The 141,491-nt window shown below is 49.7% G+C and overlaps 12 protein-coding genes and 1 long non-coding RNA gene across 16 annotated transcripts in view; 6 read left to right on the top strand and 7 right to left on the bottom strand.

The window, feature by feature from the left end:
• The window catches only part of cplx4b (complexin 4b), a gene marked incomplete at both ends in the record, with an annotated part of 2,587 nt that extends 1,741 nt beyond the window's left edge, over positions 1–846 (bottom strand). Inside the window, one exon of the mRNA XM_084468952.1 lies at positions 782–846. Within this exon, the coding sequence (XP_084325078.1) occupies positions 782–846 (65 nt within the window). The remainder of the gene's footprint in view (positions 1–781) is intronic.
• A 3,481-nt stretch (positions 847–4,327) lies between these two features.
• Positions 4,328–7,738, top strand: emb (embigin; the record flags this gene model as incomplete). Its single annotated transcript, XM_084468953.1, has 7 exons — positions 4,328–4,337; positions 4,428–4,611; positions 4,971–5,053; positions 5,424–5,560; positions 5,903–6,179; positions 6,882–6,936; positions 7,714–7,738. The coding sequence occupies 7 exons, from the start codon at positions 4,328–4,330 to the stop codon at positions 7,736–7,738; spliced, it is 771 nt and encodes a 256-aa protein (XP_084325079.1).
• mrps30 (mitochondrial ribosomal protein S30) lies at positions 7,602–11,416 on the bottom strand. The gene is made up of 5 exons (XM_084468243.1): positions 10,731–11,416; positions 10,432–10,577; positions 10,206–10,311; positions 9,805–9,981; positions 7,602–8,199 (listed from the first exon to the last, which is right to left on the bottom strand). The coding sequence occupies exons 1-5, from the start codon at positions 11,332–11,334 to the stop codon at positions 7,931–7,933; spliced, it is 1,302 nt and encodes a 433-aa protein (XP_084324369.1). The 5' UTR covers positions 11,335–11,416; the 3' UTR covers positions 7,602–7,930.
• Positions 11,417–11,638: 222 nt separating this feature from the next.
• hint2 (histidine triad nucleotide binding protein 2) lies at positions 11,639–15,228 on the top strand. Of its 3 annotated transcripts, XM_084468088.1 has the most exons (6): positions 11,639–11,843; positions 13,287–13,448; positions 14,134–14,238; positions 14,344–14,416; positions 14,907–14,997; positions 15,036–15,228. In XM_084468088.1, coding segments are annotated over exons 1-6 (519 nt in total). In that variant the 5' UTR covers positions 11,639–11,756; the 3' UTR covers positions 15,037–15,228. The 3 variants fall into 3 exon arrangements, with proteins under 3 accessions (XP_084324214.1, XP_084324213.1, XP_084324215.1); XM_084468087.1 differs by having other exon boundaries at positions 11,640–11,843; positions 14,907–15,228; XM_084468089.1 differs by having other exon boundaries at positions 11,640–11,843; positions 14,344–14,412; positions 14,907–15,228.
• A 2,629-nt stretch (positions 15,229–17,857) lies between these two features.
• LOC311343224 (long-chain-fatty-acid--CoA ligase ACSBG2-like) lies at positions 17,858–27,893 on the top strand. The gene is given in 14 exon segments (XM_084468086.1): positions 17,858–18,090; positions 18,384–18,706; positions 19,761–20,038; positions 20,445–20,533; positions 21,621–21,741; positions 22,437–22,517; positions 22,927–23,076; positions 23,313–23,480; positions 23,993–24,174; positions 24,867–25,100; positions 25,413–25,630; positions 26,268–26,407; positions 26,723–26,894; positions 26,897–27,893. Coding segments are annotated over 14 exon segments (2,505 nt in total). The 5' UTR covers positions 17,858–17,872; the 3' UTR covers positions 27,028–27,893.
• Positions 27,894–41,097: 13,204 nt separating this feature from the next.
• LOC311343131 (flavin reductase (NADPH)-like) lies at positions 41,098–62,395 on the bottom strand. Its single transcript, XM_084467993.1, has 5 exons — positions 62,181–62,395; positions 60,527–60,669; positions 43,365–43,566; positions 42,630–42,794; positions 41,098–41,968 (listed from the first exon to the last, which is right to left on the bottom strand). Exons 2-5 carry the CDS (start codon positions 60,659–60,661, stop codon positions 41,823–41,825), a joined length of 648 nt encoding a protein of 215 aa, XP_084324119.1. The 5' UTR covers positions 60,662–60,669; positions 62,181–62,395; the 3' UTR covers positions 41,098–41,822.
• A 958-nt stretch (positions 62,396–63,353) lies between these two features.
• ppef2a (protein phosphatase with EF-hand domain 2a) lies at positions 63,354–76,492 on the top strand. The gene is made up of 17 exons (XM_084467992.1): positions 63,354–63,552; positions 63,908–63,967; positions 64,864–64,991; positions 65,259–65,313; positions 65,406–65,581; positions 65,907–66,021; positions 66,233–66,279; positions 66,625–66,791; positions 66,954–66,990; positions 68,988–69,137; positions 69,954–70,313; positions 71,663–71,848; positions 72,648–72,790; positions 73,388–73,494; positions 73,683–73,849; positions 75,108–75,195; positions 76,174–76,492. The coding sequence occupies exons 2-17, from the start codon at positions 63,916–63,918 to the stop codon at positions 76,428–76,430; spliced, it is 2,235 nt and encodes a 744-aa protein (XP_084324118.1). The 5' UTR covers positions 63,354–63,552; positions 63,908–63,915; the 3' UTR covers positions 76,431–76,492.
• Positions 65,854–73,900, bottom strand: LOC311343133. The gene is made up of 4 exons (XR_014633464.1): positions 73,733–73,900; positions 73,306–73,520; positions 66,655–66,816; positions 65,854–65,992 (listed from the first exon to the last, which is right to left on the bottom strand). It is a non-coding gene; the product is annotated as an uncharacterized lncRNA (long non-coding RNA).
• A 3,694-nt stretch (positions 76,493–80,186) lies between the features above and the next one.
• Positions 80,187–94,319, bottom strand: scarb2a (scavenger receptor class B, member 2a). 2 transcript variants are annotated; one of them, XM_084468262.1, is made up of 13 exons: positions 93,901–94,319; positions 90,390–90,547; positions 89,085–89,232; positions 88,548–88,742; positions 87,597–87,688; positions 87,240–87,359; positions 86,599–86,777; positions 85,760–85,878; positions 85,364–85,437; positions 85,204–85,255; positions 84,857–85,009; positions 83,954–84,001; positions 80,187–83,621 (listed from the first exon to the last, which is right to left on the bottom strand). In XM_084468262.1, exons 1-13 carry the CDS (start codon positions 94,021–94,023, stop codon positions 83,487–83,489), a joined length of 1,596 nt encoding a protein of 531 aa, XP_084324388.1. In that variant the 5' UTR covers positions 94,024–94,319; the 3' UTR covers positions 80,187–83,486. The 2 variants fall into 2 exon arrangements, with proteins under 2 accessions (XP_084324388.1, XP_084324389.1); XM_084468263.1 differs by lacking the exon at positions 83,954–84,001 and having other exon boundaries at positions 93,901–94,318.
• A 6,825-nt stretch (positions 94,320–101,144) lies between these two features.
• Positions 101,145–105,081, top strand: fam47e (family with sequence similarity 47 member E; the record flags this gene model as incomplete). The annotated part of the gene is made up of 8 exons (XM_084468954.1): positions 101,145–101,171; positions 102,371–102,437; positions 102,948–103,054; positions 103,208–103,348; positions 104,231–104,362; positions 104,528–104,662; positions 104,798–104,872; positions 104,952–105,081. 8 exons carry the CDS (start codon positions 101,145–101,147, stop codon positions 105,033–105,035), a joined length of 768 nt encoding a protein of 255 aa, XP_084325080.1. The 3' UTR covers positions 105,036–105,081.
• A 15,172-nt stretch (positions 105,082–120,253) lies between these two features.
• LOC311342876 (uncharacterized protein) lies at positions 120,254–122,535 on the top strand (the record flags this gene model as incomplete). Its single annotated transcript, XM_084467719.1, has 4 exons — positions 120,254–120,379; positions 120,832–120,868; positions 121,651–121,698; positions 122,108–122,535. The coding sequence occupies 4 exons, from the start codon at positions 120,254–120,256 to the stop codon at positions 122,533–122,535; spliced, it is 639 nt and encodes a 212-aa protein (XP_084323845.1).
• Positions 122,536–124,270: 1,735 nt separating this feature from the next.
• Positions 124,271–140,136, bottom strand: LOC311343679 (endophilin-B2-like). Its single transcript, XM_084468600.1, has 11 exons — positions 140,028–140,136; positions 139,475–139,616; positions 138,221–138,349; positions 137,481–137,626; positions 136,506–136,598; positions 129,539–129,601; positions 127,631–127,654; positions 126,911–127,000; positions 126,120–126,220; positions 125,427–125,565; positions 124,271–125,101 (listed from the first exon to the last, which is right to left on the bottom strand). Exons 1-11 carry the CDS (start codon positions 140,088–140,090, stop codon positions 124,994–124,996), a joined length of 1,098 nt encoding a protein of 365 aa, XP_084324726.1. The 5' UTR covers positions 140,091–140,136; the 3' UTR covers positions 124,271–124,993.
• A 1,076-nt stretch (positions 140,137–141,212) lies between these two features.
• The window catches only part of LOC311344015 (phosphatidylinositol 4-phosphate 5-kinase-like protein 1), a gene marked incomplete at both ends in the record, with an annotated part of 8,141 nt that continues 7,862 nt past the window's right edge, over positions 141,213–141,491 (bottom strand). The window contains one exon of the mRNA XM_084468955.1: positions 141,213–141,491. This exon is cut by the window's right edge and continues 115 nt beyond it. Coding sequence (XP_084325081.1) covers positions 141,213–141,491 — 279 coding nt within the window.

The raw sequence follows: 141,491 nt of genomic DNA on the forward strand, positions 1-141,491 counted from the left end.
CACTAATTAATGCACTGATTAACTGTCTTTGATGGGAGACACAAGTAGTAAGATTTAATATCAACCTGAAAAAACATCTGCTGTTATTCTAGTTATACATTTCTTGAATTGAGCCCAATTGTCAAAGCTTAAAAATAGAGTTGTCCCCAAACCGTCCCTTATAGACAGAACCCTCCTGACTCACTGCACTCCTCCTCTCCTCTGCACCCTCTCCTCCTCACCCTCTCCTCTCTCCTCCTCTCCTATCCTCTCCTCCTCTCCTCTCCTCTCCTTTCCTTCTCACCCTCTCCTTCTCACCCCCTCCTCCCCTCTCCTCTCTCCTCCTCTGCACCCCCTCCCCTCCTCTCCTCTCCTCTCCTCCTCACCCTCTCCTCTCTCCTCCTCTCCTCTCCTCCTCTCCTCTCTTCTCCTCTCCTCTCCTTTCCTTCTCACCCTCTCCTCTCCTCCTCACCCTCTCCTCTCTCCTCCTCTCCTCTCCTCCTCTCCTCTCTCCTCCTCTCCTCTCATCTCCTTTCCTTCTCACCCTCTCCTCTCCTCCTCCTCTCCTCTCCTTCTCACCCCCTCCTCCCCTCCTCTCCTCTCCTCCTCTGCACCCCCTCCCCTCCTCCCCTCTCCTCTCCTCCTCTCCTCTCCTCCTCTGCACCCCCTCCCCTCCCCTCCTCTCCTCTCTCCTCCTCTCCTCCTCTCCTCTCCTCTCCTCTTCATCCCTGCTGTACTGGTACCCCTCCAGGCTCCGTACCATGTGACCCACCAAAGAGGTCAGGGGTCAGGGGGGACTTACTTCTCCTCCATCAGCTGCTTCTGGTACTCCTCCTGCTGCTCGCGGGTCATCTCCGTGGTCGTCATGGCGCCTGGGCTCCTCCTGTCCTCCTCCCAGAATGCAGCAGGGCTCCTGGACGCCCTGCGGTCGACGGTGTGGAACTCTCTCACCTCACCGTCTTTTAGTTTGACTTTGAGTTTTCACCTCCACCAGTTGAAGAGGATTGGACGGAGAAGACTCCCTGTGCTCCCCTCCTCATCCCTCCGTCAGCCGGTCTGTGGTGAGCCTCCGGGCAGATTCAGAGTCCCGCCTCTGAGCCCTCAGGTCCACACACAGGGTCACCCAGGCGGGGCGGCAGGGGGCGGCCAATCAGAGACCTGATGCAGGCGAGGGGGCCGCCACACGCTGCTGGCTCCGTCTGCATGTGACGACGGGGATTAACCCGTTTACATAAGAGGGCCGCCTGCCTGCCGGGACACGGCCCCCGCAGGAAGACCTCCAGTGGGACCAGCCCCGGGCCCCGGGTCCAGACCAGAGACCTGCCCCGGGTCCAGACCAGAGACCTGGTCCAGACCAGAGACCGGGTCCAGACCAGAGACCTGCCCCGGGTCCAGACCAGAGACCAGGTCCAGACCAGAGACCGGGTCCAGGCCAGAGACCAGGTCCAGACCAGAGACCAGGTCCAGGCCAGAGACCGGGTCCAGACCAGAGACCGGGTCCAGACCAGAGACCTGGTCCAGGCCAGAGACCAGGTCCAGACCAGAGACCTGGTCCAGGCCAGAGACCAGGTCCAGACCAGAGACCAGGTCCAGACCAGAGACCAGGTCCAGACCAGAGACCTGCCCCGGGTCCAGACCAGAGACCAGGTCCAGACCAGAGACCGGGTCCAGGCCAGAGACCGGCCCTGTAGACCGGGTCCAGGCCAGAGACCGGCCCTGTAGACCAGGTCCAGACCAGAGGCCGGCCCTGTAGACCGGGTCCAGGCCAGAGACCGGCCCTGTAGACCGGGTCCAGACCGGGCCAGGGACTGGCCTTCAATACCGGAGGCTTTGGAGTTCATTCAACACAATTCATTGGTGTGCAATGCTACTTTTGTTTGAGTTAAATAACTAGTTTAGGAGCTGACTGGTGACCTGAAGGTCGTTGGTCTGATCCCCGGCTCCTCCTAGAGGAGTGTGGAGGTGTCCCTGAGCGAGATGCCTCCCCCTGACTGCTCCTGACCCGCTGGCTGTCGCCCTGAGGGGCTGACTCCGCCGTCGGAGTGTGAATGTGTGATGAACGGGTGATTGAGGTATGAATCTATTGGATCATTCTGAAACAATATCAATCCATCTAAAGGGAAGGATGGAAAAGACAAAGCAGTGAACCCTAGTGTTGAAACGACCTTCACCTGGGCTCCTCTCCCTGGGATGGACTGGATCAACGGGCGTGACACAGAAGACACATCTCCTGAATTAAGTGTTTAAGCCCAGCCGGTCTGAAGGCTGGACTGCTGAATGGATGTCTCTGTGTCGGTGTTTCTGTCTCCCAGATGCTCTCTGACTGAACCCAGGAAGCACGACTTTACTAGTTACAACTATGTTACTCCATAGTATTAGGAAATATAAATAAATCCTAGTACAGGTATTCAGTAAAGGAGTGATGGAGGACCAGGTGCTTCCCTGGACCAGCTCATCACCTCCTCTAACTGTCAGTTCTGTTGGTGGGCGGGGCTCCCCCTGTGAACACCAGGCTGCTCTGAGGCTCCATAATGAAGGCTGCTCTGAAGCTAAATAATGAAGGCTGCTCTGAGGCTCCATAATGAAGGCTGCTCTGAGGCTCCATAATGAAGGCTGCTCTGAGGCTCCATAATGAAGGCTGCTCTGAGGCTCCATAATGAAGGCTGCTCTGAAGCTAAATAATGAAGGCTGCTCTGAGGCTCCATAATGAAGGCTGCTGCGGGGGAACGGGCAGAAGGTGAACTCTACTGCGTCACTCTTCACCGCTGTGACAGGAGGGGAGGGGTGGGCAGGGTGGGAGCCCGCAGCTCCCACGGAGACTAGCGCTAGCTGCTGTGCCGACAGAGAGGAGAGCGATAGAGAGCTAGAGGCAGACCGGGTCCCTAAGCCTCCTCCACCAGACGGACAGGACGCCCATCTGACTGATCAGAGACGTACAGGAGGACCATGCTCGTCTCCAGGGTGAAGCTCTGCTCTCAGCTGCTCCTGCTGTCCCTCTCCTTGGGGAGCATTCATTCAAGTAAACCGCTATTTCTTGTTTAGGACTGTGTGTGTGTGTGTGTGTGTGTGTGTGTGTGTGTGTGTGTGTGTGTGTGTGTGTGTGTGTGTGTGTGTGTGTGTGTGTGTGTGTGTGTGTGTGTGTGTGTGTGTGTGTGTGTGTGTGTGTGTGTGTCTGGGCTGTGTTAGCATTGCACTGCATGTCCTGTCTCTATGACCGGTGAATTGAGTGACCTTGTGAGGAGAGATGGGCAGCTCTAGCGGGGCAGATGAGTCTCTGTAGCAGGGCAGATGAGTCTCTGTAGCGGGGCAGATGAGTCTCTGTAGCGGGGCAGATGAGTCTCTGTAGCAGGGCAGATGAAGCTCTAGCGGGGCAGATGAGTCTCTGTAGCGGGGCAGATGAGTCTCTGTAGCGGGGCAGATGAGTCTCTGTAGCGGGGCAGATGAGTCTCTGTAGCGGGGCAGATGAAGCTCTAGCGGGGCAGATGAGTCTCTGTAGCGGGGCAGATGAGTCTCTGTAGCGGGGCAGATGAGTCTCTGTAGCGGGGCAGATGAAGCTCTAGCGGGGCAGATGAGTCTCTGTAGCGGGGCAGATGAGTCTCTGTAGCGGGGCAGATGAAGCTCTAGCGGGGCAGATGAGTCTCTGTAGCGGGGCAGATGCAGCTCTGTAGCGGGGAAGATGAAGCTCTAGCGGGGCAGATGCAGCTCTGTAGCGGGGCAGATGTAGCGGGGCGTAAGGGACAGGTTGTTCCCCTGGTGGGACCCTCAGTTTGTTTTGTCCCTACTGCTATTCTTGCAGACGCACCATTTACACGACACGGGTCAAGACAGTCTGTACTGTAAACACACACTCTTTTACCAGGTGTGTGTGTGTGTGTGTGTGTGTTGAACTAACCAGCACATGCTTTAGTGTGTGAACTGGTTCCGTCTGCTTGTTTACTGGGAAGCAGGCGGACCTGGGTCCACCCAGACCGCGGCGGTCTCCGGGTCCCCGCTCACATCCGACGTGAGGAGTGTGGTGTTCAAAGGTAAGGCCGGTTGGCCCCTCATCACTCATGTCTTCAGCAGCCCAGAGTCATTCCCCTCCATGTTTGATCTGCTGTGTGTAGTTGTGTGTGTGTGTGTGTGTGTGTGTGTGTGTGTGTGTGTGTGTGTGTGTGTGTGTGTGTGTGTGTGTGTGTGTGTGTGTGTGTGTGTGTGTGTGTGTGTGTGTGTGTGTGTGTGTGTGTGTGTGTGTGTGATGCTCTATCGGCAGTAAGCCTCACGAGGGACAGTCCTGATCAGGGTGGGCAGGAGGTGAGAGGCTGAAACATTCCGTCAACCACCGTTGAATTCAAGTCTGCATGAATCCATGACTATAAGTGGACCACGCCTTGGCGAGTGAATCTGTGAACCTGATTGTAGCCGGTGGTGTGGGTCTGTTGACGTCGTACCTCGGCCCTCCTCCCCAGGGGAGAGCCACGTGGAGGAGGTCCAGGTGGTGAGGCCCCTGACCCTGGCCCTGGAGTGCACCTGGACGGGGGGTCAGGACAGACCGGACAACATCTCGGGGTTCTGGAGGAAGGACGGTTCTGAGCTGGCTGACAGCCGCCTGCCCGTCCTGCTGGAGAACCAGCAGTATAACCTCCGACGGGCGTGAGTACTGAAGTGTGTGTTCGCCATGGTACGTTTCCCTGTTCCTCCAGCGGGGCTACAGACGGCCCATTGTGTCCTGTGCCTGGCCCATTGTCTCTGATGTAGGCCATCCCTAAGCCTCTCACAGCTGTCACGCAGACACTCACTGCTCTTTTGTTGCAGTTTAATTTTATGATGTTTTCATTGAAACGTAATCCGCTAAAAAGACGGGTGTGGATGGTGGTCTCAGAGGGGGGCGTACAGTTCAATAATCAACATGGAAGGCTGAATAAATTATGTATCAAAAACAAATGGTTATGAAAAAAACAAGTGTGTGACCTTTTGCTCCCAGTCCTGACTGCTGTGTTTCTCTGGTTCAGGTTCAGCATCACTGGTGAAGAGGGCCTGGGTAATTACTCCTGTGTCTTTGACAATCGAGCAGAAGTAGACTTCATTTTGGCAGGTAAATATCCTGTTCCTGAACAGTTATGAGGACCCACTCCATGACCCCCAATCACACGCCTGGAATATCAGTCTTGATCCTGATGAATGATCAAGTTGAATGTCATTGGAGAGAGCTCCTATTAGAAAGGGGATAATGCTATTAAACATGCAGAGGGATTAGCGCCCCCTATTGGCCCTCCAACGCCTCGACCAGCACTGGCTGCTCCAGCAGGAGGCCGTGATGCCGTGAGGCTGGACCGTAAGAAAGAAACCGAGATGAGAAGGAAGCACACACTTCAGAGGCGTCCCTTTATCAACCTCCTGCTTCCTGTTAGATGTACGTTGAGTGAAGGCATCATGGTATTGTCACGTGAACGTCTGTGTTCCAGCACCGCGGGTCGGGGAGGTGAGGGACAAGCCCATCGTGAGCTATGTGGGCGACTCTGTGGTCCTCCAATGCAAGATGGAAGACCCCAAGCCCACCCCCAACTCCTGGACCTGGTACAGGGCCAACGGGACTGACAAGGTGGCCCAACCCTTCATTGGGTTCTCAGCATTCACGTCCTACTGTTAATGCAACACACATTACACACACAGTATGCGTATACAGGGAAGTGATCTTTGACAATTATGGGAAAACATGATATTGTTCCTTTACTTATTGAAACAGCACTTGACCGAGTCACTGAAATAATTTCCTTTGCAGTGGAACTTAAAAGGTCAACATTTATGTACATCAGAGATGTTCGTAAGTCTTCAGATGCAAGTCAGTCTCAGGTCTTTGACCACAAGTCTGAGTCTTTAATGGCCTAAAGTCGATGAACATGTGTCTGAGTGCGGCGGTCCATGTTCTCCGTCGTCGTCCCAGGAGCTCCTAGTCCCTGCGGCAGACCACCCCCGGTACCAGATCGACAACCAGGAGGGGAAGACCAAGCTGACGGTGCGGAACCTGACGGAGGCGGACACCGGGGCCTACTACTGCGGGGCGGTGTACGACATTAGCGTGACCCTGAGCCGTGTGGACCTCAGGGTCATCACCTTCCTGGAGCCCCTGAAGCCCTTCCTGATGATCGTGGGCGAGGTGCTGGTCCTGGTCTCCATCATCCTGCTGTACGAGAGGACCAAAGCCCACGGGCCGCAACCGGGTACGAACACCACGTGGAACCCCAAACCATCTGGAACCCCAAGTCTTAGACCTCCCTCAGGGGTACACACACCCCCTGGAACCCCAAGTCTTAGACCCCCCTCAGGGGTACACACCCACCGGAACCCCAAGTCTTAGCCCTCCCTCAGGGGTACACACCCCCTGGAACCCCAAGTCTTAGCCCTCCCTGAGGGGTACACACCCCCTGGAACCCCAAGTCTTAGACCCCCCTCAGGGGTACACACCCACTGGAACCCCAAGTCTTAGCCCTCCCTCAGGGGTACACACCCCCTGGAACCCCAAGTCTTAGCCCTCCCTGAGGGGTACACACCCCCTGGAACCCCAAGTCTTAGACCCCCCTGAGGGCCGACAGACCCCCCACAGGCCAGACCTTCTGTCCCCTCCCAGGCAGTGGCAATGATGGTTCCAATAAGTCACAGAACGTAGAACGTACTTTAAATACTGCATCAATGGCTGCTTTTGTCTTCACAGATAATGCATTGAGTGATGACCAAGCTCATAAACTGTGAGTATCGTTGCACCTTTCTACTATTCAGTCATACAGCAGACACTCCAGACTGCAGTGGCCTCCTGTGGGCAGTCAGGCCCCCCCCCCGCACGCCTGCAGGTGGCCTGGCTGAGCCCCGGGGGGAGCACCCCTTCTCTGGGTCTTGAGCCCCCCCATCTCCCCATCTGTGTTCAGGACCCCAGATGACGGCGGAGGAGACGACACGGATTCTTCCACCAGGCAGCGGAAGGTCTGACCGGCCAATCGGATTCCTCTTGCCCAGGAAGTGTGTTTGTGGACCGTTGTATTATCAACAGAACAGCAATATATGAACTAATGTGGACGGACCCGAGACGGATCTCACTTTGGTTTTGGGTTCACTCCAAATATAAATGGTATCTCTGGAACCAAATCTATTTCAAATTCAGCTTTACTTTCAGTTTCTGTGACTGCTAATTATACTAGTGATTGTTAAACACTTTTGTACAGTGCCTTAAACGGTCCAAAAGTACCAGCTAGATTCACCTGCTTTACCTGCTCCACACATCAGCCAACAACCCCTTAGCTTTCAGCTCAACGTCCTCCTCCAGAGGTGCCTGGAGCTCTCATAACGTGCATCTTAAAACCTCTATCAAGCGTCAATAAACATCCAAATAAAAAGGTACTAAAGTGTTCCGATTCTGATTCAAATTGTTTGTTGCAAAACACAACCCGCCCTCTAGTGGAGGAAAGTTGAATTCCATGAAACCATGAATGATTCCGAGTTCCTGTGGCTGTAGAAACATGCTTCCCTGATCTCCACTCCCCATTACTCACCGACAATGTACTGCATACTGGACTACACTCGTTCCTCCAAACCAAACACTACTAGATGAATATTGTGGTGTGATGGATTACAGTAAAACACACAAGGACTACTTCAAAAGCATTAATTTATCGAGGCATGAACACAATATGCAGTCTTTTCAAGCATAAATATACAGCGTGGTTCCTCCAACACGTTCCCCATCCTCCCCTCTTCTCTAAGCCCCTTCGTGGGATCAAGTCTTTGAGGTTCTGAATGATAACATGATTCCAACCCAAGTGTCTTCAACACGATCCCTTGATCTTCAGAATCTAGAGGGACCTGGACTAGACCAGGGGCCGCTCCTCTTACAGGGACCGACCCAGGACCCGTCGGGGGTCTAGGACAGACCCAGGAGCAGTCAGGCCTCTAAGGGCCCCCCAAAGGGCCCCCGAGGCGCTCAGGCCTCCAGGGGCCGGTTCATGAGGAACTGGACCAGCAGCCGCAGCACGTCGTCGTCCAGGCCGAGCACGCGGCCGTCCTCCACGCCCCGGAACAGAGGCCGGCTCTCCGTGCCCCACAGCACGTTCCTGCGGGGGTTGTCCACGTCGGCGTCCACCGACAGCGCCAGCGTGTTGAGCTGGTAGCAGAAGAAGGAGAAGAACTGTCCGTCCGTGATCACGGCCTGGGACACGAACGGCCGTGGCACGTCCTCCCGCGCCCAGAAGCCTGAGGACCAGAGGGAGAGCAGCCCGGTGACCAACACACCATCACAACAACATGTGACAACATGACCACGTGGGGTGAGAGGGTGAGAACATGACCACGTGGGGTGAGAGGGTGACAACATGACCAGGTGGGGTGAGAGGGTGACAACATGACCAGGTGGGGTGAGAGGGTGACCAGGTGGGGTGAGAGGGTGACAACATGACCAGGTGGGGTGAGAGGGTGACAACATGACCAGGTGGGGGTGAGAGGGTGAGAACATGACCAGGTGGGGGTGAGAGGGTGAGAACATGACCAGGTGGGGTGAGAGGGTGAGAACATGACCAGGTGGGGGTGAGAGGGTGACAACATGACCAGGTGGGGGTGAGAGGGTGACAACATGACCAGGTGGGGGTGAGAGGGTGACAACATGACCACGTGGGGTGAGAGGGTGACAACATGACCAGGTGGGGTGAGAGGGTGACAACATGACCAGGTGGGGTGAGAGGGTGACAACATGACCAGGTGGGGTGAGAGGGTGACCAGGTGGGGTGAGAGGGTGAGAACATGACCAGGTGGGGTGAGAGGGTGACAACATGACCAGGTGGGGTGAGAGGGTGACAACATGACCAGGTGGGGTGAGAGGGTGACAACATGACCAGGTGGGGTGAGAGGGTGACCAGGTGGGGTGAGAGGGTGACAACATGACCAGGTGGGGGTGAGAGGGTGACCAGGTGGGGTGAGAGGGTGACAACATGACCAGGTGGGGGTGAGAGGGTGACCAGGTGGGGTGAGAGGGTGACAACATGACCAGGTGGGGGTGAGAGGGTGACAACATGACCAGGGGGGGTGAGAGGGTGAGAACATGACCAGGTGGGGGTGAGAGGGTGACAACATGACCAGGTGGGGGTGAGAGGGTGACCAGGTGGGGTGAGAGGGTGAGAACATGACCAGGTGGGGGTGAGAGGGTGACAACATGACCAGGTGGGGTGAGAGGGTGACAACATGACCACGTGGGGTGAGAGAGTGAGAACATGACCAGGTGGGGTGAGAGGGTGACCAGGTGGGGTGAGAGGGTGACAACATGACCAGGTGGGGTGAGAGGGTGACCAGGTGGGGTGAGAGGGTGAGCACATGACCAGGTGGGGTGAGAGGGTGAGAACATGACCAGGTGGGGTGAGAGGGTGAGAACATGACCAGGTGGGGTGAGAGGGTGACAACATGACCAGGTGGGGTGAGAGGGCGACAACATGACCAGGTGGGGTGAGAGGGTGACAACATGACCAGGTGGGGTGACAACATGACCATGTCGGACGGAGCACAGAGGAGCTCAGGACCAGCCCAGATGTTGTAGTGCGTCTGTGCAGCTGTATTACTGTGTCTTTACACAGGGCTTTTCTAAGTGCTTAACAGAGAACACATTTACAGTTTACTAGTCTTTGTTTGCGGCCAACAGCCAATTACACGCTTACAGACCCCCGCCTCCAGTGCCATGATTGGCCGAAACCAACCTGAGCAGGAGAGGGTGAAACGCCCGTTCAGCCGATCTGAGCCAATCAGACTTCAGATATGAATCAAGTCCCACCTCACACACACACACACACACAGGGGAGCAGAGGGTCACCCTACCCTGGTAGCCGGCCTGCGCCCCGGTCCAGCAGAAGAGGCTGGCCAGCCCGTGGGCCCGCAGAAGGACCTCCACCTGGTCCTCCTGGCCCTTCCTCCCCAGGCGGTCCCGGTGGTACCGGTCCTGGACCACGTGGAACTGGGTGTGGCCGTAGCTGCAGGGGTCCGGCAGCTTGGCCCCTGAGAGACACACACACACACACACACACACACACACACACACACACACACACACACACACACACACACACACACACACACACACACACACACACACACACACACACACACACACGGCCCACGAGAACTCTGATGTTTCACGTTTTCATTAAGAAGGTCAATCGATTCATTATTATATATATATATATATAGATTATTAATATCTCTCTTAGTTCCAGCGCTACCTGTGAAGATGTGGTTGTCGTACTGTCGTTTGAACAGAGGCATCATGTCGGGGGACACCTTCATGTCCGGGACGTCCAACCCGAACGCAGCCTCCATCGGCGCAAACTGAAGACACGCCCAGAGGACAGAGTCAGGTACGGTTAACGAGGTGTTACGGTTTCAAACCACCAAAGTGGTGGTTTGTTGGGATCGAACATGTGATGACCTGTGATGACATGTGATTACCTGTGGCAGTTGTTTGGGTATCCTGATTTGACTGTGTGGCTTGTCATCGATCTGGAACCTGATTGGCTCAACTCTGCCCCTTCGATGGCCACGAGGAATAATCCTCTGACCTCTCGCCCAATAGAAATTCACCTCAGGTTTTAGATCTAGAATGAAGAGTTACAGACGGTGGGTTAACCGGAGAGCGAATCATCGGTCTGTGTTCATCATTATCCTGAGCGCACAACGCTGTGGTTATCATGAGCTGTTTTAAGATGAGAGAGCCACACTGCAGACCAGGTGACCGCGGGCCTCGGTACCTTTGCTCGCCAGGAGCAGCAGGGGGTTGTGCTGGGCCAGGCAGCCGGTCACCCCTGCGACCAGGTTCCGCATGAAGGGCTCCACGAAGTGCTCCTGCCGCCGGTACAGGAAGGGCTCCCGCTTCTTCATGTACCACTGCTCCTGGAGGACCGCGTGAGTGACCAGGGAGCGGATCTCCCCGAACGTGTCCTCCCCGATGACAGGCAGGGCTGTCCGTCCGCCCGCGGGGGGCGAGTCCTCCGGGGCCCGCTCCGCCGCGGAGTACACGTCGGGCAGCCCCGGGATGTAGGCCGTCTTGGTGAAGTGTTGGTGCCATTGGTCCGCGTTGCGGGACAGCGTCTGGGGGAACACGACGTACTTCTTCCGCTGTATTCTGGTCAGAAGCCGGAGCTTCTCCTCCACGGCCGCGGCTCTGACGTCCTCCAGGCGCAGCTCGTAGCGGTACTTCAGGGAGGACTTGCTCTTGGCGGTCAGCGAGGGCACCACGGCCGGGTAGCAGGGCTGCTTCACGGCCGCCTCGGCGTGGAGGCTCCTCTTGGTTCTCCAGAAATGCACATTTCGACGGAGCAGCGACTGCAAGGACACGCGTGTGCGGGCCGCCATGTTTCCACTCGGACGCCCCGCCCCCTGGTTCTTCTTCCGTCAGTGTCGTCATCGAGTCGTCCGTCTCCACCACGCCCCCTCCCGTCTCTGCAGCCCCCCCCCCCCCCCCCCCCCCCCGTCTCTACAGCCCCCCCGTCTCTACAGCCCCCCGCCCCCTCCCGTCTCCACAGCGCCCACTACCGCACGGAGAGCGTTCGTAGGAGTGTTATATTTACAATATTCTGATTTCTAAACGGGTTAAATAGCAGATAGACACCAACACACCGGATGTGTCTGTACTCCGAAGGTTTATGAATGGATTCGTTTATTATTGTTTGCGACAGTCGTTGGATTTCAGCCGTTTGGATTCCCTTTACGGCAGAAGACGCGCATCTGACAGACAGACCTTTACGGCAGCAGACCTGTTGCTACAGGCTACAGCCATGGGTTCCGTTCGGCTGCTCCGGATCGGTTCGTTCGGGAGCGCCGCTCCCCGCCGCTCCCCGTCAGCGCTCGCCGTCCGACCAGAGGTGGGTCTGATCTGAGACGTGTTGTTCGTGTTCAGAAGGAGTTTGCGGTTCAATAGATCATCAGTGAAACATCGTTGCGACACAAATGACAGCTCTAGCTGAATGTAGTACCCTAGAGAACCTAGAGAACCAGCGACAACCTTGTTGTCATCCAAACGAGCCGTCTTTAGCGAACGGTGAACTCGCCATTATTGACTCTAGAGCTCCAGAACGTGCTCCATACAGGTGCCACCCTAGTTGATTGACAGTTCACTGCATGTTTCGTTGAAAGTGCGATTTATGCTCTCGCCCTCACAGACTCTCGGGAGGTCGTTATTATAGATCTATAGCCTTTTTTTGCTGAAGTTTCCTGGAACACTGAAATGCACCGAGCTGCATGAAAATGGTTTAACATGTAGTCCCACTATACTTATATGGACCCATTCTACAAGGATTATTTGAAGTGTGAAATCTATGTTTTCAACAGACCACGTCTTTCCATTTTTCTTTCCAGCAGATGGCGTTGAGAATATAATATAATAAATGTCTCCGTCCCCATTGGGATATTTGTCTTGGACTCTGCAAATCATAACTCAGGAAGATAATCAGGAAGATAATTTAGACATCTCCACACCTCCAGTTTTATTAAACATGTTAAGAGCACCTCCAGGGCCAGCTACACCCAGCACACAAACTTTTACAATTACTGCCCTCAGGGGAAAAAATACAGATTCTTCAGGAACCCGCAGACTTGCCAACAGCTTCTACCCTCAGGCAGTCAGGCCGGTAAATGGCCAATCTGCCCCTCTTTCTCACCCCCTACCTGACACCCTGTGAAATAATTCCTATATATGCCTATATGGAGCAAGTTTGGGGGCTCTAGAGTCAATAATGGCGACGCTATTGAAATTGTTGCTAAATAAAAAAATCCTCAAAAATAAGAAGAGATATATTCTTCAAAACTAAAGGTTGTAGTAAGACCATATAGGGGCCCTGCCTGTATGGAGCAAGTTGTGGGGCTCTAGAGTCAACAATGGCGACGCTATTGAAATTTGACCATTGTGGTCGTTTTCCGTTTTGCACTTTGCAGACGGTCCCTAAGCTCGGCTGAAAGCCGACAGCTCATAGAAGCCAATGCAGTTCACCGTTCGCTAAAGACGGCTCGTTTGGATGACAACAAGGTTGTAGCTGGTTCTCTAGGTTCTCTAGGGTACTACATTTAGCTAGAGGTGTCATTTGTGTCGCAACGATGTTTCACTGATGATCTATTGAACCGCAAACTCCGAATCTGCCCATTTCTTTCCATCTTTACGGAAGTGTCCTCAGACACGTTATTTGATCTGATCGATCTCCCAGCCCGCTGTCTCTGGGGGGGTCAGGTGATCAGGGGGTCAGGTTGGAGGTCTGTAGTGATCGGGGGGTCATTGTTTTATTCATGTTTACCTGATGCCCACCTGTCTCCAGGCTGTATTGAGCCACTGTCTCCGGAGAGGGTTGTGTTCCCGACGGGACGAGGTGAGCCTGGCGGAGGAGGCCAGCAGGAGGTACGGCTCTGCGGCTCCCACCATCTTCTCCAAAGTTATCGACAAGAGCATCCCTGCGGACATCATCTACGAGGACGAGAAGGTAGCAGCGTGGTGCTGCGTGCTCCAACTTGTTGTTATCAGCCGGGTTCCACGTGGAGAGATTTCTGGGTCGATGGAAGTTCAAAACGTGTTATCCATATATTTATTACATATATATCATATATTTACATCTATCACCTATGCATTTGAATTCAACATGTATAGCAAGCCCTTTTAACATTGAATCATAGCAATTGTAGATATCAACAATTGATTTTTGACTTTTTGGAATTTCAAGATATATTCAACATATCCATAATGTAATTGGGACTAGTAGCAAATTAAGAATTAAAGTTAGATATTAAAGAAATATAACTTTTATTTCTCAAATGATTGATAACTACAACTAATTTCTTCCCTAGTGGAAAAGTTCATTGTAGATATCTGTAACGTTATTACTAAGTACTTAAATCAACTTTTAACATAGACTTCTATTCAAACTCCTGTTTCTCTCCGTACTCGTGTTTGAGCAGACTCACCAAACCCCTGTCCAGTCTCTCCTGTACCCCAGTGTCTGAACAGACTGTACCCCCCTGTCCGGTCTCTCCTGTACCCCAGTGTCTGAACAGACTGTACCCCCCTGTCCGGTCTCTCCTGTACCCCAGTGTCTGAACAGACTGTACCCCCCTGTCCGGTCTCTCCTGTACCCCAGTGTCTGAACAGACTGTACCCCCCTGTACCCCCAGTGTCTGGCCTTCAGAGACATCACCCCCCAGGCTCCGGTCCACTTCCTGGTCATCCCCAAGGTCCAGATCCCCCGGATCAGCGCGGCCCAGGACGCTGATGCTGAGGTAGGGAGGACCAGCCAGAGACCGGGAACCAGCTCCAGTATTAACCCGTTAGAACAAACTACAACAAAAAAATAACTTTTTTTTTTCTGTTCCTCAAACCATCAGCTCCTAGGACACCTGCTGGTCGTGGCCAAGAACGTGGCGAAGAAGGAACGTTTGAGCGAAGGCTACAGAGTAGGTGAGCGGCCACTGACCTCACTGGAGCGTCAACATCATGTACATGAGGACAACACTGTCATCATGTACAGTACAGGACAACACTGTCCTCATGTACAGGACAGGACAACGCTGTCCTCATGTACAGTACAGGACAACACTGTCCTCATGTACAGTACAGTGTTCGTCTCTGTCCTCATGTACAGTACAGGACAACGCTGTCCTCATGTACAGTACAGGACAGTGTTCGTCTCTGTCCTCATGTACAGTACAGGACAGTGTTCCTCTGTCCTCATGTACAGTACAGGACAACACTGTCCTCATGTACAGTACAGGACAACGCTGTTCTCATGTACAGTACAGGACAGTGTTCGTCTCTGTCCTCATGTACAGTACAGGACAGTGTTCGTCTCTGTCCTCATGTACAGTACAGGACAGTGTTCCTCTGTCCTCATGTACAGTAGGACAGTATTCCTCTGTCTTCATGCTGCTCCTTCTCATATCGTCCGCAGTGATCAACGACGGGCCCCACGGCGCCCAGTCCGTCTATCACCTCCACCTCCACGTCCTGGGAGGACGGCAGATGACCTGGCCTCCAGGATAGTGTGTGTGTGTGTGTGTGTGTGTGTGTGTGTGTGTGTGTGTGTGTGTGTGTGTGTGTGTGTGTGTGTGTGTGTGTGTGTGTGTGTGTGTGTGTGTGTGTGTGTGTGTGTGTCACAGAAAGTCCCTTTCACACATGGCATAATTGAGTTCTTATTATCCAAATGTCAATATTTTTGTAGTATGTGAAGTATGCGTGTGATTTAATCCAAATAAAGATTGAGTATAAGCCTAGACATGGATTTGGCTTTTGTGATCGTTGCCATACCAACTGTTTCTTCGTGTAGTTCAACACCCATCTGACTAGTCGGGTTGTAAGACTGAAACAAGCTTTCTGTTGTCGTTTGTTTTGACTCATTCTGAAATAAAGTCTCAATGCGCCACAAAATGCAGATAAAACTGGTTCCAACGCTGAAGCGCTGCAAACTGGTATTTATTCTTTAGTTCTTATTTCTTTTTGCACGATTGCCAAACTTATTTATTTGTCTAGCGGGCAGAGCAGATAGGAGGGTGGTGGTGGTGGGGGGGGGGGGGGGTCACACAAAGATACTATTTATATTATATTATTTATGTTATGAAATAGGTCCAACACTGCCTTCCACAGGCCCATTCCCTGAACTAGAGACAACTTTTGTTCCAGTCATTTTCAATAGTAGGCCACTGTTCTTGATTCTCTGAAATCGTCTGAACTGTACATGAAGTTAAAGTTAGTGTTTCTGTGACTCAAGTGAAGGATTCATTCTGCTGTTTCCAGTCCTAGCGGTTGTGGTTATATTGCACAGTGTGACTGCGACCTTGGCGCTGTGACCCGGGTTACTGTGTGTCACTTGATACTCAGGCTCAACTTTCCCCTATATTTACAAACCCCCGTCCCTTCCTCACCTCACTCCAGGGTTACTGCCGGCTAGCGCTAATAATAACCTCAATGTGAGCTGGCATAACTATTGGTCTAAAAACGTAATTATTACTTCATTATTATTTTTAATTAAAAACAAAATAGTACTTTAAATGGATGATGAGTGGGGACAGTCTGTGGTTGTGTAAAAAGGCCCGAGGCGGAATCTCTCATGAATGAGTAACCGACTCATCACTTTCTTCATGGGGGCTCACATGGACTGATTAGGTTGTTTTCACTTGTTCGTGAAGCTTTAGTCCATATCCTTATCCTCAAGGGGCTTACTCCATTCCTGACAAGAAAGCAACAACCCCTAACACGTATCTGCAATTACTCATTAAACGTTGTGTGGAATGTGGCGTTGCTTCAGTCCAGGAGTCACGTGTCGCTTCCTTCAGAGACGGCGACCTTTGGTTCTGTCAGAGAACACGTGTTCCACACTTCACCGCGGGGGCTGGAGGTGTGTGTGCGTGTGTGTGTGTTATGATTTACTCACAAGCAAGTCCCTCATAGGCTGTGAGTTGTGAGGCGGGGGCAGTGACACTTGGCTGGACACTTGGGCCACAAGACGTTGACGCGGGACTCTGCTCTTCACCTGACACTGAGTTGAGCCGCTCTCTCTTTGCATCTGGAAGGTAAGCTCATGATGGTGCTCCTTCATGTTCATAAGTCTGGTAATGTGAGAGTGTTGTTGTTTCATGGTGATTGTATCCCTGCCCAGCGCCAAGGCGGGGCTAACCCCGCTTTGTTTGGCCACGCGCCCTCACGCCTTTGAGTCTTCATGAAGACTGGACAGGTGCTGCTCTGCGCTCGTGACCTTGTCTCACGTGTGAGCTCAAATCACCACCAGGGTCGTATTTGTGTGTCTGTGGTACTCTGGTAGAGCAGACTATTTTTAAACAGAAGAAGAGGTCAACGTGCAATCATGTAAGTTCTTGGATCTTTCTTGAAAGACCGACACTTTAAGAGGAATTGAGCCGCATTACTGTTCACACGGTTAAATAATTACAGGGATTTATCCTGCTGCGCATTGGACTGAGTTGAGTAAGTTTTCCATGCAACCGAATGCTCTCCATGTGCAGATTGAAGTGTTGTTAGAAGGTTGTGTTCTTCAGTGTTTGGTCAGCAGAAGGGCCAGCTCTCGGGCCCCCTCTCAGCAGGAGGTCCCATGGAAATGCTGTGTTTATGTGTTGGCTGCTTGAGGCCATCTGACAGTCAGTGGCTGTAGACGTGGTTACGGCGTTAGTTAAACATCTTTTGAACAATCTCTGGCGGATGTGAGCGTCTCCTCTTTTGAATGTAGAAGTGCGACTGAAGGTTGAATGTCAGAGGGGGTGAGCTTCCATCAAGGTCCACATCACACTTTACAAAAAAGGGATAAAGACTACGAGTATGAAAGTTGCTTAATATGAATGTGGATTTAAAGGTTTCCTAATGTGTGATTCTCTGCAGCCATCCCTCATGTTGCCACACAAACGTGAACTTTAACCCAGATGACAAACCTTATCTCCACATCGGTGATATAACATGTAACACATCTCACTATCTTTATTGCTCAAAGCCAGCAGAAAACAGAACATCAGTGTCTTGTGAGGCTCATCTGGTGATTGGAAATCAATTATGTTTTACTACCGATCTGTGAACTGCTGTCACAGATCCGTCCTCCACCACAAGAGGGCGCTCATCTGCGGCCTTCAGGGCCTTTGAGAAGCAGCCTTTATATCCCACTGCTAAAGACCCCAACTAGAGTAGAGTGGAGAACCACCCATTGGCCGCATGCCTCTGGCACTCATCTCTGTCTCACCTGGGTTCACCTTGAATGTCTGGACTGAGTGTGGTGACACAACGGCCCCCGGTGGCCCTGGACATGGCCCCCCCCTGAGCATGGCCCAACAGAGTTTGGCACCGGCCCTGAGGTTTCAACATTCTAAGCACCGTGGTCAGGGATGGGGGCCACCGACGGATGTGGCAACGACGCGTTCCATGACCTCACGAACGTCCGCCCTTATATCAGCCCCACGGAGCAGCGCTCTCAGTCTCAGGCTCACAGCGCTTCAGCACGCGAACATGACAGGAACCCAGACGGCAATCTCACTTCCCCTTCAGTCCGCCTCACACACTTCCTCCTTCCGCAGCACTTGCAGGACCATGGACACGGAGGAGTCGCTGAGCCTTCCCCACCACGAGCACGTTGCCCCCGGGTGAGTGACACAGCCGGCAATCCACTTACATGATAATAATAAACCATGTGTCTCATTCCCATTGAGCACCTTTCATCTTCAACAATGCGGTGATTGTGAGGAAACACCCCCAGTACTCGTTCTTCATAGTAATTAGATAACGGAATATCTTCATGTAGCTGATAGTGGAGCTGACGTAGAACCTCCGCCAACAATATCTCCTTTCATCCCAGCTAGCCTCCAGGGGCTCTGATGGGAGCACGTGTTGTGAGCTTTCATTGATCCCTCTCCCCTCTTCTCCACCCCTCTCCCAGCAGCGGCTCTCAGCCGGCCCACACCGTGCCCGACCTCGCCACACCACCACAGAAAGACGTCTTCTCCAGCCCTCCTGTCCCCAACGGCGGGCTGGTCCGCGCTGAGCCCACTGGGGCCCAGAGTCCCGCTGCAGGGCCCCTCACTATGGGGGAAGGTCTCACACCAGAGGAGACACCAGAGGAGACACCAGAGGAGACACCAGAGGTGACACCAGAGGAAACACCAGAGGAGACACCACTGGAGACAGAAGGGCCGCCCTGTCAGACCACACCTCCCAAGCCCCCAAGACGTCCTGAGGAAACATCTGGAGCTCCTTCTGAAGGTCGGTTATTGTTTGATATGAGATATGAGATATGAGATATGAGATATGATCCGTAGATATGATACGACGGCTTCTTTGGTCCACAGCACTAGCGATAGGCAGGGTGTGAATGAGCTATAGCGGGCCACAGTAAACATTCTTATAAGAAATGTTTTTCTGTTTGAGAACTGGAATGGGGAATAATGTACTGATGAGCAATATAGCTTACTGGAATGGACATGAAAATGTCATTATTATTTTGCTGCAAAACATTTGGTGGTGGAGATCCTGTGATAAACGAAGGCTCATGTCCACACATCATCTATCGTAAGAACAAGCTTGTCGCCATCTGCTGGACGAAAGATCACATTGCACCCCACATAAACTAACGTTCAGATTGGATTTGACGTTCTATTTTAAGACGTTGGCAGTTGGAATTATCATTTGGAATATCACTATGATCATATAGTCAGAATATAACTTTATCCAATAATACTTTTGTAGGCGATTTTAACGAAATACAACCAGAAATAACTAAGACGCGTTCCTCTCACGACGGAAAGCTTGGTCTACAACAAGGAAGGGGGTCTTTCTTCACTTAAGAAGGGGGTCAACACAACAGAAGTCTTTGTAAAAGCAGTTACTACTATCTGTTTTTACTTCTACATTCGGTTAAGTTCCTCAGGCCGTGACCTTTGACCTCCTGATGGCGGACAGTACATCGTTGTACTGCGAAGCTTCCTTCAGATTGGTTTCGAACGTCGCATTCTTTCGTTTATCTGCTTCATGTTTTGCTCTTAAATCGAAACTGGTTGTTTCTGAACCCTGATTGGTGGCCAGACGGACATTCCCTTGAACCGGTTTCCTCTCAGGTGTCAGTAAGCCCCGCCCCCCCCCCGCGGGGTGCACCTGAGCACGCCTTCAAATACTACCCCTGCGGCTCACGGGGTCAGTCACAAGAAGATCACACACCGGCCCCTGTCTGCTCACACCGCGTCCACGCTCGCTCCAGCGCTCCGCTCCACACCGCCCTAAGTGATGGCGGGAACATGGCCTTGTTGTCCGCCCCACACAGAGCTCCCCGCGGTGCCTCTGTCCCCGGCCGCGGCCCCCCCGCTGACCCCGGCCGAGCGGCTCTGGACGGCCGCCCGGGACCAGGCGGTGAAGCTGCGGATGGAGGGCTCCGGCCCGGGCTCCGAGGCCCCCCTCACCGTCCACCAGATGTTCCTGGAGACGGTGCAGAGCTTCGGGGACCACGACGCCTTGGCCTACAAGGAGGACGGCCGCTGGGTGACCGTCAGCTGGCGGGAGTACTACAGCCAGAGCCGGGCGGCCGCCAAGAGCTTCCTCAAGGTGCGTGTGTGTCTCCTCCAACTCGTCCCGTTTACACCGTGGTTGAACCGTTGAACCGTTGAGCGTGTTCCCGTTTCACAGGCGGCTTTGCAGTTCGTTCTTCCACATTGTCACACAGTGCGCTTCATCTCAGACTGTGGTGAATGCTACAGGGCTGTGTTTAGACGATCACACACACAGACGGAGAGGAATCATCTCTGGAGACGACCTGTAACCCAACACCCTGCCGCTGTGTGTGTGATTCAACACTCCGCTACAGCTCCTGTTTCATAGCCGTGTCCACACCCTGGAAATTATGCGTTCTGCGCGTAAACCAGCGATGGAGGTCAACCGTTAATGAGGAACAGGGAGGTGTTGTGGAGGTCTGATGAAATATTAACGCGTCCTGTGAACGCCGTCTCCTCAGCTGGGCCTGGAGCGTTACCACGGCGTCGGCATCCTGGGCTTCAACTCGCCTGAGTGGTTCATCTCCGACGTGGGCTGCATCCTGGCCGGGTGAGGCGTGTTCCTCTGGTCCTCCTGTAGTAATAATCGATGGGCTTTGATCATATGTTGAAATGATCTTCTCAACCCGCCAGCAATCAATAAATGATATGAGCTGACCATTCAGGGAGTTCAGCAGAAGCTTTTATCCAAAACGACTTACAATAAGTACATTTGTCAGACGAATAGATAACGAAGAGAAACAAATGTATACAAGTGTCAAGCACTAACCGTCACTAGGTTAACCCATTCCCCGTATACACTAACCGTCACTAGGTTAACCCATTCCCCGTATACACTAACCATCACTAGGTTAACCCATTCCCCGTATACACTAACCGTCACTAGGTTAACCCATTCCCCGTATACACTAACCATCACTAGGTTAACCCGTTCCCCGTATACACTAACCGTCACTAGGTTAACCCATTCCCCGTATAAACTAACCATCACTAGGTTAACCCATTCCCGTATACACTATCACTAGGTTAACCCATTCCCGTATACACTAACCATCACTAGGTTAACCCATTCCCGTATACACTAACCATCACTAGGTTAACCCATTCCCCGTATACACTAACCATCACTAGGTTAACCCATACCCCGTATACACTAACCATCACTAGGTTAACCCATTCCCTGTATACACTAACCATCACTAGGTTAACCCATTCCCCGTATACACTAACCATCACTAGGTTAACCCATTCCCCGTATAAACTAACCATCACTAGGTTAACCCATTCCCCGTAGACACTAACCATCACTAGGTTAACCCGTTCCCGTATACACTAACCATCATAAGGGGGGGGGGCCTATGCAGAGTCCCGGTGACCAAACAGATGAGGATCTCTAGTATTGGTGCAGGTCCAGACCTCTGAGGGAGGGGGGGTCTGTTGGAGTGCCCCCCCCCCCCCGCTCTAAGATGTGGTCGGTGACCCCCCCCCCCTGTGGCTCCATGATGCTAGCTTCCCTCTACATTGAAACGCGGACCCCATGGCGCAGGGCCAGGGGGGTGAAGGGCTGCAGCGGGGGGGGGTGGGGGTGGGGACCGCTCACTGCCGCTTCCAAAGCTAATATTTGATGTTGTCCCCAGCGGTCTGGCGGCTGGTATTTACACCACCAACTCCCCGGACGCCTGCCAGTACGTAGCGGAGAACTGTGAGGCCAACGTTCTGGTGGTGGAGAACCACAAGCAGCTCGTCAAGATCCTGCAGGTGAGGCTCCGCCGCGTGGCCCCGCCCATCAGGGCTGCGCTGAGCACCGACGCTAAGTCAAGGAGCCAATGAGGAGCTCCCTCTGCTCTTCATTAGTGCCACTTCAAAAGAGCCTTTGAAGTGGTTGAGTGGCTGAAATGTTTGAACAGCAGAGAGGAAGTGGAACCAGTAGTCTCATCAGCGTTAAAAGGCATTCCTGGAATTCATTCACTCATTCAGGGCGCGAACCTGTCAGGTGTGTGACCTCGGCAGACCTTGAATATGACAATATGTTGTCATATTCTGTTTTCTGGCGTCTCGTTATCTACTGTGTAGAAAGCGAGACTGTGTAGAGTGTAGATTATGGTTAATGGATAACGATGAAGTGTCCGTCCAATGAAGATTTGTATTCCAGAAAGACATTGATTCAATATTTGGATTTAGATGTGATGATGCATACAGAGCAGAGCGGCCTGCTCCTCTGACGATGGTGACTGTGGCCGTAAATCAACTGCTGCACCACATTGCACTTAATGTTCACCGTCTACGTTTACAATTCTACTGCATGCAAGGCTAAATACCTGTGCATTAATTAGTACCCTTCCTGGACGCTTGGTTCCTATTTGTGTTGAAGCATGAATTCACTTTGTTCTAGTTCCTGTTGTGTTGTGTTGTGTTGGATCCATGTTGAATCGTGCTTTCCTTCCTGATCGTAGGTCAAGGATCAACTCCCTCACCTCAAGGCCATTGTTCAGTACAAAGACGAGCTGCAGGAGCGTCTGCCCAACCTGTACACGGTGAGACGGACCAGATGATCAGCAGCAGGACGGCATGCAGGACCTCACAGGAGATCCCATCCCCTGAGCTGTGGTGGTGACAGCAGGAGATATCAGGAGCGTGTGGTCATAGAATAGGACCTCATCTACATCCTCATAGAGGAAGATGCTAGATAAGAGCACACTCTGTCTGCCTAACTGCGTACTTCTGCTTCATTAGTTCTGCTTTGGTAGATGTTTAGTTTTATTAAGTGTATTCAGATACTCTGCAAGGTATTGTTATTTGTTACTTGTTCCCTGGTACAGAGTATCTCCGGTATGTTTGGTGTCTACACCCTGAAACCAGCAGGTCGCTACGTTTGCACTTTCAGTTTGGTTTCGTTCCTGATTGTCAAAGTATGAGCCTAACCATTGGTTCATCTGTCTCCAGTGGGCGGAGTTCATGAAGCTGGGGGAAGAGGTGTCTGATGAGACTCTGGACGCTGTGATTGGCAGCCTGAGAGCCAATGAGTGCTGCACACTCATCTACACCTCGGGCACAACGGGGAACCCAAAGGGAGTCATGCTGAGCCACGATAATGTGAGTTACTGGCCAAGGGAGACGAGTAGAGCATGATAATGTGAGTCACCTGACACCCCAGGGGAGACGAGTAGAGGTGGGTGTGGCTGTGGGTGGGTGGAGGTTAAATGAAACCAGAGAGATGAGCCCCGGTCCTCAGGGGCCGTAGTGTTCTGAGCGTCCCCTTGTCCCCTTGTGGGAGTGGCCCCGGTCCTCAGGGGCCCGTAGTGTTCTGAGCGTCTCCTTGTCCCCTGCAGCTGACCTGGACGGCGGCGACGGCGGGGGCCATGACGGACCTGGTGCGCGGCGAGGAGGTGGTGGTCAGCTACCTGCCACTCAGCCACGTGGCCGCCCAGGTCAACGACCTCTGGATCGCCGTCAAGTTCGCCGGCACCACCTACTTCGCTTCCCCGGATGCCCTGAAGGTACTGAGAAGGTCCAACCCCCAGACATAACGCCCTGAAGGTACTGAGAAGGTCCAACCCCCAGACATAACGCCCTGAAGGTACTGAGAAGATCCAACCCCCAGACATAACGCCCTGAAGGTACTGAGAAGGTCCAACCCCCAGACATAACGCCCTGAAGGTACTGAGAAGGTCCAACCCCCCGACTCTCCTTTGGGGGACTTGGAGCGATGCTTATTGTTGAGCCCTCCTCCCTTAAGCCCGGCGCACACCAAGGAGTCAGCTGACCTCCGTCAGACCTGAGCCCCGCGTGGCGGATGTTAAATAAGCTTTCCTTCATTCTCTCTTCTAAGCGACACTAGAAACCATTTCAGGTCCATTGAGTCAAACTAAAGTCCTGAACGCTGCTCTGGTCCGGTGCTCTGAGGACGTTACCGTTTTGGTTGGTGGTAGTCATGACAACGCTGAGGAGAGGTGGTTGGTCGTCGTCGTCGTGGTGACAACGCTGACTCCCACCGTGTCCTCCTCTCCAGGGCTCGCTGGGCACCACCCTGAAGGAGGTGCGGCCCACGGCCTTCCTGGGGGTCCCTCGCGTCTGGGAGAAGATGCAGGAGAAGATGAAGGCGGTCGGGGCCAAAGGCTCCCCTCTGAGGGCCCGGGTGGCGGCCTGGGCCAAGGCCCTGGGCCTCCAGTACAGCTACAGCGTGATGAACAAGTGAGTCCCTCCACAGCCCGGGGGGGGGGGGGGGAATACAAAAGTATTGTCTTCAAGTAGAATTATTTACGATTTCAACACAAATTATATTAAACAAAAAAAAAATCATGGACAAAAATGGACATCTCGTTCTCCCGCCGTTTCATCAAAAGAACTTCTTGGCCGCCGCTTCCTGTTGACTTTTGTACATGATGTAGCACCCCCCTTACCGGGGGGGTGGAGTCCTGCTGGGGGGGGGGCGGGGGGGAGTCCTGCCCGCTGAGTTATGCTGGCAGCGCCGTGCTGCGTTAGATCCCTTCACAGATGGCACCAGTTCTGCCGTTACAGGATTCTTGGAATTCTTTATATTCCAAACATCTCGAAAATCCTCATGTCCTCATAGCTAATCTGATCTGCGTGCGTTTGATTTGTCCTGATCTGGGGGCGTTCGATTTGTCCTGATCTGGGGGCGTTTGATTTGTCCTGATCTGGGGGCGTTTGATTTGTCCTGATCTGGGAGCGTTTGATTTGTCCTGATCTGGGAGCGTTTGATTTGTCCTGATCTGGGGCGTTTGATTTGTCCTGATTTGGGGGCGTTTGATTTGTCCTGATCTGGGGGCGTTTGATTTGTCCTGATCTGGGAGAGTTTGATTTGTCCTGATCTGGGAGCGTTTGATTTGTCCTGATCTGGGTGCGTTTGATTTCTGCGTCAGGGAGCCGGCGGTGCCGTGGGGCTTCATGCTGGCCAACAACCTGGTGTTCAAGAAGGTGCGGCAGGCGCTGGGTCTGGACCGCTGCAAGGCCTGCTTCACGGGGGCCGCGCCCATGACCAAGGAGACCCTGGAGTACTTCATGAGCCTCAACCTGCCCGTCCTGGAGCTGTACGGCATGAGTGAGAGCTCAGGACCCCACACCGTGTCGGTGCCAGCGGACAACACCATCATGAGGTGAGGGGGGGGGGGGGGGGACGACCATCATGAGGTGAGGGGGGGGGACGGGACAACACCATCATGAGGTGAGGGGGGGGGGGCACCATCATGAGGTGAGGGGGGGGGGGACCACACCATCATGAGGTGAGGGGGGGGGGGGGGGACCACACCATCATGAGGTGGGGGGGGGGGGGGGGACGACCATCATGAGGTGGGGGGGGGGGGGGGGTGAAGACGACAGTGACTCCAACTAGAGGTTGATCGTGGACGGCGATTGGAGCGGGTGTTTAAACCTAAGCTGTAGTCTTTAACGCAGCGTTTGTTCTCCAGCTGTGGGAAGGTTCTGACGGGCTGCCGGACCAAGCTGGACCGGCCCGACGAGGAGGGCAGCGGCGAGGTCTGCTTCTGGGGCCGCCACGTCTTCATGGGCTACCTGAACATGGCCCACCAGACGGAGGAGGCCCTGGACCAGGACGGCTGGCTGCACTCCGGGGACCTGGGGAGACACGACAGCAACAACTTCCTGTTCATCACGGGGAGGATCAAAGGTAGGAGCGGCAGGACACGCATGCTTTTACACTCGTTCACAAGACGCTTTGATCCAAAGCGACTAGAATAAGTACATTTGTCAGAAGAAGGTGAAGCAACAACATCTCTGTGGGTACAGTAAGGAAGTAGAACCAAGTGAAAGCACTAACCATCACTAGGTTAACCCGTTCCCTGTATACACTAACCATCACTAGGTTAACCCATTCCTCGTATACACTAACCATCACTAGGTTAACCCATTCCCCGTATAAACTAACCATCACTATGTTAACCCATTCCCTGTGTACACTAACCATCACTAGGTTAACCCATTCCCCATATACACTAACCATCACTAGGTTAACCCATTCCTCGTACACAACAATGATAGCTAGGATAAGATGCTACACAATTAAGTACTATTACTAAATGCCACATACAATAAGTGCGTAGGTTAAGTGCCAGGACGAACAACATACACTAAGTAGGAGGGGTGGGACGGGATGCAGAGTCCAGGTCAACTCTTCTGTGGAAGCTGCTGAGTGACGCTGAGGTCGTCAGGGAGCTCAGCGTTTGAAGCAAGGCTTTGGAACGGCAGCTCCTTAGAGAGCCCTAGGGGCCCGGGGACGGACTCTGACGCGTGTTGTCTCCGCTCAGAGCTGATCATCACGGCCGGCGGGGAGAACATCCCTCCGGTCCCCATTGAGGACGCGGTGAAGGCGGAGGCGTCCATCGTAAGCAACGCCATGCTGCTGGGAGACAAGCTCAAGTTCCTCTCCATGTTCCTCACGCTCAAGGTAAGGCTGGACGCCGCCCGCCCTCGTCATCAGGGTCATGAGGTCTCGTCATGAGGGTCAGGGTCTCGTCGTTAGGGACCTTGCCTGTCAGTTGATCTCTCTCTCTCTCTCTCTCTCTCTCTCTCTCTCTCTCTCTCTCTCTCTCTCTCTCTCTCTCTCTCTCTCTCTCTCTCTCTCTCTCTCTCCTCTCTCTCTCTCTCTCTCTCTCTCTCTCTCTCTCTCTCTCTCTCTCTCTCTCTCTCTCTCTCTCTCTCTCTCTCTCTCTCTCTCTCTCTCTCTCTCTCTCTCTCTCCTCTCTCTCTCTCTCTCTCTCAGTGTGAGGCGGACGAGAACGGCGAGCCCACCGACGACCTTAGCCCCGAGGCGTTGGCCTACTGCCATCGCCTCGGTGTCACGGCGACCAAGATCTCCGAGATCGTAGCCAATAAGGAGCCGGCCGTCTACGCGGCCATCCAGGAGGCCGTGGAGCGCATCAACGCCAGGTCCACCTCAACGCCCAGAAGGTCCAGAAGTGGGTCATCTTGGACCGGGACTTCTCCATCACGGGAGGGGAGCTGGGTGAGTCAGAGGAGGACCAGGACCCTGAGGGCAGCCAGCACAACGCTGAGCAGTGCTGTTAGAGAGAGGCCTGCTTGTTGTTATGCTGCTGGCGTCTTTGTTTGGCTGGAGTTCAGCAGACGTCTCGCTGTCTCAGAATGTGATTGGCCGGTCTCGGTGTGCTAGAGGGTGCTAACGGGGGGTTTTGAGGAAAGCAAAAACTGCACCACTATAATGAGTGTACCTTTTGACATATTTGTAGATACATGTATATGACATCATTGTAGGTACTTGATGTCCCCTATAAGAGAGTGGTGACCTCCATAGGGTCCTCACTCTAACACTCCGTTCCCGTTCCAGGCCCCACGCTGAGCTCAAGAGGCCCCGTGGTCACCAAGAAGTACCAGGAGAAGATCAACGAGCTGTACTCCCTGGAGGCCTAGGGCTGGAGGCCGGCCTGGAGGAAACACACATTGATTTATACACTTCCATTGGTTGGACACCCTGACAACTCCTAAGCTGTGTGGATTTCCGCCTGAGGATCGAGTGATCTCACGCTAAAGAGATTAAAAAATTAAAGTTTGTAATAATTGAAGCTCCCAGAGAATCTTCTGGGACAAGTTGTATTTTCCCAGAGTGTCTGGGCCGTGTTGTTTGCACTAGATTTTAATGTGCTTATTTGCCCAGGAAGTGGAGAGCATCTTTCCTTCGGGTCTCAGAACGATATTTAAGATGATCTATGTACATAGGAGTTCACGCTGCATTGCACTTTTTGTAAATATGATCCAGAGCCAAATGAAGGAGACGAGTACAATCACTGACACGGGGCCCGGGGTGGATGTTGTCCCCGGGACCTCCGGGCCCCTGGGCCCCTGGGCCTGACGCTGGGAGATGCAAACTGAAGCTGAACTAACGCATGAATTACTCAATAAATGAAGAATATTGTTTATCTAACGACTCTTTTTGTTTTTCTGACATTTTTTGAGAAATATTATCCTACTATGCAATGATTAGGGGTTATGTTTAAAGTGTGTGTGTGTGTGTGTGTAGAGGGCTTGTTTATCTCTAAGTTAGTGTCTGTGTGTGTGTCTGTTGGTGTGCTCATGCTAATGCTCCAGTGTGTGTGTGTGTGTGTGTGTACTGGGGCCTAATGAATGTCAGCCATCATTCCTGAGCTGGTGGGACCGGTCTGCAGGACCTCAGCCCTCAGGCGCCTCGGACGCTAATCTGACATCTTGAGGGTTAGCTGAACTGTTTACCAACAGCACAGCCAGAACTAAACCAAGAGATGCTGCATCCTGGAAATGTTTCTTTATGAATAATTTTATTGTGATTTGCTTTTTTCCCCTGTGAGAAAAGCGTGTGATAGATATGACTATAACTATCGTAGATATAAAAAAACAGATGACTACCATAGCTTTAACTAACTTCACCAAAAGGCTGCTGATGGGAAAACATATATCTTTGTAAAGTAAGCTTACTGATTAATTAATACCATTATCATTAGAATGAAATCGTTTAGAACAGACCTACATGAGACTGACGATCTACATCTGCTCGGTTAATACCCACAATCCCCTGCTCAGGTCAAAGGTCAAACCCCAACAAACAAGACCTCACCTCTGGGCCTCGTGACCTTGCCTCTGGGCCTTGTGACCTTGCCTCTGGGCCTGGTGACCTTGTCACCTGGTGACCTTGTGGCTGGGCCTCTCTCTGGAGTGACGCAGAGACGCGTCTTATCTGGGATCAGAATGCTGCAGCCATCAGCGGATCGTCAGACTGACAGACCGCTCTGACATGGCTGACATTTTTAACTGCTTCTGGGACGCTCTGATACGCATCTCCTTCTGCATCCTCTCTCCTCCTCATGTGAGGGTCTGATAGAGGCGTGAGGCGGGGCTGAAACACGACCTGGAGCCGCTGGGAGAAGAACAATGCACACTTATAACACAGCCTGCACTTAAAGGACTCAATGAAAGCTGTGCGTGTGTGTGTGTGTGTGTGTGTATGTGTGTGTGCGCACTAAACTGGTTCATAACTACTAACTACAGGACAATGCATTGGGCCGTCATTAAAAACTAAATCAATGTAAATGTTCCCCATTGAAACTGAGTCCCGATAGGACCCGCTGTGTGGGTGCACTGCTCCAGAATCAACCATGAAAAGGACACAAAAACAACAAATGTTAACTTACTTGTACATGTATACCTTATATGTTGTATGTGTATGCCTTATATGTCCTATATCTATACCTTGTATATCTTATTATGTAGAGATTTAGAAGTACTCAAGATGTGTCAAGTTTAAAATGCACTCAATGGTAAATAACTCATGGACAGGACAGACGGGGGAGACAGACTGCATGAGGGCCACTGTGAGGACTAGTCTCTGTAGGGCCTGTGATAGGACTACCATACTGTGGCCACCGTGGGCGTGGTCGCCGTGTTCCAGGTGCCGCAAAGCATACTGGGACAATTGTTTTAGGACATTTTAGTTTTTAGTCCAACACCCTGATTGAGAGTGCTGTTCGTGTTGGACAGCTGTGCCGTGTTTTGTGTTCTAGTGTGTGTGTTAATATAGACAACTTCCGTAGCCGACTGGTGTATGGGGCGCGGGAGTTGATAGACTGCTCAACCTGGGCTCCCGTCTCGTCCCGACCTGTGCAGCTCGCCACAATACTTTAACTATAACAACATTTGATTCTAATTTTATCGTGTTTATCTTACATTTATCCCATCTTTATCTTGTCTTTATCTAAGCTTTTGTTTATTGGACCTAAACAACCTGACTGCATTTGTAGAAGGTGAACTTATCCTTTGGGTCCGCGAGGGCGTGCCTCACGTAGCGCTATAATCACCACGCCGTGACAACACTCAACAAAACGCTTCCTGTTGCATTGCAGAGTGAATATCATTAGATTTAAATGATTGAAATATATCCATATACATAATAGCTGGGCACGTGGCCAGCTAGGCTCGCCAACATTTTCACAGTGGAACGATCAACCAAAAGCCATAAGAAAAAAATACAAATAAAAGGCTGAAAGTTCTTCACACTTAAGCTGGTGGTCGAGAGATGATCGAGAGTGTGGCGACGAAATAGGCTGTCAGTTTTGGCAGTGTGTGTGTGTGTGTGTACTAGTGTGTGTGTGTGTGTGTGTGTGTGCGTGTGTGTGCATTTTGAAACCAAAAAAGAACAAAACACAATCACATGGCCCCTCTGTGTGTTGACGAGGCTGCTCTCTGTCCCCTCCAGCCCCGCCTGGCCCTGACCCATGTTCTCCACGGACGGTGAGGAGACTCCAGGCTGGTCCCCAGTGGGTGGTAGACGGAGGACGGGGGGGGCAGGGGCGTCGGCCTGGGGTGAGGGGGGGTGTCCGCCCTGGGGGTGAGGGGGTGAAGGAGCTGAACCCTGTGTTGTCACCGCAGGGTGGCTGAGGGAGTGGAGCATCACCTGGACCTGCTGCCCGCCCTCCACTCAGATCCCCAACATACGGTAAAACATGTTTGTAACCTTTACATTTAAAACCCTGTCCAGCTACTGAGAGTTCGTTACCATGAGTCTCCTCACTGGTCTCTGTGCTCCCGTCTCAGGTCCGTCTCAGGTTGATAGTATTTGGTCCTGCTCTATCAAATGTGGCCTGGTTTTACCCCCTCCGTAGACCCAGACCCCCTCCATAGACCCAGACCCCCTCCGTAGACCCAGACCCCCTCCGTAGACCCCCTCCGTAGACCCAGACCCCCTCCGTAGACCCCCTCCATAGACCCAGACCCCCTCCGTAGACCCAGACCCCCTCCGTAGACCCCCTCCGTAGACCCAGACCCCCTCCATAGACCCAGACCCCCTCCATAGACCCAGACCCCCTCCGTAGACCCCCTCCGTAGACCCAGACCCCCTCCATAGACCCAGACCCCCTCCGTAGACCCAGACCCCCTCCATAGACCCCCTCCGTAGACCCAGACCCCCTCCGTAGACCCCCTCCATAGACCCAGACCCCCTCCGTAGACCCAGACCCCCTCCGTAGACCCCCTCCGTAGACCCAGACCCCCTCCATAGACCCAGACCCCCTCCATAGACCCAGACCCCCTCCGTAGACCCCCTCCGTAGACCCAGACCCCCTCCATAGACCCAGACCCCCTCCGTAGACCCAGACCCCCTCCATAGACCCAGACCCCCTCCGTAGACCCAGACCCCCTCCGTAGACCCAGACCCCCTCCATAGACCCAGACCCCCTCCATAGACCCAGACCCCCTCCGTAGACCCCCTCCGTAGACCCAGACCCCCTCCGTAGACCCAGACCCCCTCCATAGACCCAGACCCCCTCCGTAGACCCCCTCCATAGACCCAGACCCCCTCCGTAGACCCAGACCCCCTCCGTAGACCCCCTCCGTAGACCCCCTCCGTAGACCCAGACCCCCTCCGTAGACCCAGACCCCCTCCGTAGACCCAGACCCCCTCCATAGACCCAGACCCCCTCCGTAGACCCAGCCGGCGGCCCGGTCTAGACTCAGAGAGACCAGCTCAGAGAGGCCCTGAGGGACCTGCAGCTCAGCTCACTGGTCTCACCTGGTACGTACACTGGATTCACCTGGTGCGCACACTGGTTTCTTCTGGTACGTACACTGGTGTCACCTGGTTCACACTGGTTTTACCTAGTCCATACACGGAATGGTTTTACCTGGTGCACACACTGGTGTCACCTGGTACGTACACTGGTTCACCTGGTCTCATCTGGTACATTCACTGGTTTCACCTGGTACACACACTGGTTTCACCTGGTACACACACTGGTTTCACCTGGTACGCACACTGGTTACTACCGGTACATACACTTGTTTCACCTGCAAATAACTTTCCAGAGTGTGACTGGTTGGGCTCTGGGGAGGCTGCACACCTTGTTGCTGTACAGGGAGTAAACAATGTGCAATGTGGTTAAACCAGCCACAGAGATATCTGGTTACGGCTGGTTTACCCTGCTGCACATTGTTTACTCCATGTACAGCAGGTGTGCAGCCCCAGAGCCCAGTCAGTCACACTCAGGCCAGGTGGGGCTGCTTCAACCAGCCGTCCACACACACACTGACTGACTGACTGAGAGGGTGTCTGCTGTCTGTCTGCGCCCCTGGTCCCTCCGTCTCCCCAGGGGGGGTCAGTGCTGGGCTGCGACGGGGGGGGGGGCTCTGGAGGCCGGACAGACGGCGGGAGGCGGCCTCCTGCTGGGAGAAGACAGCGTCCGCTGGCTCACTCACAGCAGCGCTTTATGAGTATGAATATATTGTTAAAGGGGCCATGACACGCCACCAGGTGTGGTGTGTGTAACAGAGTTAGAAATAGGGTCTAGTGTTGTATGTGATTTTCGCCATAATAAAGCCTTTTTGTTTTGAGTTTGTGATTTGGAGCCACCGGTGGACAGTTTGTGTATTGCGGATCTGCTGCGTTTTGTCCCTGCGCCTCTGCCGTACCCGATCAGAGAAGTTGCATGCTCTGCATCGGGTAGGTACACTGTAATAAGCACTCACTGCGGTATATTAGTTTTCAAACCGTAAAATTGTGTTTAAGTTGAAAACTTTGACATATCACATGTGTGATATTATTCCATACGCATTGTGATGATCTGGTTACATTTTAAAGTAATGATAGAAAGGTTGTTAATGCAAAGTCCGCTAGCAGGTGTCCATGCGGTTAATGTAGCCTGGGTAATACAATGTAGATATTTTACTTTGCTTGTGCAGATGCTGCATATCCAGTCCACCTTTGCCTGAAGGCATGTTTTTCTTTTCTTTTTCAAAGGTATGTTGTTCCAAATATAAAATGTAAATAAGTTATGAGGATTATTAAGATAATAATATCTCTCCTATTTCTGTGCTTTTTGTATTATTGCATTAATGTCAAATGGATCAGAGAAGTTGCATGCTCTGCATCGGATGCTGCATATCCAGTCCACCTTTGCCTGAAGGCATGTTTTTCTTTTCTTTTTCAAAGGAATAAACCCAATATATTCCTAAGACGTTTCTCAATCTCTGACTGCCTTACAACCGTTACACTGGTGCCGTGACTCCGTCGATCTCAAAGATCAGCCTGACGCCGATCGCCGTGGATGCTGTGTAGAAGCCCAGCTCAAGTGTGCAAGATCAAGTGTGGTCAGAGTTGTTTTGGTAGATGGTTGGGCAGTGTAGGGCTGTGTCTAGAGAATATATATATATATATATTTTATAATTTTTTTTTTCTTTTCCCTGTTTTTGGCACTATCCATTTGTTCTAAGATACAGTAATTCGCATTTATTTATCTTATTATTATTATTATTATTATTATTTTTCTCTTTTTTTTTTAAAATACACAACGCATGTACTTGCCATTATGGCTGAGAGACAAGGTGTAAGGAATGTGGCAGAGAATTTTGCTAGTCCAGTTCTGCCTAAAGGAAGGGGTATGTTGGGTGCCTGGCAATGTAGCGATAGTGGTGCTGTGGGACGTGGGTTGGTCAATGGGGAGGTGGGTTATTCCCAGCCATTAGCTGACAGCGGTAGGGGTACAGGGTTAGGTCAGAACCCAGGTTGTACTCCTGTTGGCCAGTTCATGGGGGAGGGTCCTCTCACATCCACACCCGGTAGCGATGATGCCACCGCTATTAGCCAACTCACAGGTATGATGGGGGAGTTGGGTGCTCAGATTGGCGAGTCCATTGTAGCCAGGTTGATGTCTGCTGGTGTAGTTAATGTTAACAGCAACCACCCGAGCTGCACGTCTTTCAACACATCACCTGCACACAGAGGCACTGACTCCAGCACTGTTAGTCGCACAGACTCACATGTTACAGTACATGTAAAGTCAGACAAAGAGCCTAAGTTATTCAGAGGTGATGGTTCTGACAAGTACCCAGTTAAGGACTGGATTGACATGACTAAGACTAACCTCAGGAAGCAGAAGTGTCCTGTGGATGAGCAGGCTGAAGAGATAATGGAGAGGCTTATGGGCAAAGCGAGGGATGTCGTGAAGGTCGCCCTGCGTAGTGACCAGACTCTTGATGTGTCTCGGAACCCCTGTCTCATTTTTGATATTCTCCTTCAATATTTCAGTGATACATCGTCATGCCTCCCTCTAGCTGATTTTTACTCCACCCTTCCCCGGCCTAGTGAGAGCCCAGTTGATTACTGGTTGAGGGTGAACAGAGCGGCTGATCTGGCTGATGAAGGCCTCCGCAGGCAAGGTAGGCGGATGGAGAACTCAAATGAAGAGATTGCGCGCATGTTTGTCAAGCATTGCCCCGACCCTGAGCTCTCCTCTATCTTTAAGTGTAAGCCTGTTCATGAGTGGAGTGCACGTGATATACAGTTGAGGATTGATGACTATCAGAGAGAGCTGAGGGCCTCTAGCAGAGCTTATAGAGATGTAAAGAGCCACACCACCACCGTTGCTAGCATGCCATCCAGCCTAGCAGCGTACAGCCAGCCTATGCTCGAGCAGTGTCATGGTCAGTGCCCCACCGTTACCTCTACCCCAGTGACTGCTCCAGTGAGCCACACACAGTGTTCCCCCTCCGTCACTGCCATGAGTCAAAGCCATGTCCTGCCTCAGACTCCAGGCCCCCCCTCTAGCTCCTCTATCCCAGCTGTTTCGCAGAACACTCAGGAGGCGGAGGAAAGGATTCTCTCTCGCATGATGTCGATGTTGGAGCAGATGATGGGTAGAGTGCAGCAGCGTAGTAGCGCTCCCCGTGGAGGAAGATTTCAGAGTGGTAATCGTGAGAAGGCCTGTCGTGTCTGCAATGACAGTAAACACTCCACCGTCACCCACTGCATGTCAGAGAAGCTGTGTTTTGCCTGTCTAGCCCCAGGTCACACAAAGATGGCATGCCCCACCAAGTTTTCCTCTCAGTCTGAGGGAAACTAGTTGACCCATATTCAAGGGGAGACAGTATGGGTCTTGATTCGTCCTCCCAATGTGAAGATATTTCTGACGCGGAGACCATTTATAACACACACACGACTTCATGCAATAACGTTCGAGTTGTATATCAGAACATACACAAAGTTGTTGGCAGTGACAGTCTTTTCTACACACCTGTGAAATTTGGTAATGCAGTGACCTTGAATGCAATGATGGACAGTGGCTCTATGGCATGTACCATCAACGAGGATGCCAAGACGAAGCTTAGTGAAGCTGGAGTAATTACAGTACATGATCAGTTCAGCACAGATGTCGTCCTCATTGGCTGTGGTGGACGTCGTGTATCGCCTGAGTCAGCCGTCCATTTAAATATGGAGGTGTATGGCTGCAAGATAACTGTTCCCACCCTCGTTGTCCAAGGCCAGCATGATGAGATGATACTTGGCACCAACGTCATCAAGCATATCCTTCGTCAGTACAAGCAGTGTGATGCTTACTGGAAAGCTGTGTCTACCCCTTGTCCTGCTGGAGATTCAGAGTCTGAGCAGTTCCTATCTATGCTTGCTGGTCTGGACCGATGGCGAGGGGAGGAGGTTCCTGACAAGATAGGCACTGTCAGGAGCAACTCAGCAGTTTGCCTTGAACCTGGTCGTGAGTACCTAATGTGGGGGAAGTTGCCCAAGTCTGCTGCTGTGTCTCCCGGTAGCACCGTGCTAACAGAGCTTACCTCGTGCCGTTCAGCTCCGAGAGGGATTCTGGTGGCAAGAATGGTGACGTCGTTGTGGGGTGACAGATGGGTTCCATTAAAACTTATTAACACCTCAGACAAGCCTGTCTTGGTTAGGCGCAATGCTAAATTAGCTGACGTGTTCCCCTGTATTGCTCTCGAAGACATGGATGTCACAGACACAGCAGAGCTATCAATGGCCAGTTGTTCCCTAGTAGCCAGTCCTTTTGAAAATGAGTGTTCTGCCAACGAGAAACTCAACTCAGTTGGATTGAGTGAGATTGACATGAACTCATGTGATGTGTCTACACAGTGTAAAGACAAGCTCACTGAGCTGATTGTGCACTACAATGACATATTTTCGCGTCATCATCTGGATTGTGGAGAGGCGAAGGAATTCGTCCACCGTATACACCTCTCAGACCACAGGCCGTTCCGGCTCCCGTTCAGACGAGTGCCTCCCAGTCAATATCAGAAGTTGCGTCAAGTACTGACAGAAATGGAGGAGAAAGAGATTATCAGGAAATCCACCAGCGAATATGCATCTCCATTAGTTCTTGTATGGAAAAAGAATGGTGATCTCCGTGTGTGTACGGATTTCCGCTGGTTGAACAAGCGAACTTTTAAGGACGCCCATCCTCTCCCTCACCAGGCAGACTGCCTAGCGGCGCTTGGAGGGAATTCCCTCTTCAGTACTATGGATTTGACCTCTGGATTCTATAACATGCCATTGCATGAACATGACAGAAAGTACTCTGCCTTCACCACTCCAATGGGCTTGTACGAGTACAATCGTCTGCCACAAGGCCTTTGCAACAGCCCTGGAAGTTTTATGCGCATGATGACTAGCATTTTTGGAGACCAAAATTATCTGAGCCTGCTTTGCTACTTAGATGATTTGCTCATTTTTGCTCCTGACGAGGAGACGGCTTTGCAGCGCTTGGAGATGGTGTTTAGCAGGCTGCGCAGCCACAACCTGAAACTTGCCCCCAAAAAGTGCTTTTTCCTTCGCAAGTCTGTGAGGTTCCTTGGGCACATGGTTGATGAGTCTGGTGTGTCAACTGACCCTAGCAAGATCGATGGCATCGCAAAGGTGACAAGTGCTGACCTAATGGAGGCAGATGGCATGACACCCTCAGCAAGACGGGTCAGGTCTTTCCTCGGGATGATCAATTATTACCAACACTTTGTGCCAAATTATTCTGCCGTTGCCAAGCCCCTCTTCTCTCTGTTGACAGGACAGAAACGGAAGTGCAAAGGCAACCGGAAGCTCAAACAGAGATCACAGAACAGGAAGTTGAGTGCATCTGACTGGACTCATGACATGGAACAGGCTTTCCGGAAGCTGAAATCGTTGCTGGCAGAAGCGGTGGTCTTGGCTCACCCTGATTTCACCCGTCCTTTCATGTTGTCTGTGGATGCCTCTCTCGATGGCATTGGTGCTGTTCTGTCTCAGATTAAAGAGGGGGAAACCAAGGCAAGACCCATTGCGTTTGCCAGCAAGTCACTCTCTCAGTCTCAAAGGAATTACCCGGCGCATCGTTTAGAATTTTTAGCCTTGAAGTGGGCTGTCAGCGACAAATTCAGTCATTGGCTGAAAGGCCATGTATTTACAGTGTGGACAGACAACAATCCGTTGACTCACATCATGACAAAACCAAAGCTCGATTGCTGTGAGCAACGTTGGGTGGCCAAGTTAGCCAGCTACAACTTCGACATTAAGTATGTTCCAGGTCCACAGAATGTTGTTGCTGATGCATTGAGTCGGGTGCCCTTTGTCAAGCAAAGAGTCGGTCTTAGACTTCTTGAAGAGCCCCTTAACAGTCTCCTCTCTGAGGTACAAGGTTTGACCACCGACTGTGTCCGAGACACCTTCCGCTGTTCCAGTGCCCGTGATGGGAATCCAGTACAGGGAGATGATCAAGTTGAGAGTGTGTCTGCTGCTGTCTACACTCAGTCCCTTGGAATGGACGAAATATCGGCTGTGCTGCAGTCACACAGTGAATGGGAGACTGGGGCAAGAACCCGTGCTGTGGCTGTTCTGCAACATGTACCACAGATTGTCCCAGGTGGACAGGAAGCGCTCCCTGCATATACAGAGAAAGAGTTGCGTGATGAACAGCTCAAAGACAAAGCCCTCTCTCGAGTCTTGTATTATGTGGAGAGACGTCGTAGACCCTCGAGGAGGGAGCGAGCAAAAGAATCAGTGACAGCTTTAAGATACTTGAAACATTGGGAAAAGTTTGTTTTGAGTAATGGGATACTCTACAGAGTTTCAAAAGACTTGATCACTAAGTCTAAACGTCACCAGTACGTGGTTCCTGAGTCACTTAAAGCTGCTGTCCTGAGGGGAGTCCATGACGATGCTGGTCACCAGGGTCAATTCAGAAGTCTCGGGCTGGCCAGACAGAGATTTTTTTGGCTTAGTCTGGACAGGGATGTGAGGGACTATGTCCGCAGCTGTAAGCGTTGCATCGTCAGCAAGACGGTTGAGCCTGTTGACAGGGCACCCCTAGAGAGCATCATGTCCACCAGGCCACTCCAGCTCGTCTGCATCGACTTTTGGTCGGCTGAGGATGCGAGCAACAGGTCGGTTGACGTACTGGTGGTGACCGATCATTTTACAAGAATGGCTCAGGCATTCCCCTGCAAAGATCAGTCAGCCAAGCAGGTGGCGAGAGTCCTCTGGGACAAGTTTTTCTGTATATTTGGTTTCCCGGAACGTATCCACAGCGACCAAGGTGCCAGCTTTGAGAGTCAGCTTATCAGCGAGCTGCTCAGAGTCTCTGGTATAAGGAAATCACACACCACCCCTTATCATCCTATGGGCAATGGGAGCGTGGAACGTTTTAACAGAACTCTTGGCAACATGATCCGTGCACTGGCTCCTGACACGAAAGCCAACTGGCCTCGCCATCTTCAGACTCTGACGTTCATGTACAACAGTACGGTTCACGAGACCACAGGATATGCTCCTTTCTTTTTGATGTTTGGACGGATTCCTCGTCTACCAGTTGATGTGCTTTTTCGAAATGTCCTGAATGATCCAGCTGTAGTCAGCTATGACAAGTATGTAGTGTCACTTGTGAAAGATCTACAAGGTGCAATGCTGATAGCTCAGGAACATGCAACGAAGGAGCAACACCGTCACACTGAGCTCTACAACAGGAGAGCGAAGGGGCCTGCCATTGACATTGGTGACCGTGTGTTGGTGGCCAACAAGAAGGAGAGAGGGAAAAGAAAGGTAGCAGATCGCTGGGAATCTACTGTGTACACTGTAGTGGACAGGAACGCAGAGACACACACTTACAAGATACGGGACACGGCTACTGGAAAGGAAAGAGTGGTCCACCGTAACATGTTGATGTTGGTGAACTTCCTGCCCATGGATGACACAAGTATCCTCACTGACCCGGGCTCATCTTCGCCTTCTGCTCAATTGTCAAAGTCAGGCAACGATTCTGCCTCAATTGATGATCCAGACTTTTTGCCAGATGTCGTGGATGTAGATCATGATTCCTCTGAATCATGCTCAGAATCTCAGCAAGTGCAGAGGGAGACTGGTCATGAACCTGTGGATTCAGAGGGACGAACCGTAGAGTGGGTTGTTCAATCATCATTTCCTGACTCTTCTGAAGTTGAGTCAGCTGGAAAGGAAGGAACAGTATCTGCTCCTCTTGTCTCTCAGAGCGACCCAGAGGTGTCTGAAGGCCTCAAAGAGTCCTTCACCTCTGACTCAAGACTTGTGACTGACACTGACGTTAGTACGGCTGTTGCTAGAGACACGGATTCACAGTCAGATAGTTGTAACACCGACGTGCTCACACATACAGAGACTGATGGATTGACTGTTGTGACACAGACAGACGATGTCACTGACTCACATAGTATTGACACCGTAGCTCCTGTTGCACAATCTCAGAATCCTAGTTTATCCACACAGGTGAGATCTAGGTTTGGTCGCATTATCAGGCCAGTTGACAGACTGATTCATACTATGTTGAGGCAAGACATTACATACACACGTCCGTCTATGCAGTCTGTTTACAGGTCGGTGTTTCCAGTCTTTCATGGTTAGACAGTAGGTGTCAAGGTTTATTGACACACATTTAAGTGATATGGTTGAACCAGGCCTTGGTTAGTTTAAGGAGGACTCCTTTATTTCTGTTTGTTGACTTTTGGTATGCGGTTACTGGGTCTCGTGGGGTGTATAAGGCACCCTACTGCCAGTGGTTGGTTGGAGAGTTTGTGCGGCTCTCCTTTCACTTCATCCTTATTGGATACTTTTGTGGTTGGCTGTCCTGTAATTGGTGACCCTTTGTCTAGTGTTGACAGGTGGTGTACTTGGTCGCTTTCAGGAATACTGTGCAGTCCTTGCTTATATTTGGCGAAATTCGGGGGAGGTGGGTGTAACAGAGTTAGAAATAGGGTCTAGTGTTGTATGTGATTTTCGCCATAATAAAGCCTTTTTGTTTTGAGTTTGTGATTTGGAGCCACCGGTGGACAGTTTGTGTATTGCGGATCTGCTGCGTTTTGTCCCTGCGCCTCTGCCGTACCCGATCAGAGAAGTTGCATGCTCTGCATCGGGTAGGTACACTGTAATAAGCACTCACTGCGGTATATTAGTTTTCAAACCGTAAAATTGTGTTTAAGTTGAAAACTTTGACATATCACATGTGTGATATTATTCCATACGCATTGTGATGATCTGGTTACATTTTAAAGTAATGATAGAAAGGTTGTTAATGCAAAGTCCGCTAGCAGGTGTCCATGCGGTTAATGTAGCCTGGGTAATACAATGTAGATATTTTACTTTGCTTGTGCAGATGCTGCATATCCAGTCCACCTTTGCCTGAAGGCATGTTTTTCTTTTCTTTTTCAAAGGTATGTTGTTCCAAATATAAAATGTAAATAAGTTATGAGGATTATTAAGATAATAATATCTCTCCTATTTCTGTGCTTTTTGTATTATTGCATTAATGTCAAATGGATCAGAGAAGTTGCATGCTCTGCATCGGATGCTGCATATCCAGTCCACCTTTGCCTGAAGGCATGTTTTTCTTTTCTTTTTCAAAGGAATAAACCCAATATATTCCTAAGACGTTTCTCAATCTCTGACTGCCTTACAACCGTTACATGTGGTTAGCCGTTACAAGCCGTTTTGGAAATCTGCCCCTTATGACATCATAAGGGGCAGAAAGTGGGCGTGTCCACCTAGACGTGTGCTGATAGGTCAGTCTACCAGCCTACCCGGTGGACTGGAGCAGACGTTGCTCATCTGTCCGTCACACATCTAGGTGGACACCTGTGATGTCATAAGGGACAGATTTCCAAAACGGATTGTAACGGCTGATCACACCACACCTGGTGGCATGTCATGGCACCTTTAACGGAAATATAGATTTCATTTATACATTTATATATACATATATAATTGTTTGTTTCTATTGATGAAAGGAAAAATTATAAAAAAAACTGAGTGCTTCATTACTTCTGCCCAGGAGATGAACAAAATGTGATGAGGACAAAAAGAAAGTCGTAAAGGTTTTTTATTATTATATATGTATTAATTTATTAATTGTGTTGTTGTCCTTTTTATGATCGACCAGATTGAGCTCCCAAGAACATCTGGACCCCGGCTCTCTGTTGCTGAGTGTTCCATGTTGAGTTTGGACAAAACGCACAAATGGATTTACAGAGCAGCCACAGGTACTGAGCCTTTGGTCACAGCGGACGTTTGAGGGGAAGAGGTCATACATCATCTGGAGTTCTATGTGTACATGCAAGGTAATGGGTGTTGGTTATTAAGGTTATGAATCATTCATCTACTCCTCAATGTCTTGTGTTACAGCACTCTAGAGATCACGTCCTTCCTTATAATGTGGACATTTTGGACAGAATGTGTTTGGTTAAACTTTATTGGTATTGTTGTTCCATGCATACCGGATGACAATATGAGTACAAGGTGACTGGAGGCGGAGGTGTCGATGGTCTGACATCGCCCTCTACTGGTACAAAGTAAGTAAGAGTCACAAGTCGTAATCGTCATTGACAAACACAATTAAAGGCATTGATATTTAAGCATTGCATTAAACCATCATGAATGTATATCATTTATCATTTAGAAATTAATACAAAAGATATAGAAAGGTATAAAACCTAAGATGTATAAAACCTAAGGATATCCAACAGCTTGTTGGTGTCAATGGCGCCGTTGGCCCAGCACCGCGTCCCACGCGCCGCCGTCAGGCAGGAAGCGGGCGTCACTTAGTGTGCATAGCCACGCCCTTCTTCACCCAGGCGTCGGCGTCCAGCTGGGAGAGCAGGAAGCGAGCCACGTCCCCCCGGGCCACCTGGTTACCGATGGCGCCCGGAACCGAGTAGCCCTCATGGGTCAGGAAGGCCTTCTCTGTGGAGGAGAGACTCAGGATGTCTTAAGGGGACCAGGGGCCACTAAAGTAAGGGGACCAGGGGCCACTAAGATAAGGGGACCAGGGGCCCATTAAGGTAAGGGGACCAGGGGCCACTAAAGTAAGGGGACCAGGGGCCACTAAGGTAAGGGGACCAGGGGCCACTAAGGTAAGGGGACCAGGGGCCAATAAGGTAAGGGGGCCAGTAAGGTAGATAGATATATAGATCTATATCTATAGATCTATAGATATCTAGATATATAGATCTGTAGATATAGATCTAGATACCTATAGATATCTATATCTATATCTATAGATCTATAGATATCTAGATCTATAGATCTATAGATCTAGATCTGTAGATATCTAGATCTATAGATCTAGATCTGTAGATATCGATATCTATAGATCTAGATACCTACATATATATCTATAGATCTATCTATAGATCTATAGATATCTATATCTATAGATATAGATACCTATAGATATCTATAGATCTATAGATCTCTATAGATCTAGATCTATATATATCTAGATCTATAGATCTCTAGAGCTATAGATCTAGATCTATAGCTCTCTAGAGATCTATAGATCTCTATAGATCTAGATCTATAGATCTCTAGACTATAGATCTAGATGTAGACAGTTCTCTGGTACCTGAGGCGGGCAGGTTCTGCAGGCCGGGTGGACGGACCACGGTCCAGTCCACGTCGTGGACCCCCTGCAGGGCCGTCTCCATGTGGAACATGTCCGTCAGAACGGAGCGGATCAGAGGCAGCAGGAGCCATCGGATCATCAGGGGAGCACCGGCCCCGGAGTCAGCTGGAGAGACACACACACAAACACACAGACAGACAGACAGACAGACAGACAGACAGACAGACAGACAGACAGACAGACAGACAGACAGACAGACACAGGCACACAGACACAGACACACAGACACACAGACAGACAGGCAGACAGACAGACAGACACACACAGACAGAGAGACAGACAGACAGACAGACAGACAGACAGACAGACACCTTAGAGAGGACACAGTGAACCTCAACACGACAGACCATGGGTGTAGCAGGTCGTCATGGCGACAGTAAACACTCACGCTGGGTGTAGCAGGTCGTCATGGCGACAGTAAACACTCACGCTGGGTGTAGCAGGTCGTCATGGCGACAGTAAACACTCACGCTGGGTGTAGCAGGTCGTCATGGTGACAGTAAACACTCACGCTGGGTGTAGCAGGTCGTCATGGCGACAATAACCACTCACGCTGGGTGTAGCAGGTCGTCATGGCGACAGTAAACACTCACGCTGGGTGTAGCAGGTCGTCATGGCGACAGTAACCACTCACGCTGGGTATAGCAGGTCGTCATGGCGACAGTAAACACTCACGCTGGGTGTACCAGGACGTCATGACGATGAAGCGTGTGACGCGGGCGCTCCGCAGGGCGCTGAGCACGGCGCCCAGGGAGCGGCTGTAGCCCGTCACCCCCCCCCACAGGGAGAGGGGGAAGCCCAGGCAGGAGACCACGGCGTCCTGGTCCTGGAAGGGGCTCTGCAGGCTGTCTGCAGAGAACACGTCCGCCTGCACCACCTGGGGGGGGGGGCGTTATATATTATAATATATTATAATATATATTATAATATATTTAAGCAATAGATCACGACAGGCCGTGGTATACGCTCATTATACCACAGTTAAGGGGCGTTGTCCGTCCCGACGTGCAGCGGAGGGGCGGCGACCCCCTTCACTGTGGTATAATGACCGTATATCACTGACTGAAGTGATCTATTGCTTTTATAAAACAGTTACGTAAATATGGCGAAATTAAAGTCATAGACACCCTCAATTTTGAAAAAGCGAGAAAGTCGCAAAAGCATTTTTTTTAACGAATACAGAAAAGTAGTCCCTCCTGGCTGCCGGCAAAGTGTACGGCGGTTGCTATGCAACACACTAGCGTCCTTCAGAGAGAAGGCTAGAGACGGTAGCTTGGTTCGCCGGCAATTTAGCAATTTAGAAGGCTAAATTGCCGGCGACCGTGTGCCTATTGCTTTACAGGCTTTTTTTAGGCTTCAGTGAACTATGCTATCGCTTTTATATATAAATAAACAACTGTTCAAGTTAGGCGCGGAGTGATACTGGACTCTGTAAACTGAACGGGCGTCATAGCTGTGTGTATACGCTCAATATACAACGGTTGGGAACCAATCAGATCGCTTGATTTAGGCCCCCCGTTTTATAAATTACAATATATAATAATTAGGGGTCCTACGGAATCCGTAGGAAACCTATTGTATTCGTTAGTATTATTAGGGGTCCTACGGAATCCGTAGGAAACCTATTGTATTCGTTAGTATTATTAGGGGTCCTACGGAATCCGTAGGAAACCTATTGTATTCGTTAGTATTATTATTATTAGGGGTCCTACGGAATCCGTAGGAAACCTATTGTATTCGTTAGTATTATTAGGGGTCCTACGGAATCCGTAGGAAACCTATTGTATTCGTTAGTATTATTAGGGGTCCTACGGAATCCGTAGGAAACCTATTGTATTCGTTAGTATTATTATTATTATTATTATTAGGGGTCCTACGGAATCCGTAGGAAACCTATTGTATTCGTTAGTATTATTAGGGGTCCTACGGAATCCGTAGGAAACCTATTGTATTCGTTAGTATTATTATTATTATTAGGGGTCCTACGGAATCCGTAGGAAACCTATTGTATTCGTTAGTATTATTATTATTATTAGGGGTCCTACGGAATCCGTAGGAAACCTATTGTATTCGTTAGTATTATTATTATTAGGGGTCCTACGGAATCCGTAGGAAACCTATTGTATTCGTTAGTATTATTAGGGGTCCTACGGAATCTCCGTAGGAAACCTATTGTATTCGTTAGTATTATTAGGGGTCCTACGGAATCCGTAGGAAACCTATTGTATTCGTTAGTATTATTAGGGGTCCTACGGAATCCGTAGGAAACCTATTGTATTCGTTAGTATTATTATTAGGGGTCCTACGGAATCCGTAGGAAACCTATTGTATTCGTTAGTATTATTAGGGGTCCTACGGAATCCGTAGGAAACCTATTGTATTCGTTAGTATTATTAGGGGTCCTACGGAATCCGTAGGAAACCTATTGTATTCGTTAGTATTATTATTATTAGGGGTCCTACGGAATCCGTAGGAAACCTATTGTATTCGTTAGTATTATTAGGGGTCCTACGGAATCTCCGTAGGAAACCTATTGTATTCGTTAGTATTATTAGGGGTCCTACGGAATCCGTAGGAAACCTATTGTATTCGTTAGTATTATTAGGGGTCCTACGGAATCCGTAGGAAACCTATTGTATTCGTTAGTATTATTAGGGGTCCTACGGAATCTCCGTAGGAAACCTATTGTATTCGTTAGTATTATTAGGGGTCCTACGGAATCCGTAGGAAACCTATTGTATTCGTTAGTATTATTAGGGGTCCTACGGAATCCGTAGGAAACCTATTGTATTCGTTAGTATTATTAGGGGTCCTACGGAATCCGTAGGAAACCTATTGTATTCGTTAGTATTATTATTAGGGGTCCTACGGAATCCGTAGGAAACCTATTGTATTCGTTAGTATTATTATTATTAGGGGTCCTACGGAATCCGTAGGAAACCTATTGTATTCGTTAGTATTATTATTATTATTAGGGGTCCTACGGAATCCGTAGGAAACCTATTGTATTCGTTAGTATTATTATTATTATTATTATTATTAGGGGTCCTACGGAATCCGTAGGAAACCTATTGTATTCGTTAGTATTATTATTATTAGGGGTCCTACGGAATCTCCGTAGGAAACCTATTGTATTCGTTAGTATTATTATTAGGGGTCCTACGGAATCCGTAGGAAACCTATTGTATTCGTTAGTATTATTATTATTATTATTAGGGGTCCTACGGAATCCGTAGGAAACCTATTGTATTCGTTAGTATTATTATTATTATTTTTATTCTGACTTTTTGGCTCCAAAAGTTATAAAAATTGGCAGGCTTGTAGAACTCATAAAGTTAGTAAAGGAATCAAAAGATGGTCCAGAATAACACATAGGTGGCGCTATAACAAGGCCTTGAAGTTCAGGACTTCAACAGGCTGCCATTACCACTAGGAAGGTAAAATTTGTATGAAACTTGGTATACATGCACCATTTGTCATGATGAACAACTTTCACATTGCAACCCATATGGTCAGACCATTGGGATATAGTGCAGTGACCACAACTTGACCAAACACCCACACATTAACTCCTTTGGTGCTGAAAGTGGGAAAAGCTCCAAACTTGCCACACATGTACCAGGTCACTGTGGGACCATAGGGTGATCAAATAATAGCAATAAGGCAAAAGATGGCAGAGATATGTATTTTAAAGTGAAATACATGCATATGTATACAGCTCTACAACATGTTTAAACAGCTCCAACATTGCATCCAAAAGACCTAGGCCCAGCTGTTGAATGTGGCTATTAAGAGGAGATTCCATAGTATACCCATGCCAAATTTGAAGACTATATCTGAAAAAACAACCAAAAAACATTAGTTTGAAGTTCTCCCTTCTGAACCATGGCCTCTCTACAATGCAGGCTGGGCCTTAAAGGGGTACACACGTTATTTCGCAAACATCTGTTTGACAGTGGATTTTGACACAGTAGGCTTTAGAAACATGGTTGGTGATTGTTTTGATATGTTAACTGCCGGAAAACCAGTTTTTAAGGCATACCAATGCATATTACCATACCAACCAAGCTCACCATACCTCCACATAGGAAAGACTTATATTTCTCAAAATATACTCCAATCTGCCCTTGGCAGTCTACAGTCATACTGTCGGTCATACCGTCATACTGTCATATTGTCGTTCATACAGTCATACGGTCATACTGTCATACTTTCGTTCATACAGTCATACTGTCGGTTATACAGTCATACTGTTGGTCATACTGTCTGTCATACTGTCATACTGTCTGTCATACAGTTGGTCATACTATTATACTGTCGGTCATACGGTCATGTGAGAATGTGAAAATCCCTTCTCACTGTCTCTCCCCTCACATCATATTTAATGTGGTATTTGGACTTCCGGAGCACTAGGGGGCAGAAGGTTAACCCCGCCTTGGCCAGGGAAGTTCCCCTTATTATTGGTATGGCCCAATCAGTCCACCTGGGACTTATTGGCTTATATAAGGGGAGTCTCATTTTGTGGTAGAGGGGGAAGGTGTTGGCTTGACAAGAGGCCAGTACTAGAGCACATGGCATATGTGGCTGATGGCTAGGCTGATGGCTAGGCTGATGGCTAGGCTGATGGCTAGGCTGATGGCTAGGCTGATGGCTAGGCTGATGGCTGTTATACCGTAGGACCCCGTTATTGTTGCTGGCAACTATATTTATTATTATTATTATTATTTTTATCCTGACTTTTTGGCTCCAAAAGTTATAAAAATTGGCAGGCTTGTAGAACTCGTAAAGTTAGTAAAGGAATCAAAAGATGGTCCAGAATAACACATAGGTGGCGCTATAATAAGGCCTTGAAGTTCAGGACTTCAACAGGCTGCCATTACCACTAGGAAGGTGCAATTTGTATGAAACTTGGTATACATGCACCATTTCTCATGATGAACAACTTTCACATTGCAACCCATATGGTCAGACCATTGGGATATAGTGCAGTGACCACAACTTGACCAAACACTCACACATTAACTGCTTTTGTGGTGAAAGTGGGAAAAGCTCCAAACTTGGCACACATGTACCAGGTCACTGTGGGACTATAGGCTGATTAAATAATAGCAATAAGGCAAAAGACGGCAGAGATATGCATTTTAAAGTGAAATACATGCACATGTATACAGCTCTACAACACGTTTAAACAGCTCCAACATTGAATCCAAAACACGTAGGCTCAGCTGTTGAATGTGGCTATTAAGAGGAGATTCCATAGTATACCCATGCCAAATTTGAAGACTATATCTGAAAAAACAATCAAAAAACATTCGTTTGAAGTTCTCCCTTCTGAACCATGGCCTCACTACAATGCAGGATGGGCCTTAAAGGGGTACACACGTTATTTTGCAAACATCCGTTTGACAGTGGATTTTGACACAGTAGGCTTTAGTAACATGGTTGGTGATTGTTTTGATATGTTAACTGCCGGAAAACCAGTTTTTAAGGCATACCAATGCATATTACCATACCAACCAAGCTCACCATACCTCCACATAGGAAAGACTTATATTTCTCAAAATATACTCCAATCTGCCCTTGGCAGTCTACAGTCATACTGTCGGTCATACTGTCATATTGTCGTTCATACAGTCATACGGTCATACTGTCATACTTTTGTTCATACAGTCATACGGTCATACTGTCAGTTATACAGTCATACTGTTGGTCATACTGTCATACAGTCATACTGTCATACTGTCATACTGTCGTCATAGTATTGGTCGTACTGTCATACTGTCGGTAATACAGTTGGTCATACAGTCATACAGTTGGTCATACAGTCATACAGTTGGTCATACTGTCATACTGTCTGTCATACTGTCATGTGAGTGTCAAAATCTCTTCTCACTGTCTCTCCCCTCACATCATATTTAATGTGGTATTTGGACTTCCGGAGCACTAGGGGGCAGAAGGTTAACCCCGCCTTGGCCAGGGAAGTTCCCCTTATTATTGGTATGGCCCAATCAGTCCACCTGGGACTCATTGGCTTATATAAGGGGAGTCTCATTTTGTGGTAGGTGCTTGCTTGACAAGAGGCCAGTACTAGAGCACATGGTATATGTGGCAGCTAGGCTGATGGCTAGGCTGATGGCTAGGCTGATGGCTAGGCTGATGGCTAGGCTGATGGCTAGGCTGATGGCTAGGCTGATGGCTAGGCTGATGGCTAGGCTGATGGCTAGGCTGATGGCTAGGCTGATGGCTAGGCTGATGGCTAGTCTGGTGGCTAGTCTGGTGGCTAGTCTGGTGGCTGTTATACCGTAGGACCCCGTTATTGTTGCTGGCAACTATATTTATTATTATTATTATTATTTTTATCCTGACTTTTTGGCTCCAAAAGTTATAAAAATTGGCAGGGTTGTAGAACTCGTAAAGTTAGTAAAGGAATCAAAAGATGGGCCAGAATAACACATAGGTGGCGCTATAACAAGGCCTTGAAGTTCAGGACTTCAACAGGCTGCCATTACCACTAGGAAGGTGCAATTTGTATGAAACTTGGTATACATGCACCATTTCTCATGATGAACAACTTTCACATTGCAACCCATATGGTCAGACCATTGGGATATAGTGCAGTGACCACAACTTGACCAAACACTCACACATTAACTGCTTTTGTGGTGAAAGTGGGAAAAGCTCCAAACTTGGCACACATGTACCAGGTCACTGTGGGACTATAGGCTGATTAAATAATAGCAATAAGGCAAAAGACGGCAGAGATATGCATTTTAAAGTGAAATACATGCACATGTATACAGCTCTACAACACGTTTAAACAGCTCCAACATTGAATCCAAAACACGTAGGCTCAGCTGTTGAATGTGGCTATTAAGAGGAGATTCCATAGTATACCCATGCCAAATTTGAAGACTATATCTGAAAAAACAATCAAAAAACATTCGTTTGAAGTTCTCCCTTCTGAACCATGGCCTCTCTACAATGCAGGATGGGCCTTAAAGGGGTACACACGTTATTTCGCAAACATCCGTTTGACAGTGGATTTTGACACCGTAGGCTTTAGTAACATGATTGTTTTGATATGTTAACTGCCGGAAAACCAGTTTTTAAGGCATACCAATGCATATTAACATACCAACCAAGCTCACCATACCTCCACATAGGAAAGACTTATATTTCTCAAAATATACTCCAACCTGCCCTTGGCAGTCTATGGTCATACTGTCGGTCATACTGTCATACTGTCATATTGTCGTTCATACAGTCGTTCATACAGTCATACGGTCATACTGTCATACTTTCGTTCATACAGTCATACGGTCATACTGTCATTCATACAGTCATACTGTCAGTTATACAATCATACTGTCTGTCATACAGTCATACTGTCTGTCATACTGTCGGTCATACTGTCAAACTGTCATATTGTCGTTCATACAGTCATACGGTCATACTGTCAGTTATACAGTCATACTGTTGGTCATACTGTCATACTGTCTGTCATACTGTCATACTGTCGGTCATAGTGTTGGTCGTACTGTCATACTGTCGGTCATACAGTTGGTCATACAGTCATACAGTTGGTCATACTGTCATACTGTCGGTCATACGGTCATGTGAGAATGTGAAAATCCCTTCTCACTGTCTCTCCCCTCACATCATATTTAATGTGGTATTTGGACTTCCGGAGCACTAGGGGGCAGAAGGTTAACCCTGCCTTGGCCAGGGAAGTTCCCCTTATTATTGGTATGGCCCAATCAGTCCACCTGGGACTTATTGGCTTATATAAGGGGAGTCTCATTTTGTGGTAGAGGGGGAAGGTGCTGGCTTGACAAGAGGCCAGTACTAGAGCACATGGTATATGTGGCGGCTAGGCTGATGGCTAGGCTGATGGCTAGGCTGATGGCTAGGCTGATGGCTAGGCTGATGGCTAGGCTGATGGCTAGGCTGATGGCTAGGCTGATGGCTAGGCTGATGGCTAGGCTGATGGCTAGGCTGATGGCTAGGCTGATGGCTGTTATACCGTAGGACCCCGTTATTGTTGCTGGCAACTATATTTAGGGGTCCTACGGAATCCGTAGGAAACCTATTGTATTCGTTAGTATTATTATTATTATTATTATTTTTATCCTGACTTTTTGGCTCCAAAAGTTATAAAAATTGGCAGGCTTGTAGAACTCATAAAGTTAGTAAAGGAATCAAAAGATGGTCCAGAATAACACATAGGTGGCGCTATAACAAGGCCTTGAAGTTCAGGACTTCAACAGGCTGCCATTACCACTAGGAAGGTACAATTTGTATGAAACTTGGTATACATGCACCATTTGTCATGATGAACAACTTTCACATTGCAACCCATATGGTCAGACCATTGGGATATAGTTCAGTGACCACAACTTGACCAAACACCCACACATTAACTCCTTTGGTGCTGAAAGTGAGAAAAGCTCCAAACTTGGCACACATGTACCAGGTCACTGTGGGACTATAGGGTGATCAAATAATAGCAATAAGGCAAAAGATGGCAGAGATATGTATTTTAAAGTGAAATACATGCATATGTATACAGCTCTACAACATGTTTAAACAGCTCCAACATTGCATCCAAAAGACCTAGGCCCAGCTTTTGAATGTGGCTATTAAGAGGAGATTCCATAGTATACCCATGCCAAATTTGAAGACTATATCTGAAAAAACAACCAAAAAACATTAGTTTGAAGTTATCCCTTCTGAACCATGGCCTCACTACAATGCAGGATGGGCCTTAAAGGGGTACACACGTTATTTTGCAAACATCCGTTTGACAGTGGATTTTGACACAGTAGGCTTTAGTAACATGGTTGGTGATTGTTTTGATATGTTAACTGCCGGAAAACCAGTTTTTAAGGCACCATACCTCCACATAGGAAAGACTTATATTTCTCAAAATATACTCCAATCTGCCCTTGGCAGTCTACGGTCATACTGTCGGTCATACTGTCAAACTGTCATATTGTCGTTCATACAGTCATACTGTCATACTTTTGTTCATACAGTCATACGGTCATACTGTCAGTTATACAGTCATACTGTTGGTCATACTGTCATACAGTCATACTGTCTGTCATACTGTCGGTCATAGTGTTGGTCGTACTGTCATACTGTCGGTCATACAGTTGGTCATACAGTCATACAGTTGGTCATACTGTCATACAGTTGGTCATACTGTCATACTGTCTGTCATACTGTCATGTGAGAATGTCAAAATCTCTTCTCACTGTCTCTCCCCTCACATCATATTTAATGTGGTATTTGGACTTCCGGAGCACTAGGGGGCAGAAGGTTAACCCCGCCTTGGCCAGGGAAGTTCCCCTTATTATTGGTATGGCCCAATCAGTCCACCTGGGACTCATTGGCTTATATAAGGGGAGTCTCATTTTGTGGCAGGTGCTTGCTTGACAAGAGGCCAGTACTAGAGCACATGGTATATGTGGCGGCTAGGCTGATGGCTAGGCTGATGGCTAGGCTGATGGCTAGGCTGATGGCTAGGCTGATGGCTAGGCTGATGGCTAGGCTGATGGCTAGGCTGATGGCTAGGCTGATGGCTAGGCTGATGGCTGTTATACCGTAGGACCCCGTTATTGTTGCTGGCAACTATATTTATTATTATTATTATTATTTTTATCCTGACTTTTTGGCTCCAAAAGTTATAAAAATTGGCAGGCTTGTAGAACTCGTAAAGTTAGTAAAGGAATCAAAAGATGGTCCAGAATAACACATAGGTGGCGCTATAATAAGGCCTTGAAGTTCAGGACTTCAACAGGCTGCCATTACCACTAGGAAGGTGCAATTTGTATGAAACTTGGTATACATGCACCATTTCTCATGATGAACAACTTTCCCATTGCAACCCATATGGTCAGACCATTGGGATATAGTGCAGTGACCACAACTTGACCAAACACTCACACATTAACTGCTTTTGTGGTGAAAGTGGGAAAAGCTCCAAACTTGGCACACATGTACCAGGTCACTGTGGGACTATAGGCTGATTAAATAATAGCAATAAGGCAAAAGACGGCAGAGATATGCATTTTAAAGTGAAATACATGCACATGTATACAGCTCTACAACACGTTTAAACAGCTCCAACATTGAATCCAAAACACGTAGGCTCAGCTGTTGAATGTGGCTATTAAGAGGAGATTCCATAGTATACCCATGCCAAATTTGAAGACTATATCTGAAAAAACAATCAAAAAACATTCGTTTGAAGTTCTCCCTTCTGAACCATGGCCTCACTACAATGCAGGATGGGCCTTAAAGGGGTACACACGTTATTTTGCAAACATCCGTTTGACAGTGGATTTTGACACAGTAGGCTTTAGTAACATGGTTGGTGATTGTTTTGATATGTTAACTGCCGGAAAACCAGTTTTTAAGGCACCATACCTCCACATAGGAAAGACTTATATTTCTCAAAATATACTCCAATCTGCCCTTGGCAGTCTACGGTCATACTGTCGGTCATACTGTCAAACTGTCATATTGTCGTTCATACAGTCATACAGTCATACTTTTGTTCATACAGTCATACGGTCATACTGTCAGTTATACAGTCATACTGTTGGTCATACTGTCATACTGTCTGTCATACTGTCATACTGTCGGTCATAGTGTTGGTCGTACTGTCATACTGTCGGTCATACAGTTGGTCATACAGTCATACAGTTGGTCATACAGTCATACAGTTGGTCATACTGTCATACAGTTGGTCATACTGTCATACTGTCTGTCATACTGTCATGTGAGTGTCAAAATCTCTTCTCACTGTCTCTCCCCTCACATCATATTTAATGTGGTATTTGGACTTCCGGAGCACTAGGGGGCAGAAGGTTAACCCCGCCTTGGCCAGGGAAGTTCCCCTTATTATTGGTATGGCCCAATCAGTCCACCTGGGACTCATTGGCTTATATAAGGGGAGTCTCATTTTGTGGCAGGTGCTTGCTTGACAAGAGGCCAGTACTAGAGCACATGGTATATGTGGCGGCTAGGCTGATGGCTAGGCTGATGGCTAGGCTGATGGCTAGGCTGATGGCTAGGCTGATGGCTAGGCTGATGGCTAGGCTGATGGCTAGGCTGGTGGCTGTCATACCGTAGGACCCCGTTATTGTTGCTGGCAACTATATTTATTATTATTTTTATTCTGACTTTTTGGCTCCAAAAGTTATAAAAATTGGCAGGCTTGTAGAACTCATAAAGTTAGTAAAGGAATCAAAAGATGGTCCAGAATAACACATAGGTGGCGCTATAACAAGGCCTTGAAGTTCAGGACTTCAACAGGCTGCCATTACCACTAGGAAGGTACAATTTGTATGAAACTTGGTATACATGCACCATTTGTCATGATGAACAACTTTCACATTGCAACCCATATGGTCAGACCATTGGGATATAGTGCAGTGACCACAACTTGACCAAACACCCACACATTAACTCCTTTGGTGCTGAAAGTGGGAAAAGCTCCAAACTTGGCACACATGTACCAGGTCACTGTGGGACTATAGGGTGATCAAATAATAGCAATAAGGCAAAAGATGGCAGAGATATGTATTTTAAAGTGAAATACATGCATATGTATACAGCTCTACAACATGTTTAAACAGCTCCAACATTGCATCCAAAAGACCTAGGCCCAGCTGTTGAATGTGGCTATTAAGAGGAGATTCCATAGTATACCCATGCCAAATTTGAAGACTATATCTGAAAAAACAACCAAAAAACATTAGTTTGAAGTTCTCCCTTCTGAACCATGGCCTCTCTACAATGCAGGATGGGCCTTAAAGGGGTACACACGTTATTTCGCAAACATCTGTTTGACAGTGGATTTTGACACAGTAGGCTTTAGAAACATGGTTGGTGATTGTTTTGATATGTTAACTGCCGGAAAACCAGTTTTTAAGGCATACCAATGCATATTACCATACCAACCAAGCTCACCATACCTCCACATAGGAAAGACTTATATTTCTCAAAATATACTCCAATCTGCCCTTGGCAGTCTACAGTCATACTGTCGGTCATACCGTCATACTGTCATATTGTCGTTCATACAGTCATACGGTCATACTGTCATACTTTCGTTCATACAGTCATACTGTCGGTTATACAGTCATACTGTTGGTCATACTGTCTGTCATACTGTCATACTGTCTGTCATACAGTTGGTCATACTATTATACTGTCGGTCATACGGTCATGTGAGAATGTGAAAATCCCTTCTCACTGTCTCTCCCCTCACATCATATTTAATGTGGTATTTGGACTTCCGGAGCACTAGGGGGCAGAAGGTTAACCCCGCCTTGGCCAGGGAAGTTCCCCTTATTATTGGTATGGCCCAATCAGTCCACCTGGGACTTATTGGCTTATATAAGGGGAGTCTCATTTTGTGGTAGAGGGGGAAGGTGTTGGCTTGACAAGAGGCCAGTACTAGAGCACATGGTATATGTGGCTGCGAGGCTGATGGCTAGGCTGATGGCTAGGCTGATGGCTAGGCTGATGGCTAGGCTGATGGCTAGGCTGATGGCTAGGCTGATGGCTAGGCTGGTGGCTGTTATACCGTAGGACCCCGTTATTGTTGCTGGCAACTATATTTATTATTTTTATTCTGACTTTTTGGCTCCAAAAGTTATAAAAATTGGCAGGCTTGTAGAACTCATAAAGTTAGTAAAGGAATCAAAAGATGGTCCAGAATAACACATAGGTGGCGCTATAACAAGGCCTTGAAGTTCAGGACTTCAACAGGCTGCCATTACCACTAGGAAGGTACAATTTGTATGAAACTTGGTATACATGCACCATTTCTCATGATGAACAACTTTCACATTGCAACCCATATGGTCAGACCATTGGGATATAGTGCAGTGACCACAACTTGACCAAACACCCACACATTAACTCCTTTGGTGCTGAAAGTGGGAAAAGCTCCAAACTTGGCACACATGTACCAGGTCACTGTGGGACTATAGGGTGATCAAATAATAGCAATAAGGCAAAAGATGGCAGAGATATGTATTTTAAAGTGAAATACATGCATATGTATACAGCTCTACAACATGTTTAAACAGCTCCAACATTGCATCCAAAAGACCTAGGCCCAGCTTTTGAATGTGGCTATTAAGAGGAGATTCCATAGTATACCCATGCCAAATTTGAAGACTATATCTGAAAAAACAACCAAAAAACATTAGTTTGAAGTTCTCCCTTCTGAACCATGGCCTCTCTACAATGCAGGCTGGGCCTTAAAGGGGTACACACGTTATTTCGCAAACATCTGTTTGACAGTGGATTTTGACACCGTAGGCTTTAGAAACATGGTTGGTGATTGTTTTGATATGTTAACTGCCGGAAAACCAGTTTTTAAGGCATACCAATGCATATTACCATACCAACCAAGCTCACCATACCTCCACATAGGAAAGACTTATATTTCTCAAAATATACTCCAATCTGCCCTTGGCAGTCTACAGTCATACTGTCGGTCATACCGTCATACTGTCATATTGTCGTTCATACAGTCATACGGTCATACTGTCATACTTTCGTTCATACAGTCATACTGTCGGTTATACAGTCATACTGTTGGTCATACTGTCTGTCATACTGTCAGTCATACAGTTGGTCATACTATTATACTGTCGGTCATACGGTCATGTGAGAATGTGAAAATCCCTTCTCACTGTCTCTCCCCTCACATCATATTTAATGTGGTATTTGGACTTCCGGAGCACTAGGGGGCAGAAGGTTAACCCCGCCTTGGCCAGGGAAGTTCCCCTTATTATTGGTATGGCCCAATCAGTCCACCTGGGACTTATTGGCTTATATAAGGGGAGTCTCATTTTGTGGTAGAGGGGGAAGGTGCTGGCTTGACAAGAGGCCAGTACTAGAGCACATGGTATATGTGGCTGCTAGGCTGATGGCTAGGCTGATGGCTAGGCTGATGGCTAGGCTGATGGCTAGGCTGATGGCTAGGCTGATGGCTAGGCTGATGGCTAGGCTGATGGCTAGGCTGATGGCTAGGCTGATGGCTAGGCTGATGGCTAGGCTGATGGCTAGGCTGATGGCTAGGCTGATGGCTAGGCTGATGGCTAGGCTGATGGCTGTTATACCGTAGGACCCCGTTATTGTTGCTGGCAACTATATTTATTAGGGGTCCTACGGAATCCGTAGGAAACCTATTGTATTCGTTAGTATTATTATTATTATTATTATTATTATTATTATTATTATTATTTTTATCCTGACTTTTTGGCTCCAAAAGTTATAAAAATTGGCAGGCTTGTAGAACTCGTAAAGTTAGTAAAGGAATCAAAAGATGGTCCAGAATAACACATAGGTGGCGCTATAATAAGGCCTTGAAGTTCAGGACTTCAACAGGCTGCCATTACCACTAGGAAGGTGCAATTTGTATGAAACTTGGTATACATGCACCATTTCTCATGATGAACAACTTTCACATTGCAACCCATATGGTCAGACCATTGGGATATAGTGCAGTGACCACAACTTGACCAAACACTCACACATTAACTGCTTTTGTGGTGAAAGTGGGAAAAGCTCCAAACTTGGCACACATGTACCAGGTCACTGTGGGACTATAGGCTGATTAAATAATAGCAATAAGGCAAAAGACGGCAGAGATATGCATTTTAAAGTGAAATACATGCACATGTATACAGCTCTACAACACGTTTAAACAGCTCCAACATTGAATCCAAAACACGTAGGCTCAGCTGTTGAATGTGGCTATTAAGAGGAGATTCCATAGTATACCCATGCCAAATTTGAAGACTATATCTGAAAAAACAATCAAAAAACATTCGTTTGAAGTTCTCCCTTCTGAACCATGGCCTCACTACAATGCAGGATGGGCCTTAAAGGGGTACACACGTTATTTTGCAAACATCCGTTTGACAGTGGATTTTGACACAGTAGGCTTTAGTAACATGGTTGGTGATTGTTTTGATATGTAAACTGCCGGAAAACCAGTTTTTAAGGCATACCAATGCATATTACCATACCAACCAAGCTCACCATACCTCCACATAGGAAAGACTTATATTTCTCAAAATATACTCCAATCTGCCCTTGGCAGTCTACAGTCATACTGTCGGTCATACTGTCATATTGTCGTTCATACAGTCATACGGTCATACTGTCATACTTTTGTTCATACAGTCATACGGTCATACTGTCAGTTATACAGTCATACTGTTGGTCATACTGTCATACAGTCATACTGTCATACTGTCATACTGTCGTCATAGTATTGGTCGTACTGTCATACTGTCGGTAATACAGTTGGTCATACAGTCATACAGTTGGTCATACAGTCATACAGTTGGTCATACTGTCATACTGTCTGTCATACTGTCATGTGAGTGTCAAAATCTCTTCTCACTGTCTCTCCCCTCACATCATATTTAATGTGGTATTTGGACTTCCGGAGCACTAGGGGGCAGAAGGTTAACCCCGCCTTGGCCAGGGAAGTTCCCCTTATTATTGGTATGGCCCAATCAGTCCACCTGGGACTTATTGGCTTATATAAGGGGAGTCTCATTTTGTGCCAGAGGGGGAAGGTGTTGGCTTGACAAGAGGCCAGTACTAGAGCACATGGTATATGTGGCGGCTAGGCTGATGGCTAGGCTGATGGCTAGGCTGATGGCTAGGCTGATGGCTAGGCTGATGGCTAGGCTGATGGCTGTTATACCGTAGGACCCCGTTATTGTTGCTGGCAACTATATTTATTAATATTTTTATTCTGACTTTTTGGCTCTAAAAGTTATAAAAATTGGCAGGCTTGTAGAACTCATAAAGTTAGTAAAGGAATCAAAAGATGGTCCAGAATAACACATAGGTGGCGCTATAACAAGGCCTTGAAGTTCAGGACTTCAACAGGCTGCCATTACCACTAGGAAGGTACAATTTGTATGAAACGTGGTATACATGCACCATTTCTCATGATGAACAACTTTCACATTGCAACCCATATGGTCAGACCATTGGGATATAGTGCAGTGACCACAACTTGACCAAACACCCACACATTAACTCCTTTGGTGCTGAAAGTGGGAAAAGCTCCAAACTTGGCACACATGTACCAGGTCACTGTGGGACTATAGGGTGATCAAATAATAGCAATAAGGCAAAAGATGGCAGAGATATGTATTTTAAAGTGAAATACATGCATATGTATACAGCTCTACAACATGTTTAAACAGCTCCAACATTGCATCCAAAAGACCTAGGCCCAGCTGTTGAATGTGGCTATTAAGAGGAGATTCCATAGTATACCCATGCCAAATTTGAAGACTATATCTGAAAAAACAACCAAAAAACATTAGTTTGAAGTTCTCCCTTCTGAACCATGGCCTCTCTACAATGCAGGCTGGGCCTTAAAGGGGTACACACGTTATTTCGCAAACATCTGTTTGACAGTGGATTTTGACACAGTAGGCTTTAGAAACATGGTTGGTGATTGTTTTGATATGTTAACTGCCGGAAAACCAGTTTTTAAGGCATACCAATGCATATTACCATACCAACCAAGCTCACCATACCTCCACATAGGAAAGACTTATATTTCTCAAAATATACTCCAATCTGCCCTTGGCAGTCTACAGTCATACTGTCGGTCATACCGTCATACTGTCATATTGTCGTTCATACAGTCATACGGTCATACTGTCATACTTTCGTTTCGTTCATACAGTCATACTGTCGGTTATACAGTCATACTGTTGGTCATACTGTCTGTCATACTGTCATACTGTCTGTCATACAGTTGGTCATACTATTATACTGTCGGTCATACGGTCATGTGAGAATGTGAAAATCCCTTCTCACTGTCTCTCCCCTCACATCATATTTAATGTGGTATTTGGACTTCCGGAGCACTAGGGGGCAGAAGGTTAACCCCGCCTTGGCCAGGGAAGTTCCCCTTATTATTGGTATGGCCCAATCAGTCCACCTGGGACTTATTGGCTTATATAAGGGGAGTCTCATTTTGTGGTAGAGGGGGAAGGTGTTGGCTTGACAAGAGGCCAGTACTAGAGCACATGGTATATGTGGCTGATGGCTAGGCTGATGGCTAGGCTGATGGCTAGGCTGATGGCTAGGCTGATGGCTAGGCTGGTGGCTAGGCTGGTGGCTAGGCTGGTGGCTAGGCTGGTGGCTAGGCTGGTGGCTAGGCTGGTGGCTAGGCTGGTGGCTAGGCTGGTGGCTAGGCTGGTGGCTAGGCTGGTGGCTAGGCTGGTGGCTGTTATACCGTAGGACCCCGTTATTGTTGCTGGCAACTATATTATGTAATTATATATTACAATATATTATAATTATATATAATTGTAATATATTATAATTATATATAATTATATATAATTATAATATATTGTAATATATTATAATTATATATAATTATATATAATTATAATATATTACATACATGGTATATATAATATACCATGTCCCCTATACATTACATTAAGTTATGACAACCCTGACACCATGTCCCCTATACATTACATTAATTATATATAATTATATATAATTATAATATATTGTAATATATTATAATTATATATTATAATATATTATGATTATATATTAATATATTATAATATATTATAATTATATAGTGACCAGTGAACTGAGGTCTTCTGCAACACATTACATACCAGTAACTAAGGAGAACCTTAAGGTTCTCCTTACCTTGAGGTTCTCTTCAGACCCTTACCTTGAGGTTCTCTTACCTTGAGGTTCTCCTTACCTTGAGGTTCTCCTCACCTTGAGGTTCTCCTTACCTTGAGGTTCTCGTGTGTCTCTGTGATCTTCCCCGGGTTGCGGACCACGGCGGTGACGATGTGGCCGCTCTGCAGGGCCTGCTGGACCAGGTACTGGCCGGTCTGGCCTGAGGCCCCCAGGACCGCGATCTTCATCTCAGAACCTGGAGGTCAGAGGTCAGCGGGGGGGGTCACCACACCTCCTCACACCTGGCCTCCACGATGGTGGAACACTTTCAAACTCGGACAAAGACTTTGATTCTGGCTTGTGTTCCAGTCTCATGTTCTATCAATGTTTATGAACATTAATGAATCACTTTATGAATGGGTGAATGAATAACTTTCTAACTCATATTTGTAACAAGGCTTAGAAAAGCTCTTCTCTCTCACCAAAAGGTCGGCTCCAAATAGTTTCTTAACTAGCAGTTTAAGGGGGTGGGGCGGGGGGGGGGGGGGGAACTGAAGCCTGAATCTCACTTCAAAAGCCCCGGATCTTTTTTAAGCTTTTGAAGTTATGACAACCCTGACACCATGTCCCCTATACATTACATTAAGTTATGACGACCCTGACACCATGTCCCCTATACATTACATTAAGTTATGACAACCCTGACACCTTGTCCCCTATACATTACATTAAGTTATGACAACCCTGACACCATGTCCCCTATACATTATATTAAGTTATGACAACCCTGACACCATGTCCCCTATACATTACATTAAGTTATGACAACCCTGACACCATGTCCCCTATACATTACATTAAGTTATGACAACCCTGACACCATGTCCCTATACATTACATTAAGCCTTATTACTGGGCAAAGTGTCAACATCAACACGCCACTGTGGGCATACCTTCTAAAATACAAAAAAGCAAACAAACAAACAAACAAACAATCCATCTCTGCAATCCTACTTTGAATTTACTGAAAGTTAGTCTCAAATTTGCCATTGTAAAAAAAAATCTCTAGAAGTCAATAGTTAAGTGGTTATTCTTTCTTTCCATTAAATAGTATTGTCTTGAGCAGGCCCTGCAACTGAAAATGTAGGCTATGAATTAGAAGGGATTTAGGATTTGCCAGTGTCCAGCAGGTCACCCTGAAATGGACTAGAATGCAGGAAATCGCATCTCAGAAATTCAACATTTTCTGGGGGAGGACCCCCGGACCCCCCTCAGGTCCCGGATGTACACAGAGTCTGGCTCCGCCCCTGGGTCTGAGCAGAGTGGACCTACAGGTCATACAGCCGTAGGACCTGGTCAGATGAACCAACCCTACTAACCCTCCATCACACTGGGATACAGCGTGACGTGACATAATGATGGCAGTAATAAGTATTATAGTAGAATAGATAATACGCACAAGGATCTCCAGTGAATAACCGCGGTGAGGCTGTGAGCTTACTATCGACACAACACAAGGAAAGGTCAAATCCAAGAACACTTTTTGACGGACAAGAACACTGTACGTCACGGGATTTCGCATGCGCGTCCTATACCGCATTCCACCCGAACGGCGTTAATTTCAACGTTTCGTCCTCACGTTTACAGCTGTCTCAAAACAATAACGTCGTGTTATCGTTCATTATAACTCAGATCACCTATGATCATGATTCCTTTGGTTTGCCTACCATATGATTTAAAGATGTTAGAGATATTACAGAAACAAACCTCTGGCCGCTGGTGGTAGTCTGACAAGAGTCTCTTCTGTTTTCAGCCGTCAGTGACGCGCTGCCTCTCCCGCACACCAGGGGGCGTCGCGAACCCGCACTATATCCCATAATATATGATCCATTATAGAACTAGCACATGTCAACAACCGCAATGTCCACAAATAAAAAGCGTTAGTAGGAATATAAATACAATATATAAGTTACACGTTTATGAAACAAGTGATCAATACAGGAAGTGTATTTTTTAAATGTTCAATCGGAGCCAAAGTCCACAACCCAGATAACAAACACTAACACGCACACACACACACACGCACGCACGCACGCACACACACACACACACACACACACACACACACACACACACACACACACAATCAATCTGAGCCAAAGTCCACAACCCAGATAACAAACACTAACACACACACACACACACACACACACACACACACACACACACACACACACACACACACACACACATTTAGCAGAGTGGATTATTTTAGTGTTGAATGAATCTGTCTCAACTAGGTAGATAGATGGGTGATACATAGATGACAGATGACAGATGATAGATGATAGATGGATGATAGATGTACTAATAATAATAAGTACTAATAGAGTATTCTGGTATTGTTGCAGCCTGTGTCTTTGATGGGCTGCCCTCATTGGCCGAGCAGCAGCGGCCACATCCTCATCATCCTATATTTAAATCTAAATGTCTGCTCTCTGCGTCCAGTCATTAGCCGCTAATCCACTTGATTAGACTGCCGTACTTAAGCTCCAAAGACCACGACCTGCTTCTTCAGCTGAGAACAGGCTGGACACACAAACACAAACACACACCAACACACCAGACGCTGGTCAGACCCAGGACAGAGCGAGGACAGAGCCAGGACAGACCCAGGACAGAGCCAGGACAGACCCAGGACAGAGCCAGGACAGACCCAGGACTGAGCCAGGACAGACCCAGGACAGACCCAGGACAGACCCAGGACAGAGCCAGGACAGACCCAGGGACACAGGCGGCAGGTGGCGGGTTAGAGGTTGGGGGAGGTTGGTGGAGGTTGGGGTAGGTTGGAGGAGGTTGGGGTAGGTTGGTGGAGGTTGGAGGAGGTTGGGGTAGGTTGGTGGAGGTTGGAGGAGGTTGGTGGAGGTTGTAGGAGGTTGGAGGAGGTTGGTGGAGGTTGTAGGAGGTTGGTGGAGGTTGGAGGAGGTTGGAGGAGGATCAGCAGTAGTGGGTTCTGTTCAGAAGGTGCTCTGGTCCGGTGATGCTCTGTGGAGGATGCAGCTGAAGCCGTCAGACTCACTAAGACAGACGGCAGACTGGTCCTCTGGACTCGGTGGACCGGGAGAGACACGGTGAACACGTGAGTAGGACCACTACAACGGGGAACACACACGCACGCGCACAGACACACACACACGCTCATAAACACGCACACACACAACCACACAAACGCTCACACAACACTGTGGACAGACGTACACATTACAGACGTACAGTTACAGACGTACAGGTACAGACCTACAGACTACAGATACAGACCTACAGAAACAGCCATGATGGCTACAGCTGGTCTCTCTCCTGGGATTGAGGACATCACGGACGTTAATGAGATTATGAGGGCGACCTCACACCTGTTGCTCTCCTTCCTTCCCTGTGTGTGTGTGTGTGTGTGTGTGTGTGTGTGTGTGTGTGTGTGTGTGTGTTTCTTTGGACAGGTCTAGTCATGGGATGCGGCGTCTCAAAAACCAACCCGTTCCAAAAGTCGGACGCTAAAGGTAGGGTCAGGATGAGCTCAGTGGCTGAGGCCCCTCCCCATGGCGTGAATCATGACCACCAGGATGTGGACCTTAGCTTCAGGCCTTAGGCTTTGAGGAGAGAAGGCATTGACGACTCAAGCTAAAACTATCATGTCTCTCTCTCTCTGACACGTGCTCGAAAAGGCTCCGTTGTCTCAGGTAAATGCTAGCCCAGATTTAGCCTCCATAGAGGAGGAACTCTCTTGGCAGTGTGGGCCAGATGGTGATCACTAATCCATTGTTATGTTTTCTTTGGCGGCGTGCAGCGGTCACATGTAAGTCACTTACTGTCCCTCCCCTCTCCTCTCCTGGTCTGATGTCTTGTTGGTTTCCTCCCTTAAATGCGTACAATGTATTTACCCTTGAAAGAAGTTGGACCCAACAACAGAGCTATATCCAAAGGTTGTTGGTTCTAAACCCTTGTAGAAAGAAGTTTAGAATGAGCCTCATGAGGGACATCCACACGGTTCACTGCTCAGCCCCAGGCTAACGTTAGCTCCAGGCTAATGTTAGCACCAGGCTAACGTTAGCACCAGGGTTAGGGTATACCATCAACACATCCACACGGTTCACTGCTCAGCCCCAGGCTAAGGTTAGCTCCAGGCTAATGTTAGCACCAGGTTAACGTTAGCACCAGGGTTAGGGTACACCAGGGTTTACTTGACCCATGTTGACATGTGTACGTTTCCGCTGAGCCAGGGATGAGCAGAAGCGTTGAGCGGTGCTAGCCCACCTGATAAGGAACGTCGTGGGGAGCCTAGGGGTCAGTGGGCCGAGCGCCGTGTGGGAGCAGGGATCGGTGGATCGGTGGATGCGTGTTGTTACTGATGGATGCAGAGCGCGCCGTGTGACGCTCCCTCCACTGCCTCCTGCAGCCATCAAGGCGGCGGTGCTGATTCAGCACTGGTACCGGCAGTATGTGGCCCGCATGGAGCTGAAGAGGAGGTACACCTGGCACATCTTCCAGTCCCTGGAGTACTCTGGAGAGCAGGCCCAGATCAAGGTCGGGGAACGGAGGAAAGACAACACATAAATAGGCTGAACAATTTTGGGAATTAATCGAATCTGGATTGTTTCGACCAATATTGCGATTGCGATTTAGAATACGATTTTTTCTTTTTTAAGTTCCTTATGTTCTGTATTATTCACTAAACAAGCAATAAATAAGTTTTTATAGCAGCCTTTGTGATTTGCACAATGAGTTGTCGTTCAGCCCTAATACAATAAGATACTCTAAGAAGTACAACAGGTCTTTCTTTTTCCAATGCAGTTGTATAACTTCCTTGGCTACCTCATGGACAACTTCACGCCGTCGAGTAACGAACGTAAGAGAACCTTTCATCGTTGTGTACAAGTGATGATACGTCCTGTGCTCTGCTCGCTCTGAGCCGCTCCCTGCTCCCTCTGGACCTGACAGGGAACCTGATCTCGCACTTCTTCCGGGAGAACGAGGTGTGCCGGGACACCGAGTGGGAGCGGTTCTTCTGCTACGAGAACATCGACGTCCCAGAGATCTACTCGGGGCCTCACCTCACCTTCCCGCTCACCGTGGAGCAGGGCAGTGGCCTGGTCGACGCCTTCCGGAACAAGAGGGTAGGTGCACCTCAGGGCTCCGTTACAGAACCCCTGAGGGTTCCATTGGTCCGGGACCGGGTTCATCTGGGTTCACCTGAGTTCATCTGGGTTCATCTTGGCCTCCTCATGCACCAGTCTCTGATCAACTGTACGGAAATGATTAGCAGATGTGAGGCTGCTAGAAACGTTATCCTTTTGGGAACAAGACAGGAACGACAACAGGAATCACACCTCAAAAATCTTTCCTTTTGTAAAGAAATGAATGTGTCCACAGTACTAGCAGTGGGATCACTAGTGGGACCAGCAGTAAGAAGGTTAACTGAGCACAGCTTCCTCCCAGCAGCAGCTGCACTCCCGCTACGTCCTCCAGCTCCTGCTCGAGACCTGGAGGCTGCTGCGGAAGTTCCCCAACATCAGCCGTGTGTCCACCTGCCAGAGCAAAGAGATCACCATCTGTGGTGAGCTGACCCCCTGATAAATCACCGTCTGTGGTGAGCTGACCCTGTGATAAATCACCGTCTGTGGTGAGCTGACCCCCTGATAAATCACCGTCTGTGGTGAGCTGACCCCCTGATAAATGACCATCTGTGGTGAGCTGACCCTGTGATGAGGTGACATTTCTACGTGATGTTGCTTTGTCTAAAGTATGTACTTCTCCTTTTCATCCAGGCGATTTGCACGGGCAGCTGGAAGATCTGCTGTTGATATTCTACAAGGTACAAATGTTGTGTCATCAACCGTAAATATCATGAATCGTACAGTGCCTCCTCAGTGATACAGTGCGGAGATAACTCCAGGCATGGGAGAAGTGGAGAAGATCAGACGGAAGGTCTGATCTGTTCCATCAGTCCTTCACCATTGATGTCTGAATCTGATCAGAATGTGCCGACATGTTCCCACTGGTCTCACAAAGAGGTGGGGCCCTCTTTGTGTGGGGGTTCCCTCTCTGTGTGGTGGGTTGGGGGGGGTTCCCTCTCTGTGTGGTGGGTTGGGGGGGGGGGGGTTCCCTCTCTAAGTGGTGGGGGGGATGCGGTCCCTCTAACGCCCTGGGTCGTCTGCAGAACGGCATGCCCTCCCACGAGCGGCCCTACGTCTTCAACGGCGACTTCGTAGACCGGGGAGACGACTCCATGGAGGTGCTGCTCATCCTCTTCTCCTTCCTGCTGCTCTACCCCAACGACGTGCACCTCAACCGGGGGAACCACGAGGACCACATCATCAACCTGAGGTCTGACGGGCCACCGCACCACACCCTGCAGCGAGACACGAACACAGAGGAAAACACACTTGGGTTCACAGGTTTCTAGTGTACTACAGTCATCAGGAAATGGTATGTCATGAGCATCATAGCAGTAAACATGTTGTGTGGTTTCTGCCCTATGTGCCCTAGGTATGGTTTCACTAAGGAGGTCTTGACCAAATACAAGGTACAACGCTTCTGTCTGCACTAGTGACCTTCAGTGATGTCCTTTGATGTCCTGCTCCCTATCCTTCATTATCCTTATTTTAAACCACTACCTCTCAGCACTAACACTAAAGAGTACTTTATTAACCACTACCTCTCAGCACTAACACTAAAGAGTACTTTATTAACCACTACCTCTCAGCACTAACACTAAACAAGTAATCCAGAAGGAAGATTTGTTACGCAAACACAGACCACAGACTATATCACAGCATATCATCATAGTGCCAATTGTTAAGACGTAAGACAGAGATAAATATAGAAGTTGGAAAGAAGTTGTTCAGGCGACTCAATGCCAGTGAACAGAGGGGAAGACGGGCGTGTCTGACGACAGGATGGGTCGCACCGTTTTGGAAACACACTTTTCCATGTTATTGATTGGGGGGAAGTGGAATTGAAGCCAAATATGGAAAAACTTTTCTTTAAGGTCATGGACAACCGAGAAACATCTGACCCTGTGAAAAATAATGGCCCACTTCCTCTGGGGCCCACAGGAAGTCTCTGCAGCATTGATCCCCCTACCTTCTGTTGTCATGTTCCTACTTTACTCTGATCAGTAAACCAAACGAGGACAAATGAGGTCAAAGACTCACAGAGAGAGACGCAATCCATCTATCCATCTCTAGAGCTAGAACCATTCTAGAGGAACACAGGTCCTATCAATCTGTATATCTATAGAGCTCCTCTCTGTCTGTATATCTGTAGAACCATCCAGAGGAACATAAGTCCTCTCTATCTATAGATCTATAGAGCTAGAACCTTCCAGAGGAACACACCATATCCAGGGTTCCTCTCTGTCCTGTCGATGTATTGAGTCGTCTGTTGTCTGGTTCTGTTGTTCTGTTGTCTGTTTGTTGCGTTATCCTTTTGGGAATTGCAACAAGATAAATGCATTAGCACTTTGTCTTGTATTTTCACACTGGTAACAACGCATGTGTTTAGTTTTAATGTGATGTCTTTTGTGTATGTCCAGTCAGACTTGTTGTCTCCCTTGTTCTGTGTGGTCTTGTACTGTCCTGTGTACTGAGCCAATATCACCTAAATTAATTCCAGACGATTTGCGTCGTTTGGCAATAATAAAGACTTGACTTGACTACATACATAGATATACGTAAATAGATCTATATCTTTACATACATAGACATACGTAAATAGATCCATATCTTTACATACATAGATATACGTAATAGATATGTATGTAATAGATCCATATCTTTACATACATAGATATACGTAAATAGATCTATATCTTTACATACATAGATATACGTAAATAGATCCATATCTTTACATACATAGATATACGTAATAGATATGTATATAATAGATCTATATCTTTACATACATACATAATAGATATGTATATAATAGATCTATATCTTTACATACATAGACATACGTAATAGATATGTATATAATAGAACTATATCTTTACATACATAGACATACGTAATAGATATGTATGTAATAGATCCATATCTTTACATACATAGACATACGTAATAGATATGTATGTAATAGATCCATATCTTTACATACATAGACATACGTAATAGATATGTATGTAATAGATCCATATCTTTACATACATAGACATACGTAATAGATATGTATGTAATAGATCCATATCTTTACATACATAGACATACGTAATAGATATGTATGTAATAGATCCATATCTTTACATACATAGATATACGTAATAGATATGTATGTAATAGATCCATATCTTTACATACATAGACATACGTAATAGATATGTATGTAATAGATCCATATCTTTACATACATAGACATACGTAATAGATATGTATGTAATAGATCCATATCTTTACATACATAGATATACGTAATAGATATGTATGTAATAGATCCATATCTTTACATACATAGACATACGTAATAGATATGTATGTAATAGATATACACATGTTGAGCTCCTGCTGCTGGTCTCTCCAGATGCACGGTAAGCGCATCCTGAAGCTGCTGCAGAAGATCTTCAGCTGGTTGCCCCTGGCAACGGTCATCGACCAGAAGGTGCTGGTGCTGCACGGCGGCATCTCCAACACCACGGACCTCAGTGTGCTGGCCCGCGTGGACCGCCACCAGGTGACCAATCACAGCCCTCCCCCCAGAGACAGGTCCAGGTGACCAATCACAGCCCTCCCTCCAGAGACAGGTCCAGGTGACCAATCACAGCCCTCCCTCCAGAGACAGGTCCAGGTGACCAATCACAGCCCTCCCTCCAGAGACAGGTCCAGGTGACCAATCACAGCCCTCCCTCCAGAGACAGGTCCAGGTGACCAATCACAGCCCTCCCCCCAGAGACAGGTCCAGGTGACCAATCACAGCCCTCCCCCCAGAGACAGGTCCAGGTGACCAATCACAGCCCTCCCCCCAGAGACAGGTCCAGGTGACCAATCACAGCCCTCCCCCCAGAGACAGGTCCAGGTGACCAATCACAGCCCTCCCCCCAGAGACAGGTCCAGGTGACCAATCACAGCCCTGGCTCCAGAGACAGGTCCAGGTGACCAATCACAGCCCTGGCTCCAGAGACAGGTCCAGGTGACCAATCACAGCCCTCCCTCCCTATAAATACATGTGTGACTGTGTCTCTGCTCCTCTCTCCTCCCTCCTCCTCTATCCTCTATCCTCTCTCCTCCTCCTCTCTCCTCCTCTCTCCTCCTTTCCCTCCTCTCTCCTCCTCCTCCTCTCTCCTCTCTCCTCCTCTCTCCTCTCTCCTCCTCTCTCCTCCTCCTCTCTCCTCCTCTCTCCTCTCTCCTCCTCTCTCCTCCTCCTCCTCTCTCCTCTCTCCTCCTCCTCCTCCTCCTCCTCCTCCTCCTCTCTCCTCCTCCTCCTCTCTCCTCCTCCTCCTCCTCCTCCTCCTCTCTCCTCCTCCTCCTCCTCCTCCTCCTCCTCCTCCAGTACGTGTCGGCCCTGCGTCCCCCTAAGAAGCGTTACCCCAACATGGCGAACGTGTCGGTGGACTCTGAGGAGGAGGTGTGGAGCAGCGACCGCCGCCGCTCCTCCGTGGCCCTCCCCCGACCTTTCACCCGCGGGACCTTCCAGAACACCTCACTGCCCGACTTCTCCGACCGTGTCCCACCGCCGGCGGCGGGGGCGGGGGGAGCGGGGGGGGGGGAGGGGGCGGCGGAGCGCCGGCAGCGTCTGGTCCTCCAGGGCGTGGCCTTCGGCTCCCAGCAGGCGCTGCGCACCGCGCCCGGGACAGGAGCGTCACAGGACTCCGGAGAGAGCAGCGACAACCCAGAGGAGGAGTGGAAGCAGGTCAGACACACGTCCTCTCTATCTGTGGATCTATAGAGCTAGAACCTTCCAGAGGAACACAGGTCCTCTCTATCTGTGGATCTATAGAGCTAGAACCTTCCAGAGGAACACAGGTCCTCTCTATCTGTGGATCTGTAGAGTTAGAACCTTCCAGAGGAACACACAGGTCTGGGGTTAGCTCTGCTGACCAGGGGACCACCCAGCTGGGGGGGTCCCCCAGGTGAGCGGCGGTGGGACTGAGCCCCATGTCCTCAGTCCACCAACGCGTCCATGAAGCGTCCTCAGAGGACGGCTTCTGCTGACCCTATCACTGCAACACGCCGTCGCCATGGAGACCAGGGGGAGGTTGTTTACATCTACAGGAGAGCTGCATTCAGCGCCAAGCTACACGCCAAGCATAGCATCAGGTCGGGAGGGGGGCGGGGGAGAGCTGACAGCTGCCCTGCATGCTGAGCATACTGCGTTCCCCAGGCCAGAGAGCAAGGCCCTAACGCCGCCAGGGGGTGGATCTGTTCTGTAGACCACACCGGTCACTCCTCACCACGGCTCTACGGTGAGGGCGGTAGTCATGGCGGTAGCTGAGGGACCAGGGGGCGCGGGTCAGAGTTCAGGTAGCTGAGGGACCAGGGGGCGCGGGTCAGAGGTCAGGTAGCTGAGGGACCAGGGGGCGCGGGTCAGAGGTCAGGTAGCTGAGGGCCCAGTGGGCGCGGTGTGTCGGCGGTCAGGCGTGTGCGTTAGACGGGCAGCGTGGCGCTTATAGCCCCGCCCCCCAGGAGGTAATCCACCACCTCAGCAGAGCTAATCCAGAGGCTCCATTTAGATCTGGTTTCCAGACTACCTGTCAACAACACACTAAGCCCAGTGGTAGTCTGAGGAGTCACAGTGAGGAGACTCTCTCTCTCTCCCTCTTTCTCCCTCTCTCTCTCTGTCCATCATTCTCTCTGTCTATCATTCTCTCTCCCTCTCTCTCTCTCTCTCTCTCTCTCTCTCTCTCTCTCTCTCTCTCTCTCTCTCTCTGCTATCTTGGATCAGTAGATCCTGGGATCAGAAACGTGCGATAAGATTCTGATCTTCTGAAATGTTGACATCTTCTGTTCATTATTAACAGATTCCACAGATTTGGGTGGAAGATGAGTAGTGTGACGGTACACATGTTAAAGTACTCATACGGACGGTAACAGTATTACATAATGAATACAATAACATACATGCATATATATATATATATATATATATATATATATATATATATATATATATATATATATATATATATTTAGACCTTTCTTCTGAGGGCTGGCTCCCTATTGGTTGTAAGCGTCCCACGCCACTCTGCTCTGTCCAATCAGATCCTGGACCTGCTGTGGAGCGACCCCATGACCCAGGAGGGCTGCGTGCCCAACGAGGTGCGGGGCGGGGGCTGCTACTGGGGGCCGGACGTCACGGAGGACTTCCTGTCCCGTCACCACATGACTCTCATTATCCGATCACACGAGTGCAAACAGGAAGGATACGAGTTCTGTCACAACCGCAAGGTGAGGGGGGGGAGGGGGGGAGGAGGGAAAGTGGGAGAGAGAGGACCGTGCTGACAGGAAGTTTCCCTTTTCTTTGAGTTGTACTTCAGGTGGTGTGAGCTGACTTCAGGAAGCTGGATTGTGAAGCGGCTCAGAGCGGTTGTTCACAGGGTTCTGATGTGGAGCTAATGTTTGTTTGTTGAGGTCAGCTCATGTTGCTGCTCCATCTTTAATGAGTTCCTCTAAAGAACACCGACAACCTCACAGGAAGTCTGGAAGTCTGTTGAGCCAGGGTTCACCGAGGTGATCTGGACAGGAAACGCTGAAACATCAACAGAAGAGCGCACCAAAGGGCTCCGCGGCAATATCCAGGAATTCATTCACTTATTTATCTTTGGCAACCTTTTGTTCAGAGAAGCTATTTTAAATGAACCTTCAAACTTCTCTCCTAACACGCCACTCGCAACTCGCTTTCCTCTTGGGGATGTATGAGTGAGTCCATGGATGAATGGATGAATGCCCTGGGGCGTCCAGTCCCAGGCCTCTGATTGGACCATTTCTCAGAAGGCCTCTGATTGGACCATTTCTCAGAAGGCCTCTGATTGGACCATTTCTCAGAAGGCCTCTGATTGGACCATTTCTCAGAAGGCCTCTGATTGGACCATTTCTCAGAAGGCCTCTGATTGGCTGGTGTCTCAGAAGGCCTCTGATTGGCCCATGTCTCAGAAGGCCTCTGATTGGCCCGTGTCTTAGGAGGCCTCTGATTGGCCGGTGTCTCAGAAGGCCTCTGATTGGCCCGTGTCTCCTTGCTGGTGTGCAGGTGCTGACTCTGTTCTCCGCCTCTAACTACTACGACGTGGCCAGCAACCGGGGGGCCTACGTGAAGCTGGGGCCCGACCTGGTGCCCTACCTCATCCAGTACCAGGCCAGCAGCAACACCCGCCAGCTCACCGTCGGACAAAGGTGAGCTGCACTCTACAGGTAGGGCCCCTGGCTCTCTCCTACAGGTAGGGCCCCTGGCTCTACAGGTAGGGCCCCTGGCTCTCTCCTATAGTTAGGGCCCCTGGCTCTACAGGTAGGGCCCCTTGCTCTACAGGTAGGGCCCCTGGCTCTCTGAAGCCTACAGTTAGGGCCCCTGGCTCTACAGGTAGGGCCCCTTGCTCTACAGGTAGGGCCCCTGGCTCTACAGGTAGGGGCCCTTGCTCTACAGGTAGGGCCCCTGGCTCTACAGGTAGGGGCCCTTGCTCTACAGGTAGGGCCCCTGGCTCTACAGGTAGGGCCCCTTGCTCTACAGGTAGGGCCCCTTGCTCTACAGGTAGGGGCCCCTGGCTCTACAGGTAGGGCCCCTGGCTCTCTCCTACAGGTAGGGGCCCCTGGCTCTACAGGTAGGGCTCCTGGCTCTACAGGTAGGGGCCCTTGCTCTACAGGTAGGGCCCCTGGCTCTACAGGTTGGTGGTGGTACCTCCTGACCCCAGTACCTTCTAGCTGAGGGTCAGAGGGGATCACTGGTGGCGTCCTGCTGAGGCCGTGTGTGTTCCGCTCTCTGGTGGTGCTGCTCAGGGTGGGCCAGACGGAGCACTCGGCGCTGCGCGTCCTCAGGAAGCAGCTGTTCTCCCACAAGTCGGACCTCATCGCTGCCTTCCAGGAGCTGGACAAGGACAACACCGGTGAGTCCATCACTGCCCTGCACACTCTGACACACACACACACACACACACACACACACACACACACGCACACACACACAAACACACACACTTTTGTCGGCCTGGTGTCTCTGAAGGACGTCTCCTGTGTGTGTGTGTGTGTGTGTGTGTGTGTGTGTGTGTGTGTGTGTGTGTGTGTGTGTGTGCAGGCCTGGTGTCTCTGAAGGACTGGGCAGAGGCCGTGGAGGGAGTCATGCACCTGGGGCTGCCCTGGAGGATGCTGCGCTCCCAGCTCATCTCCCGGCGGTCCAGCGACGGCGCGGTGGACTACCGCCAGTGGTTCACTGAGCTGGCCATCCAGGAGCCCAACATGGACGTGAGCCCACTGCTGCTCTCACAGCTGCATCACGTCAGGGCGTTAGCAGAGCCACTCACTATAAGAACATTAGTCAGAAGAAAGAGAAACAACGATCTATCTCTGAGGGTACAGTGAGGATGTTCATAGAACCAAGAGCCAGCACTAACCATCACTAGGTTAACCCATTCCCCGTAGACACTAACCATCACTAGGTTAACCCGTTCCCCGTACACACTAACCATCACTAGGTTAACCCGTTCCCCGTACACAACACAGAGCTAGGATAAGATGCTATGTACTGTTTTTAAGTGCCAGGACGTACAACACACAATAAGTACGAGGGGTGAGGGGGTAGTGGGGGCTGAGGGGCGACGCTATGCAGAGTGTTTGAGGCGTGTGTCTGTGTGGGGTTGTGTGTGTCTGTGTGTGTCTGTGTGTGTCTGTGTGTGTCTGTGTGGGTCTGTGTGGATCTGTGTGGTCTGTGTGGGTCTGTGTGGGGTTGTGTGGGTCTGCGTGGGGTTGTGTGGGTCTGTGTGTGTCTGTGTGGGGTTGTGTGGGTCTGCGTGGGGTTGTGTGGGTCTGTGTGTGTCTATGTGGGTCTGTGTGGGGTTGTGTGGGTCTGTGTGGGGTTGTGTGGGGTTGTGTGGGTCTGTGTGGGTCTGTGTGGTCTGCGTGGGGTTGTGTGGGTCTGTGTGGGTCTGTGTGGGTCTGTGTGGGGTTGTGTGGTCTGTGTGGGGTTGTGTGGTCTGTGTGGGTCTGTGTGGTCTGTGTGGGTCTGTGTGTGTCTGTGTGGGTCTGTGTGGGGTTGTGTGGTCTGTGTGGGGTTGTGTGGTCTGTGTGTGTCTGTGTGGGTCTATGTGGGGTTGTGTGGTCTGTGTGGTCTGTGTGGGGTTGTGTGGTCTGTGTGGTCTGTGTGGGGTTGTGTGGTCTGTGTGGGTCTGTGTGGTCTGTGTGGGTCTGTGTGTGTCTGTGTGGGGTTGTGTGGGTCTGTGTGGGTCTGTGTGTGTCTGTGTGGGGTTGTGTGGGTCTGTGTGGGTCTGCGTGGGGTTGTGTGGTCTGTGTGGGTCTGTGTGGTCTGTGTGGGGTTGTGTGGGCTGCCCTGTGGTCTAGTACAGAGACATGGAGGGTGGAGGGTGGAGCACGGCGGCCTGCTGGACGGGCTTGCTGTAGTAGTAGGTGGGAGCGGAGGAGCTGGGTTAGGGTTAGGGTTAGGGTTAGGGTTGGAGGAGCTGGGTCAGATCAGGAGGCAGAGAGGCTAACAGTCTGCCCCCCGCAGCACATCGAGAAGGGGCTGCTGGAGATGCTGTACCGCCACCGCTCCACCCTGGAGACCATCTTCAGGATCGTGGACACGGACAACTCAGGTGACCCCAGACACCCCGTCTGTCTGCTCCTGTCTGTCTGCCCGCTGTCTGTCTGCTCCTGTCTGTCTGCCCGCTGTCTGTCTGTCTGCCCGCTGCCTGTCTGCCTGTCTGCCTGTCTGCCTGTCTGCCTGTCTGTCTGCCCACTGTCTGTCTGCCTGTCTGCCTGTCTGCCTGTCTGTCTGCTCTTCCTGTCTGTCTGCTCTTCCTGTCTGCCTGCTGCCTGTCTGCCCGCTGCCTGTCTGTCTGCTGTCTGTCTGTCTGCTGCCTGTCTGTCTGCTGGTGTTTCCCTACAGAGGGAGTTTGACCTAAGTCGCCGTCAATCCCTGTTTGGCTGATGGACCGTCTGTTTTGGCCGTTGTAATCGAGGTCATTGGTCATTTAACAAGCGCTGCTGTTCAGCTCTCACCGTCTCACTCTTAACAGAGTGAGACGGTGAGAGCTGAACATCAATTTTGGGCTCACTTCGGAGCCCAAAGCGTGTTCAGGGGACAGACTGTTCACTGGGGCGGCATTAGCTCAGGAGGTAGAGCGGGTCGGCTGGTAACCAGAAGGTCGCTGGTCTGATCCCCGGCTCCTCCTAGCGGAGGGTGGAGGTGTCCCTGAGCGAGACGCCTCACCCTGACTGCTCCTGACCCGCTGGCTGCTGACATTCTGGTGTGTGAATGTGTGATGAATGGGTGAATGGTTCCACCTGGCTCACGCTCAGCCAGCCCTCAGCAGATGGCTCCCGCCCCCACCCTCTGACGGAGCAGAGATTAACCCGCACGCACACGCACACACACACACACACACACACACAGCATCACCGCGTAAATCTCTTTGCTGATGGCTCTGTCCACTAGCCCCGCCCCCACCAGCCCCGCCTCCACCAGCCCCGCCCCCACCAATCTTTTTGTTAGAAAACCCTGTATCTCCCGTGTCCATCATCAGTACACTAATACCACCTCCTCCACCTCCTCCACCTCCTCCACCCTCCAGGCGTCATCAACATGGAGGACTTCCGTCAGACGTGGAAGCTGCTCAGCGTCTACCTGAAGATGGAGTTCACGGAGGAGGCCATCTCCGACCTGGCGCTGGCCATCGACGTCAACCGCGACGGCTGCATCGACATCCAGGAGTTCATGGAGGCCTTCCGCCTCAGTGACAAGAAGAGCAGGCTGGAGCGGGGCAGGAGCATGTTCATGGGGACCGCCCACGACACCGCCAGGCTGGAGACCAGGGACCCCGACCAGTGAGGACCAGGGACCAGACCAGGGACCAGACCAGGGACCAGGGGACCAGACCAGGGACCAGGGGACCAAACCAGGGACCAGGGGACCCCAGGAGAGAGGAGGGGACTCTAGGAGAGAGGAGAGAGGAGAGAGGAGGGGACCCTAGGAGAGAGGAGAGAGGAGGCGACTCTAGGAGAGAGGAGAGAGGAGAGAGGAGGGGACCCCAGGAGAGAGGAGAGAGGAGGGGACCCCGATGTATGATGTGGGAGAGAAGGGAGGGATAGAGAGAACGGTGGGGCAGCGTGAGGGGGGGAGGATATCAGAGGGAGGGAGGGAGGGAGGGAGGGAGAAGGGAGGAAGGGAGGGAGGGAGGGAGAAAGGGACCAGGGCCTCATTACAGAAACGTCCTACCTCTGAAATGCTCTCCTATCTTAAGGTAGGAAGGCGTTCAGGGGTTTGGTATTACAGAAGGAGGTTTCCTAACGTAACTTAGGAAGAAATCCTATCTTATCTTAAGATAGGAATTTAGCCATTACAGAACTATCCCAAGTCAGGAATTTCTTAAGTTAGGGTCCCTAAGTGAGGTGGCCGTACACCCTGTCCTCAATTCAAAATAACTGAAAGAACGGCAGCAGCACTGCTGGTCGGTCTGACAGTGAAGACCAGGAACAGCACAACAGAAGTGTAATGGCTGAGAGGCTACTGAGACGCATTATGGGTTTCCCACAGAACTTTACAGCTTACACACGCCTGCCACCTTAACTACGACAAATAAAAAATAAAAATAAAAATTTCATTTTCTGTGTGTATATCAGACTACAGGGCAACAGTCTGACAGCCTGCAGGACAATAAGCATCAATGGGCCACCTGTAAAAGAGGGCACTGTTCACAGAGGTTCACAGCATTCAACCTCATGGAGGTCACCAAAGCCATCTGCACATAACTAACAAAGATCCTTCATCAACACTCTCTTAACGTTAAAAGTAACGCGTTCTATCAATCTCGTTCACATTCTGAGTGCAGAAACAGACATAATCTGACGATTGCCGATCGAAGAATCTGATTGACAGAACAGTTAGGATTTCCTAAGTTAAGATAAGATAGGAGGCCAAAGATAAGATAACGGCCAACAGGTTCTGTTATAGGAAGTTAGGATTGTTCCTATCATTGAGTCCCTAACTTAAGTTAGGAGGAGCAGTTAGGATTTTATCTGTAATGAGGACCCAGGGGAGGAAGGGAGGGAGAAAGAGAGGGAGAGGAAGGGAGGGGGAGGGAGGGAGGGAGGGGAAGGAGGGAGGGAGGGAGGGAGGGTGAAGCGGTGCAGGGGGTGTTGGTGGTGGTGGAGGTTATCTTCAGACCCTTGTAGTTCTCACGATGTCAGCTGAGGACGGCTGGTGTGTGTGTGTGTGTGTGTGTGTGTGTGTGTGTGTCTCTCTCTCTCTTTGACCAATGACCAATGCCAGCCGTTATTTTGGAGCCATGTGTCAGCTCGGCGTTTGATTGACACGCCTGCAGATTAGGGAGATTAACAGAGTGCATGAGAGCTCAACTAAAACAATTGGCCTCATTCACCCAGTGGCCATCCTGGTTCCCTCCTGGTTCTAATGGTAGCATAGTGCCACTGAGAGCTGGTCAGTTTCCCTCCCAACGAGTGTTTAGGACCAAGATGGCTGCTGGTGAATAAGGTCCATTTCAGTGTAAACAATCTGATTAGTATCATGGCTACAATGAAAACCTCATTGAGATATATATATATATATATATATATATATATATATATATAAATCTATACCTATATCTCTATGATATATATCTATATCAATATATCATGTATATATATATATATATAGATCAACTATTCGTCACCAAGCCATAACTAATTGAACACTGATTAAGTGGACCCAGAGTGCCGGTGCCTTAGTGTTAGAGCTGATGGTAGAACTATATTGATTAAATGTTTTAGTTGTTTTTTTTGTGCCAACGTGTTAAAAATATGCAGTAGTGTCAGTATGGACTGACGGGTTCTTCTGGTACATCACATCCCCTCCCGGGACTCGACCACACCCCCCTCTGTAGGCCCTCTCTGCTCCACCAGGACTGGGTCACAGCCCAAAAGGTCCAGTGGATGGTTTTAAGGTCAGCATTCTTTATTGTGACTGTCTTTGCTTTAAGGGGATTTAAATGAGATATACTCATGTAGACATGCCTTGCTTGCCGTGTTTTATAAAATAATATTTCTCCCTTTAGATGTTTTCCTTTTGGCTGTCAGGTCATTTAAATGGATGCATGGCTTAGTTATTCAGTTGTCTATCAAATCAAATGTATGGATTACTGAAGAGATTCCATGAAAAACAACCCAAATAAATGAAACTTTATTTTTTAAATAATTCTCTTTGGTGTCCATTTTAGTTTTTTGTATCAACGAATGTGTTTCACTAAATACAGGCATCACAGAGATCCGACATTAAATCAGGACATCATCCGACACCAATTAACAGATCTAACACCAGGGGGCGCCCTCAGACTGGACCAAAGTAAAGTTGTTTTTTAACGATCGAAATCTACATGATGGTGATTAGAATAAATGTCATTGGGAACTTTTGTAACATGCTACATAACATGCTTCATCATTTACAACTGAAGTAGGTAGTGTATGTAGTCTGAAATCTAATTGCATGTCAAGCCCTAGATTCTACACCGTTTCTTTAATCTTAAATTAACATAATAAATCTTAAAATCTATTCCAACAAAGGGAGTCAACACAAAGACTTGAACTCCTTACCCTGAAGGACTGCAGGAGCTGAGTCTGAACAAATAGTCGATATTCAGACCGATATTCCTCTCTCCGAGTTAAGTTTCTCTGAGAGGACTAGTTTCATCCTGTTTGAGTGGAGAAGGTTTCTCATCTGTACTCTGATGTCAAATCTATATTTTCATAAACATCAAAGCATGACCAGGGTTTTCCACCCTTCTATTCATCAGCTTATCTTTGTCAAAACATGATGCAAGTCCTAATGACAGCAGGGGGGGGGGGGGCAGTGGAGGGGGCCAGCAGTTCTGCTGCCAGGGCAAAGGATGGACGTTTGGAAGGATATAAAAAACATTTATGGGAAATGTGGTTACGCAATAGGCTGCCATGAAGAAGGCAGGCGTTTGGTTTCCTTTTGCCCAATGGTGAGTAGAGGCCAGTGAGTAGAGACCAGTGAGTAGAGACCAGTGAATAGAGACCAGTAGGTAGAGACCAGTGAATAGAGACCAGTAGGTAGAGACCAGTGAGTAGAGACCAGTAGGTAGAGACCATTGAGTAGAGACCAGTAGGTAGAGGCCAGTGAGTAGAGACCAGTAGGTAGAAACCAGTGAGTAGAGACCAGTAGGTAGAGGCCAGTGAGTAGAGACCAGTAGGTAGAAACCAGTGAGTAGAGACCAGTAGGTAGAGACCAGTAGGTAGAGACCAGTGAGTAGAGACCAGTAGGTAGAGACCAGTGAGTAGAGACCAGTGAGTAGAGACCAGTAGGTAGAGACCAGTGAGTAGAGACCATTGAGTAGAGACCAGTGAGTAGAGACCAGTAGGTAGAGGCCAGTGAGTAGAGACCAGTAGGTAGAGACCAGTAGGTAGAGACCAGTAGGTAGAGACCAGTGAGTAGAGACCAGTAGGTAGAGACCAGTGAGTAGAGACCAGTAGGTAGAGACCAGTGAGTAGAGACCAGTACGTCATTACATTTGTTGAAATGTGGGATTTGTCGACTAGTGATCAAATAAAATAAAATCCAAAGACCGTACACAAGAATGAATACATTGCATTTATTGCAACTTTTTTGCAAATACACTAGAAATGTTTACAAAAGCACGGTAGAAACATCTGTGCAGTGTATATTATCAAAACTAAAAATTGATATTATTTTGAAACCATTTTGCACCTAGCATGACAAGGGATTGTCATTTTCAGCAGCAAAAAAAATTAACAAAATAAACAAAATCATAAAAATAATCAAGGAAATTAGTTTGTGAACAAAGTAACGTTGAGTTAGTTGGTTTATAAGTTGTGTCTGAAGGAGATCAGAAGCATCATACAGGATGGTGTGGCACTAGTGTTCATCGCTGAACTGGCTTCATTCGTCTCTAGGGGTCAGTCTGCACGTTGGGCTTCTTAATAACAACAAGGCCTTCATCAGCCTGGTTCACACATAGGATATCAGCCTATATCAGCCATAAGATATCAGCCTATATCATCCATAAGATATCAGCCTCCATCTATAAGATATCAGCCTATATCATCCATAAGATATCAGCCTCGTCCACGAGATATCAGCCTATATCCATAAGATATCAGCCTTAATCTATAAGATATCAGCCTATATCCGTAAGATATCAGCCTATATCCGTAAGATATCAGCCTTCCTTCAATTGGCTCCACTTGGTTTGAAGACAAACAGTGCTCCGCTACATCACGAGAATCATCAACACACACACACACACCGTGTTCCGACCACCCAGAACATTCTCTCACCGACTGAAGGCTGAAGCTCTTCATTCGAGCTTCACCCCAAAACTACAAATCTTAAAGCAAACTGGAAAATAATAAAAAAAAATACAACAACCCTGAAATGTGCTTTGATCCCAGAATACAAACCGACTCAACTGTACTGAAATCATCCTGGACCACAAACCGAACATAAATCAAGATACTGAACTTTTGGGTGGCGGATACAAAACGTAACGTAACGTATTGCTTCGTCCAGAACACTGAGCCCGACCGGCCGCTGACCTCTGGCCTCTGCGAGTGTAGAGCGACTCTCACCGGCGGCGTCCGCCTCGTCAGTCAAACCTCTTCCCTCCCACCGGAGAACACGACAAAAAAACTGTGTGCCCACCCACTCACACGCGAGACTTGTAACGTCCGCAATACTTCACTGGTGTGTTGGCACGCACTAGCGCAGCGGTTCGTTGCCGTAGCGGTTTGGCCGCTGCGTCGTGACGTTGGCGTCGCCGTGACGCTGGCGTCGCCGTGACGCTGGCGTTGCCGTGACGCTGGCGTTGCCGTAGCGGTTGGGCCGCGGCGCCGTGGCGTTGGCGGGGAGCGTAAACAGCGCGGCGGCGGGTTTCATCTCCCGTTTTCTTTGGTGGAGCGCAGAAGGAGCCGACGGGCTGAGCCACGACGGGACTCTGAGAAGCGTTTAGGAGATGAAGTCACATGGGAGGGAGGGATGGCTCAGGTGCACGCGCGCGCCTTTGCATGCGTGTGTGAGCGTCTTCCAACAGTTCTGGTGTACACACACGCAGCAGGCGGGCGCCCGCGGCCCGGGAGAAGACACGCAGAGGTCCCGGGATGAGGTCCATATGAAGGTCACCAGGATGGCCACCGTGGGCCAAGGCCATGAGTGGAGGGGGGGGGGGGGGCGGGTCTAACGCTAGGACGCAGGGGGACGTTGGAACACTATGACGGGGGTCTCACGTTGGAGGAACGAAAGCGCCCCAGGACTCCGTCCCCCTGACACCAGGACACACGCGTCATGACACTAAGTAACCGTTGATGATTGGATTATCGCCCGGTAGTCCGATTATTACCAGTATGGACATACTGCAGGGTTACAAATACGTTGTTAGCTAATGTTAACCGCTAATTGAGATAAATGGCAGAAAGCTTTTGGACTCAATCCCGTGCTCGGATATTTCCCCGATGTCAAGGGTTAAGCCAGCGACAGCATTCCGATGGGGAACAGCCCCCGCTCCGAGTGGGACCACCTCCATCGGGGGAAGGAGCACATTATGGATAATACCACCAGGTACGCCCACAGGTTATGGCAATTATTAGCAGCAATAAACGTACAATATAAAGTAACAAAAGGCCGGGGGAGAGCCTGGACTCCGGCCGACAATCTGAAATGCACTGGAGGACTCGGGGGGGGGGGGGGGGGGACAGGAACAGGAACAGGAAGAGGAACACAATTATGAAAAAAAAAAAAGTGCACAGAATCACAATTTTCCAAGTCGACAGTGTCATGGTCTTAGATCCACTTCGGAGAAGTGCGCCACAGCCTTTTCTCTCCTCTTTTTTTGACACGTGGTTTACACACAAGGTCCCGCGCCAGACGGGAACAGACGGGCTGCTAGCGCCCGCGGCCGGCCGGCTAGCGCTCCTTCAACCCGATTGTGCTTTCTCTGGAACAAAGGAAGGACTCTGAAGGAACCGGGCGGACCTGAGGCGGGCGGCCCGGCTCACGGGCTGCGCTGGGCCCCGCGGGGCCCCTCACATTATGTACAATACAAAAACCAGGAGACACAGAGACGTAAGGCAGAGAGACTCTGGGCTCCCTTGTAGGTCTTCTGAGTGTTCTGCCCTCACAATTTGAAATGATTCGACTTTACACGTCTGACGAGTGTTCTGGAGAACAAGTGAAATGGAAGGAAGCCCACGCTGCTTTGGTCACCGAAGTACGAGTGAAACGTCTGCACAGGTCAGACCGACTTCAACTCAGTGAAATGATACGGTCCACAGCAGGGCGTCGCCCAGGGCGGCGGCTGGGCCCAGGCCTTAAGCCTCGCCGTCTAGTTTAGCGGGCTTGCCCTTGAAAGATTAAGGATGGGGGAGAGAGGGAGAGACGGCGGGGGGGAGACAGAGGGAGTCAGTCCTTGAGAGAATACTGGCCGTCTGCTCGGAGCCCGTTGGGACCGGCTCATGTGGTCCAGACGCAACCGATGGAACTTCAAGTGTCCTCGCCCCCCCCACCCCCACGGGGAGCCCCCCAGGACCAGAGTGCGTGTATGTAGGGGGGGGGGGGGGGGGGAGTTGAATGGTGATGTCCAACAGAAGGCCGTTCTCAGCAGGTAAGGCAGAGGCGTCCCAGGGAGAGGGGGGGGGGGGGACGTTGGCATGACACCCTAGGGAGGGGGAGGCTTGGTGTCCCAGGGAGGGGGTGGGGGGGGTGGGGGGGGGCAGCAGCCCACACTGACGGGGGAGGTGGGGGTCTTATCCCAATGCATAGCCCCCCCATTGCCCAAAATGGCCCCATGGCCCCTCCCTCATCAGACTAGTCTAAGCTGCCACCCCCCCCCCCCCCCGCCGTCGGCGTCCCGGGCCATCAGCACTTCTGCGCCTCCACAGGAGACATGGCGATGTAGGAGCCGTTGCGGGGCGGCTGGCTGTGGGGGGGGGCTTCTGACGGCTCCTCGGGCTTGTCGCTGACCTGCGTGTAGGCCTGGTCATCCTTGGTCGTCTGCACAGGAAGAGAGGCCGGCCGCACACAGGAAGTTAGCGGGGGCTGCAGGGGATTGGCTCCCCCACCGCAGCGGGGGAGGGGCTTCACATGCATCACCACGACAACAACTAGGACTCCACCGACAGTAAGAATGAGGAAAGTAACTTTGAGACTAATGTTTTAAGAACAGAAGCGATGTGCTGAATGGACCAATACACTCACATTACAGTAATGAGAATTACACATGAAGACACGCTACGCCCCGTAAGGAGAATTAAATACCAAACAAGCAAAGAACCAATATCAAATTATAGAGAATAACAGCAAACAAGGCAAAAATGAGGACTTACAGCAAAAGAATGAAAAGCTTCATTAAAATCAATACGCTTTACTTCATTCTAAAACAGAAAGGGAAAAAAAGGGGGGGGTTACAAAATTATAAAAAAATCAGATCACATTTCAATTACGTCTTAAAATGCTAATTAGCAGCGGTGTCTATAGCACACATAACAGGTCAACGAGCCTCTTCAGTTAACGACCTACAGTACCATCGTCTGGAGGTGGTGGACCTGCGGTCAGTGACCTGTAGCACCCTACCCCTCCCTGCAGGTCGTTGACAGACAAACAGCGATAAGCAGTGAGCTGCAGGCTGCAGACAGCCGTGCACTTTGATGTAGCACTGGGACTAGCTCACCTACAGTACGGACAATAAGGGGACTAAGCTGAACCCACTCCCAGAGAGAGATATAAATATACATCTAAAAATAACTTTGACTGTCAGAAAATACACAATTTGATCCACGGTTGAAACAAAATGAATTAAGTTGGACGTGCTGCTGGCGCTGCGTGGTGTTAGCATGCAGACAGCCCGGTGGTTAGTGCAGATCAGTTAGTAGGTAGTTGGTAGATACACGTCTGCCTGCTTCATATCCACACACCTCCCAGAACGTCCTACTGCCCTGCTGCCCCACGAGCTAACGCTGCTAATGTAGCATACACAGGGGGGGGGGGGGGGGGCACAGGGGGGGAGGGACACGGGGCGGGAGGGGGACACAGGGGGAGGGGAGACGGGGGGAGGGGAGACGGGGGAGGGACACAGGGGGGGAGGGGGACACAGGGGGGGAGGGGGACACAGGGGGAGGGGAGACGGGGGGAGGGGAGACGGGGGAGGGACACAGGGGGGGAGGGGGACACAGGGGGGGAGGGGGACACAGGGGGAGGGGAGACGGGGGGAGGGGCGACGGGGGGCGTACCTTTCTCTGGCGGTTCCTGCAGAAGAGGATGACGAGGACCAGCAGGAGGATGAGGCCCATGGCGATGATGAGCAGCGGGAAGTTGGAGACCAGCGTGACGATGAGGAGCAGCGTCCGCATCTGAGACGCTGAGTCGTCATCGATGGTGGCCGTCTGGGGGGGGGGGGGGGGGGGGAGGAGGGGGTCATTCCATGACAGCATCCCTGCAGGTGGAGGTGTGTGTGTGTGTGTGTGTGTGTGTGTGTGTGTGTGTGTGTGTGTGTGTGTGTGTGTGTGTGTGTGTGTGTGTGTGTGTGTGTGTGTGTGTGTGTGTGTGTGTGTGTGTGTGTGTGTGTGTGTGGTCTCACCTCATTGACGAACATGATGGGGAAAATGGTCTCGTTGATTAATTTAGTTTTGCTGTAAGACAGAGGGAGGGGGAGATGTCAACAGGGGGTCGCAGGTCAAAGGGTCAGACGCCCCCAGATGGAATCAGCGGGTCAGCAGATGTGACGGAATTCAACTCACGGGAAACCTTTGACTCTCTTCACGATGATGTTGAGCTGCGCCCGCTTGCAGGCTCGGATGGGGACCCCAGTGGTCTGGAGGGGGACAGGGAGAGGGGGTCTTTAGAGGGGTCAGGGGTCAGGGGTCATAACGGTAAACACTCGCTACAGTTTCATCGTTCTGAGACGACAACACAAGACCAGCGACCGACAGGCGGACCTTAAACCAGCATTGACAGAATGTAATTATTAACATGGAGACTGGCAGTAACGTCCATAATATCTACAATAAATAACTCAAATAGAGCATCAACAGAATGAAATGATTAACATTATAGCCCTTAGGTCTCTGGGTGAGCGTGGCCCTTAAGGCAGGTTGGTTTTAAGAGCCCTTAGTCCTCTTAAGGCAGGGTCTCACCGGCTGCAGGTCCAGGTAGGTCTCGTGCTCCTCCTTGTTGGGGGTCAGGCCCTCCACGGCGTTGATGTACATGGGGTCCGCCTGGTAGAAGTGGGGGAAGGAGACCACGATGGGGGCGCCTGCAGGGGGGGCAGCCGGGTTAGGGGGGGGGTCACAGCCACGCTTTGGTGGAGAACACTAGTCTACTAGTCTACTAGTCTGAACCAGCAGCAGCCACGCCTTGGTAACCCGTACTGGTTATTCATTACTCTGGATCGTTGCCTCCAGCTCCACCACCGCTTTCTTAACATCCCTCAAAATCCCTCAAAGCACCTTTTTAAAAATCCCTTTCAACGAATCCCCCTTTCTCTTGTATCTGTCTTATATGTGGTGGTCTAACTGTCTGTCTAGTCTGTGGTGGTCTAACTGTCTGTCTAGTCTGTGGTGGTCTAACTGTCTGTGGTGGTCTAACTGTCTGTGGTGGTCTTAGCTCCAGAGGTCTGTCTCTGTGGGGGTCTTACTGTCTGTGGTGGTCTTAGCTCCAGAGGTCTGTCTCTGTGGGGGTCTTAGCTCCAGAGGTCTGTCTCTGTGGTGGTCTTAGCTCCAGAGGTCTGTCTCTGTGGTGGTCTTAACTCCAGAGGTCTGTCTCTGTGGTGGTCTAACTGTCTGTGGTGGTCTTATCTCCAGAGGTCTGTCTCTGTGGTGGTCTAACTGTCTGTGGTGGTCTAACTGTCTGTGGTGGTCTTAGCTCCAGAGGTCTGTCTCTGTGGTGGTCTAACTGTCTGTGGTGGTCTAACTGTCTGTGGTGGTCTTATCTCCAGAGGTCTGTCTCTGTGGGGGGCTCCAGCTCCGGGTCCTACCTTCTCGACACACGCTGACCTTCAGCACGCCCGTGCCCAGGCAGTCCCCGGCGGGGACGCAGAAGCCCTGGTTGGCGGGGTTGTCCGTGGGGTTCATGAGCACGTCGGCGGGCGGGGCGAAGCGGTAGGCCTGGATGCCCTTCACGTCCACGTCCTTCACGTAGCCCAGGTGGATGGACCTGGGGGGGGGGGGTTCGTTAGTGGAGCCTTTACCCGTCACACGGTCCTCCTCTTCTGTCAGGTGCTTCATGTCACAGACTAACGCCAGCGAAAGCAGAACTTTGATTTCCCCCATCGTGTTGCTAAGTGACGCTGCTGCCAGGTGACCTTCTAGGGGCGTGTCCTGGAGCCCTGGCCCCGCCCAGAAGAGGAGCGCTGACACGCCCGACGGAGAGTAAACAACGACCTTGCAACAACGACCCCCCCCTGCATTATCAGGACTCGTGATACGCAAGAGTCTGTGGCCCCGGCCTGACGCAACCCCAATCAATCCTACAGCTATCTCACACACACGAGCCTGCAGGGAACATAACACACACACACCACCCCCACCCCCACACACACACACACACACACACACACACACACACACACACACACACACACACACACACACACACACACACACGTTGTATTCCTACCTGCAGAGGTCGGCAGCGAAGATGTAGAGCAGCTCGTTCCTTTTGATCAGAGGGTGGAATACGGCGCCGTCCGTCCCGTTGATCATGTTGCTCTGATTGGACGACCACCAGGACATCTCCCTAGGGGACCGGAGCAGCAGATAGGAGTGTGAGGTCGATGGAGCCACGGTGCTAGGAGACACGCTTCGGGTCAGGAGCCTTTGAATACTTTGGACTCAGCAAACAGACGGCGGTGCTATCCAAACAGGACTCATCGGGTCAGCGACCAAACTAACGCAAATTAATTGATCTCCTCCAAGAGAGGAGCCCTCTGGAAACGGAGAGCTGACCAGAGGCCGGCCGGTCGGCGCTGCGTACCTCAGGCCGTTCCAGGTGTCGATCTTCCCGTAGTCCAGGTAGTTTTCCTCTCCGGTGTAGAACACAAACTCCCCTTCATGGGTACCGTTTTTCTGTGGGAGGGAAAAGAAACGGTTAAAGGGTGCAGCTGCCGACAGCGTAACGCAGCGCGTGTTACCACACGTCCGGCGCGGCCCCGACTCGTTCCACCAGGTCCGCTAAACAACAACAAACCAGGACAGAACTCTGACGGCTCACGTCCTTCGAACATGAAGAAACACTCGTTTTCTAAAAGGGTCTTAAAGCTCAGATTGTGGAGAATTTCTACCGCTTGAAACCACAAAAGAAGAAGAGGGCTCCTGGCGGGGACGTTGTTATGAGTTCTGAAGGCGGAGCCGCCGTCCAGAGCCGCCCTACAGCCCAGGTGGACAGGATCTGGAGATCCTAGATTCAATACTTGGATCTCATTAGTAATCATCTCATATCCCATGAGAACCACGGGCTTGCCGACCTGTGGTAACCTGTGAGGTTACCTCTCTTCTCTTAAAGACCTTCCTGAGCAGCAGACACTGGCCTTGACAGCTGAACAGAAACAGGAAATGAGGCCTCCAGCATCAGCACGCAGACAGTATCGCTTCCTCCTCACGCTGCGCTCCTCTGCTAGTGTTGTGTTATATTTACTTGATCGTTACTTGGAGACACTAAACTGACTTGTCTACTACCGAGACTCCTGACAGAAGTTAAAGTTCAGCTCATCCCAAATCTTCATTCCAGTTAAGATGGACACACGTGATGGACCTCAATCCACCTCTTCCCCATGTAGCAGGGGGGCGACGTCTGGTGGAACGCCCTGCGGACCCCGAGCCCCCCCCAGGCCGCCCAGCCCCCCAGCCCCCCCAGGCCGCCCAGCCCCCCAGCACCCCCCGCCCCCCCAGCCCCCCAGGCCCCGCCCAGCCCCCCTAGGCCGCTCACCTTCCACATGAGGCCGAAGGTGTCGTCCACCTCGGGCCGCATCACGTGGATGCGTGACAGCAGGGGGTCCTTGAAGCCCCAGAGGATCTCGTGGACGGTGCGCGTCATGAAGAGCTCAATGCCCACCGAGTTCATGAACATGGAGACCAGCGAGCGGAGCAGGAAGGGGTACTGGTTCAGCTCGTTGGTCACAGCCTGGGGGGAGGGGGGGGGACAGAGGGAACGAGAGGACAGGAAGTGGTCATTAGCAGAGGACAACAGGGCGGTAATGAGAGAGTGAGAGGACAGGAAGTGGTCATTAGCAGAGACCACAGGGAGCACACAGCAGTCAGGGGCGTTGGGTCCATGTTGTTCCTTTCTGTGATTGGAACGCCAACCGACAACGACATCCTGAAAGAGCCCGAGACGTGACCCAGGGAACACGTACTGAGGAGGGCGGGGCCCAGGATGAGCCAATCAGCCGCGCTCTCCCCGGTTTAACAACACATGCTCGTCAGCCATTGGACGGGACCCCAGACCAGACGTGAACCCACTCACCACGAAAGGAATGTTGATGGTCCTGAGCAGGTCCACCTCGGGGTCCCCGGCGGACTTCTCAGGAACAAAGACGAAGCTTTTGGGGTTCAGGGCGAAGAGTTTGGTGCCGTTCTCCAGGAAGGTCACGTTCTCCCTGGGTCGGTACTCCCTGTGGTGGAAAAGGTGAGGTTAGAACATACATACATAGAACCCTAAGGCCACCAGGGTTAGGGTTCCTAACCCGAGTGAGCTTAGTATCAGGGTTAGGTTCTTAACACCAACCCTGACCCCACTAGGGTTCCTAACACTAGCCCTAGTGGGTCAGGGTGAGGTTCCTTAGTGTTCCTCTGTTAGGAACACTAGTCCTAGTGGGTCAGGGTGAGGTTCCTTAGTGTTCCTCTGTTAGGAACACTAGCCCTAGTGGGTCAGGGTGAGGTTCCTTAGTGTTCCTCTGTTAGGAACACTAGTCCTAGTGGGTCAGGGTGAGGTTCCTTAGTGTTCCTCTGTTAGGAACACTAGCCCTAGTGGGTCAGGGTGAGGTTCCTTAGTGTTCCTCTGTTAGGAACACTAGTCCTAGTGGGTCATGGTTGTGTTCCTCAATAACAGCGAGGTCACTGTTCCACACGAGACAGATCCCTCTGGCTCCGTGTCAGAGCCGGTGCGTCACTGACGGGAGTCATGTGGGGGAACCCGGCCTGCTTCCTGCTTCCTCTGTGGGACAGCGATGTTCCTGACCTCGTGTTCCTGTCCTTGATACGCGGTTTGTTCAGTCACCGCTTAGAACGATGTCACACTCCTCCGGGACAGGACCTCCTACCGAGGACTAGTCTGGGCCAGTACTGAGAGGGCTCAGGACGTCCTACCTGTAGGTCTAGGGGCCAGTACTGAGAGGGCTCAGGACGTCCTACCTGTAGGTCTAGGGGCCAGTACTGAGAGGGCTCAGGACGTCCTACCTGTAGGTCTAGGGGCCAGTACTGAGAGGGCTCAGGACGTCCTACCTGTAGGTCTAGGGGCCAGTACTGAGAGGGCTCAGGACGTCCTACCTGTAGGTCTAGGGGCCAGTACTGAGAGGGCTCAGGACGTCCTACCTGTAGGTCTAGGGGCCAGTACTGAGAGGGCTCAGGACGTCCTACCTGTAGGTCTAGGGCTCAGGACGTCCTACCTGTAGGTCTAGGGGCCAGTAGTTGGCTGGTGGGTCAGGACGTCCTACCTGTAGGTCTAGGGCTCAGGACGTCCTACCTGTAGGTCTAGGGCTCAGGACATCCTACCTGTAGGTCTAGGGCTCAGGACGTCCTACCTGTAGGTCTAGGGCTCAGGACGTCCTACCTGTAGGTGTAGGGGCCGATCTGTTTGAGGGCAGCCTTCCCCCCGTTGAGGAAGACCTCTGGGTTGGTGACGTTGAAGAAGTAGTACTCCATGTAGACCGGGGGAGGGGGGTTCTTCCACGACTCGAACATCTGACTCTTCTCCGTCAGGGTGATCTCCTATTGGACGAGAGGCGGAGGGTGAGAAGGACGGGCCGTGTGTGTGTGTGTGTGTGTGTGTGTGTGAGTGCGCGTGTGCATGTGTGTGTGTGTGTGTGCGTAAAGCCTTTAAGGTCAACTTTCCAAACTGGTTTCCGCCAGACACAACCAAACAAACATTAGCTCTCCGAGGGCAATGTTTAAGAGACCTGATGGTTCCATGAGGGCCATGAGGTTTCATTAGTGCATATGTTTAACAAAGTGCTGTTGTCATTTGAACTGGAAAGCCCCGAACGAGAAGTGTGGAGTCAGTACGGTGTCACACAACGCCCAACGCAGCGGGCTGCCTGCCTTACTGTGACCAGATAAGGTCCCTGTGAGGACTGCTACCTATAGGCTAACTATGTATAGGCTACTACATATTAGGACAACTAGTTAGAAACTAGTCACTCACTACATATAGGCTACAACATATTAGCTACTACACAGAGGCTAACTATATTAGCTACTAGATATAGGACAACTACATACAGACTAACTATATAGGCTACTACACAGAGGCTAACTATATTAGCTACTAGATATAGGATAACTACATATAGGCTAAATATATATAGGCTACTAAATAGAGGCTAACTATATTAGCTCCAATATATAGGCTAACTACATAGAAGCTACTACATATAGCCTACCTACATATAAGCTACTACATAGGCTAACTACATAGAAGCTACTACATAGGCTAACTACATATAGGCTAACTACATATAGCCTAACTACATATAGGCTACTACATGTAGCCTTCTAATGTATAGGCTACTACCTAAGCTAATACATGTAGTGCTACGTTAGCCAGGGACTCCCCAGTTACAGCCCTGTACGTTTGGCCTCTAAAGCTACGTGCTTTACATTTATCAAACCTTCTGGACAAACGAGCACCAATGCTAAACTCAGTGTTGGGGAGGTGGACGCTGCCCCCCCCCCCCCTCGGAGGCGGGGCCAGAGCCCGTCGGAGGCGGGGCTAGAGCCCGTCGGAGGCGGGGCCAGCGGAGGTGTGGTTTCCGACGCCTCCTCATCAGATCCTGTTTGCTCTCCGCTCAGGTGGCGCCCGGAGGCCCTCTGACGACCTGCTCCGCACAAACCAGTGGCCGGCACAAACCAGTGGCCGGCACAAACCAGTGGCCGGCACAAACCAGTGGCCAGCACAAACCAGTGGCCGGCACCGACCCAACACGATGTGGTATGAATGACTGAAGGACTTGTATTGATTTAGATATTATTGACTCCATTAGACCACATCTGAGGTGACCTGTGACCTTCACAGGGAGCAGGGAGGAGCAGAGAGAGAGGAGGAGCAGAGAGAGAGGAGGAGAGAGAGAGGAGGAGCAGGGAGGAGCATAGAGAGAGGAGGAGAGAGGAGGAGAGAGAGAGGAGGAGCAGAGAGGAGCAGAGAGGAGGAGCAGAGAGGAGGAGCAGAGAGGAGGAGCAGAGAGGTGCAGAGAGGAGCAGAGAGGAGGAGCAGAGAGGAGGAGCAGAGAGGAGCAGAGGGGAGGAGGAGCAGGGAGGGTGTCTGGGGGGCTCACGTCCTCAGAGGACGGTCGGGGCTGGGCAGCAGCGCCAGGCGTACACTCCGAGGAGACCAGCGGAGACCAGCGACGCCGCTGGTCCAGATGATCAGGTGGTGAGGTCATGGTCTGACCTCTGACCCCCGTCAGCGTCATGGAAACGTGACTCAATGAGGAACTACGACACAAACCACCACTTCCCGCTCGGCGTTCTGCGTCGGCTGCGCCCAGAGCTCATAGATGCAGACGCAGGATTGAGCCGTGTGATTGGTCACCACGACAGAGCTCTGTTTGCTCAACCGCACATCAAAACAACATCAGGGCCGGCCCACCCAGATGAGGGGGGGGGGAGACCAAGGCCTCCACAGACCTTCTACTGCGTGAACACAACACGGTGACCTCGGGAGAGGTTGGGAAGACCTTCACTGGTCCAGGGAGACCGGGTCACGGTCCGGGTCACGGGCAGGTGGGGCTGCGCTCTCTGTGTGGTTCTGGTGGGGAGGAGGAGGAGGAGGAGGAGGAGAGACAGGCGTCCTATCGTTGGGCGGTGGGGAGATGTGTGCTCCGCTTATTTAGTTGTTTATGTCCCGCTACGTTTTATCCGACCATACAAAGGCTATCGTGTCCTACTTTGGGAACATGTTTTTGTCCCAATGCGTTGTAGATCTATGAAAGTAGGCCTTATGAACAACTCTAAGACACACATCGATCGAATCCAGACTTGGACTTATGGAGTGTGTGACGAAGCAATTCATGTCAATGCATAATTACATTTATTTGTTGATAAGGTAAAAGTATTTTGTCCCTGCTCAGAGCACAGTGACAGCTCAGCTGACTACAACATCACAGAAATCCTGTCCTCAGGCTAAGAAGTCTGTTGAATTCCACACACTTAAGTGGTGTCACGCCTAGTTCACATAGGCAAGGTGTGTGTGTGTGTGTGTGTGTGTGTGTGTGTGTGTGTGTGTGTGTGTGTGTGTGTGTGTGTGTGTGTGTGTGTGTGTGTGTGTGTGTGTCTCCCACAGCTAGCCCTCATCATTAGGGAAAGACCCAGCAGCATCAGATTAAGGAGACTTCTAAGCACACTTAATTCAGCGGAATACTGTGGCAGCAGGATTAGGGACGCTGTCATTTTCTGTAATCGCTGCCCACATCACTTCTGGTCGCCCGCTGACTCTGAACCGCTCCTGGGTTTCCTCTCCTCTATGGGATATCGGGAACAGACCAGTCATCGGCATGTTAGTCTACTAAACCTACATCGCTTAAACCTGTCTCATCAAGACGTCGTCCCACCGTGAGGGGACACACACACACACACACACACACACACACACACACACACACACACACACACACACACACACACACACACACACACACACACACACACACACACACACACACACACACACACAGGCGAGTGTGTGACGAAGTCACCGCCTCCCGTCCCCCACCCATCGGGTCGTGTGTGTACGAGCCCCCCTTCCTCGACCAGTAACCCTCAAAACGGGCACATTACCAGTAAGAACCATGTAGGAGATGTTGCAGCTCATCTCCTACATGGTTGCGGTACTCGTTGGGGCTGAGGTTCGATGACCAAAAACCGGTAACCCCCCTTACACCGAGGGTGGATCCCCAAACACCGGTAACCTTCCAAAACTCGGGGTCTACACCGTGTATCTGAACACATACCGATCGTAGAACACCCATTGTGTCTCAAATGTTGGATATAAACAGCGACCGGCGAACGGGACCAACCGGCGAACCGGAGCGCTTCAGACAGATCAGAATGAGAGCAGGGAGCCTCACCTTCTTCAGCCGGCTGTAGATCGCGGTCTGGAAGACTTGAGCCACGAGAAGAACGATTCCGACCACCAGCAGATGAGCGCACACGATCCCCGTCGCGTAGATAGCACACGACCGCCGAGCCATGATGATGGGGAGAGTCTCACGAAGGACCAGAACTTGGAGAGAGAGAACCGCAGGTCGTGTATTCAGAGGCACGGATACGAACGACACATGCCCGGTGGATCACCCGGAGAACCGCTTCGTTCTTCTACCGTGAGCACCTGGAACTAAAACAAAGCCGTCCCGGTCCCTCCGTAATGTGTCCTGAGAGGGGGTCTGAGAGGAGGTCTGAGAGGAGGTCTTGGGAGGAGGTCTGGTCTTGTGCTGGTCCACACGGTGGGCTGCGGCTAATGGGAGTCGACTGGCTGCTGGGAGGAGACACTGGTTATGAGCAGCGGGGGGGCGCTGTGGTCCGGCCCCTTCCGCCCTCCTGAGGAGACCGAGAGGAGCTGATGTCACTCATCAGAACCGCTCATCTGAACAGTTCTTCTGAACCGTTCATCTGGACCTCATATACAGCACCACATCGAATTGGAGATTATTATTTTATTTATATTGTTTAAAAATAATGTTTTAAATACACCCCCCCCGCCTCTCTCGCTCACACACACACACACACACACACACACACACACACACACACACACACACACACACACACACACACACACACGTAAGCATGTCTGCATATAAACACAGAGAGTGTGCACATCGTGATAGTGGAGGTAGGATGGGGTTGGAGGACCTCATGGACCTTATGAATGAATTAGCAGCATAAGCTGATTAACACGTGCTCGTAGTAGTGAACAGTCGTAGTGAGGAGTCACCGTGGACGATTACCCGTAATGGGTTTAAACCCTAACTCTATTAGGCCCATTCTGTCATTTCGTCATAGGACTGACATACTGGGCCGTCGACATGTTTTGAAACAATCTGTTCAGCAACAGTCCGTTACTGTGAGGAACATTCCGCGGCTCCTCTCCCCCCTTCCTGTCCCTTTAAGAGCCGCTCAGCGGGGGGGGGGGCTCCGCGATGCGCTGTTCGGCCCGGCCGACCAATCGCACGGGACGTGTGAGGCTCTGCCCTCTCCCCGTTGGCTGCTCCGAGACGGACCATTCTGATACCACACCCCCTCCGCGTTGGATTGGTCAGACGCGTCCAATCCGCGTTTAGTGTGATGTTAAATTTCATCGACTGATTTCTGGGCGTGGCTAATATAAAGGAGTCGCCGGTGAATGGTGTGTGTGTGTGTGTGTGTGTGTGTGTGTGTGTGTGTGTGTGTGTGTGTGTGTGTGTGTGTGTGTGTGTGTGTGTGTGTGTGTGTGTGTGTGTGTGTGTGTGTGTGTGTGTGTGTGTGTGTGTGTGTGTGTGTGTGTGTGTCAGACTGCGGCGGAACTCATGTCCTTGACTTGCGGGGGAATTCACTTGCATTTACTGAATACACATAATAATAATAATAATAATAATAATATAATATAAAATATTATAATCAGTAAACATATTAGAGCAAATAATACAATAACATATATGATGCCTTTCTATATATTTTTATTTATATATATTAACGGGTGCAGAACTCTGTTGTCCTGCAGCATGGAGAGGTTATTACGATCAGAGAAACTGTGTGATCATAAAGCATGAAGGGGAACAAAGTGATTTAAAGGAGGTTATAAAACACCTGACCAGGAGGCCATCGCCCGCAGAGCTGTAGTAAACATCACAAGGTGTTGTTGATGTAGAACTTCATGTGAGAGGTATCATTCATATGATCTTCATATGAGAGGTATCATTCATATGAACTTCATGTGAGAGGTATCATTCATTTGAACTTCATGTGAGAGGTATCATTCATATGAACTTCATGTGAGAGGTATCATTCATATGAACTTCATGTGAGAGGTATCATTCATATGAACTTCATATGAGAGGTATCATTCACGCTCTGGACAGGCTGCGAGGGTGAGGGTTGGGGTCCCTTGGAATGTCCCAGCAGCGCCCGTTTTAACTGAAATAGGACCTGAGGGTGTGGGGGGTGGGGGGGGGGGGGGGCCGTGTTTACACACAACACCAGCGCTCCAGGGGCCGGCGGACCCCCCCTGGAGCGCGGCAGGGCGTGGTGGGGAGAGCACGGGCGACAGCTGCAGGTACCAGCCAACACAGCCTGCCACATACTGCTCCTTTAGGGCTAGGAGGCCTGGACTAGATCAGGGACATCCTGCCAAAAGAGAGCCTTTGTAGACTCTAGACAGTAACCCCCATACTTCATCCATTCATAAAGTATGGAACATGAGGGCTTTGAAGCTGAGGAAGTGGCCGTTAGTGGTGGGGCGTACCTCATTGTGCTGAGCGCGGTGGGGGTACACAGAGGGGGGGGGGGGGGGCAGCTGTTTAAACAACAGCAGCACAAAAAAAAGAAAATGCTAAAGAAAAGTGATGGGGGTGCGGAGGACAATAGCAACACAGCCACATTGTGTCTGATGGAGGAAGGTGGGGTGGGGGGGGGGGGGGGGGGGTGACGCGGTTCAGCTCGTTATGCTCACGGGGCAGGCGGCCATCTTCTACGTCACTGTGTGTGTCCGAGGAGCTGGTGGTTACTTTACTGTGTTCGTCTCTCGTCATTAAATCAGCTTCATCTTCATCCTGATCTGGAGTCGACCCCCATTCCTACGTCCCAAAACAAGGACACTCTTATTCAGAGAGGGTCAATGATATGATATATAAGATATAGAACTTTATTGTCAGCTTGGCTGAAATTTGTCTTGCGACCCAGCAGCCATTGTATGCATAGAACACATATACACATTACACACGACATAACACAGTGGAAACAAAACACAAATACATATATAGACACACGCAGATGAGAGCAAATATCCACCGCTGAGCTTACCTATGGCTAAACTCCTTTAGCCTTAAGGTTGACTGATGGACAAAGGACTTCTTTAGTCTAACCTTATTGTGTGTTGGAACACTGTACCAACCTGTATTCTCTATACAACACATGGCTGGTGTTGAGGTGACATCCCTTGCCAACCTCAGAATGCTGTTATCATACGTAGAGGTATACAGACTATGAAGTGGTTGTCTGACAATCTTTGAACAAATACTTAGTTGTTGTAGCAGTTGTGACTTTAAGGCTACAGACAGACGTCCACACCAGGTGGTACTTCAGTACTGAAGAACACAATCAAATCATAATCATAAAACAAAAGAAGAATCCTTCTACTAGCACCAAAAGATCTCATACGGCGAAGGAAATAGATTCTTTGCCTTGTTTTCTTACACACTGATTCAATCTGATCTTTCCATGACAGAAGATGGTCTATTACTCCTAGGCATGTATACGAACAGACCTGGTTGATCTGTTCACTATGAACAGCAATGGGGGATCTGTGTGTCTCTAGTGGTGCACCAAAAACAATCTCCTCTGTCTTTTTTGTGTTAATGATGAGAGCGTTGTTATCACTCCATTCGACCACCTTATTCTTATTTGGTAACAAATCAAAAAATTCTCCCCCACGTTGTCTGCGCTCCACAAGCCCTCTATTGTGGAGACACACGTATCGCCCTCTAACGTATCATTCCCTCTAACATAATGTATCACCCTCTCTAACGTATCATTCCCTCTAACATAACGTATCACCCTCTCTAACCTCTCCACCAGAGCTGCACCAATAGCGTCGCACTTCGCAGACATGACCCCAGGTCAAAACAATAGCTGCTTTTATACTGGTACAATGTTCAGTCACAAGTGAATTAAATGATTCCCTGGTCGTGACAGAGGCCAAAATTCTCCAGACTCAGCCTGTTATAGTCATATGATAACAGGGAACCATGTGACCCCTCTTCCATTTCTCCATGTCCTAAAGTATGTCCAGTAGGGGCTAACGGCAAGCTAACAACAATAGCATCATGCTTGTCTCCACCATTCAGCCTCCGGTCATGAACCACACAGCAAAGTGAACTATTTAATAACGTGTCATCTCAGAGCGAGTGGAGCTGAGAACATTTCCATAGGCCGTATACATTTACATTTACACAACAGTTGAATCGTGGTATTCTGCAGCAGAGTGTAACGGACTGTAAAGATAAGCTCCTTAACCCAAATAGTTTGTGATTTAACTTTACAGCAACACAGTAGTAAAGGGAGGAGAATGTGGTATGATTCAGATTTGAAAGATGAAAAACAGCTGATAAACACTGAGAGATGACTTTCCTCTGTTTACTCAAATGATGACAACAACAAGGCAATGACCGAGAATCATATCTAATCTAATCGTAGCCGCTATCAGCGGGAAGTAAGATACTACTTTAGTGCTACTACAGAAACCGTTAAGACCCGACGAAGAACAGCGGTGTTTCAGAGTCTTAGCGGCCCTAGAGCTGGACGTGTTTATGAAGACCACGCCCGGAGGTGGGGGAGGTCTGCTGGCCAGAAGCTGCAGGCAGAAGCTGTCCATAACTGAAGAAAAACACCTGCAGATACCAGATGCTATGTCCTCAAAATTGTTGGGCAAAAGTTCATGTGTTTAAATGTGTCACGGTGTGGAGTAAGAATATACCTACCTAAATAACTATCTAGCTAACTAACCCTTACTTACTATTGCTCTACTACTACTACTGTACTATTACTAGCATACTAACCAACTCAGTGCTATTCCTAATTAATAAAGTGAGCGGTGAGCGGACCAATCACAGCCTTTGCCGCTGCGTCGCCTCGACGCAAGGTTACAATTTTTGGGAGGTGCACGTCCGGCCCTGGAGGTGGACGCAAGGGAGGGTCCGCAAGGACGTGAGGGGTCCGTCACCCCCTTACGGAACCATAACCAGCGCTTAAGAATGGAACCGTCCAAAACACCAGGGACTCGTCTGCTCCCCTCCGGCTGTCCTGAAACAGAACAGAGACCTTCTCCAAATCCAGGTGACCCCCCCAGGTCCAGGTGACCCCCCCGTCCAGGTGACCCCCCCGTCCAGATGACCCCCCCGTCCAGGTGACCCCCCAGGTCCAGATGACCCCCCCCGTCCAGATGACCCCCCCGTCCAGATGACCCCCAGGTCCAGATGACCCCCAGGTCCCGATCCTGACTCCAGTTCTCCTGCATGGCAGCACCGCTCCTGACCTCCGCCCATCAGAATGTTGACATTCCCTGGAGGCCGGGCTGGGTGCTGGGTGAACAGACGCCCCCCCCTCCCCAGGGCCTCCCGCCTGGTACGGGGCGCGGCCGGGAGGGCGCCTGGCGGGGCCGGGGCTGGAGCCCAGGCTGAGCTGTGGGGAGGGAGCCAGACGGGGCCTTTCAGGGTGGGGGGGGGTGATTAATGCACCAGCCCAGACGCTAACCTGCCAGCCAGGGGGGTGATTTGTGTTGGTTCCATTCCTGGAGTACCTAGGAGATAATCACACTGCTCAAAGGAACTTACAGAAGAGAGTCAAACCCTGCTGGAGAAAGAACAGAATTCATGACTCCCAGTAGAGATGGATTGTGCGTATGATTGAGGATTTTAATTTGCTCCCGATTATAAATACAAATATGCTTCTTGGCAATGTTTGCGTTTTCCTTTACAGAATCGCCTCTACACGACCTAACGCACAGAGCTCTCCCTGCTCTGTACGGCTTGGTTACATATACTGTAGCTCCTTCAAAGCCTCTGGAAGAACTTAACAATGGTTCAGTTTATTTGCATTGCCCTGGTACAGGGGAGGGGGGGGGGTCACTGGGCCCACTGGAGGGAGGGGGGGGCTACACAGGGAGGGGGGGCTACACTGGGGGGGGGGGGGGGGGCTACACTGGTTCCCACCCTCCTGACGGCGTACAGGAGACAGGCGGCCATTGTTCCAGAGGCAGGAAGGGGGTAATGCGACCACGCCATACCATGCACAACCCTTTCATGCCTCCACAACGAGTGAAGTTAGAGAGAGAAGGTCTGCCGGCCCGGGGGTGACCCCGCCGGCCCGGGGGTGACCCCGCCTGCCCGCGTCCAGCAGGGTTATGTAACAGTCAGGGAGAGAACCCTCACAACGTTCATCACGCATGGACTCCTTTGGTGGAGCGAGGGAGAGGAACCCCGCCCAACCTCCAGGGAAGGATGTGAGGAAGAGGATGAAGAAGCACTCAGAGGAGGAATGAGGACAGCTGGAGCCGGATGAGGGTCAGGGGTCAGGGGTCGGACCGGTCTAAAAGCCAAATGGACCGCTTCATGGATTTGGTCCCAGTTGGCCACAATTGCGTATCCAAGAGTTCCTGAACCTGAACGGTCACAGAGGAACCCAGCCCAACGGGGGTCCACATCATGTGGTATGAATGAGGCGTCTGGACTCCCCTCCCCCCAGTTCTGAGGATCTCCTCCCCCTCCAGTCGCCCTCTCACCCACTCTCCCCCGCAGCATGCACTCCGATCCTGGGACCTCTAAACAAAAACATGTCCTGGACAACGCTCCGGCTTCCACCAATTGTTTGGCGGCGTCGACGACAAATAGGACGTCTCAGGAGGGGAAATGAAGGCCGTGCCGCGGTCTTTACTGCCCTGTTTGTTTGTGTCTTAAAGAATCTATTGGAGGAAGCCTCACTTCACAATGTGGAGACACAGGGGACGGATAAAAGCTGATAGGAACACAAACACGTTATCAGGACTGTCAGATCTGTTCTACATTAAATATTTATCTGAATACACGCTGAATCACTTCTGCATCCAGCAGCCACCTTGAACACACAAGCCTTAAGCGGCTGTATTCGTTCTCCTGGGTTAATGTTAGCTTTACTGTGGGCTGGGTTGGCTGGTCTTCTTCCAGAACTCACCGTGTGACATCCTGGTGAAACGCCACGCAGCCAAGAGCACAACTCAAAACTACTTTATGGTATTCATGACACATAAACTCCTTCGCTAGTCAGCAAATGGACACCTAAGGACGTGAGACGAAAATTACAAAATTAGAAAGCTGTGAACCGGACGGTCCAGACGTGAACGTCCAGACGTCTGGGGGCTGTGAGGAGATCCTCACAGCTTCTGGTCCTCAGAGCTTCTGGTCCTCAGAGCGTCTGATCCTCAGAGCTTCTGGTCCTCAGAGCTTCTGGTCCTCAGAGCGTCTGATCCTCAGAGCTTCTGGTCCTCAGAGCTTCTGGTCCTCAGAGCTTCTGGTCCTCAGAGCGTCTGGTCCTCACAGCTTCTGGACCTCCACACGTGTAAACTTCCAGTGAGGGTCCTTCCAGGATGGGTTTGACCAGCGCCTCAGGACCGGTACACAGCGACCGGTTCACAAAGACCGGTTCACAGAGACCGGTTCACAAAGACCGGTTCACAGCGACCGGTTCACAAAGACCGGTTCACAGCGACCGGTTCACAGAGACCGGTTCACAGCGACCGGTTCACAGAGACCGGTTCACAGCAGACCTCCAGGTTTGGCACGTGGGTGACTCGGCCGCGGGTCACAGCAGGTCGCCGGGCAAAGGTCACCAGAGCCTGAGTTCAGGAGAGCTCAGGAGAGTTCAGGAGAGTTCTGGGTGAATGTGTCGCCGTTTTAAACCAGTACTACGTAACCATGACCTTTGTCAAAACTCATTTAAAGTGTATCTGACGTTCTGAAGTATAGTCTTGTAACATACTGTAAGGCTTTACAAACAGTACAGACGGACCGCAGCCAACCTGACCCAGGGCCAGCTGCTAACAGGCAACCCCGACGGTGATGTCAGAGGCCCAACACACACCCTGTGAAGCTGATTCAGGCTCTGCTCAGACGGAACAGAAACCAGTTCAGTGATGAATGCGTTTCAGATCGTTTTCCCACTGAGTCACCGCAGGGGATCCAGTAAGGGACTATCGAGTCTGATCATGTGGACCCGGTGTGTTTGGAACCGTGACGAGAGGCCCCAGCGTGGTCGTGTGTGTGTGTGTGTGTGTGTGCGTGTCCGTGTGTTGTTGTGTGCGGGGAACTGCGGCTCTACCCACGGGGGGCCTCTAGTGGTCAACGCCGATACAACATCCACCAGACGGTATGATTAGGATATTTATTGATTAGCGAACGTGGGAATAAAGAGAGAGCCTTTACTTTGATGTGTTTTACTATTTAACTCTCGACACTCACTTCACATCCATCCGCCTAGAACGGGCAACACTACTTAAGGAACATATTTCGATGACGGTCTGAAACAATATGGTGTGACGGGAGCAGAGACCCCCTAGGGTGGGACGGTTCGCTGCTAGTAATGATTCTCTATATAGAACTGATGATAAATAAATAATAATAATATCAGAACAACATAGGCCCGATTCCGTTCGGCTCCTGTCGCCATGGCTACAGAAACACACAAGAGGAGCGCAGTGCTCCGATAACGCGGTCAGTTCCCAGTCCCCCCCCCAGTTACTCCCAGTTCTCCCAGTCCGTGTGTTTAGAGGATTTCTTTTTTTAGGCGATTCTTTGATGACGCTTATATCCAAAGCGACTTACAACCATTCATTCACAGGGCGACATCCACACCGCAGGCGTCATCGTCGGGAGCAGTCAGGGTGAGGCGTCTTGCTCTGGGACACCTCGACACCCACGGGGATCGAACTAGCGACCTTCCGATTCCCAACCCGCTCTGGATCCACTGACTAACCCCGCGGGGCAACCGCTCCGTCCCGTGTGAGTGACAGCTCCTTTCCTTGCGTCCTTCTGCACTATTCACTTGATTCGTATTGGTTGAATTCGTATAAAGTAGATAAAGTGCTGTCCTATCTCATTTGCGTCGATTCACTCGAGCCATTCACTCTTAGACACGGGTGTGTTTCTGAGGCGTAGGAACAGGCACACATGTTCCTGTCCTCCTGGGACATGGTGAAGTCCATGTTCCACAGCCGGATATCCCTTTCTCCTCGCTGATAGGCGAGGAGAAAGGGATATCACTGCAGCTCAGAGGCCTCCGCTCTGATAGTGAGGAGATAGAGACGCGGTTTCACTAAGTCTAAATACTTCAGCACACTTAAGAGCAGGTTCTAGTTCATTGTATTTCTACGTGCTAGCGTGAGTGTAACCAGAGACGGCCCTCAGGTACAAGGAGAGGCTGCAGGTCAAGTACCTGAAGGCGGCCGGGCGCAGGAAGCCCGCCCTGGACGTCACTCGATGGCGTTTCCTGGACCTCGCGGTGGAAGCTGAGGGCGGTGAAGGAGAGCCCACTGAGTCCGGCGGGGGGGGCGGGCCCGGCGGGGCGGCGGGGCCCGGCGGGGGGGCGGGGCCCGGCGGGGGGGCGGGGCCCGTGTTCCTCAGCAGTAGCCCCAGGCCCCGGACCGGCCCACAGACCCCTACAGAGCAGGCCTGCCTCTCCAGACAGAGCGCCGCGCAGCAGACGCGCCGGCAGAGGGTCGCCGCCGTGGAGAGGAAGCTCCTGCAGCACCCCCTGGGGCTCCACGAGCACTACGAGCAAGGCATGCCTCCGGAGGTGAGTCTGCCCCGCCCGGGGGCCACGCCCGGGGGCGCCACGCCAGGGGCCACGCCGGGGGCCACGCCGGGGGCCACGCCGGGGGCCACGCTGGGCCCATGCCCGGGGCCCCGCCGGGGGCCACGCTCGGGGGCCCCGCCCGGGGCGCCACGCCGGGGGCCACGCCGGGCCCATGCCCGGGGCCACGCTCGGGGGCCCCGCTCGGGGCGCCACGCCAGGGGCCCCGCCGGGGGCCACGCCGGGGGCCACGCTCGGGGGCCCCGCCCGGGGCGCCACGCCGGGGGCCAGGTGTTGGATTGTAGGCCTTTCAGTAGAGTAGGAATCGAGACTGCCACAGCGGAGTTTAAAAGGTGACATATTATACCGCCAGGTGGGAGTGTGATCAGCCGCTATGAGCCGTTTTGAAAATCCGCCTCTTCTGACATCACAGGTGGGCATGTCCACCTAGATGTGTGCGCTGGGTAGACCAGTCCACCAGCCGACCCAGTGGACCGTAGCAAACGTTGCTCATCTGTCCGTCACACATCTAGGTGGACACGCCCACCTGTGATGTCAGAAGAGGCAGATTTTCAAAACGGCACCTGGTGGTATAATATGTCACCTTTAATCTATGACCCGACATCGGAGCAGGTATCATGGGCCCTTCTAGAGGGACATATATGAGTATGCAATGATTATGCATATATTAGGAACATCAGTTCCTATCACATGTTAGGAACATCAGTACGTTTTGGCACATAAAACCACAGGGGGCTCCAGCCAAGAGTGAGTGAGGGGTCCCCATCACATGGGGCGGATGTTCTCTTGGTCAAAGCCTGCGTTTAAACACACTGTCTGACCCAGGGATTCAAACCCCTGACTGCTGCATTTGAACATTGCCAGTTATTTCAGAAGGTGCTGTGGGTTCTGGACCCAGACATGTGTGTGAACAGAGAACCCAAAGCTCCCGGTTCTACGCCTGAGGAGGCCATCAGCAAACTGGCCCTCAGGTCCCGGGGGTGGGACGCCTCGCTGGTAAGAAGACTTGTACAACATATTCAGCACACCTGTTTAGGTTCATTTAGATTTTATGGAGTAATGAATTGAATTTCAGAGTCTGCCACTTTTATTTTGTTTTACACAAGCTCACACCTGTTCACACTAGACGGAGTAACAGATCTGTTGTTCTTGTTCTGTCAGATAGAAGCAGGGAGACAGAAGTCTGTGGCCGACGCTCGGATTCAGGATCCTAAGAAAAGCGCGGAGGATGAAAGCTCTGGGGACCCCAACGTCTGCCCTGAGGATCCCCAGATCCAAAAGCAAAGCAGCACCAAGGTGGGTCCCAGGGTGGGTTCTGCTCAGAGACGTGGACCCCCAGGGTGGGTTCTGCTCAGAGACGTGGACCCCCAGGGTGGGTTCTGCTCAGAGACATGGACCTAACCCTCACACAGTGTGTGTGCTTCCCCACAGGAGGAGAAAAGAGAGATGTTTGGGTTCAAAGCGTTCCGGCAGTACCTCCTCCAGAACCGCCTGAGGGCTCCCGAGGTGAGTGACGGCCACGTCAGTGATTCATTGGTCTCCTGGTGTCCCTATCAGAGGCTCATAGAGGCTTTCTGTCTTCCAGTTCATGAGTGAGGTGTTCTCTGAAGAAGAGGCAGCAGAGGCCACGGTGCGAGCGGTGGGCCGTCCAGGCCCCCCCAGCCTCTAGACGGGCCCATGCTTCCTATGCAACGTCTCACTGGTCTCACTTTCCGAATAAACTGGTAGACCCCTCAGAGCACACATCTTTGATCCGTATATATTCACAACGTCTTCAACTTGACTTCTACGAAATAAGGTTTATTTTTCGTTTTGTAACAATTTTAAAACAACAGACTAACAATTAGTCTCCAAGGAGGTGTGAGGGTCATCCAGCCTTCCTTTAAGTGCTTTCTCGTGTCCTCGTTCTCTGGACCGGACACTAATCAAACAACATGAAACCACACCTGGTGGCTCTGACCGCCCGGACCCTAGCACCAACCTCGTCATCCTTACCCAGCAGCCCTTGCGTCTCGGAGCACTAAGCTGTCCTTCCAGGTGTCACTCATAGAAGACCTTCGTTAGTAACTAATTGATTAATCCAAAGCAGAGGGATGTCTCCCAGACCTCCCCGGGTTCTGTCCAGACCCACATGGAGATGGTCTGGGTGGAGGGCCTCCACCTGCTGCTCTTCTCTCTGGAGGTCAGAGGTCAGCAGGGCGTGGACGGCGGCTTGGGGGGGGGGGGGGGGGGGGTTGGAGATGAGCCGGAGCGGGGGAGTGACCCTCTAGATCCTCCCAGCTCTGGAAACGTCAACACAGGAATGTGGGAAAGACTGGGATGACTGGTCTGAGATAACATCAGGAACACGTCTGAGCTTCAGGTTCAGACACTAGTGTGAAATGTTCTTGGTGTTCAGATCTTCCCACTCATCAACTTCTCCAGTCAGACTCATGAGTCATGAGGGGAGGGGGGGGGGGGGGGGTAGTGTGTGAGCAGCTTAACTGTTGATAAACCAAATGAAGAACTTTGAGTTGACGGGACGGCCTGTACCGCCATAGGGCTGCAGGGCTCCTCTCCTCCTCCAGTGGACCTTCTCTACACACGGAGAAACACGACGTCCGAGGACCAAACACAGAGCACACAGGGTTAAAGAACACAGGCTAGTTTATTGATCTGGCACCATTCATAGTGGTGTACAAAGACCAGGGACATGTGAGGACATTAAAAGGTCATTGAAAGGCTGGGCTTTGGGCTTGTCTATAGCCATAGTCTTGAACAGAGAGAGGTACGGCCAACATGTTTTATGTGTAGAATATAGCATCAAAGGAAGGGCTTTTATTGGTATCATTGACTACAGAAGTGTCCAGGCCATTTAAAGCTACTAGCGCTGGTGTCAAAGCGAGAGCTTTGAGATCTTTATTCCATTATTCTCCCCAGTAGAGATCAACCCCCCCAGAGTCACATGAGCCCCCGCGGGACCCTGAGGGAAGCTCAGCTTATCCCCTCCAGACTCACTGGGTGGTCCCCCTGCCCGGGGACAGACCCCCCCCCCCCGCCCGGGCACAGACCCCCCCCCAGGTCCTGGACCAGCGAGGGAGGCTCCCTCACAGCACTGTGCTGAGGGAGAGACAGAGAAACAGACAGACAGCGAGAATAAATGTGAAGACACCTGATAAGCAGTCCACTCTGATTGGCTGAGATCCTGTGAACCACCAGAGCAGTCCGCTCTGATTTGTCCACTCTTCCGCCTCCAGAGGTCACATCCTGTGTCTGGCGACGCCCTCTCCTTTGAAACTGTAAAAGTAATAAAATACAACAATAAATCCTCACTGCTGCACTATGGGCCGCGCCTACACCGCCAGAGGGTGGAGGAGGAGGAGGAGGTGAAGAGCGGTGGAGGAGGAGGAGTGGTGGAGGAGGAGGAGGAGGAGGAGTGGTGGAGGAGGTGGAGGTGAAGAGTGGTGGAGGAGGAGGAGTGGTGGAGGAGGAGGTGGAGGAGGAGGAGTGGTGGAGGAGGAGGAGGTGAAGAGCGGTGGAGGAGGAGATGGAGGAGGTGGAGGAGGAGGAGTGGTGGTGGAGGAGGTGGAGGAGGAGGAGTGGTGGAGGAGAAGGTGGAGGAGGAGGAGGTGGAGGAGGAGGAGTGGTGGTGGAGGAGCACCCACAGTAGCGGCAAAGCGCATGTTGGGACCTGAGACGAAAAGATGCAGTCAAAGCTTTGTTCTCCAGATGAACCCACAGGACGCGGTCAGAGGAGGAGAGGAGCAGAGGAAGCAGAGGTTGGAGTTCTCCCGTTCCTGCTCGACCTCCACCCCCCCCCGGGTCTGGGAGCGCTCCTCCTGAGTCACGGGGATCGGGATACCACTAGCTATCACCGTTGCCATTGCCCTGTGCACCCTGGTCACCTCCTGATCACCTGACTAACCAGACCTCCTGATCACCTGACTAACCAGACCTCCTGATCACCTGACTAACCAGACCTCCTGATCACCTCACTAACCAGACCTCCTGATCACCTGACTAACCAGACCTCCTGATCACCTCACTAACCAGACCTCCTGATCACCTCACTAACCAGACCTCCCGATCACCTCACTAACCAGACCTCCACACACACCTGGTTGATCACCAAGCTAGTGATCTGAGTCTACACGGTAAGTTGAGGTAGGAATTAAAGATCAAATCAACAACCCAACGGTCAGCAGCCAGACAGGAACGTTCAGCCGTAGCGTGTCCTCATCCCACCTCAAAGACACGTCAGCTCAAAACACCGTTATCAGCACCGCCCCGCGCCGCCAGTGCGCCGCGTTCCTGCTGGCACTCGCTGACCAAAACACCACGCCTTTGTTCTTTATCTTTATGGAGGAAGTTCCCAATAAGGAAGCCGTCCTTGGCCCCTGAGCGGGCCCCTAAACCAGGGCCCTCGGCAGCAGCTGCGTCCTGCTGCCGCCGTGAGGGAGGAGTTTGTTTACGCCGCTGCGGCGGCGGTGGCTCGCCTCCCGCTCCTCCTCAGAGAGAGGAGCCCGACGGCTGCTCGGGGAGCGGCGGTGAAGGGGTGAGGCAGTGAAGGGGTGAGGCGGTGAAGGGGTGAGGCAGCAAGGCCGCCCGCTGCAGCGTCGCCGTGGTGCCCTCCAGGCGCTGGACTCTACTCTGCAGGCCTGACACACGCTCGCGCGCGCGTACACACACACACACACACACACACACACACACACACACACACACACACACACACACACACACACACACACACACACACACACACACACACACACACAGTTAGATAAATATAGAAGGACAGATGGACATTAGGAGGAGGGAGGGACAGATAAACAGAGAGAGAGATAAGATCTAAAGAGAGCGAGGAGGAGCAGGGAGGCTCAGAGCAGAACTCACATGACGCTCCACAGCTGGTCCCGCTCGGCCCAGGGCGCGGCTCAGGAGGAGAGAACACGCCGTCACAGGGGGAGGTTCAGCACTCCTTCACCGGTGATCATGACGGGGGCCCCGGGCCCCCCCCCCCCCCGGTTTAATTAGCGGAGGACGGCCCCCTCTGGAGGCCCCCGGGCCCCCGAGGGTCCGACACACACTGCTCTGTGAGGAGCTCTGCTCACGCCGCCGGAGGTCAGAGGTCAGCCCCCACCGGGTGACGGGGGGGGGGGGGGGGGGGGGGGTGGGGGGGGCTGATGTGTGTCTGGATGTGCAGGTGCATGTATCTCTATCTGTATCTATCACACACACACACACACACACACACACACACACACGGCTGAATTGACTTTGGCGTGTCTGAGAGAAATTGTTGTGTAACACGGAACCAGCAGAGGTCTGATCCCAGGTCTGTGACGACCTGCTGGAGCTGCTGCTTCAACGGAGAACAGCAGAACCTCGTGTGGGAGGATCTTTAGATCTTTCTCTGGAAGGAACGTCCAGTTGTGTTTAGATGTGTATGTGGCGCAGCCTGGACTGCAGCTCCTCCGCCTGCTCCAGCAGCCTCTGGTCTCCCTCTGGTCTCCCTCTGGTCTCCCTCTGGGTCTCTGGTCTCCCTCTGGTCTCCCTCTGGGTCTCCTAGGCCCCCGGGGTCGGGGCCAGAGACACCTGCTGCTCCAAGGCCCTGCAGGAGTGTAACGTGTTGATCACCAGAGTGAGAGGAGTGAGGCTGCAGGAGTGTAACGTGTTGATCACCAGAGTGAGAGGAGTGAGGCTGCAGGAGTGTAACGTGTTGATCACCAGAGTGAGAGGAGTGAGGCTGCAGGAGTGTAACGTGTTGATCACCAGAGTGAGAGGAGTGAGGCTGCAGGAGTGTGACGTGTTGATCACCAGAGTGAGAGGAGTGGATTCATAAGGAGAATACAGAACACTGTGAGTTCTCTTTAAAGTCTTGCTCCATCTTGGTGGAGGTGAAGTCTAAAGTCACTCTGGGGTGAATCGTGCATCAGCTGCATTCATCTGTGATTAAATAAAGAGCTGCCACGATCTTTGAGGACGAGACTGAATCAAGTTCTTTGATTTGGCAATTTTGAAATGACCCTTGGCTCGCATGCTTTCTACAAAATGCAAAGAATTATGGGATAACTTTGATTGGATTTTCTGACACAAATACAAAAAAGTGTAGTTGTAATGTTAAAGAGTATGATCTGATCTTATCTCTAAACTAGATAACTTCAGATGAGAACAATGCCTCAATAGATCTGTTGAACAGGAATGTGGATGTTAGTCTTCTACTGTAGTCGTCGTTCCAACTTCAGCAGCAGTGTTGCGTTGGAGTTAAATTTTTCGGTCAACACCGCCACCTGCTGGTCATGACCAGGGCAGTTGCTAGGAATTCTGGGCCCCCTGAAAGAATATCGGTGTGGGCCCCTCTCCCCCATTCATTGCCACCTTAAATGTTCTTGTTTTTCAGTGTTCTTGACGGTGCCTGGTGTAATACACCCAATTTGTTTCATTTTTTACATTTAACAACTTAACAAGTCAGAGCAGGCCTATTATTGTGTAAATTATGTATTATTAATTGTCCTATTCTCATTTCCCTGATTTGCAACATGTTATTACACCTCTGATTGCAAATACATTTTCAATTAACCACTCAACAAATAGGTGTGGGTATTTTATTGTATTTAACAATCAAGCACTGATATGCAAAAAACAAAGTGTCCTGGCTCAAGATAGTCCACAGGTAAATATGTAGCATTTAACTTAAATGTGCAAGTGAAACAAAGAGCACATGGAATACGTTGTTGTAAAACAAATATCAAAAACAACAACAAGCCTCATCTAATCTCAATTAAAGTTTCAATTGGCTTGTCTGTTCTCTGTAAGTCTCATCGCTCACTCACTTCCGATGAGGAAGAACCATGGGAAGACCCAGGCACGTGCACACATAGGGCCCTAGGGGTGCTTGAGCCCCTGCCCTTTTTGCCTCGTATTAAAAAGTGCCCTCTGAGTGTTCTTCAACAATCGCGCCCGCAAAAGTGCTCGTCCGCGATCGAACGCCCCACCCACCCCCGTCAACATTTTTTAAGAAGGGGCTAAGGGGATTATTGAAATTATTAAAATTAGAATATTGTATGATTTGTGGCTTTGTTTTAATTCGGATTCATTCATATGAATATATATTAGTTCAGTGTATGCATAATCATTTTGTCATAGAGGCTACTGGGGGCTGTGTGTGGGCCCTAGCGGGCTGTGGGCCCTTATAATTGTCATAACCTTTCCCCCCTATACGACGGCGCTGGTTATTAGGTTAGAGACGGTGAGTTTAGTTATTAGGTTAGAGATGGTTAGTTTAGTTATTAGGTTAGAGACGGTTTGTTCAGTTATTAGGTTAGAGACGGTTAGTTTAGTTATTAGGTTAGAGACGGTTTGTTTAGTTATTAGGTTAGAGACGGTTAGTTTAGTTATTAGGTTAGAGACGGTTAGTTTAGTTATTAGGTTAGGGTGACCAGACGTCCCGATTTTGAGTTGCGTGTCCCGAGTCCCAGCTAAAGCCTGTCGGACGCTATACCCCGTTTTCCCCGTTAGTCTCTGTTGTGAGCAGTAGTCCTATAGGACAGTGATCATGATGTGCCTCAATATCAGAATAACACCCATAGGACCAATAGCAGTGGTGGTGCAATGCCATAAAGTAGGTCTGTATGTGCAGTGTAGGCTTGTCCAGGCCCTGCAAGTCAGCATGTAGGCCTCTACAGGCTTCTTATGAGATCAATAAATCAAGTAGCACCCTGAAGTCTTTCCGGTCCCGACCGCAGCCTCCGGCATCTTTACGTGATCAGGAAAATCTTTGTGGTTTATAAATAGAACGGCCTCATGCAGTTTATGGCTGACTCACTCCTCCTCCTCCTCCTCCACATCCTCCTTGGAATTACCTCCTCATCCTCATCGCCGTCCGCTTATCCGGGGTCGGGTCGCGGGGGCAGCAGCTCAAGCAGGGGGCCCCAGACTTCCCTTTCCCGGGCCACATTGACCAGCTCTGACGGGGGGATCCCGAGGCGTTCCCAGGCCAGTGTTGAGATATAATCTCTCCACCTAGTCCTGGGTCTTCCCCGGGGTCTCCTCCCCACTGGTCGTGCCTGGAACACCTCCCAAGGGAGGCGTTCCAGGCACGTCATAGAGGCTGTCTCCTCCTCTTAGTCTGGCCCCTCACCTGAGACCACTCTGCCATGGGAGACCCTACCAGGAGCACATGGCTCCAGACAACACAGCCCTCAGGTTCACAGGGACACGCAAACCTCTCCACCACGATAAGGTGACGGTTCCAGGAGAGGCTCCTTGGAATTACAAATAATCATGTGTCACGCTTACGTTTTACGAGAGTTCTGGTTCCAGGGTATCTGCAGGTTTCAGCAAGTCAAATTTAACTTTAGGTCACACACACACACACACACACACACACACACACACACACACACACACACACACACACACACACACACACACACACACACGGCTCCAGTTGACATTACTCGTGTTCAACTCTGGTCACGCATCAATCTATCTCACCATCAATCTCACGCACACGCAACAAATGTCACGGCAACAAAACAACAAACAAAAAACTCCAGAGTTGCGTTCCATGAACGTGACTTAAGGGAATCTCCGCTAAGTAACCATGGCAACTTATCCGACCAAACAAACCCATCTGTCAGCAACAAGTGTACCATCAGAAGGTTCCGCCAAGCCTAGTCCTCACAATGTTGTCATAAATGTACATATATGAAGTACAAACTGCGTATATTTTCACTAAGGGTCTAAGATTAAATGATGCAAATGAAATAATTCAATGAATTGCTATCTATTATTACTGTGGCTATTATATATTTATATATATATATTTCAACACATTTTTACACTATCTACACTATCACTATCTATGTATTATCGCGTAATCAGGAATCAGCGGCTGGGGGAATGGTCTAGCCTTGTCCTGTGATACCAGCGACCCGAGTTCGCGTCCAGAGTATTTCATAGTAGGCCTATTCTTGGCGTTGGCTTCATTTTGTAATTCCCTTTATTAATTTTATTAATTCCCTAATTAAGAATATTCAAAGAAATGAAAAATAAATGGCATGAAAAGTTATTTGAGTGGTGGGTGGCCGCACATCATATAGGATAGAGAACAGTGTTGGCAATTAAACACTTCTCTTGACATCAACAAAGTTTACCAGACAAACAATGGCAGACTGTAGAGGGGGTACGAAATGAAACGAGGTAGGCCTACTGAGCATCAGCCTTTTGAAGAAGAGCAAGGGCTACTGGCTATGTTATGCATTAAAAAAAGGAAAAGAATGAGCGTCAGAGGAGAATTGCATCTGCCAAATCCTCACCACCAGTAAACACTCGCGAACGTCATTACAACGTTACAACGTCATTGTTGCGGCTTCCAAACGCAAACCTTTTAGCCGCTGAGAGTATATGAGGTTTGGGTCCTCAGGTACGTAGATTTGTGACGCGCTATAGTAGATTATTTTAAAGATACGCTGAGATCCAAATATGCTTAGGTGCATTTATTGTAACAAAACAGCACAGAGCTATCACAGCGCAGCAAGGATGGATAAACGTGAAAATGAGACTGGCGGATTAAACAGGAAAAAAGGGTGATAAATGAATGAATGAGTAGCGGTAGCGGTCAACAAAAATGACGGCTACTCCCAACCCTGACTCTCTCTCTCTCTCTCTCTCTCTCTCTCATCTGCGTCACCGGTGAGTGCCCACCTTTACGCACACACACTTCCGCACCGTGCACACGCCCACTCCCAGGTGAACCACGCCCTCTGCAACACACACACACTCTAACACACCGTGCTGCTCATCTTCAGCCTGTATGTCTCTTACACACCAGCCCCTAATTATTAGGTCTCACATAATAATTCACACTTCAAAACACAATAGGAGACATAATAAATCATCATATCAATTTCAACGATAATGCAAAAATGTCTAATAAATTGCTCAAGTCCATGAAAAGTCATTACAACGAATATTCCTTCTTCTGGTCGTCATGACCGATTAGTGCAAAGTCCATCTGACGTCCGAAAACACAAAGTCCATATAGAGGTCAGCAACGTCCTCATGCTGCCTCCTCCTTCTCCAGCAACAAACACACCTTGGATATGGGTCTGTCCAAGCAACTGGTTCTTGTCTTAATCCGAATTTGACGCACAAATCCCTTGCGATCTGGAAAAGTTTGCAAGACACGTCCCATAATCCAAGAATTACGAGGTGCAGTACTGTCCATTAGCAAAACTAGATCTCCTGCGACAAGGTTTCTCTGGACTCCAGTCCATCTCTGTCGTTCCTGTAACAGAGGCAGGTACTCCTTTGTCCAGCGCTTCCAGAACAGATCAGATATGTACTGGACTTGTCTCCATCTTCTCTGTGCATACAGGTCTGCTGCTTGGAACTCTCCAGGTGGTAATGAAGGCTGGTTTTTAAGCAGTAACAGATGGTTCGGCGTCAGTGCTTCCAGGTCGTTAGGATCTGTGGAGGCCTTGGTGATGGGCCTGCTGTTAATAATGGCTTCCACTTCGCAAAGAACTGTGTGGAGTCCCTCCTCATCCAAGCGTTGTACTTTGAGAGTGGAGTTCAGGACTTTCCTCACCGATCTAATAAGCCTTTCCCACACTCCTCCATGATGTGATCCAGCAGGGGGGTTGAACGTCCACTTAATGCCCTTTTGAAGTAACACATCATGCACCTGTGCCTGGTTCCACTGCGCAATCGTTGTTTTTAGCTCACGTTCTGCACCCACAAAATTTGTCCCATTATCAGAGCGCAGCTCGCGGACCTGTCCTCTTCTGGCTATAAAACGCCTTAGTGCATTTATGAAGGAGTCAGTGTCCAGAGAAGGTGCCACCTCGATGTGAATAGCTCTCAATACAAGACAGGTAAATAGGACACCATACCTCTTCACTGTACTCCTCCTGCTCCTCACTTCGATGGGTCCAAAATAATCAACCCCTACACATGTGAATGGAGGTTCATCAGGCTTGAGTCGGTCTGTGGGCAAGTCTGCCATCTGCTGGCAAACTGGAGTGGCATTAAGTCTTCTGCAGATGGTGCACTTGGACAGAACTCTCCTAATGGCAGTACTTGCTCCTGTCATCCAGTATTTCTCCCTGAGCTTGGACAACATGTGGTTGCGGCCGCTGTGTCCTACCTCTTGATGTATATTTCTCAGCAGCAGGGTAGAAATATGAAGGTCTTTTGCCAGAATGATAGGATGCTTAGACTCCAAAGGCAGTGCTGCTTTGCTAAGCCGTCCTCCCACATGCAAGACTCCATCCTCCAGCCTTGGACACAATTTGTGCAGGTGACTATTTTTCTTGACATTTTGTCCCTTTTCCAGACACGAGAGCTCCTCAAAAAACTCTCTTCTGGCAAAACTGAATTATGGCCAGCTCAGCCTTGTCAATGTCCTCCACTGTAGGAGCTCCCAGAACAGCTGCACCTTTAAATGTGCACCTTTCCTGCTCCATCATTCTCTGTTGCTGCATGCTCTCTTCACTCTGATTGGCTATTAGCCTTTTTCTCTTCCTGATACAGGATGACAACCATTCCTTGTATTTCAGCCACCACGCCACAGCTTTCTTTAATCGGATCCACGAGGAATAATGATGGATCAGGTGAGTAGTGGGATCCTCTTCAGCTTGTACAGCATTGACAACAGCAGTTTTCTTCACCTCTGGATCGTCCTGGGGGAGATGACTCACAGGCTCAGGGTTCACAGGCCATTCTGTTTCAGGTTGGCAAAGAAACGGAGGTCCTGTTAACCAGAGTCTGTCCTTCAGAAATGCCTCCACTTTGAGCCCTCTGGATGCTGCGTCTGCTGGATTTGAAGCTGTATCCACCACTTTCCTGTTATTTGGCATGCTGACGTTTGGATTTTTCAAAGGCAGGGCGACCTGGTAGTGACCATTGACATGTTTGGCTGACTTTGTGACCATGTCCATGAACCTCAGGTCTTCCCTGGACAGACCCACTTGTTCCTCCACAGCAGATTCTGGAAAGTCCATCTTAAATTGCTGTTGCCACAGTTCATCCAAATTTACAATGGACACATGGTTCACAGTTACTGGCTGCTCACAGTAATTGGCCTCTCCACCGTTTCCTGTCAGTGGTCCATTTACCGTCCAGCCCAGCGCCGTCCTTATAGCGTAGGGTCCATTGTGCTCACTGCGGATAACTTCCAGCGGTTCCATGGCTCGTGGAACATTCGTTCCAATCAGCAACTCAATTCCAGCCTCAATCTGTGGTAAGGAGATGTGTTTTAAATATGGCCACCTTGTCAGATCCTTATTTGTGGGTATGTTTGCTTTGTGGACTGGCATTGACAACTGAGTATACGCTTTTGGCAACTCAATGAAGCTGTCATCTTCAAGTGCTGCCACCTCCAGCTCTGGCACAATGTAGCTACTGACCACCTTCTCCTGCCCCATGGTCCTGAGAAGAATGTTGGCTCTCTTCACAGACAAATTGAGCTTCTGCTTCAGACTCTCAGTACAGAACACCGCAGTACTTCCCTGGTCCAAAAAGGCGTATGTGAGAATGATTTTATTGCCCTTCTTCGCCTTCACTTGGATCGGCACGAAAGGAAGCTTGCAATCCATCTCACCAGCCCCTGTAAGCCCACTGGAAACCAAGGTGTCGTCCACTGTAACCTGGATGCTTCTCTCAGCTGGTTCTGCCGTTGCCACACTATCCTTATGGAGCACAGTTGGATGTCTTAGGCCACACTTCGAGCAGGAAATCTTCCTTTGGCAATTTTTGCTTATGTGTCCTATACACAGGCAGCGAAAACAAGCACCATTTTCCTTCAGGAAGTCAATTTTCTCTTTGTGTGCCATTTTTTCCAACCGCGCACACACATCCAATGTGTGTCCTCCGGTGCAGCAGGGACAGATCTTCTTGGCTGGTGGTTTTATGTATGTAGCTTTCACAGGTTGAGCTGTTCTCTCCACACGATTCACTGTGGTAGCGAAGCTGGTTCCTCTGATGCTGGAGCGAGGGGGAGGTTTGTGTTTCATTTGTTTAGTTGTTATAACAGTGTCCTGAATGTTTCCAAACACAGGGTCTGTCAAGATTTTTACCTGTTTTTCAACAAAGTTGGCAATATCCACAAACCTTGCTCTCCTATTGTACCTTTCCTGCAGGTCACATGCGTCGCACCTCCAGCGGTCTCGGAGTTTGTACGGCAGTTTTTTAATGATTTCCACCATGTTTGTGGGTGTGTCCAGATCACTTAAATACTGCACATCCTCCAAAGCGTTGCAGCATCCACGCAGAAAGAGGCCGTACTCCTGGAGGGCTTTCACATCTTCTGTTTTAATAGTGGGCCATGACAAAGCTCTCTCCATGTATGCTGCTGCCACCTTTTGCTCATTGCCATAGTGCTCTTTCAATAGAGCCTTCGCCTTCACATATCCTCTGCTCGACTCAATGTGCTGACAGCTCCTCACTAGTCCCTTTGCATGCCCTTTGGTGTATTGTTCAAGGAAGTAGAGTCTGTCACAGTTGTTACTGGTGTTTCGCTCAACTCCATTTTCAAATGCTTTAATAAACGAATGGTATTTGAGTGGGTTACCATCGAAAATGGGAATTTCCCTTTTTGGGAGTGCTGAGAGGCATTGTTGTTGCATCAAGAGTGTTGAAATTTCATTTTGTTTTCTCATTATGTCCAGCACACTGTCATTTTGTGATGCATCAGTTTGTGTAACATTGGTCACAGGATCTTCAGGAGTGGTTAGATAACGTTGGAGCAGGTAAGAAGGACCTGGGAGATGTTTTATGTCAGGTAAGTGAGTGACTTTAGGCTTCACAACTGTCTGTGTGGTTTCAATTGCGTTGGATTTTAGTTTAACTGGCAGTGATGGGACAAATTCCATAGCATTGATGTTAAGTTGTTGTTTTGAGCATGTCTTTTCATAGTATGAGTTCATCCCATCTGAAACCTTTGACTTTGATTTACTGCCAACACTGCTTTGTGATTTTATAACACTTAGTTTTGCCATTTCCTCAGCGATTTCATTCTCCAGTAAAAGCTGTTCTCTTCTTTTGCGTAGCTTTAACTCCTCTTCATCCAATGCATGTTTTTCCTTTAATGCCTTTTGTTTTGTTGCCAAAATTGCAAGATTTGTTTCCGTTTTTAAGCGAGCAGATGAGCGTGAAGCCAAGGATGAGGAATGATGTGAGCGTGATTTCTTGGTTGCATTTGAGATGCTGTCACAGGGCTGTAGTTCATCCTGAGGATCTTGTCCAGTGGAAACAGGTACTGGAGGGTCAGCAACAGACAAATCCTTACTTTTTTCGACAGGAATTTGTTCTGCATAATTTATTTCCTTTGTTGGTTGCTCAGAAGTATTTGTCTGTAGTGGTAATTCATTTGAGTTTTCATGCGGATTTTCCTTTATCCATTTTTCCACTTGTTCCTTGAATGCATCACTGTAATCCATAATGCTAGAAAACCACTCTTTTTGTTTTTTATGTTCATCATCAGGAAGAAGTTGCAATACTTCGTTGTGCAGGTCAGTGGCCTTTTTACACAGTGCATTCAAGTTATTCAGTTGTGAGGGGATTTCAGTTACATTTTCTTTTGATTTCATGTGCGCTTTTATTTGCGGAATAAGCTCTTTGATTTTATTAACGGCACTTTTGCGCTCATGCTGAAACCGTTCGATTTTATTTTCCATTGCTTTGGCCGTCAGTTTGATTTCCCTCTTTTCACGTTCCATGTTTGAACATTCAGCATCAGCGTTTATTTGACTCATTTTCGTTAGATTGTATTTTTGTATGAAGCAACACAATCACATTTCATTCAAGAGCGTATTCAAATCCATCCATAGACATTGCATTTAAATTCATTGACAGAGCGGATTCGATCCAAGCATTTCAACAAGCAGTAGGTCTTTAGACAACATCAGCCGCCACATGCCACAAAGTCCCGACATCACAATCCATTAAAGCACGGAGAATATGCGCCACCATCAATGCGCCAATGCAACCAGCGTATCCATTTAATACATTGTCCTCATTTGACTCAATGCATTCCAATCGAAGCGGATTCCTTAATCCACAAACATTAACAGGTTCAGGCCTACCTGTTCCCAGGTAAATGTTTGGCGTGGTGTGGCACTTAGCTGTGGCTCCTTTGTTCTCGGGCTAGTCGGTGCGGGACGACTTGGTTCTTTGATGCGGCTTGATGATTTTCATTAAACGCCTTTTTTGTTGACAAATGTTGCGGCTTCCAAACGCAAACCTTTTAGCCGCTGAGAGTATATGAGGTTTGGGTCCTCAGGTACGTAGATTTGTGACGCGCTATAGTAGATTATTTTAAAGATACGCTGAGATCCAAATATGCTTAGGTGCATTTATTGTAACAAAACAGCACAGAGCTATCACAGCGCAGCAAGGATGGATAAACGTGAAAATGAGACTGGCGGATTAAACAGGAAAAAAGGGTGATAAATGAATGAATGAGTAGCGGTAGCGGTCAACAAAAATGACGGCTACTCCCAACCATGACTCTCTCTCTCTCTCTCTCTCTCTCTCTCATCTGCGTCACCGGTGAGTGCCCACCTTTACGCACACACACTTCCGCACCGTGCACACGCCCACTCCCAGGTGAACCACGCCCTCTGCAACACACACACACTCTAACACACCGTGCTGCTCATCTTCAGCCTGTATGTCTCTTACAGTCATATAAGCAAACTGCCCGCAAATAAAGTCCCCTACAGTTTAGGATAATCACACAGGTTATGCGAGACTCAGAACATATTTATGTTAGTATACCAGGCTCCAAGTCTGACGTCAGTTATCTCAACCAGACAAAACAACTATAACCACATTGGCATATCAACCGCGGTTAGGAATCGGTTAGGGTTAGATAACTACGATGCAGTTATCATATATATATATATATATATATATCCGGTTGGTGTGAGTATATATATATATAGGATATATATACACTCACACCAACCGTATATATATATATATATATATATATATATATCCGTGTGTTTTTGTTTCATTTTTTATACATACAGTTATAACACATAAATAGCACATGAGCCTAGGATACTAGGACATAGTTTACACACGAATGAATGAATGAATAAATAAATAAATAAATATAATTAAAAAATATATTGTGGCATCACTTTGGTTCAATTATGGCATCCTTTTGAATCAGTTTAGGCTAGTTTTTGGCAAGGTTATGGGGTTTTGGCCTCTCTTTGGGATAGGTCTGGCAACATTTTGGAATTCCAAAATCCCTTTTGGCTGACTTTTGGCTGAGATTTGTTTTTTTCTTGGCATGCCAGAGTTGGGCCAAATTTGGGCCGTACATCATTCCAAAGCTTTTCCAAAATGGCAAGCCACATTTGGTCCAAATTTGGGCCATAAACAATTTGTTATCTGGGATATATGGAGACACTGATGGACCCGTCACGCGGTCACGGTTCATCAACCTCTTGAATCCCGTCAGAGGATGGAATGCGTCCGCCGGGACGGCTTCCTGCCTCCGGTCCAGTTGTTTGACGCCTGGATTTTCCCCAAGGATGTAGGTGGGTGGATTGCGTGCGTGCGTGCGTGCGTGCGTGCGTGCGTGCGTGCGTGCGTGCGTGCGTGCGTGCGTGTCCAGGCAGCGTGTTACCAGGGGACTTGATCAAGGAGGAGCCATGTATCCCTCAAATGATCGCCCAATCAGCTCACTGTGCGACCTCTCCCCTCTTATAATTGGCTGGAGCGCTAGTGAGTCCACACCTGACTGAATAAAACTCAGCAGGCTACTCTGTCTCAGTCCGCTACCTTAGCGACCCTGTCTCAGTCCGCTACCTTATCTACCCTGTCTCAGTCCGCTACTCTGTCTCAGCAGGCTACCTTGTCTCAGCGGGCCACCTTTTTCCCAGGATGCAGGCGGACCCCGACCGCTCTCGGCGCCCCGGCCCGGCCGTAGCGCTGCTCTGCGGGCTTCTGTTTGTGGGCTCAGCGCTGCTGGTCCTCTGCTCGTCCTACCGCGGTCCGGACGGCAACCAGGTAAACAACAGCAAATATACACACACACACATTATTAACATACTTATGTATTAACATAAGTATACTTATTTTTGTGTGTGTGTGTATATATATATATATATATATATATATATATATATATATATACACACACATACATATACACACACACACACACACACACACACACACACACACACACACACACACACACACACACATTAACATAAGTATACTTATGTATTAAGCATTAAGTATCATTATTATTGTATGTGTATATATATAGGCCTACTACTAAAAATGACACTTATGTTAGGATCATTATCACAATAATAATCATATTTATAATATAAATAATGACACTAATCATACTCATAATAAATAACATATATTTATATATATATACTATATATTATATATATATACTAACCGACAGTAATAATAATGCTGTGATAATGTTCCTCTCGCCGCAGCGCGTCTCCAGGAGTCTGGGGGCTGTTCGACAGACAGGTGAACATTTTACCTTCACTTGACCAGCACAGCGTTTCGAGATTAAAATCGATTTTTTTTTTTAAGATTTCCCGACATGAAACAGTTAAACAAGTGTCGTTCAGTTCCCATCGCCAACCAATGAACCAACATCCCTCTTCGTGAGGGAACGGATGAGGGCAAGTGGAGGCTGGAGCGTCCAGCTGCAGCCCCCGGGCCCCGGCACCGTGTGTGACACCGGTCCCTAACCCCAACATATCCGCTAATTAGCGATGTCTTCTCCTTCAGGCACTATGCGATACATGTGTCATCTGTCTGTGGAGCAGTGACGGACTGGGCCTCTGGCCAGAGGGCCCGCGGGCTCTCGTAGGGCCGTTTGAGCCGGCCGGCCAATCAGAGAGCAGCATGATTGATGATCGCCACACTTTAAAGCGTCAATAATTTTCTACGTTTTTTTTTTTTATAAACATCTCTTCACTATAGCAGCGTCTGGATGTCTAATTACTGCATTGACGCATGCATGCGTAAAGCATTAACGGTCTTGTACTGCTAACGCGCAACCACGCTCCGCCAGCCCCCCCCCCCCCTCCGTCAACAATCCAGTCCGCCCGCCACCAAACGGGTAAGTTCACCACTGGGTGGGTGCAAATGCCAGGGCCGTTTTTTGATCCCAGTCCGTCACTGTGTGGAGGTCTGGGAGTGCCCTCTCAGGGGCCCCTGTGTGAATAGTTACTGGGTACGCAGCGGTAGTCCACCAGTCACTGAAGTCATCAACATCCCGTAATCCCGTGTGTCCTCCACAGCCGGAGCCGGGACTCCTCCGCCGCAGAAACCCGTCGCCTTCCTCAGCGGTGAGCCAGTGATCAGTGATCAGTGACCAGATGCAGCCTTGTGTGGTTGCTATAGAAACTAATGAGCTACAGCTGAGCTAACGTTATTCACCGTAGTTCTAAAGGGGACTACTTTTTGAGGGAGATGAACTCAAACAGAGTATACATTTAATAAGCATGCAATACAAATAAGAAAAAGCATAATTATTAAAGTATTTGAATTGTTGGCAATTGTTGTATTATGTTGGCAAGCAAGAAGTAGAATAAACGGGACAATCACCTCAAGGCAGGGCAGTAAAAGGTTCGCACGAGCCGGGCGTATCAAACTGTTTACTGCCCTGCCTTGAGGTGATTGTCCCTTACATATCATATATATCATCCTGATTGGTCCACTAGTAGGACTACACTCATCCTGATTGGTCTGTGTCAGCCCCCTGGGTGGCGCCGCAGCAGCCCGCCTGGAGTAACGCCGCGGTGTTGTGGGGCAAGAAGATGACGCTGCGCGGACAGTTCCGCTACGAAGGGGGCAGACTGGTGGTGCCCAGCAAGGGCCGCTACAGGGTCTACTTCCAGCTGTCCTACTTACAGCTGGAAAACTCCAGCAGGCTGGAGGCGTGCAAGAACCACAGCGAGCTGATTCTCACCCAGAAGTTGGTATGGGTCAGGAAGAGCTACCCCGACAACACGACGCTGCTGCAGGTCCAGGACACAGCACCCTGCAACCTGGACCACTTCATGAAGACCCTGCAGGCCTCGGCCGCCTTCGACCTGACGGACGGAGATCTGCTGTACGTGCAGACCAACCACCCGGGACTGCTCCACACCCCCGGGTACCTGGGAGCAGACCTGGAGCTGTAGACATGGACACCTGCAGCTGTAGAGTTCACATTCATTTGTTAGCACTTTATAAATACAAATATAGAACAATAAAACAAAAAAGTATATATAAACATAGTATAAAATACACACCTAACATGGTGTGAAGTGACTTGGTATTAATTATCTCAAATTAGTTACTGCAATTTCTTACAATGATAATTAAAATCTAAGCAATCTGACAATTTAGTTAGGTGTCATTGCATCGTTTTTTCATAGATTTTGCGTTGGTCAATGAATGCACTGAGTGCTGAATGCTGCGGTACTCCTGTATATATTTTGTACCTTCCGGACCTGTGACATCAGTGTCAAAATTGTTGGTTATGGTTATGCTGATATTGTGGTTATTGTTTAATGTTCATTTTGTGAAAAGAAATGGGATACTACCTGCAGTCTATTACCCAATGTTTTTATCCAATTCATGTGTGGCCATTAGACTGGACCAATTACATCACTGAGTGCTCTCATGCCTTCACAGTCACTATATCCAATTCTGTTATTAAAAGTAATGTTGAAGAAGATTCCAGAATTAATAAAAAATACCTACAAAAGTCTGAATGTCTAAGTGCTACAGCCCAGGTCCACGTTCACACACGTTTCTGTTATTAGAGAAGCATCTTTAGAAGGGGAGCTTTTTCTTTTCTATTTTCCTACAAAGTGATGACATGCACCCCCCCCCCACCCCCTTGCTCCCAGTCCGTCACTGCTTAAGCCATCAACACAGTTCAGCCGCGCCTTGCTCAGGTTAGTTCAAGCCAGGCTAACGTTATCCTGGATTACGCGCATTCACGAGATATGTAACCAGCCCAGAATGATGGTCTCTGTGGGGTGTTCCAAGAACGGAGGTTTAACAAACACTTTAACAAACGCTTCCTTCAAATAAATGAGTACAAAATCTAGATAATTGTATTTGGTGATAAAACAGAAAGGCTTAAAGTAACCCAACACCCACACTCTCTGTCCCTGAAAACCTCAATCAAAGTCAGAAATCTAGGGGTTATCATGGATTCGAATTCGGATTTCGACAGTCACATCAAATCAGTTATAAAATCTGCATATTATCACCTTAAAACGTAGTGAGACTTGAGGGCTCATGTCCACCGAAGACTTACAAAAACTTATACATTATTTATCATGCGTAAGCTTGATTACTGCAATGGTTGATCAGCGACCAGCAAGCACCATGAGTTTATTGCATTTATTCAGTGATTTGGCAGAAAGCTAAAGCAAACATAAAGGTCTCCAGTCTTTAAAAGTGGTCAGGGTTGGGGCAAGCCTTAAATCTTCAGGGAGTTTATTCCAGCTATTTGTTGCATAGTAACTAAATCTTTGTCTTTGTCAGAACTCTAGCAGCAGCATTCTGAACAAGCTGTAGTTGCCTTAGAGGTTTTTTTGGGAGACCTGTAAGGAGTTACAGGTCTATTATTTTTTATTACTTTGCACTTGGTTCTATGAACATACTGTAGCGACAGCGATATATTTTTTCACTTTCTTCTGACAAATGTACTTATTGTAAGTCGCTTTGGATACAAGCATCTGCTAAATGCCCTAAATGTAAATTTTTCAATAATAAATAATAAATCTATATTTGAGGTGAGTCAGGCTCACATGCTGGCTCTTGTCTTCATGTTTTGACCCGTGCAGCAGAGATTGCCAAACGATTTGTAACATGGAAAACATTTGTTCTATTCTTTTGAAAACCACACAGACTTTTGAAAACAAATTTTATTTAAAGCTTAATCTGGAAAAATGAGAATCATACATAGACACAAAAAAATACATACACAGTACATACAGGAAAAAAACACACACACACACACACACACACACACACACACACACACACACACACACACACACACACACACACACACACACACACACACACACACACACACACACACACACACACACACACACACAAATAAATATGTAAACATGTTTCAGACCAGACTGTCTGGTTCCAGAAGTAGGCTGTACTTCCATGGCACAAAGTTAAATAAAACATCATAACATTAACAATAATCTATATTAGTAAATTCAATGATATAGAGATTATATATAGATAAGCCCTCCAGACAGAGCCCTCCCATGGCAGGTTAGTGGACTTCTCTGATTGGCTGAAAGAGGGCCTGGGCAGATTGGCTCTGTTGTGTTTGAAGACAAATGAACACAAACATGTTAGTTAACATGTGATGGAACTGATCCTAACTAAGACCAGTTCAATCACATGTTAGCTAACATCAGTCCCATCACATGTTGACTAACATCAGTCCCATCACATGTTGACTAACATCAGTCCCATCACATGTTGACTAACATGTTGTGTGTGTGTGTGTGGTGTGGTGTTGTGTGTGTGTGGTGTTGTGTGTGTGTGTGGTGTTGTGTGTGTGGTGTTGTGTGTGTGTGGTGTTGTGTGTGTGTGTGGTGTTGTGTGTGTTCAGCTGAGTAGCTCCAGGTAGGTGACAGGAACTCTTCCTCTCTGGTTTTCTCTCTCTCCAATCAGCCAATCAGAATCCATCCCAGGCACCGTGTACACTGTAATCAGCTGAGAACACACACACACACACACACACTTAGACTCTGATACACGGGGGTCTACGTGGGGGTCCTGGACTACGTGGGGGTCCTGGTCTACGTGGGGGTCCTGGTCTACGTGGGGGTCCTGGTCCAGGTGGGGGTCCTGGTCTACGTGGGGGTCCTGGTCTACGTGGGGGTCCTGGTCTACATGGGGTCCTGGTCTACGTGGGGGTCCTGGTCCAGGTGGGGGTCCTGGTCCAGGTGGGGGTCCTGGTCTACATGGGGGTCCTGGTCTACGTGGGGGTCCTGGTCTACGTGGGGGTCCTGGTCCACGTGGGGGTCCTGGTCCTCACCTGGTCTGCGTAGAGGGACAGCTCCGAGCCGTCGGCCGCGTCGTAGTCGAACAGGACGCGGGCGGCCCGGCAGCCCGTGGGGGGGGGGGGGCCCCTTCCCCCGGCGGCCCCCTGGGGGCCCGAGGCGCCCGCGGAGCCGCTGGGGAGCACACACAACGGGGGGGGGGGGGGGGGGGGGGGGTCAGGGTCCCGGGTCTCATGACCTCAACCTCCCTCTGGGGGGACTGCAGCCAGTGTTGCCAGATTGGGCCAGAATTCCTGCCAAGCGCGCTGCCAGGGGTTGCCAGATTACAGCATCTTTGAATTGTGTGTAGTACAGAGTAGTACTCTGTAGTACTCTGTAGTACTGAGTAGTACTCTATAGTACTGAGTAGTACTCTGCAGTACTGTGTAGTACTCGATAGTACTGAGTACTACTGAGTCGCACTGAGTAGTACTCTGTAGTACTCTATAGTACTGTGTAGTACTCTATAGTACTGTGTAGTACTGAGTAGTACTGAGTAGTACTCTGCAGTACTGTGTAGTACTGAGTAGTACTGAGTAGTACTCTGCAGTACTGTGTAGTACTGAGTAGTACTGAGTAGTACTCTGCAGTACTGTGTAGTACTCTGCAGTACTGTGTAGTACTCTATAGTACTGAGTAGTACTCTGCAGTACTGTGTAGTACTGAGCAGTACTGCGTCTGCGTCCTACCGTGCTAGCTCGTTCTGCAGGTCTTCCATGTGCAGGTGACACTGCCTGTAGTACGCAGCCTGGGCCTCCACAAACTCATGCAGGCAGCGCAGGTGGTTGACCTGAACACACACACACACACACACACACACACACACAGGTGGTTCACCTGAACACACACACACACACACACACACACACACACACACACACACACACACACACACACACACACACACACACACACACACACACACACACACACACACACACACACACACACACACACAGGTGGTTCACCTGAAGACACACACACAGACACACACACAGACACACACACACACACACACACACACACACGGTTCACCTGAACAAACACACACACACACACACACAGGTGGTTCACCTGAACAAACACACACACACACACACACACAGACGGTTCACCTGAAGACACACACACACACACACACACACACACACACAGACGGTTCACCTGAACAAACACACACACACACACACACACAGGTGGTTCACCTGAACAAACACACACACACACACACACACACACACACAGACGGTTCACCTGAAGACACACACACACACACACACACACACACACACACACACACACACACACACACACACACACACACACACACACACACACACACAGACGGTTCACCTGAATACACACACACACACACACACACACACACACAGACACACACACACACACAGACAGGTGGCTCACCACAGACAGGTGGCTCACCACAGACAGGTGTGGAGGGCCGTGTGCTGTGTGGACGTACGTGTGTGCTGCTGATGTCCTCCAGCAGTAGTTTGGTCACCTCTGCCTGCTTGTCAAACTCCGCCTGGGCGAGCTGGAGCTCGTCCTTAGCCTGAAAACCAGAAGCCGTTTAGAAATAAAATGCACTCAGATAATGGCTCTTAAATCGCACAACAGCACTAGTTAACTGTTATATGGAATGTTTACATTTTGTAACCCATTGGTTGGGTTGTAAGCAATGTTTTCACCGCTGTACACCTGAGGCCATAGTTTGTCATCAATGCACTACTACAGACCTGTAGTAGATTATCATCACCACCATGTTGTAGTTTATCATCACCTCCCCGTTGTAGTTTATCACCACCTCCCTGCTGTAGTTTATCATCACCTCCCTGCTGTAGTTTATCATCACCTCCCCGTTGTAGTTTATCACCACCTCCCTGCTGTAGTTTATCATCACCTCCCTGCTGTAGTTTATCACCACCTCCCCGTTGTAGTTTATCATCACCTCCCTGCTGTAGTTTATCATCACCTCCCTGCTGTAGTTTATCATCACCTCCCTGCTGTAGTTTATCATCACCTCCCTGCTGTAGTTTATCATCACCTCCCTGCTGTAGTTTATCATCACCTCCCTGCTGTAGTTTATCATCACCTCCCTGCTGTAGTTTATCACCACCTCCCTGCTGTAGTTCTCTCCCCTCCCCGCTGTAGTTTGTTAATGTGGTTCAGGGGTCAAACTCACCTTCTCCACTTCCTGGGTCCAGAGCTGTTGGAGAAGAAAAAGAACATTGAGCAGTTCTCAGAAACAGAAGATGTACCCTGACCCCGACCCTGACCCAACCCTAACCCTGACCCCAACCCCAAACCTAACCCTGACCCTGACCCCAACCTAACCCTGACCCCAACCCCAAACCTAACCCTGACCCTGACCCCAACCCTGACCCCAACCTAACCCTGACCCCAACCCCAAACCTAACCCTGACCCCAACCTAACCCTGACCCTGACCCCAACCTAACCCTGACCCCAACCCCAAACCTAACCCTAACCCTGACCCTTACCTAACCCTGACCCAAACCTAACCCTGACCCTAACCTAACCCTGACCTCAACCAAACAGGAGCCCTGGCATCAGGACCAGACACTCTGGTATTTGACGTAGGACACCAGACACTCTTGTATTTGACGTAGGACACCAGACACTCTTGTATTTGACGTAGGACACCAGACACTCTTGTATTTGACGTAGGACACCAGACACTCTGGTATTTGACGTAGGACACCAGACACTCTGGTATTTGACGTACGACACCAGACACCACGCAGACCAAATGATGAAAACACACGTTTTTCCCTTGGGGTGAGAACCTTTTCCAGTCTTGTCAGCATAACCAACCACAGATGTTTGGGGTGTTAACCAACTATGGGAAGTTCAATTGTGTAAGATTTCAGATGTTTGTTTGGATTAATAGTGATGTCATTGAAATGATTGACATTTCTTTTGTCTCTGAATGTTGTGGTGGGTGTGAAGATCATGTCCAGCTGGCAGTGGGCCAGAATCTCCCCGTCTGCTCTCCACAGATACACTTTGTACCTGTTGCATCAGCCAGCACTGACCCCAGTCAGACACCACCTTACCACGCCACCCTACCCCGAGTTAAACACCACCTTACCACGCCACCCTACCCCGAGTTAAACACCACCTTACCACACCACCTTACCCCGAGTTAAACACCACCTTACCACGCCACCCTACCCCGAGTTAAACACCACCTTACCACGCCACCCTACCCCGAGTTAAACACCACCTTACCACGCCACCCTACCCCGAGTTAAACACCACCTTACCACACCACCCTACCCCGAGTTAAACACCACCTTACCACGCCACCCTAGCCCGAGTTAAACACCACCTTACCACGCCACCCTACCCCGAGTTAAACACCACCTTACCACGCCACCCTACCCCGAGTTAAACACCACCTTACCACACCACCCTACCCCGAGTTAAACACCTCCTTACCACACCACCCTACTCTGAGTTAAACACCACCTTACCACACCACCCTACCCCGAGTCAGACACCACCCTACCACACCACCCTACTCTGAGTTAAACACCACCTTACCACACCACCCTACCCCGAGTTAAACACCACCCTACCACACCACCCTACTCTGAGTTAAACACCACCTTACCACACCACCTTACCCCGAGTTAAACACCACCCTACCACACCACCCTACTCTGAGTTAAACACCACCTTACCACACCACCTTACCCCGAGTTAAACACCACCTTACCACACCACCCTACCCCGAGTTAAACACCACCTTACCACACCACCCTACTCTGAGTTAAACACCACCTTACCACACCACCCTACCCCGAGTTAAACACCACCCTACCACACCACCCTACTCTGAGTTAAACACCACCTTACCACACCACCCTACCCCGAGTTAAACACCACCTTACCACACCACCCTACTCTGAGTTAAACACCACCCTACCACACCACCCTACTCTGAGTTAAACACCACCTTACCACACCACCCTACCCCGAGTTAAACACCACCCTACCACACCACCCTACCCCGAGTTAAACACCACCTTACCACACCACCCTACCCCGAGTCAGACACCACCCTACCCCTGAGGCACTGGCAGAAAGGACGTAGTTCCGAGGTCTGGTCTCCTGGAAGTCGGGCTGCGTCTACAGAAACAGAGAACAGTCTTTAATGGAAACATCATAACATATATATTACTGCACAATGGAACTATATTAGTTATAATAATAACTACTATAGTACTAATACTATTATAATACTACTAGTTATAATGATAATATAACTTACACAATACAACCATCTGTATGTCGATTATTCATACTGTATATGAATAATCTGTCCTGACGGGACAGATTGGTGGTTGGGCGGTTTGCACTTCTCCGTGACCCCTAGAGTTATGACGGCAGGAGTCTTAGGCCCGGTCCCATTCCTCTCACCTTACTTGCTTGATTGCCCTTAGCTGCACGTCTACCGAGCTGGCTAGCGTTCAAGGGAAACGCGGCACTCCCTCCTGCTCCGCTGGGAGACACCCTACCCCTTCGTGGAAACACACAAAACCTAGGCCCCTAGGACCACTGGCCCTCCAGGTGGAAGGGCAGAGAGCAGACAGAGTGACCCCACTGGCCCTCCAGGTGGAAGGGCAAAGAGCAGTCAGAGTGACCCCACTGGCCCTCCAGGTCGGGGATTGGGCGATGGGCTAAATACCCGTCCCCGGAAGAAAAGAAACTGGTCACAAAAACTGAAACTATGGAAACTCTACCTCTGACTGACCGAAGCCTAACTGACGACCAGTGTGTAACGTTACAGTAACGGAACTACTTTTTCGGGTAAAAAGTAGTGTAACGCGTTACTACTGAAAATATGAAACGTAGTTCCTTTTTCAGTTGGGCACAACGTTACTTTTCCCAGGGACAGATTTGACAACGACACTGCCTCAGCTCCTCCCACGCTGAGGCTGGTTCTAGCAGCAGAGAGCAGTCAGTCGTCATGGCAAGCGGAGCAACCAACGGTAACTTTTGAGGGATGGAGGCTGTGGCGGTTTTAGGCACGGGCGAAGCGGGCAGCCGCCCGGGGCGGCATTGTATCGTGTCACATGGGGGGCGGCACGAGCACACGAGAAAAAAAAACAATCTGCTCCACGAAGCGGTTTTCTATTATCTATCACAGGGGTCGGCAACCCTAGGCACGCGTGCCACCACTGGCACGTGGACGCATAATCATTGGCACACTTGAAGAAAAAAATTCTTCAAGTGTGCCAATTTTCACCGCTACAATGCGGCAGCGTAATCATTACTACCGATTTGTTTTGCACTTTATTCCGTTTTGGGCATTTCCTCCCAGTGCAAATATGTTTAAATGAGTTACTGAAAGCAGTGTTCTGAATTGGGATCAATTAATCGTTTTTAAACCTATGTTGTGAGTAATAGAGAAGAAAATATTTAAAAGATTGTTGCAAGTGGCCTGTATGCACGGCCTTCACATGTTTTTTTGCAAAGCTGTACATGTCTTAAAGATATTGATGTGGATGTTTCCATCATTCTCATATAATGTCTGTTTTTACATTTCTCAGTGCAAATATGTTTTTGAGTTTCTGAAAGCAGTATTTTAAGATGGGATATATGTAATTATAATCTGTAAGCCCATGATGCAAATATAACAACAAAAAAAAACTTTAAAATGTTGATGCATGATTGTGAACTATATGGAAATAATACAATTCCAGGTCTTCTGGAAATGTTTTTGGTCGCTGTGTCATAATTCAGCTTAATATTTAATATATTGTTCCTTAAGGCACACTCATTAACGAGAAAATGTCCAACTGGCACTGCATGTTGAAAAGGCTGCTGACCCCTGGTCTATCACATCACTGTGGGGGGGGGGGGGCTCACTGGCGCCCCCTCTGGCTGCAGGCGCCCTGCTCGCTGAGGAGGTCTATCACATCACTGTGGGGGGGGGGGGGGGGGAAAGGGGAGGGGGGCGCGGGGGACACTTCACCTCTGGGTCTCCGGAACGGACAAGGGGGGAGGGGGGGCAGGGGTCCACTGTCAGCGGATTGAAGTCCTTATTGCAGCCTGCAGGGTGATCAACATACGGAGGAAGGCGGTCGCTGAGCTGCCCCAACATTGAGACGTTAAACTCAGCTGGAACCGCCGCCCACCACCATCATCCAAAATGTGATGTCAACAGACCAAAAATAGTCGGAAAGCCTACAGAAACTATATATAGTTAATGTGACAATCACATTATTAAAAATAGACTTGGAGCAATGATTTAAAACCTATTTTTTTGGGAGCATGCTTTATGGCACACGCCATAGAGCAGTACTCTAATGGAATTAGTGGGCTCACACCACGGATTTCTTGCAGACATATAAGTTGATCTTTCACTCACGAGTGTATGTGGGGGGCCCACAAGTGGGACGCATGAACCGCCTGTGGCAATCTCAGCAGAGGCCCCAGCGGGGGGGGGGGGGGGGGGGGGCACGTGGGCTGAGCAGGGGCAGAGCCCGTTCTCTGTTCAGGGTACTCCAGAGAACAAGAGCGCCACACACCCGGCTTCTTCCTGCCGTGTGGACGCGGCGACGCTGCACGTGACCCAGGGGAGCATAATATTAATAATATATAGTAATTAATTACATTATTTCACAGGGAAAGAGCTTCACTCTCACTTCTCTCTTTGAGGGGACTTTACTGTGGAGGGAACTCAAGGCAAGTGCAAGTGTCGTTACGGGGAGAGTGATGGGTCGGGGTCACAGACTCATTAGACTCTGACGTCGTTGGAGAACTCAGAATGAAACTAGCAGTGAAGAACAACGCTGGGGGTTCCCAGCGGGGTTTCACACCCTAGCAGAAGGAGAACATAAGGGAAAGATGCAAGACGGCTTTCAGTAACACTTCTGCAAATCTGTCCCAGGAGAAAAGACCACCAGAAACAGCCTGGTTCCGCCCGCCTCTGTACTTCCGCTTCTTCCCACGGGATTCGGGAAATGTTTAATTTTCCAGCTGTTAGTGGTGAAGGAGTTTGCTAAGCATGAAAGACGTCACGACCAAACGTTAGCGATTGGTTAAGGCAGATCCAGAGTGGCACTGGGCAGAGCCAATAGGTTTTAAACTTCAACAGCACCCGCCTTCAAGTGAGCAATCGTTTGTCCCTATAGCAGTTCTAGACCATCGGTGCGAATGAAACGAGTACGAAGGTCTAGTTAGGACTAGGCTACACCAGAAAGGATCACAGAAGCAACTTGGAGTGAGATCCATGGTGGATGCCCTATGCTCCCAAGGGGGCCAAAAGGTTAAGAAGAAAGAACATCTGGATCAGGGCAGGGCTCCAGACTAACTTTTTTCACTAGGAGCACTGTAGCCCCTAACTGAAATTTTTAGGGGCGCAGCCAGAAATTTTAGGGGCACACACCGTAAATCAACATGCTAACCAAATATTCACATTTCTAGCCTACTAGGAGGACTAATACCCCTCCTTTATGCCCGAGATTGACAGCTGCATCATCAGCTCTAATGGGACTGTCTTCTCTAACCACCCTGTCTCTGTCCCTAGATGCTGGAATGCCTCTTTGGTGGCATCATGTACACCTTAAAATGAAAAAAGGGGTTAGAAAAAAAATGGTTAGTTAATAAAAGATAGTTCTCATCTATCCCAACGGTTTCCATGCGTGCGCGCATGCGTTCGACGAGCACGGAAGCGACAGTTCCACGGGAGTGCGCCCGCTTGTCGTGCAGCTTGACAGGACGCTGCACCTCCGTGCATGCCCGCTCGCCTCTCCATTGAGAATGCATCGCGACAAACGCATCCCGTGTGAAAATGGCACCTGAAGTGATTTCATCTACAAACATATTCACAGTAGGGCTTTGACTCCGAACTTTGTTATTAGAATATTAAAAAGATATATCATATTTGAACGAATATTAGGCAGCCCTTAATGTTCAAACAGTTTATGGGCATTATTTTTTTGTAAACGGGATGTAGACCGACTCATTTCACGGATTCCTGTGAGACCAGGTTGCCTTAATTACATCTGTCGCATATTTAAGGTGAAAACTAAAAGTATTTAGATCGCTTATTAAGTTCACTCATTGCTTATAATGGTTTATTTGTTTCCCAGTATCATTTCCTTAATTTTTGAATTGTAAAATAGCCTAAATAAAATATTTTTTTGAAGTTGCGCGTTTTTGAAATTATTGGAAGCGAGTTGAGCTGACCTTGCCTGCTGTACCCACGGCCCAAAATAAAGAACAGCCGAGACAATATCCTTAATTCAAACATGCCGTTTCATTTGGCCTCAATTAGTATACGGATGCGAACTTGGAATGAACAGGGATTTCTAAAGGTTACTGTACAGTGGCGGAGACTGCAGGAGCTGAAGCTTCACTACGGTAGACCTAAGAAGGTTCTACGAGCGCCAGTCTTCCTGAAAATGGTGGGTTTTTAGCCACACATTGCTCTGAATCATCATCCTCCGCATGCGGCATGCGGGCCATCCCTGCAGGGCTCCAGACTGTGACCAAATGGTTGCAGATCTCAACCTGCGATTCGAACAATGAGCAAGTTGCATGTGCAAGAGGATGCGGGATGATGTTGACCCCAATACAAAAGTTGTTCATAATCAAATTCTGAACAAGATTAACTCAACATATTTTCAAATAGGGCGTGGCATCGAAATGGGTGTGGCCTGTCACTAAAATTGCCACAGTTCATAGACGCAATGTTTGATTTGAGCGGGACCGACACAGTGCCTATTGGGGTCCAAAGTTCCAACTCCTCAAGTAAAATTAAGTTGATTGACAAAACAACATGGCCGCCAGAGGCTAAAAATCTTCAATTGCTATTATCAACATCAAGTTGGACTCCTATGACCTTGACTCCATTACAAAAGTTGTTCGGAATCAAATTCTGAACAAGATGAACCCAACTTCGTGTTTGTCGTGTTTGTAGCGCCCCCTACAGGATCTTTAAAAAGCAGCCCCTGCGCCACGTTTCACCAATATGTATGAAACTCGGTAGACACATACAAAGTGCCAATACCTACAGAAAAGCCTCTTGGACCCATGCCCCAAAACCCACCGGAAGTCGGCTATTTTAATTTTTCATTTTCACTCTTGGCGGCCATTTTCACTTTTTCACTTTGTATTTGAACGAACTCCTCCTAGGGAATTTATTGGATCAACTTAAAAATTGGTCAGTACAGTCATGAAGTGGTGCTGAACCAACACCCTGCTATTTGTGACTGTACATAGAAGGGCGTGTCCGTGGCGTGCCGTCAAAGTTGGACATTTTGAATAATTCCGTGGTCTTGTATTTGAACGAACAAACTCCTAGGGAATTTATCAGATCTGCTTCAAAATTGGTCAGTACACTTGAATAATGTTGCTGAATGAACGCCGTGCTATTTGTGACTGTACGTAGAAGGGCGTGTCCGTGGCGTGTCGTCAAAGTTGGCCGCTTTGAATGGAATTTTTTCACTTTTTCGCCTTGTATTTCAACAAACTCCTCCTAGGGAATTTATCTCATGTGCTTCTACAGATTACATAAATTCGCGAAAAATTTTAAAACTGTGGCAGTGATGAACGGGACCTCGTACCGGCTTGCGGCCGCGTCACGTGCCGTCCTAACATGTGCGCACTTGTCAGCGCACATGTTACGACGGCACGTGACGCGGCCGCAAGCCGGTACGAGGTCCCGTTCATCACTGCCCGCAGTTTGAATTTATCTTAAATTATCTATGGCCCTCAGTCTGTGAGGATGCGGGCCGCAGATAATTTAAGATAAAAAATTAAAATAAATAAAAAATTCACAGAAAACTCGATCAACAGAAACCGTACCTTTCAGTCAAGATGAGAAGCAGATTATCTTTTCATAGAATTCAAAGGCAAACCCATGTGACTAGTTTGCTTAGAAACAATATCAGTCATGAAAGATTTCAACTTAAGTCGCCACTGCTACAACTGCACTGAATATAACGCTAGTTGTTCACTTAATGTTGGGCCGCTGTTTTTAAGTTTTGTGCCGTCATTGAATGAGAGCCCTTTGCACTGGAAAACATAAGAATCACTCATGTGGCTTTTAAAACAAACCTGTTGTGTTTGTCGTTTAACAAGAGTATAGACATGTTAAAAATGGCATTTGAGCATGGAGAATATGAAATGAATGTATATTGGAGTGCTAAATTAAGCTAAATTAACATACATAGGCTATGAATCTGAATGATTCCCTGAAATGTAAAATCCCTAAAATGCATCAGAATACAGGAAATCACATCTACCAAATTAACAATGTTCAGGGGACGACCCCAGACCGGCGTCCATGACCCCCACCAACAGCGTTCACCACCTCCACTGACACAGACACATATCTACACTGGAGATGCGTGGATGGGCTATTATTTCATCCGCAACCGCATCAAAAAACGCACCATCCATCCGCATCAACGTTTTTGATGAATATTCAAAACTGCACCCGCCCGCCGGTTGTCTGGGTTATATATTTTTAATATATTCTTTAATTGATTGGTTAAACCGGTTAAACCGCCACCCGCCCAAATTTAATTAAAATATTATTTTTTGTCACGTCTGCCGCCCGATCCGCCGCGCATCTCTAATCTACACATCATTTGTTCTTATTTTTTAATTTAATTTGTAGCTTCTCTCCTGAGGGTTAAACAGTGGCCCTCTTAATCATGAAAGTTGCCCATCCCTGATCTGGATAATAGTTTACATTTAACTTAATTTCCTTTTTTCTTTTTTTTAACAGTAAGAGAGTCAGATAGGCAGACAGAGAGACAGACAGACAGACAGACAGACAGACAGACAGACAGAGAGTCAGACAGAGAGTCAGTCAGACAGACAGACAGAGAGTCAGACTGACAGACAGACAGACAGACAGAGAGTCAGACAGACAGACAGACAGACAGACAGAGTCAGACAGACAGACAGACAGACAGAGAGTCAGACAGAGAGTCAGACAGACAGACAGACAGACAGAGAGTCAGACAGAGAGACAGACAGCCTGAGAGACAGACAGACAGACAGACAGACTCACGGCGACCCTGGTCTCGGTGGTCCTGGCCCTCCTCAGTCGGGCCTTGCAGGCGTCCAGGTCCAGCCGGCGGTTCTCCAGCAGACGGCGTTCCTTCTACTCACCACGAGACGACCAATCACAACCCAGATCTTAACCCAACCAATCACAACCCAGATCTTAACCCAACCAATCACAACCCAGATCTTAACCCAACCAATCACAACCCAGATCTTAACCCAACCAATCTCAACCCAGATCTTAACCCAACCAATCACAACCCAGATCTTAACCCAACCAATCACAACCCAGATCTTATAGTAAATCAGAGATGTGACCACTAAGACACGCACGCACGCACACTCACGCACGCACGCACACACACTCTATTGTCTATGTTTTACTGTACTGTCTGTGTAGATACCTGCTGTTCGCATAGGTGAGAGTTTGCAGGGGGTTGGGTATCTGGGGGTTGTGTCGTACGTGATGTGATGTTATGTGTCTGTGTTGTTGTATGTTGTGTGTGTGTGTGTGTGTGTGTGTGTGTGACTGGCTGTCCGTACAAGTGAGAGTTTGCGGGCGGCTGGGTGTCTGGGGGTTGTGTTACGTGACTTGCTGTTTGTTGTGGTTGTTCTGATGTGTATGGTTAGGGTATGAACACTAAGATTACCCTTGATGTTTTGTTGGTCTCTATGTGTATAGAGAGGTGTATGCACACGTATACTACACTTTATAATATAATATAATATTTTTGGACTACAACATGTTTTTAGAAAGGTCTGACCAGGGACTGGGGTTGCAAATTAGCCAATGGCTAGAAACCTTTTATGTAACACATCTACAGACATTGTTATGGCATTGACTGCGATAGCTATGTATGTAATAATGTGCGCTGCATTGTCCCTGACAAATAAACTAATTAAAAAACAAAAAAAAACAATCACACGGTCCCATCACATGTCTAGTGTTAGGATGAGAGCTGCTCTGTGGGTGACTCACGGTGATCAGACTCCAGTCTCCTTCCAGGAAGTCCCTGAGTGGACCGACGAGCGCGGCGGCGGAGACGAGGGAAAACTCCCGCTCTGCGCGGCCCAGACGCTGCTCACAGCCGCCCACCAGCAGCAGGCTCCGGCCCACACACACAACCACACACAGCAAAGGTCAGCGTGACTCACTGCTCTGGAATCAGTGTCTCAATCACAGAGGAACAAAGAGGAGGAAACAAGTGACAGCGCCCTCTACGCATGAACAGCTGCACTACCAGCTAACCACAGCTACACTACCAGCTAACCACGGCTACACTATCAGCTAACCACGGCTACACTACCAGCTAACCACGGCTACACTACCAGCTAACCACAGCTACACTACCAGCTAACCACGGCTACACTACCAGCTAACCACAGCTACACTACCAGCTAACCACGGCTACACTACCAGCTAACCACGGCTACACTACCAGCTAACCACAGCTACACTACCAGCTAACCACAGCTACACTACCAGCTAACCACAGCTACACTACCAGCTAACCACGGCTACACTACCAGCTAACCACGGCTACACTACCAGCTAACCACGGCTACACTACCAGCTAACCACAGCTACACTACCAGCTAACCACGGCTACACTACAAGCGACTCACAGCTATGCTACAAGCTACATAGGCTACTATGCTACATGCTCCATCCTCTACAAGCTACTAGGAGCTACGCTAGGAGCCCGCGGCGGCGCTCACCATAGGCCATCTCGGGGCCGAAGGAGCGGGCGGCGTCCTCCATGTGGCGGCCCAGCAGCTGGCCGCCAGACGGTCTCTGGGGCGCCGTGAGGTCCAGCTTCTCATACAGGAACTCCTCCATCCGCACGCCTGGAGCCGGCGGCGCAGGGACGGCGGCGCAAGGACGGCGGCGCAGGGACGGCGGCGCAGGGACGGCGGCGCAAGGATGGCGGCGCAGGGAGGGCGGGAGGCGTCAGCACGCTTACACACACTGGATATATGTGTGTGTATTGATGTACGTGTGTGTGTATAGTGTGTGTGTGTGTGTGTGTGTGTGTGTGTGTGTGTGTGTGTGTGTGTGTGTGTGTATAGTGTGTATAGTGTGTGTGTGTGTATAGTGTGTGTAGTGTGTGTGTGTGTGTGTGTAGTGTGTGTGTGTGTGTGTGTGTGTGTGTGTATAGTGTGTAGTGTGTGTGTGTGTGTGTGTGTGTGTGTGTGTGTGTGTATGTGTGTGTGTGTGTGTGTGTGTGTGTAAAATGGTGTTGTCAGAACAGAACGTGACTATGTTGGGTGTTCAAGTGTGACATCATCAGAGCGGTGACATCATCAGAGCAGTGACATCATCAGAGCAGTGACATCATCAGACCAGTACTCACCAGTGTAGTCCACTGAAGCGTGGAGATTAAAACACAAGTTAGACGCATCACTGAAAAACCACCACTATGATAAAGCTTCATATTTAATGTTCAAGAGCTGTTGGTATTTTAGGAACTGTGATTGGATAGAGAAGGGCTGGCCGTCCGTCAGAACATTAGTGGAGAGATGTGCTGCCAGTCAGACTGAGGACCGCCCCCGGCTCCTAGTTTAGGCCAATCAGGGCGCCTCTTTCATGACGGGTTCGGGAAGCAGGCAGGACGTTTGTTTCGGTTTAGTTTCCAGATCCCTCTCTCGTCAGGGCAGTCTGTGTTATTATCCTCCACCATATGTTATTATGTTCCATGTGTTATTATGGTAAACGGACTGCATTTAAACAGCGCTTTTCTAACCAGCTGCCACTCACGTGCTTTACAATATTACCTCACATTCACCCGTTCATGCACACATTCACACACCGACGGGGGTGTCACTTGCCCAGGGACACCTCAGGCCCCCGCCAGCCCCCCCGCTCTGCCTCCTGAGCCACATGCCGCCCACGTCCCACCATAAGTCGGATAAGGTCCCTCCGTGTTGTCGTGTGTCATCAGTCTAGCGACCGAGGGGAGGGGGGGCTCGTACCGGGGTTGGGCCGCAGCAGCACCTCCGTCTGCCGGCAGATCCTCTCCGTCCAGAGGCGGGTGGCGTCGGCGCGGCCCGCCAGCCGCTCGAGGTCCGCGTCCGGCTCGGTCCGCTCGGCCTGACCGAGCCGCTCCTCCGTGAACTGGAACCGAACCGAACCGGACGGGTTGGACCATAACACAAGGGAGCAGCACCGTCAGAGAGCAGGGAGCAGACAACACGCCGAACACAACCCTGGGTCGAATTCTGTAGTTCTACCAAAACTACAACCAGGGGACTGAGAACTACTGCAGTCAGAACGTCAACTACTGATGTTACTGCTGGACATTATAACGTTACTCCTTTGTGTGTGACGACATGTTGTGGTGTACACTAAGCAATGACAGCGCAGTCGACCATCCCATAATATATTAATTTGAACATGAATCCAGATGTTTAGGAGACAGGTCGTGACTCGTGATTAGCTCCCTGCTAATGCTCATGGAAAGGTTTTCATTTCATAACATTCGCCAAACGTTCAGTCTATCCAAACATATAAAGTCCTTGTTCCCACCTGTACCGCCCGAGTGAAGAACACCCCGGCACCAGAAGCAAGTTTCTTCATGTTGAAATCCATGCTGCGACTGGAAGTTTGTTTCTGCTGCGTCTGTTGCTGCTGCAGACTGCAGTCTGACGGTGAGCCGCCAGGGGGCGCCGCGGTCTGCAGTCTGACGGTGAGCCGCCAGGGGACGTCGCGGTCAGGCTGCAGTCTGACGGTGAGCCGCCAGGGGGCGCCGCGGTCAGGCTGCAGTCTGACGGTGAGCCGCCAGGGGGCGCCGCGGTCTGCAGTCTGACGGTGAGCCGCCAGGGGGCGCCGCGGTCTGCCACTTCTTCTTCTTGTATTTTACTGTAGTAGCAGCACACTGCTGTTGCGTTGGCGCCACCCTCTGCCCAGCTCGAACTTTGCATGAAGAAAGACGAGGAACGACCCGCGGAATAAGATAAAATAAAATATATAAAGTCAGGAAAAAAATGAAATGAGATAAATAGATACTAATAATAGTAAAGTAATAAGTACTTTTTAGTTCAGAGCAATGAAATGTCATATGGACGTGGACTTTAAATGCTTTGTTATGATTATATTACTGTAGTCGTTCATTTATTAAATTCAAGATTATTATTTTTCTTATTTTTTATGAACAGTCGACAAGATGACTAGTTTGGTTTCAAGAAAACTAAAACAACATTTATTGTTAAAGAACTAACCCGGACCAACATATAAAATAACATATAATATAACATATATATACAAATACATACGATATAATATAAGATTACAAATAAAACTCATGTTCTAATGTCATTTAACTTTACATACTGATGTATTTGCCGATATATATATATATATATATATATATATATATATATATATTCCACGGCTCTTCTCAGCGCTGTGGAACGCTCCGTTCATTCCGCACAGTCCGGTAACTCGTCAACCCCAGAGGATTCTAAGTGACGGCCACTTAGACAGTCACTGGGGCCCCAGCGGGGGGTCACTGTGGGGGGGGTCACTGTGGGGGGGGTCACTGTGGGGGGGGGGGGGGTCACTGTGGGGGGGGGGGGGTCACTGTGGGGGGGGTCACTGTGGGGGGGTCACTGTGGGGGGGGGGGGTCACTGTGGGGGGGTCACTGTGGGGGGGGGGGGGTCACTGTGGGGGGGGGGGGTCACTGTGGGGGGGTCACTGTGGGGGGGGGGGGGTCACTGTGTGCGGCTGCGGACCCACTGGCAGAACCTGCGTGAGTAGAGGGCGGGGCTGACGGTGGAGAAGCTGCGCCCGGGGAAGCGGAGGCTCTTGTACCAGTGCTCCAGCCTCTTCCTCCAGCCCCACTCCGTGAACACGTCGATGATGCCCACGAAGTAGCGGCGCTCCGGCCCGTCCAGCACGTGCACCGCGTTCTGGAAGGCCGGCAGCAGCCGGCGGTGGCGGGCGTGGAACTCCCCCTTGGCCCCCCCGCTGGGCGGGGTCTGCAGGGGGAC

Source organism: Micromesistius poutassou (genome assembly GCF_964030765.1).
Source record: "Micromesistius poutassou genome assembly, chromosome: 5".
Taxonomy (NCBI): domain Eukaryota; kingdom Metazoa; phylum Chordata; class Actinopteri; order Gadiformes; family Gadidae; genus Micromesistius; species Micromesistius poutassou.

What these genes read in the sequence shown, in the direction of transcription:
- mrps30 (XM_084468243.1), bottom strand. Translation starts at nt 11,334, where the DNA reads ATGGCGGCCCGCACACGCGTGTCCTTGCAGTCGCTGCTCCGTCGAAAT. An exon ending in GCTGCTCCTGGCGAGCAAAG is followed by an intron (nt 10,578 to 10,730) that starts GTACCGAGGCCC and finishes TCTTCATTCTAG; the next exon opens with ATCTAAAACCTGAGGTGAAT. An exon ending in TACCCAAACAACTGCCACAG is followed by an intron (nt 10,312 to 10,431) that starts GTAATCACATGT and finishes GCGTGTCTTCAG; the next exon opens with TTTGCGCCGATGGAGGCTGC.
- LOC311343131 (XM_084467993.1), bottom strand. Translation starts at nt 60,661, where the DNA reads ATGAAGATCGCGGTCCTGGGGGCCTCAGGCCAGACCGGCCAGTACCTG. An exon ending in AGACACACGAGAACCTCAAG is followed by an intron (nt 43,567 to 60,526) that starts GTAAGGAGAACC and finishes CCCCCCCCCCAG; the next exon opens with GTGGTGCAGGCGGACGTGTT. An exon ending in GACGTCCTGGTACACCCAGC is followed by an intron (nt 42,795 to 43,364) that starts GTGAGTGTTTAC and finishes GTGTCTCTCCAG; the next exon opens with CTGACTCCGGGGCCGGTGCT.
- hint2 (XM_084468088.1), top strand. Translation starts at nt 11,757, where the DNA reads ATGGGTTCCGTTCGGCTGCTCCGGATCGGTTCGTTCGGGAGCGCCGCT. An exon ending in CGCTCGCCGTCCGACCAGAG is followed by an intron (nt 11,844 to 13,286) that starts GTGGGTCTGATC and finishes ACCTGTCTCCAG; the next exon opens with GCTGTATTGAGCCACTGTCT. An exon ending in GAGCGAAGGCTACAGAGTAG is followed by an intron (nt 14,417 to 14,906) that starts GTGAGCGGCCAC and finishes TATCGTCCGCAG; the next exon opens with TGATCAACGACGGGCCCCAC.
- scarb2a (XM_084468262.1), bottom strand. Translation starts at nt 94,023, where the DNA reads ATGGCTCGGCGGTCGTGTGCTATCTACGCGACGGGGATCGTGTGCGCT. An exon ending in CCTTCGGCCTCATGTGGAAG is followed by an intron (nt 87,689 to 88,547) that starts GTGAGCGGCCTA and finishes TCCCTCCCACAG; the next exon opens with AAAAACGGTACCCATGAAGG. An exon ending in AAGCTTTTCATTCTTTTGCT is followed by an intron (nt 83,622 to 83,953) that starts GTAAGTCCTCAT and finishes CTTCCTGTGCAG; the next exon opens with ACGACCAAGGATGACCAGGC.
- ppef2a (XM_084467992.1), top strand. Translation starts at nt 63,916, where the DNA reads ATGGGATGCGGCGTCTCAAAAACCAACCCGTTCCAAAAGTCGGACGCT. An exon ending in TGCTGTTGATATTCTACAAG is followed by an intron (nt 66,280 to 66,624) that starts GTACAAATGTTG and finishes GGTCGTCTGCAG; the next exon opens with AACGGCATGCCCTCCCACGA. An exon ending in TCCAGGAGCCCAACATGGAC is followed by an intron (nt 73,850 to 75,107) that starts GTGAGCCCACTG and finishes TGCCCCCCGCAG; the next exon opens with CACATCGAGAAGGGGCTGCT.
- LOC311343679 (XM_084468600.1), bottom strand. Translation starts at nt 140,090, where the DNA reads ATGGATTTCAACATGAAGAAACTTGCTTCTGGTGCCGGGGTGTTCTTC. An exon ending in GAGACTGGAGTCTGATCACC is followed by an intron (nt 136,599 to 137,480) that starts GTGAGTCACCCA and finishes CGTGGTGAGTAG; the next exon opens with AAGGAACGCCGTCTGCTGGA. An exon ending in TGTCCCTCTACGCAGACCAG is followed by an intron (nt 125,102 to 125,426) that starts GTGAGGACCAGG and finishes GTGTGTTCTCAG; the next exon opens with CTGATTACAGTGTACACGGT.